Below are 144,179 nucleotides of genomic sequence, written 5' to 3'. Positions count from 1 at the left end.
CCGACATGACGACGCCGACAAAGGTGTGGTCTGATTATGTGCTCATCCGGATTATCGCGGCAACACCTCACCTCTGTGGCTCTGTGAGCGCACTCTCTAGTTTGCTTGCCTCGGCTCGGCCATCAGCAAAAAACTTTGGCCCTCGATGGATGTTTTCATTCCTGTGTTTTGTGGAGGAAACTGAAACTTTCCTCTGAAACTGGAAGCTTCATTCGTGGCGTCAACAGAAGCAATCCTTTCAAATTCCTTTGAAAAAACTCCATTCTAAACAGGTCCTAATTTTAATAATAACTGTCGGGACAGTCTAGCACGGATACCTGGCTACCTGCATCCCTCCTGTCGGCTAATTATATTACTTTCTAGTTATTGGGGCAAATATTGATATAATATAGTTCTACTCCAGTACAGTGCTTACTATTATATCGCTCAAGCATGCCATATTCATATCGCCTATTCGCCTGCTAGTTCCAATAAATATATAGCTCATTGACTTGTTAGTAACCCATCAGACTACATTGAATTCTCGATATGTCAATTCGTATATATATCAACAATTTCTTTAAATATAAAAATAGGATAATATTTAGTGGATCTATAAAACATTAAAGAAATTTACAAAACTATATGAATGAGTGGCACGGTCTAGTGGAGCTGATGTCCTTTGTTCACCGGTGCAAAAAAAAAAAAAAAAAAAAAAACTAAAGTGCTGACTGGGGACCATGCCTACACGGTGATTTATTTATTTTCTATTTCTAATCTTAAAATAATCCATGACCAGGCGGTAATGTAAACGTGACCGAATATGACTTCAGTAATACTAGCAAACATGTCCGTACATTGTAACGGGAGGAAATCAAAACTTGTATCTCTCTGTTTAGTTACTAATATGTGTATTTTGCATTTAATCCATCGATAATGAAGCAATAATTACATTAGAACATTAACCATTTATAAAAAGTGCAATTTAGAATAATGCTAGCCAAATTAGTAAATTTCTTATGTTGTGCAAAATCAGTAGAAATATATAAACATACTTAATTATCTATGAAAGAGCGGAAAAGTTCAGTGGAAAAGTAGAATCACTGCAGGAAGCCCGCCTCGCTCCCTACTGGTCGCGTCCGCTTCGCCGTCGCTGCCGTCGGCGGCAGCTACCTCACCGTCATCCGTCACCTCCTCCCCACCCCTGCACCTTCTCCGCTCACCTCCCCACCCCAACAGGTCGTCGCAGCCACCTCGTCGCCTGGCCGTCACAGCCTCCTGCGGTGCCACATCTGCCGGAGGCGCAACCCCCGCTGTCGCTTCTCGGTTAGATTGGACAATAAGTTGCCCAAGATTTATGTTCATGATTAAATTAATTAGACCATTATCTGATCTAGGTTATAATAAGAATAATTTTTATTCTTAATCAAATTATATCAATAATTTAGTAGTAGAAATATTTGATTATTAAGGATTAGGGAAGGACGAATGATCCAAAGACTCATAATATTGTGTTTATTATTTATTTTTATGTTTATAAGAAAATTCATGAGACAATTTGGAAAACAAAAATGACATGCAAAATAATAAGGGAAAGGGCACGAACGGACTTGATAGTCCAGAAAAGGAAAAAAAGGAAAAAGGAGAATAAAAAACAAAAAAGAGAAAATCAGGAAAACAAGTGGAACGGATACGAAAATGAAAGACGGATCGGTTACGGTAACTGATCGGAGATAGTTTAAAAAATGAAAAAAGGCCGAACAGATGACGAAATAGAAAAAGGAAAAAAACAAATTTACTATATATATAGTATTCGTATTAGGTATGGACTTTTTTTTTGCATAGGAGTATGGACTCTTTGGTTAAACATAGATCATACACAACCCAATATGTTTTGGAATTGGACTCCGTATCGCTGAAAGCTCTAGTTTGGTTTTGTTGAATTGATGGAACCCTAAGTGCTAACCTAGTTTATCAAGTGATCATGATATAGGTAGCACATTCCAAGTTGTGAAGCAAATGAAGATCATGACATGACGATGGTGATGCCATGGTGATGATCAAGTGCTTGGACTTGAAAAGAAGAAAGAGAAAAACAAAAGGCTCAAGGCAAAGGTATCAATAGTAGGAGCTATTTTGTTTTGGTGATCAAGACACTTAGAGAGTGTGATCACATTTAGGTTCGATAGCCGTACTATTAAGAGGGGTGAAACTTGTATCGGAATGCGGTTATCAAAGTGCCACTAGATGCTCTAACTCATTGCATATGCATTTAGGATCTAGTGGAGTGCTAACACCCTTGAAAATATTTATGAAAGTATGCTAACACATGTGCACAAGGTGATACACTTGGTGGTTGGCACATTTGAGTAAGGGTTAGAAACTTCACTGGCGGAGTGTCCGCCCGTAGAGTGCGGACAGTCCGATGGTGCCACCGGCACCCTAGACAGAAAAGACGAAGGTCACTGTAAGTGACCGGATGCTAGTCTCGGTTGAACCGGCGTGTCCGGTCAGTGGCAGCAGAGGGCGCGCAGCGTCGTTCTCTGACCGGACGCTGTGTCACAAACTGACCGGACGCTAGAAGGCTGCGTCCGGTCCTGCTGACATGGCAACACACAGTGTTGAGGGTGACTGACCGGACGCTGGTTGTGTCCGGTCAAGCATGACCGGACATGTCCAGTCGTGAGAAGTCGTCTCTGGATGCTTACTGAAAATGACCGAACGCTGGGGTTCAGCGTCTGGTCACTTTGAGTTGCTATGTCCGATTGTCTCTTGACCGTTAAGATCGGGCGATCAACATTTGAAGAGAGGGGACACGTGGCACGCATTGCGTGACCGGACGCTGTGGTCCAGCGTTCGGTTGATATGACCGGAGCGTCTGGTCACCCTGTGTTATACCCAGTGAAAGGGTACAACGACTCTATTTCGTGGGGGCTTCTATTTAAGCCCCATAGCCGGCTCAATCTCACCTACTTGGCCATTTGCATTGACATAGCTACCTTGTGAGCTTAGCCAAAGCCCTCCCACTCATCTCCATCATTAATTCATCATCTTTGTGAGATTGGAAGAGAATCCAAGTGCATTGCTTGAGCGATTGCATCTAGAGGCACTTGGTGTTTGTGTTTCGCTGCGGGATTCGCTTGTTAATCTTGGTGGTTGCTGCCACCTAGACGGCTTGGAGCAGCGAGGATCATCGAGCGAAGGTTGGTGATTGTCTCTGGCTCCGATCGTGTTGATTGTGAGGGGTTCTTGACCTTTCTCCGGTGGAGAGCCAAAAGGTACTCTAGTGGATTGCTCATGGTTTGTGTGATCCTCATCTTGTGTTGCTTGTGCGACACCCTATTGAGGGTTTGGCATGTGATGCCAATTAGCTCGTGAACCTCAAAGTGAGTGAATCGCCACAACGAGGACTAGCTTGCCGGCAAGCAAGTGAACCTCGGTAAAAAAACATTGTGTCATCATTTGATTTCAAGGTGATTGGTCTTCATTGGTATTCATTCTTGTGATTGATTGGCTCCTTCCTCGACACGGCGGTATAAAAAAATTGCTCACTCTCTTTACATTACTGCAAACTAGTTGTCAAGCGCTTTAGTGTAGCTAGTTGTGAGAGCTTGTTAGTTTGGTTAGTGTGGCTATTTAGTTAGCCTTTAAGAGCACACTAACTTAGTGTAGTGACATAGCTTTTGTGTGGATAGAAACTATACAAACTAGAATTGTGGTAGGTGGCTTGCTATTTTAGTAGGCTAGTGCAACACTTGCTTCACCTCATATTTGTCTAACCGGTTTGTTAAGTGTTGTTGTAGAATTTTTAATAGGTTATTCACCCCTCTCTAGCCATTAGGACCTTTCAAGTGGTATCGGAGCCGAGGTCACCGTGATTTGAGGCTTAACAACCTTCGGTGTAAAAATGGCTCAAATCAACAACACCAAGAAGCCACCCCAATTTGATGGCACAAATTATCCGTATTGGAAATAAAAAATGACCACACATATCAAGTCAATCAATAGAAAAGTGTGGAAGGTGGTAGAAACCAAAATTGAGATTGGTGATCCGGAGAATCCCACCGCGGGCGAAGAAGTGCTTCTCCAAAATAATGACATTACTCTAAGTGCCATTCATGATGCAATTGATGAGAGAACATTTGAGCAAATCAAGAATATTGAGATGGCTCATGAGGCTTGGAAGAAGTTGGAAGAATCATTTGAAGGCACTCAAGCCGTGAAGGGTGCAAAGGCATATATTCTCAAAGAGAAGTTTGCAAGCTTCATGATGAAGGAGGATGAGAGTGTGCTAGAGATGTTCCATAGGCTTCAAGTGCTTGTCAATGATCTCAAAGCACTTGGAGAAGAGGTGAAGGACAAGGACTTCTCCCACAAGTTCTTGAGATGTTTGTCTTCAAGATTTGGCACATTGGTCACCATTCTAGTGAGGAGTGGTTTGAACACCATGACACCAAACCAAGTGTTGGGAGATATAATGACCGATGATACATATAGAGATGATGATGAGAAGGAAGAAAAGAAGGAAAAGAAAGATGAGAAGAAGGATGAGAAAAAGAAGAGCGTGGCATTCAAGGCCACATCATCCAAGGGCAAGGCAAAGCAAGACACATCAAGTGAAGATGATGGCTCATCAAGAAATTTGGCAAGTTCATGATGAAGAAAGGGTACCGTGCTAGAAGAAAGAAATCTTCATCCAAGAACAAGGAAGAGTCAAGAAGGTGCTTCAAATGTGGAAGCAAAGATCATCTTGTTGCTCAATGTCCATACAATAGCGACAATGATGATGACAACAAGAAGAACAAGAAGAAGGACAAGAAGGAAAAGAAAGAGAAGAAGGACAAGATGACCTTCAAGAAGAAGAAGGGTGGTTCATATGTGGTCACTTGGGATAGTGATGCTTCCTCAAGTGATGATGATGATGATAGTGATGATGACAAGACCACCAAGAAGAAGGCACTTGCAAGCATTGCAATCAATGAGAAGCCTTCTCTCTTCGACACTCAATCATGCTTCATGGCTAAGGCCACTAAGGTATATAATTGTGATGATGGAAGTGATGAGGAACATGATAATGAAAATGAAAATGAAAGTGATAGTGATGATGATGAACCTACTAAGGATGAACTATTTGACATGCTAGAAGATGCTAAAGAACACTTTGACATTAAGAGAAGGGAATGCAAAAGCTTGCTTAAGGAACTAAAAGCCCTTAAGCAAGCCTTTGATGAGCTCAATGCATCTCATGACAGGCTAGAGGAAGCCCATAAGAAGCTTGGCAAAGCTCATAAGAAGCTTGAAAAGGCTCATTCCTCTTCGCTTGATGAGCAAAATAAAAAGAAGCATGTTGAAACTTGTAATATAGGCTTAAATTGTGATATAATTGATGAATCATTATCTATGCCTATCATTGTTGCTCCCACTAACTCTTCTTGTAGTACTTCTACTTCCACCTCATCTAGTAGTGATGGTTTCACTTGTGATGCCTCACTAATGGTTGAGAATAAGAACCTCAAGAAGGAGGTCAATAAGCTCACTCACACCTTAGCTAAGGCCTATGGTGGTGAGGACTGCTTGCTTATGTGTTTGGGTAGCCAAAGAGCTTCTCTCTACAAAGAGGGATTGGGCTATACCCCCAAGAAAGGCAAGGCGGCCTTTGCTCCTCACAAGACTAGCATTATGAAGAACAATGGTCGGTTTTGCACTAGTTGCAAGCAAGTTGGTCATGTAGAGCAAAAGTGCATGAACAAAAAGTCACAAGCTAATGTATCCTCCATTAAGCTTGATTCTTTCTATGTGCTTACCAAGAGTGCAAATGGTGTAAAGGCTAAGTTCATTGGTAAACCATGGATGGCTCAAAGAAGAAAGCCATTTGGGTGCCAAAGAGCTTGGTCACTAACCTTCAAGGACCCAAGCAAGTTTGGGTACCTAAAAAAAATTGATCTTCTTTTGTAGGTCAATTACAAAGCCGGAGGAAGGCATTGTGTTCTTGATAGTGGGTGCACTCAACACATGACCGGTGATGCAAGAATGTTCAACTCAATCAATACCAATGACAAAGATGGTTATGATAGTATCACATTTGGTGATAATGGCAAAGGCAAGGTCAAAGGGCTTGGTAAGATTGCAATATCCAATGACATGAGCATATTCAATGTGTTGCTAGTAGAGAGCTTGAACTTCAATTTGCTATATGTGGCTCAATTGTGTGATCTTGGATTCAAATGTATATTTGGGGTAGATGATGTAGAGATCATAAGTGTAGATGGATCTAACTTGATCTTCAAAGGCTTTAGATATGAGAATCTATACTTGGTTGATTTCAATGCTAGTGAAGCTAAATTATCTACATGCTTGTTCACTAAGTCTAGCATGGGTTGGTTATAGCATAGAAGGCTTGGTCATGTTGGAATGAAACAATTGAATAGATTGGTTAAGCATGACTTGGTTAGAGGCTTGAAATATGTTGTGTTTGAAAAGGATAAGCTTTGTAGCTCTTGTCAAGCCAGAAAACAAGTTGGAAACACCCATCCTAAGAAAAGCATGATGAGCACTAGTAAAGCATTTGAGTTATTGCACATAGACTTGTTTGGGCCAACTCAATACACTAGCATTGGTGGTAACAAATATGGCTTTGTGATAGTGGATGATTATACTAGATAGACTTGGGTATTCTTTCTAGTGGACAAAAGTGATGTGTTTGCAACATTTAAATCATTTGTCAAGGGCATTCACAATGAGTTTGAAACAACCATCAAGAGAGTTAGAAGTGACAATGGTAGTGAGTTTAAAAACACTAGAATTGATGAGTTGTGTGATGAATTTGGAATTAGACATCAATTCTCGGCCAAATACACTCCACAATCAAATGGCCTTGTTGAGAGAAAGAATAGAACACTCATTGATATGGCAAGATCTATGCTTAGTGAGTACAATATGAGTCAATCTTTTTGGGCCGAAGCTATTAGCACAGCTTGCTATTGTAGCAACCGACTCTATTGTCACCCATTGAAAGAGAAGACACTATATGAGCTCTTGAATGGTAGAAAACCCAACATTGCATATTTTCGGGTCTTTGGTTGCAAATATTATATCTTAAAGAAAGACACTAGATTGGGCAAGTTTGACAAGAAATGTGATGAAGGATTTCTACTTGGATACTCAACCACTAGCAAAGCATATAAAGTTTGGAATTTGGAAAGTGGTACTCTTGAGGAAGTTCATGATGTTGAATTTGATGAAACCAAGGGTTCACAAGTAGAGAATGAGAACTTGGAAGATGTTAGAGGCATTCAACTTTTAAATGTCATGAAGAACATGGATGCTGATGAATTGAGGCCTAGGCAAGTGAATGATGAAGAAGATGATCAAGTGCAAGTGCTCTCTAACTCAAATGTGCAAGATGATACAAATCAAGCTAGTACAAGTGGCTCCCATAATAATGAACAAGATCAAGTGGCTAGTACATCATCTCAACCCAATGATCAAGCAAGTGCAAGCAATCAAGTTCCAATCCTCCAACCAACCAATATTGCAAGGGATCATCCATTGGACACTATCATTGGTGATATTTCTAGAGGTGTACAAACAAGATCAAGATTGTCATCATTTTGTGAGCATTTCTCATTTGTGTCATCCATTGAACCAAAGAAGATAGATAAAGCATTGAAGGATGTTGATTGGGTGAATGCTATGCATGAAGAATTGAATAACTTCACAAGAAATCAAGTATGGGAATTAGTAGAGAGACCAAAGGGATACAATGTGATTGGAACCAAATTGGTCTTTAGAAACAAGCAAGATCAAGATGGGATAGTAGTAAGGAACAAAGCAAGATTAGTAGCACAAGGCTATACACAAGTTGAAGGTCTTGACTTTGGAGAAACATATGCCCCAGTTGCTAGATTGGAAGCGATTAGAATCTTGCTAGCCTATGCTTGTGCCCATAACATCAAGCTCTATCAAATGGATGTCAAGAGTGCATTTCTCAATGGTTACACAAATGAAGAAGTATATGTTGAGCAACCTCTCGGTTTTGAAGATGACAAGAAGCCCGACCATGTGTACAAGTTGAAGAAGGCATTGTATGGTTTGAAGCAAGCACCTAGAGCATGGTATGAGAGATTAAGGGACTTCCTACTCTCTAAAGGGTTCAGGATGGGCAAGGTTGACACCACTCTTTTCATCAAGAAGATTGAAAAAGATTTATTTGTGTTGCAAATCTATGTTGATGACATCATATTTGGATCAATAAATCAAGACTTGTGTGATAAGTTTGGAAAGATGATGGCTAATGAGTTTGAGATATCCATGATTGGAGAGTTAAGTTACTTCCTTGGTCTTCAAATCAAGCAATTGAAGAATGGTACATTTGTGAGTCAAGGCAAGTATATCAAGGACATGATCAAGAAGTTTGGCATGTGTGATAGCAAGGCCATTAGCACACCAATGGAAACCAATGGCAACTTGGATAGTGATGCAAGTGGAAATATGGTGGATCAAAAATTGTATCGGTCTATGATTGGAAGCCTACTCTATGTGACCGCATCAAGGCTGGGTATCATGTTTAGTGTATGCATGTGTGCAAGATTTCAAGCCTCACCAAGAGAGAGTCATTTGACGGCTACAAAGAGAATATTGAGGTACTTGAAGCATACACAAAATGTTGGTTTGTGGTATCCCAAAGAAGCAAAGTTTGAGCTAGTTGGTTACTCCAACTCGGATTATGCGGGATGCAAGGTTGAAAGGAAGAGCACCTCAGGCATATGTCAATTGTTGGGAAGATAACTTGTTTCATGGTCATCAAAGAAGCAAAATAGTGTTGCATTATCAACCGCCGAAGCCGAATACATATCCGCCGGTAGTTGTTGTGCATAAGTACTTTGGATGAAGGCCACTTTGAGTGACTTTGGAATCAAGTTCAAGAAAGTGTCATTGCTATGTGACAATGAGAGTGCAATAAAGTTAACCAACAACCCAGTTCAACATGCAAGAACAAAGCACATTGATGTCCACCATCATTTCATAAGACATCACCAACAAAAAGGGGACATTTGCATTTAGAGTGTGGGCACCGAAGATCAACTTGCCGATATATTCACCAAGCCATTGGATGAGAAATGGTTTTGCAAGCTAAGAAATGAGTTGAACATATTGGATTTCTCAAATATGTGTTGATGCACCCCCCACTTATATGACATGCCTCTCCTTCGAGCAATCTAAGGTAAAAGTTGATTGGCATGGCATACATCCTTGCTAAGGACATGTTTAGTGGATCTAGACATTTTCACATTTAATAGGCTCATTCATAAAAATCAAATGAATTTGATGATTATATGGTACCACTATTGCTTCTATGCTTATTTTGATCTAGTGGTAGTATATGACATATTTATGGGCTTCTAAACCTAGTGTTTAGTCTAGAAAATGAGCTATAAGTGTTTAACTCAATATGGTACAAGATAACTCTTATTTGGAGGTGTGAAGAAGCTTGTCCTTGGATCAAACCGAGTTAAATGTCTTTGGCAAGTATTCTAGATTGAACCAAATTTGGGAAAATGATCCTCACCCCATTGATTGACATTGATATCTACTTTTTGAACATTTGTGGTCATTGATGACAAAAGGGGAGAAAAACAAAGATATTAGTGATATTAGTACATGGGGAGAAAAACAAAGATATTAATGTACTAAGATGGTAAAAAGACAACAAAGGGGGAAAGAAATAAAGATATAAGTGATAGGGGGAGAACTTGACATAGGGGGAGAGATATGACAAGAGATATGACAAAGGAAAGGGATCAATTAATTTTTTTTGAGCACACAAGTAGGGGGAGCAAACTCATGAACTTGTATGGTGCATTTGAATGTGCATTTCATATGTTTACTTGCATGGCACAAGTTTTAAATTTCAATATTCATGCTTGTGTGGTGTATTCTAGTTATAGGTTTGAATGATGAAATGAAAATCTAGCATGCATAAGTTTATCTAGTGATTTCATTTTCAAGTGTTTCCAAGTGGTATCGAGCTAACCATGGTGCTAAGGATGGTATAATGGTGCACTTCGATTGGTATCACACTTCAAAGGTCCATCTTTTATACCTTAGCATCATTTGGTAGACATTGTCTCCTATATTTCCTATCTAAACATATGTGCAAGCTATAATCCAAACTCTTAGCACATATGTAGGGGGAGCAATCGCTACCATTTGGGGTTCATGAAACTTGTCCATATCCTTTTACACATGGTAAATATGCTTGGACAAGCAACATGGATTCAATTAAATTTAATTCATATCTTTGTGAAAGGGTTGTCATCAATTACCAAAAAGGGGGAGATTGAAAGCTCTAGTTTGGTTTTGGTGAATTGATGGAACCTTAAGTGCTAACCTAGTTTATCAAGTGATCATGACATAGGTAGCACATTCCAAGTTGTGAAGCAAATGAAGATCATGACATGACGATGGTGATGCCATGGTGATGATCAAGTGCTTGGACTTGAAAAGAAGAAAGAGAAAAACAAAAGGCTCAAGGCAAATGTATAAATAGTAGGAGTTGTTTTGTTTTGGTGATCAAGACACTTAGAGAGTATGATCACATTTAGGTTCGATAGCCGTACTATTAAGAGGGGTGAAACTCGTATCGGAATGCGGTTATCAAAGTGCCACTAGATGCTCTAACTCATTGCATATGCATTTAGGATCTAGTGGAGTGCTAACACCCTTGAAAATGTTTGTGAAAGTATGCTAACACATATGCACAAGGTGATACACTTGGTGGTTGGCACATTTGAGCAAGGGTTAGAAACTTCACCGGCGGAGTGTCCGCCCGTAGAGTGCGGACAGTCCGACGGTGCCACCGACACCCTAGACAGAAAAGACGGAGGTCACTGTAAGTGACCGGACGTTGGTCTCAGTTGGACCGGCGTGTTCGGTCAGTGGCAGCAGAGGGCGCGCAGCGTCGGTCTCTGACCGGACGCTGTGTCACAAACTGACCGGACGCTGGAAGGCTGCGTCCGGTCCTGCTGATGTGGCAACACACAGTGTTGAGGGTGACTGACCGAACGCTGGTCGTGTCTGGTCAACCATGACTGGACGAGTCCGGTCGTGAGAAGTCATCTCTGGATGCTTACTGGAAACGACCGGACGCTGGGGTTTAGCATCCGGTTACTTTGAGCTGCTGCGTCCAGTCGTCTCTTGACCGTTGAGATCGGGCGATCAACATTTGAAGAGAGGGGACACGTGGCACGTATCGTGTGACCGGACGCTGAGGTCCAGCGTCCGGTCGATATGACTGGAGCGTCCGATCACCCCGTGTTGTACCCAGTGAAGGGGTACAACGACTCTATTTCGTGGGGGCTTCTATTTTAGCCCCATAGCTGGCTCAAGCTCACCTACTTGGCCATTTGCATTGACATAGCTACCTTGTGAGCTTAGCCAAAGCCATCCCCACTCATCTCTATCATTAATTCATCATCTTTGTGAGATTGGGAGAGAATCCAAGTGCATTGCTTAAGTGATTGTATCTAGAGGCACTTGGTGTTCGTGTTTCGCTGCGGGATTCTCTTGTTACTCTTGGTGGTTGCCGCCACCTAGACGGCTTGGAGCAGCGAGGATCGTGGAGCAGAGGTTGGTGATTGTCTCCGGCTCCGATCGTGATGATTGTGAGGGGTTCTTGACCTTTCCCCGGCGGAGAGCCAAAAGGTACTCTAGTGGATTTCTCGTGGCTTGTGTGATCCTGATCTTGTGTTGCTTGTGCGGCACCCTATTGAGGGTTTGGCGTGTGATGCCAATTAGCTCGTGAACCTCCAAGTGAGTGAATCGCCACAACGAGGACTAGCTTACCGGCAAGCAAGTGAATCTCGGTAAAAAAATCATCGTGTCATCATTGGATTTCGAGGTGATTGGTCTTCATTGGTATTCATTCTTGTGATTGATTGGCTCCTTCTTTGACACGGCGGTATAAACAAATTGCTCGCTCTCTTTACATTACCGCAAACTAGTTGTCAAGCTCTTTAGTGTAGCTAGTTGTGAGAGCTTGTTAGTTTAGTTAGTGTGACTCTTTAGTTAGCCTTTGAGAGCACACTAACTTAGTGTAGTGACATAGCTATTGTGTGGATAAAAACTATACAAACTAGAATTATGGTAGGTGGCTTGCTATTTTAGTAGGCTAGTGCAACACTTGCTTCGCCTCATATTTGTCGAACCGGTTTGTTAAGTGTTGTTGTAGAATTTTTAATAGGCTATTCACTCCTCCTCTAGCCATTGGGACCTTTCAATCGCGCTAGGCAAGAGCTATTCTAACTCGTATGAGCACGGATTGTATATTTATAAATCTAGACGGAAGAAACTCTCCATTCTCCGGTAAGTTATAGGGAGATGGAAAAAATGGATGGACGAAAAAAATAGCCGGAAATTTTGCCTCTTTACATATAAGTCCAGACGGAAGAAACTCTCCATTGTCTGGTAAGTTATAGGGAGACGGACAAAAAAATGGATGGACAAAAAAAAATATCAAAAATTTTTGTCTCTTTATTATTAGATATAGATATATATATATATATATATATATATATATATATATATATAGATATAGATATAGATATAGATATAGTATGGATCCTTTCTTTTTTCTTGGAACTATATATATGGATCCTTTCAATAAGGCATGTATATAATTTATAGCCAACTGAACTGACCAAACCAACGCACAGATGCCCCATGCAATGCATCCTCGGCCACCGCTTGTGCATGCATGCTCTCGTAGCCGGCTGGCCAACACGTGTACTGCGCCTCCATCCTGCTTTCCCTCTCGATCGGTTAGTTTATAGTCAGGGGCGGATCCAGAACGGGGCTGCGCTCCGAGTTGAGCTGCTGATTCACGTTTAAAACAGTCTGATCTTGCTTCCTAGGCCTCCTTTTATCTAATTAAGATCATAATTTTTTAGGCTAAACACCACATATGTTAAAGGGGCTACATAGACTCGCCCCGGGCTGCAGCCCGGGCAGCCCGGGCCCTGAATCCGCCCCTGTTTATAGTACACCAGATGTTTGCTATGTTGGACTGTTGGTTAATATTTTGCTTAGACATGTAGGAGTGATATGCACGATGATGCTTACATACTCGAGAGTGATCCTCATGGGAACTATGCTGCGTGCAGGGAATCAGGAGACGGGTGTTTCAGTGTAGAATCCACATCCGGTCTATATAAATAATATTCTTTTCTCTTTATTAGATTTCTATTATTATATTTTTGTATTGGATTAAGATTTCTATTCCGGTTACTTGAAGTTGAAAAGATCTAATTGGATTAAGATTTCTAGTTGTTCATATTATTATATTTTCCCCATTTGAATTAATGATGCTTACATACTCGAGAGTGATCCTCATAGGAACTAACAAAGTGTTTGCTGCTGCCGCGTGCAGGGAGTCAGGAGACGGGTGTTTCAGTCTAGAATCCACGTCCGGTCTATATAAATAATATTTTTTTTCTCTTTATTAGATTTCTATTATTATATTTTTGTATTTGGATTAAGATTCCTATTCCTATTTCGATTAGTCGGAGTTGGAGAGATCTAATTGGATTAAGATTTCTAGTTGTCCATATTATTATATTTTCCCTATTTAAATTAAGATTTCTATTCACCCGAAATCGGAGAGATCTAATTGGATTAGAATTCCTAGTTATATAAAGAGAAGGGCTATATGCGGTTTTTCACATTCACAAAGTTAGTTAAGGAATGGCCGGACCAAAAAATAGGTGGAGAGAAATTTTGCCTCTTTATTATTAGGTATAGATAAGACTGTACACGTACAAACAAAATGAGAGATTAGGACTTTATTAATAATGTAAGACTATTGTACACGTACAAACAACACGAGATATTGTGATTTTGTTAATGATGTAAACACGTGGCTTTATAAGTGTGAATCTTGAGATTTTCATTCTCATTCTTTTAAATTTGGCCACCAAAGTCTCCTTTTTATATTTATTTTTTGACTTTGATTTTATAACACGAACAATCATTATATCCATTTTTACTTATGGTCCTCAGTCCTCACTATAGAAATTCTACACCTCCTTGCGGTTGTGACTTTAACAATGAAGAACAAGGTAAGTTAGACAAATATAAAAAAAACAGAGGGCCAGCTGGTCATAGATGCGCACCATTATGGCATTATATAAGCAAAACAAAATTATTTGGAAATTTTAACCATATTTACATAACGTGGATGAATTTTTAATGCTTAAATAATGCATACCAGCAAAATATAATTATTTGAACCACATTTATATAGTGTGGATGAATTTTAATATCCAAATAAAGCACAAAAATAGGGAAGTATCATATAGTAAACAAGTGTATTTTCCTACACCAGTAATATGCTCGTGCTAACGCTACGGTGATACTAAAAAAACATTATATTTATAGAAAATTATAATATGAACTAGTATAATTGATGACGATGGCAAAGAAGATGGATCTCGTTCATACATTGTTGGATACATAGCAAACAAATTTAAATATTACAAAATCACATAAATGTTGATGCGCTTCAGAACTTCTTGGATATCTTGAGGAATCTTCTCTTTAGATTCATCAGCGTTGTAATTCGACATGTCAACCAATAACTTGCTCGTAGAAATCATTGTCTTCAAACTAATGATTAATTATAGAATATGATTAAACAAGTATGGGAAATGAGGGTACTCACGGTGGAAATTAATGGTAACCTTGTACCATCCCATGAGTGCATAAAGTTGAGAAAGACAAAGCCTACCAAATTCCTAGAACAAAATGTCCTGTGATGGAAGTAAGACATTTCTGAACTGAACACGATGTAGGAAAAGTTTGGGTAAAGAAATTTACTTACCAAATTTTCACCAACTTAGGAGGTTTGGCCAGAATTCTTGTTGTTTGCCTTGACACACCCCTCGACAAAGCAACATAGAGCTGTCCATGGAAGAACATATAGGCTTTGGAAGGTAGATCCCAATATTTGAGATGGTTTGGCCCTGCGCTTTGTTTATGGTCATTGCAAAACTCGGACGAATGGGGAACTTTTTTTTAACTTAAAAGGAAGTGAAATATCATCCAACGGAGACATGTATCTAGCATCCCTGTATTGATGAATCTCATTGATTACTCTATCTTCCTTATGTGATGGGTTTTACTGAGAATGATGCACAATCATGAACTTTGTATATGTACTTAAACAAGTACTTAATAGCTTTGATGTTGGAGAAAGCTTCAACATTGATGTGACATTTATATCTCATAAGCAACCTAGGGTTGTATGGAACCACCCACCTACTGTCCAATTCCGCTCCTCATATCTTTACACGGCGGCCATCATCTCTCCTATACAAAGGGTAGGAACCTTAATCTGACTTAAACGTTGGTCAGAAAATGACAATACCATAATCTGACTTAAACAAAACGGACTACTCCTCTAATTTAAATTTTCCCATTGGTTCCAATTTAATTAGAGGATAAACATAATCATAATTTACTAAATATAACTGCTCTTCAAATAAAATTCTCCCTTTGGTTCGAATTTAATTAGAAGATAATCAACTTAAACTTTGCAGTAGAAACAAAAAAAATTGTTTATCTACTTTTCAGAAGCATCTCATTGTACTCATCTACTCTCTGAACAATTTATCCCGTTGGTTCAAAATTGAATAGAGATGAAAAACTAATCAAAATTCATCAAAATTTGCTTCTGAAAATAAATAAAACAAAAGTCTATGTAACTGTTCATTAGGCCCGCCCTGGGAAAAACTGGCCCGCGGCCCATCTCTCCAGCACGCGCGCGAGACATGGCCCGGCCCAGCGTGCCCGCGGCCCAGCAGCGCCTACGCATGCGCGCGTGGTGCCTCCCCTACGCCTAGGCCGCAACCTGGGCCTAGGGCGGGATTCTGCTTCCCCACCTGGGCCTAAGTAGCCCGTGCGATCTGAGCCATCCATCCCAATCCGACGGACGCCCGTCGTTCTCACGAGAAATAAAATAGGCAACTGGCGCACCTAACCCAACCCTAATCATTTCTTTCTTTTCCCTCTCTCTCTACGTCGAGACTCCAAGCGTGCGGCCCACGACGGTGGTGACCACCACGAGGCCTCTCGCCGGTGTGGCTCCCTTCCTTCTCCCTTTCTCCTATCTTTTCTCAGCGCCACGTAGAGCGGCCGACTCCAGAATGGTAGCGCCGCCATGCCATTCGCTAGCGAGCGCTCACCTGGTAGCCGAAGGAAGGCGACAACACCACCGCGAGTCCTCTCGCTGGCGCGTGCGCTCGCCCGAGGGTGAACGCGCCACTGTCGAGCGGCCGTGTGGCGGTGCCCTGAGCCCCGGCCCGTGCGCCGATGACCATAGCGCCGTGTGGTGGCCCAGCGTTTGCTTCCCATGTGGCACCATCCGGCGGCCGGCGGTGGCGGCCAGTAGGTGAGAAAGGTATATCCCGCCGACACTCTTTCTTAGCTCACTTTGGGTTAGGGTTAGGGTTAGGTGGATTCTGGGTGACTTCCCACGCGGCGTCGAGGCGACGACCGGTGGTGGTGATGGTGTGGGCAGTTCCCCTTCCTTCCTTTCTCATTTTCTTCCCATGCGCCGGCGAGGCGGCAGTAGTAGTGTGGCGGGTTCAAGGTGAGCCCGCCCATTTCTTTTCTTCTTTACTAGTGTTAATCCTCTCTTTATATTTGCTTCTCTCTTTTCTACCCCAAACTAGATCTACCCACTAGCAACCATGGCTCCGATACCATTGATAGGATATTAAAGTACTTCTAGGCATAGATTAGCGGGTAATACATAGCTTAGGTGAGGGTACTTGCTGATGTACATCACCATGTGCAGCCATGGCCACGGTGCCACCACGACATGGCCATTGGAGTCGTAGTAGTAAGGAAAGCAGAGACGCGCCCGCTAGGTCATCATAGGTAGCAGCAGGGTAGGCGCGGGGCTGGTGGCGGCGGCGATGGCGATGGCGCTTCCCGTCGCTTATAGCTCCTCCTTCTAGATTGGACTAGGGTTAGGACATCACGGTGGGGCTGGCGACTGTGATGAATCTCGTGTCATGTGCCCCAGCCCCCACCGTCCTTTTATTAGTGCTGTGCGACGGGGGCCCATCAGCTACTTAGAACTGGCTGAGCCCCCCGTTCAGGGCGCGGATCAAGGGCCCAATTGGCCGTTGGCCCAACTGGTGGAGATCATCCTAACAGGCTATTCTACCTCACCGGTGAGATCGTTCGCGTTAGCCGCACCCGGCGCAGAGCGCGTCCCACATGCCCGACGCCACCGCTTGCGCCTGTGCTCTCTTCCGCCACTAGTGGCCACCAGAGGCTGCATGGCCGGTGACTGCGTCACCTCCGTGACCTTTGGTCACCAAACCAGCTGCCTGCGGGCGGCGAGTGGACGGGGACGCCGGGATGGGCAGGCGCCAGACCCTGGCAAGCGAAGCACTGTGGACGGGAACAACAGATCGCTGGCTTGTGAGCTGTGGACAGACAGTTGAAGCAGCGGCCATGAAGATCATCCGAGACAGGCCGCCGAGGATAGAGCCCCTACCGACGGTGCTTGCAGCAGGCACGTCAACTCTCTGAGGTTACCCAACCATCACGGTCAGGGACAGTCACCCGGTAGGATGAACACACTGGTCACGCAGCCTGAGGACGATCTGAGTCGGCACACGAGGATGAGCCGGTGAGGCAGCAACCGCGGATGGGGCAGGTGCGAGAGGGAGAGCTGTCGAGGCAGTAGCCTCGGACAGGGTAGCATCAGCAGGCAAGACGACATCTCCCATGAGAACATCCTTGAAAGAAGGTGACCTATCGTCGAAGGAGCACCCGGAAGACAGGGAGACGTCCCTCCAACGCTGGACCTTAGAGCGCCCTGCCATGGCGTAGGTGGTTCCCTCAGGCGCCAGAGAGGGAGGAGATTGGGTGGTCAACACGGGCGGAGTAGGCAGCGGCGAGCAGCTAGTGGAGTAGAAGGACGGGAGGGGGTGGGCGCCGAAAGGTGGAGGGGGAGTGGGAGCAGGAGCGACGTGAGCCATCTCACTTCAGAAGGTCTTAGTGTTGGAACCGTAGGATCATAGATCTAGCCATTTAGTGATTCTATTCGGGATAAAAGGCGTAGTACTTCCTAATGCATGTAGAACTAGAGAGAAGGGAGAGGTAGGAGATGGTCATGTCAGACCTGAGACCACAGTGGAAGGAGATCCGCTTATGTCTGCCAAGGGGTCGACGTCTGCGCTAAGGCAGCGACGATCGGTGAAGCGGTGTTGGCGATGAAGATGATGACGACACAGTGCTGTGGCGGAGGAACTTCCCGTCACTAGCTGCGCCCCTCACTTAGATCGGGTTTAGGGTTTGTCGGTGGGGAGGTCAGCTCAGGTCAACCTCGTGATTAGAGCCGCCGGCCCCCACCTCTTTATATAGCGTAGGGTGACAGGGGCCCTCCAGCCATGGTGGGTTGGGCGCCCTCGATCAGGGCACAAATCAAAGGCCCAACTGGGCCGTTGGGTCCAGTTAGGTTACAGATCAATCTAACAATCTCCCCCTTGTTCTCTTTCCATCTTTCACTTTCATATTCTTTACTTTTGTTCATTCCATTACAGATTAGCGCATAGAGCATGTCTCATCATCACGGTCCATTGCCGATAGATTTAACAGCTACAACACACTACTCTGTTCTGAAATAGATACTTATCTTTGGGCCTTCTTTTGTCTAGGAATTATAGGCTTTCCCTTAAACCCATGCCAGCTACATGTTCTCTGAACACGTTGGGTGGTAAGCCTTTTGTAAGCGGATCCGCGAGCATCTTTACTGTACTTATATGCTCAAGACTTATGACTTGATCCCGGACTTTATCTTTCACAACATAATACTTTATGTCAATGTGTTTGGCAGCACCACTTAACTTATTGTTGTGAGCATACTGTACTGCTGGATTATTATCGCAGTATAACTTTAGTGGTCTATAGATGTCGTCAACCACCTTCAAACCGGGTATGAACTTCTTTAACCAGTTCACCTGCCCCCGTTGCCTCATAACACGCTACAAACTCGGCATACATTGTGGACGATGTAGTGACAGTTTGCTTTGAGCTTTTCCATGAAATAACTCCCCCTGCGAGAGTGAATACATATCAAGACGTGGATTTTCTATCATCTCCCGCATAATCAGAATCTGAATACCCCACTATATGGAGTGAATCAGATCTCCTATATGTCATCATGAGGCCTTTCGTTCCTTACAAATAGCGCAAGACTTTCTTTACCAATTTCCAGTGTTCTATTCCAGGATTGCTCTGGAATCTGCCAAGTAACCCGGTAACAAATGCCAAGTCAGGGCGTGTGCATACTTGAGCATATTGCAAGCTTCCGACAGCTGAAGCATATGGAACCATTTTCATTTGATCGATCTCATATTGGTTCTTGGGGCATTGAAAATCCCCATATCTGTCGCCCTTGACTATAGGAGCAGGTGAGGGACTACATTTGTGCATACTGAATTTCTTTAAGATTTTCTCTATGTATGCCTTTTGTGACAGTCCTAATACCCCTTTACTTCTATCTCGGTGAATCTCGATCCCTAGAACGAACGAAGCTTCACCAAGATCTTTCATATCAAACTTTGAGGACAAAAACTTCTTTGTCTCTAGTAGTAGACTGACATCACTACTAGCAAGTAAGATATCATCCACATACAGGACAAGGAAGATGAACTTCCTATTCTTAAACTTTGTATAGACACAATTGTCCTCAACATTCTCTTTAAACCCAAAATTCTTTATTGTCTGATCAAACTTCAAGTACCACTGTCTTGAAGCTTGTTTTAATCCATAAATGGATTTCTTTAGGCGACATCCCATTCGTTCTTTTACTTCCATGACAAAACCTTTCGGTTGTTCCATGTAAACATTTTCCTCCAAGCTCCATTGAGAAATGCCGTCTTTACATCCATTTGATGTAATTCTAGATCATAATGTGCCACTAATGCCATTATAATTCTAAAGGAATCCTTACATGAGACTAGAGAAAAGGTCTCATTGTAATCAATCTCTTCTCTTTGCGTAAAGCCTTTTGCCACAAGTCGGGCTTTATATCTCTCTATATTCCATTGAGAGTCAAGCTTTGTCTTGTAGACCTATTTACAGCCTACTATTTTGGCTCCTTTAGAAATTATCTCTAAATCCCAAACTTTATTGGCATTTATTGATTTCATTTCATCTTCCATGGCCTCAAGCCACTTTGATGAATGATCACTTCTCATGGCTTCTTCAAATGAGGTGGGATCATCCTCCATTTGAAATTCCTTAGTGTTGTACACTTCATAATCAGCAGGAATAGCTGATTTTCTAACTCTTTAAGACCTTCTAGGGGCCTCCACATTTGGCACATCTTCTGTTTGAGGCTGTTGTTGCTCCCCCTCATTTGTGACAATAGGTTCTATAGGGTCCTGAAGAATAGGTCCCTCATCATTATTCATTGTTGCCATAGGCGGGATAACAACAGGTGCTGGTACCACAGTGTCTTGCACTGTCGGTGCAGCGACAGCAGGTAGTGAGAAAAATGGCTCATGAATCATCGAAGTGGGCGCATACACCCGCTTCTCTTCAAGGTCAATTTCTTGAGCTACCATGCTCCCCCTCATCATTTCATCCTCTAGGAAGACAGCGTGTCTCGTTTCCACAAACTTTGTATGTCTATCTAGACAGTAGAAACGAAAACCTTTTGACTTTTCTGGGTAGCCAATAAAATGGCAACTCACTGTTTTGGGATCTAGCTTCCCAATGTTCGGGTTAAATACTTTAGCCTCAGCAGGGCTCCCCCACACACGCAAGTGGTTAAGTGAGGGTACTCTTCCTGTCCACAACGCATACGGTGTTTTGGGCACCGATTTACTTGGTACTCTATTGAGAATATGAATGGCGGGTTTTAACGCCTCCATCCATAGGCTCAATGGTAAGGTGGAGTAACTTATCATACTGCGCACCATATCCATCAGGGTACGATTGCGTCTTTCAGCTACTCCATTCTGTTGAGGTTCGCCCGGTGTTGAATACTGGGCAACTATGCCATTCTCCTGTAAAAACCTTGCAAAAGGTCCAGTAACTTGGCCATATGGGGTATGCCGACCGTAGTACTCCCCCCCACGGTCGGACCTGACTATCTTAATCTTTAAATTGTGTTGGTTTTCAACTTCTGCCTTAAATATCTTAAATTTATCCAATGCTTCTGTTCTTTCTTTGATTGGATAAATATAGCCATAACAGGAGTAATCATCTGTGAATGTTATGAATGAATCATAACCATCCACACTCTTTACGGGAAAAGGACCACATATGTCTGTGTGAATAATCTGTAGAATTCCTGTGCTTCGTTTGGAATCTTTCTTAATTTTCTTTATATACTTTCCTTTTATGCAATCTCTGCACTGTTCTAAATCTGAGAGCTCTAATGGAGGAAGAATATCATTCTTAACTAGTCTTTCTATTCTCCCCCTCGAAATATGGCCTAAACGACAGTGCCATAATTTCGACAACGCATCGTGAGCTCTCTTTCATTTTCTGTTTACATCCGCAGACGAGGATACATTCATATTGTCGCATGCAACGTTCCCATTATCGCATACAACATTCACATCATCACGTAGTGATAACAAATAAAGCTCGTTTTGTAAGATAGCATGACCAACACATGCATCATTATATGTTATCTTACATTTGCCATTTCCAAAATGGCAATCATAACCATCATTGTCCAAACATGAAACACTAATCAAATTCCTCTGTAGGGAGGGAACAAAAAGAACATCTCTAAGTATAAGTTTGAAACCATCAGCTAGCTCTAGAGAAAGATCGCCAACGGCTTCAACTTCTGCTTGGACTCCATTTGCGACTTTAACGTGTCTTTCGCTTCTTTGCGTAGTCCTCGTCGAACAGAATCCCTGTAAAGAATTAGCAACATGAACAGTTGCACCTGAGTCAATCCACCAAGTAGATTTCGAATACTGTATATACATGGATTCATTTATGAACGTAATAATGTTCTCACATTTCTTTGCCATAATCATCTTTAGGTAATCGGGACAATATTTCTTATAATGTCCCGTCTTCTTGCAGTGGAGACATTGATCTTTATCCACTGTGAACTTATTTTGCTAAGGCTGATGCAGCATGGGACCTTTTCCCTTTGACTTTGAAGAGGAGTAAGCATTATTATTCTTTTTCTTATTATCTTTCAGATAATTGATAGTGCCACCATTGGCAGCTTTCATTCTCTCCTCCTCTTGCACACACATAGCCATGAGCCTCTCCATGTCCCATTTCTCGGGCTGTATGTTATAGTTGACAACAAAAGTGTCAAACTCTTTTGGTAAGGAAGCAAAAACCAGATGGATAAGGAACTCATCCTTGAGAGCCAGATCTATTGGTTTTAGCTTGGATGCCAAATGGCTCATCCTTAGTATGTGCTCTCTAATGCCACCATTGCCTAAGTATCTCTCTGTTACCAGCTGCTTTATCAGCTGGGTAGCATATGTCTTTGAAGAGCCAGTGAATTGACTCTTTATTCTTTCTAGATACTCAGTGACGGTGTCACACTCTAGGATTGAGCCCACAATTGTAGGCTCAATCGTGTTCTTTATCACAGCCAAACACTTCTTGTTGGCAGTGACCCATTTCCTATGCTCAAGGTCATAGGACATTCTTTGGGATGCAAAATCCCTCCCTCTGGTTGCCCAGGCGGTATCAGCCTCGTTTGTCTCCCGCACCGGTGCCACAGGCTCTATGGGACACGGTGTGGTGACTACCCAGTCCACCTCAGCGAGGATGAAAGCCAGGCCGATCTTTTTCTTCCACTCAATATAGTTATCACCTTTTAGAGTGGAGATTTCTTTGATACAACTCATCAAGTTGTATCCGCCTGAAAACACAATTCAAATAATGTGAGAACATAAATGATAACAATAATAATTGTATGCCTTATTTCCAACGTTGGTTAAAATTAAAACATACAATTGTTCTCTACATTAATTCTATATCACCGTTGGGCAGAAAATAGAATTGATGCAAGACAAAACATCATAATATTGCCATTAATCAAAGCTGGTCAGAATAATAACAATATTATGATCAATTAAAACATATTTATTTTTCAAAATTAAGTTCTTCCATTGGTTCGAATTTAATAATGAAAATAACATCTTTACATACGCAGCGGAAAATAATTCAATTTGATGAATTTTACCCACAAGAAAATCCTCTTTTCTATTTTCTTTTGAGCCAATTTCTATTTTTCAATTTGCTGGAAAAAAGAAAAAACGAAATTTAGGCTCATTCTTTACTGTTTCGGCCCAAAACCGGCAAAAGCCGGCACGGCCCATCACTGCACGCGCGCGCAGGCCGCACCCAGGCCGCAACCTGGGCCTGGGCCGGCAAAGCTCCGCGTGCCCGTGCGCCCGCCTGGGCCGGGACGCTGGCCCATTCAATCTCGGCCGTCCGTCCAGATCCGACGGCGACCCGCGCGTTTCGCTTGGAATAAAACTCGACGCAGCGTGCCCCCGAGGAAAACCCTAGCTCATTCTTTTCGGCCCTTCCTCTCTCTTCGCCTCACTCTGCTCTCTCTTCTCTCTCGTCGCTCTCTCTCCTTTCCTCAGTACAGCAGCAGCAGTCACCGAGTGAGAGGCAGAGCGCAACGACGGTGGAGCGGGAGGCATGTCGCCGTCGCCGGCCCCCTCGCCGGCGTGCGCGCTCCCCAGCGGGTGAGCGCGCCGCCGTCGAGTGGCCTGGCCGCGGCGCCCCTGAGCCGGTCTTCTTTTCCCCGTGCGCCGGCGTGCGAGCAGCGCTGCGCAGCGGCGAGGTAGGCCACCCCCTCCCCCTTCTTCCCCTTTTGGTTTTTCTTCGTTTTTGTTCTCGGATTTCATCCGATTTGGGGATTAGGGTTAGGGTTAGCGTTACGGGATGGGCTGTTCTTCTTTTTCCCAAATTTATTTCGGGTTTTAGGGTTCAGTTTTGACATGAAACCGAGCCCTTCTTTCTTTGACCAAGTTAGGGTTAGGGTTCATCCGAACCCTCTTCTTTTCTCATTTGCTTAACCCGATTAGGGTTAGGGTTCATCCGAACCCTCTTCTTTTGTCATTTGCTTAACCCGATTAGGGTTAGGGTTCATCCGAACCCTCTTCTTTTCTCAGATCCGAAGGGATCGAAGTTAGGGTTCAACCGAACCCTTTGTCGGCCGAAACCCTCTTCATCTTTCTTAGACCCGCACTGGATCTCAACATCTTAAGCTAGACCTATACTTAAACGAGGCTCTGGTACCATTGTTGGAACCATAGGATCATAGATCTAGCCATTTAGTGATTCTATTCGGGATAAAAGGCGTAGTACTTCCTAATGTATGTAGAACTAGAGAGAAGGGAGAGGTAGGAGATGGTCGTGTCAGACCTGAGACCACAGTGGAAGGAGATCCGCTTGTGACTGCCATGGGGTCGACGTCTGCGCTAAGGCAGCGACGGTCGGTGAAGCGGTGTCGGCGATGAAGATGATGACGGCGCAGTGCTGTGGCGGAGGAACTTCCCGTCACTAGCTGCGCCCCTCACTTAGATCGGGTTTAGGGTTTGTCGGTGGGGAGGTCGGCTCAGGTCAACCTCGTGATTAGAGCCGCCGGCCCCCACCTCTTTATATAGCGCAGGTTGACAGGGGCCCTCCAGCCATGGTGGGCTAGGCGCCCCCGATCAGGGCCCAAATCAAAGGCCCAACTGGGCCGTTGGGTCCAGTTCGGTTAGAGATCAATCTAACACTTAGATGTTTTTTCACTTGACATATCACAAGGTATGGACGCTGACAAATCCTGTCTGCCATTTTGAAGCTTTCTTTCTTCCAGTATACCGTGTCTTATTTTATAATGTTGATACATATATATCAACTCTCAGTTATTTCAGCGGTACAATGCTGCATATTTTGTAAGTTAGTATTTTACTACCCAGGTCTGGTCATTAGTATGATGTAGTGTTATTTGTTAGTATTAGATGATGCAACAATCAAAATGGTCCAGATTGTGAACATCCAACTCGAACTCTTTGCTGGTATGAATGGTACACGGGCACTAATTACTATTGAGTCCCAACCTCAGAGCATAACATCATGAATAGATTTATATTTTTCCATTGTGTTTGCAAACCTAAAAGCATATTGCATCTATTATTCTCTATGTGACACATGTATTGTGAAGCAGTACATCCATCTTTCTTTCCTCTTTAATTATATCGAAGTTCCTGTTGCATGTAACACGTTTGGAGTTTTCTAATTACCATGGGAGTCTCTTGTCACTTCCCCCATATTTTCTTGCTTATTATCATCGATCATCGTGCAGTCACCAAACACATGGTGCAGTGAACTTCATATTACGTATTGTTACTGCTAAAAGCTCTAGGTTGTTTCAGTCCTTGTTTTGTGTGCTTTAAGTCCTCACATAGAGCTACTTTTATCATAGAATTATTTATAGTAAAATTGATATGAGGTATTGATTAAATAGAATAAGTAGCAATGTTTTGTTGCTAAATATATTCACACAATGGGGTACATTGAAATCAATAAAAACTTGGAAATTAATTTCAGGATCTTTTCCATAAGCTGTTCGAGAAAAAAAATATTTTCCATAAGCAAATTACACATTATAACAGAATATGTATGCTTTGTGATCTATTTTCTTTTACATTCATATTTGTTATCGACCATTATCCAAATCTAATGTTATTAAACTTCTATGCTGTCCAGTGCTCCAAAGGCCATAGCATGATGAGTTTACAAGCAAACATCCACTTTCTTCATTAGCATGTTCAATCAATTGTTCTCGCCAGGTGCTTCGAATAGATCTCAACTTTTCAGCCACCTCTGTCATGAATGACCTTTCTTCCCCTTCCATACTCAAGCAACGTTTTGCGAGTTGAGCAACTTCTTGTAGCAACTCCATTCCGGCACCCATTGTATTCCTGTCCAAGATGGATTGAAGCCTAGTGCCAGAAGGAAGGATGATGCAAGGCTTTTCTTTTCTTCAGTACTGTCAGAGTAAATTGCTGTGTTCCCCGTAATTAGCTCCAGAAGCACAACTCCAAAACTATAAACATCACTTTTCTCTGTTAGCCTACGCTCTTGTAAGTATTCAGGGTCTAGATAACCAAGAGTTCCCTGGACCATTGTCATAAATTGTATTTCATCCTTCGGAAGCATTCTTGATGCTCCAAAATCAGTAACTTTTGCTGTGTAGTTGTCACAAAGGAGAATGTTTGGTGATTTTTACATCTCCATGTACTATGGGAGGGTATGCTGATGAGTGTAGATATGCTAGTGCTTCTGCAGATTCCTGGCCAATCCTGAGATGAGTATCCAGTGAAATGGATGGCTTTTCATGTGTGCCATGTATTAGATCGAATAGAGTGCCATTTGGGATGAATTCATAGACCAGCATAGGAACTTCCACTTCTAAGCAGCAACCCAGAAGCCTTACTACATTCCTGTGGTTGATCTGTGAAAGTATAATCATCTCTTGCACAAATTCATCTTTTCGAACCATGTTCATGATCTTTGATCGCTTTATGGCTACTACTCTGTTGTCCTTCAGAATTCCCTTGTATACAGTGCCATAGCCGCCTCTCCCTATTTCTCTGCTTGAGTCAAAATTGTTTGTTGCCTGCTCTAGTTCTTCTGTTGTGAATATTCTCACTGTATCAATTTGCTTTGACCTGATTTTCTCATATAATAGCAGACCCCCATTTTGTTGGAAGAATCTCCTTTTCTCTTGTCAGTTTTCTCTTCTGATATTTAATTAGAAGGCCAAACATGCAGATAAGCAGAAGTATAGCACATGATGAAATACCTGTGAAGAAATAACATTATTTCAGCTATTTGAAATGTATAGGGTAACAGGTCCTTTGGTGTACCTAAACTCTTGATTATCTAAGAAGACTTTTCCTTCCTTTCAGTTTCAGTTATGAAAACAATACTTTTTGTGAGGAAAAATACCCATTCCTTAGGGGGATAAAAGATAGCTGATATTAGTGTCATTTCATTCCTTAGGGTATACATGCATAACCATCATTTCTTGGTGGGAGGAAACAGCGAGAGGATTCTCAAAAGCACAGCGGCACAAGTTCAATGGTATGGCCATTTATATCATGTGGAACCTATGAAAAGAGCGAAACCGACGTATATTCGAAAACAGCTTTCAAACGAACGAGCAAGTGGCCCGGAGGGTGAAGGATGACATTGACCAACACAAGAGGGCTTCTGGATTTGTATCCTAATTAATTTCTAGTTTTCATGTTTGTGTTTGGCCCATGGTGTTGTAGTGCCGATAGGTTGCTCCTAGAGTGCCTTGAGTATTGGGGCTGTTTTTTTAGGCCGCATCCTATAACGATATATTGTAGAAGTTCATCTTAATTGAAAGACAAAGCTCGTGCCACTTACATTCATTCCTTAGGGATTCTTTTTTTCAATAGGAACTGGAAAGTCTTCAAACATTTGTCCAAATATGAAATTCTTTTGAGTGAGCATAATCGATTTTGTTTGTTTATACGTGTCACATGGTACAAATTTATAAGTATGCATCTTCTCTGCTTTGTTCCCCAAGTTTTGGCTATTAAAACCCTCAGGATCACTCTATGATGTTCCCACAATTTAAAACCTATTCAAAATTTAAAATTAATAAGAATGAAACTTCAAGTTGTGGGGGAAAAACTAGAAAAACAATATAAATCATATGAAATAATCCATTGATTTCATTATTTGTTGACTAAGTTTTCTCAGGTGGATCTCACTTGTGCCATCTTTTGTACTCAATTTTATTACAGAGGTAAAGATTGCTAGATTTAGTTGTGTTGCTGTAAGGTTAAGATAGTAAGCTATGCCGTTCTAGGAATTTTCCAAAAACCATGCTATTTCAACCAATTTGTTGTTGGAATAGGTGGTGACCACCGAGTTCTCGATCTTGGAGCTGGCTTGCAGCCGGTCCGGCTCGCTACCACAAGCCTGCGCTCCCACAGGTTCCAGGTCCACCGGAGCTGACAACATATAAGGTCCATGGGCTTTACTCAACCCAAAAAAACTAGCCTGATAGGGGGGTTTCCCACCTTATATGTTGTGCTCCCCCACCATCGCTACACGATGTGGGACTAAACCCCAATAATCTCCTCCTTAGTCACACATCAAGATGCCCCCGCCATGATGTGACGCTCGAGATTTTTTATCGGGTTTAGCTTTTCTGACCATGGGCTCACGATACCAATTGTTGAAGCCGGTAGTGACCACCGAGTTCTCGATCTTAGAGCTGGCTTGTAGCCAGCCCAACTCGTTATGAGCCTGTGCTTCCACGGGTCCCAGGTCCACCAGAGCTGACAACCTATAAAGCCTATGGGCTTTACTCAACCCAAAAGACTATCGGGTTTAGCTTTTTTGAACATGGACTCATGATACCAATTGTTAGAACCGGTGGTGACCACCGAGTTCTCGATCTTAGAGCTGGCTTGTAGCCGGCCCGGCTCGTTACCACGAGCCTGCGTTCCCACAGGTTCCAGGTCCACCGAAGCTGACAACATATAAAGCCCATGGTCTTTACTCAACCCAAAAGACTAGCCTGATAGGTGGGAGTTCTCCCATCTTATATGTTGTGCTCCTAATCATCGCTACATGATGTGGGATTAAATCCCAACAATCTCCCCCTTAGTCACACATCGAGGTGCCTCCGCCATGATATGACACTCGAGATTTTTTATCGGGTTTAGCTTTTCTGACCATGGGCTCCGATACCAATTGTTGGAACCGGTGGTGACCACCGAGTTCTCGATCTTAGAGTTGACTTACAGCCGGTCTGGCTCGCTACCACGAGCCTGCGCTCCCACAGGTCCTAAGTCCACCGGAGCTGACAACATATAATCTATGCTGTGTGTGTGGGATACACAAGAACAACTGTAATCCCCCATCGTGTTGCTGCAGATTCCATGGCATGGATACTGATCTGGACTTTGGCACTCATTGATATCTACAAGCGTCATACAATACAAGAGTATAGGAAAACTAAATATCAATGAACAGGTAACTGGAGTTAAACTTGAAAGAAGAAAGTGAATTCCAGAGAGCTGCTGACCTTGGCACCCATCTGACAGGTACGGGTTGCCTGCAAATCCGTCGAGCTGCTGGGGTTAGAGTGCACTGTATACTTCACCGGATGACAGAAGCTCCGATCATCTAAAATATTCACTACTGGAATACTAGTAATGATGAACGTCGTACGGTCACATTAGAAAAATGTTCCAGCACTGGCGTCCCTGTATATACAAAATCTGGCCTCACTCCCATTGTATAGCCATCTCTAGCTAGCTGACTGGCTCTGCTCCTCTTACCAAGAGAAATTGCTTAATAGGGAAGCAACTCCTCTTCACTCTTCGGTCTGCCTGACTGCCCCTCGACTGCTGTGAGTCCTCTTCACAACCACACCAGACTTTTAAGTCTCAAGCATGTCATGGTGGTCAAAAGCTCTTCTTCTAACACTTCTTGTGTCCAACTTTCCTACGCATTCACTTCACTCTCGGCAACCGCGCAAGGTCTATATGGGAGGAGCGTCCCCCTTCCCTCAAAGATTCTAAATTTTGACTAAATATATATAGAGAAGTATTGATGGTTATGATGCGTAATAAGTATCATTACATTGATCTTAAATTATACTATTTTCACAATAAGCCTAATAGGAGATCTAAAGATTATGTGTCAAACTTTGTTCAACTTGCAAGAATCTTACGGCGAGGAGGCCTGATTGGTTGGCTTCAAAAATTTGCCAAACCGAAGAATTGGCATGCCATGATTTTGGTTATTGATTGGTTTGCTACCAAAACTTGCTAGCCTCTCACATTCGGCTTGCCAAATCCATGGAAATTTTTTTACCTAATTTTGGATTGCTAAATCCTTGTCATGGCAAATTTTGGCCACAAACCAATCAGGCCCGGAGAGAGACGTTGTCACATGTACGGTGTGCCTTCTTATGTTTGCATTTTACTTAAATTCCTCAAAAAAAGGTAAAGTTTTGTCTCCTATAACTTGGGTCCAGGATCTTGGCTCCCCCCTCTCTTTTATAAATTGGCAGGAGTAGCCGTTGTGTTTCAAACTAGTCGCCCCCTCTCTCTCTCTTGCTGGCCCCTTCCCTCGGTGCAGCTCTATCAGCGCCATGTCCCATTGGATCCAATCCTCTCGCGGTAGCACCGCGTTGAATAGGATGCATGGATAGAGCAGCTCCCAGACAACAGATCGCTTGTCAGATCTTGTTGGTGAAGAGACTGGCCTTCCATTGATGATTTGCCCCCGCTACAAGCTTGCTAGAGTGATTGAGCGATGGTATATGAAAGAAAACCTTAACCTTGGCCGTGTCTACTTCAAGTGCTAGAGGAATGGGGTGAGCTTCTTATTTGTCACTTCTTTGGCTATAACTATTGTAATTCTTGGTTTAATTTTTTTAAACAAATTTGTGCAGTATCTGAAACTCTGTGGTTACTATGTATGGAAGCGATAGTATCTTGAGGATTTGAAAAAGTCAGGCATGATCTAAGTCAGGCTAATGGACTTAGAGGACGAAGAGGAGGAAGGAAGCGAAGGCCACTCGAATGGCGGAGGTGACAGGAAAGCATTGGAACTCAGCATGTAGAACCTGCAGCGGAAGTTGAACATATTTTTTCTTTGTTATGTTCTGGTTGTTGGATTTAGAATCATGTATTATGTTGTATTGAAGTAGGTCATCAACATGTTAGATTTGGAATGCTCTGTTTCATACTAGCTAGGAGGATGTATGAAGAATAGGAACTAATGTGTAACACCTCTGGTGTTACGAGCTTGTTTAGCACCGAGATTTAGGCCTAAGAAATTTTTTTGAAACGAGTTTCTCGGATTTTTATTTAAAACGTACTTGATGTGATAAGTGAATCATGTGTGACTTAGTTTTCTGGACTCAAATAAATGCCCAAGTTACATTACTCAGTGCGTAAAGATATTTAGGAATGTCGAACAACAATTCTAGCCAATAGATAGCGAACGGTTTGTTCTATTAGATTAAGCATGAAAAGCAACTTTTATAAATAAAATAAAATCCATTAATAAATAGAACGACATATATATCGCTTTGGAATCTAATTTAAATTCGAGCTTTGTTGAAAATCTCCTTGTGCCTAGATATTGCTAATTGTCTAAATTAGTAAACCAGTAGAAATATCTATAGGTATATATATATATATATATATATATATATATATATATATATATACATATATATACTCACGTGTTTATTTTGAGAAGCACGCTCAGTTGAAAAACCTTGGTCTAGTGACATGTTTTTACGAATAGACTCGTTTTAGTCCCTATGATAAGTTGGTAACATAACCGCGACAGCTACCGTCTGGCCGCCTCATAAATTTAACATGATTGGTGTGAAAGCACGTAACAGACGAGAGATAGCGCAGCAGCTTCATTTACTTTTTCTGGCGCGGCGTACAACGTACTCGCCATGCTTTGCAATTATGCACCGACCCCTCTCCCGTCGTGGCACTACACCCCGGCATGTCTGTTTGCCTGCGCTATTATCTTTCTCTCCCTCTCTAGCGTCTTGTCTGAATTTCAATGGGAGCACATGGCTCTGTCGTGACCACACCCCGCTAAGCGCCACCGTCCAACTGACAACGTCATCGCATAACCTTGCAGCACCATCAATGCCTCGCCTCTATTGCCTGCCTTGCTTGTCTCTATTGCTTGTCTTGCCTGCCTCTTCTGTCTGCCCTTCGCTAGCCTTGCCTGCCTCGGCCGAGCTGAATACCCATCGTGGCAGTGCCCATTGTCGCCTGGCATTCGCGTGTGCGTGCACGCGTGAGCTCCACTGCGCTACTTTTCCTTGCCTCTGTCCGCTCCCCTCTCTCTGCCGAGCAAGCACCGGGGTCACGCGCTGCCACGCCGTGCCTCCCGCCTGCGTCCCCCGGGTTCCGTTCTGGAGGCGCCCCAGCTCCTATTCTTCCCCTGCTCACCAGCCGGTCTGTTCGCGCTGGGCCGCCCTGCTACTGATGTCACCACAGGGCTTCGTCTCCACAACCCACCGCGGCTGGAGGCCCGCCGGTGACGGCATTCCCCATCGCGCTCTGCCCATCCGCAGTCATCCACGCCAGTACGGCTTCGCCGCCGTAGCCGCTTGCCTCGAGACACGCGCAGCTCTGCCCGCCTCCTCTGCGTTCCCGCGGGCGCGCCGAACCGGTTGCTCCACAGTGATTCCCTCCAGCGCCTGCTCCTTCGTCGCTCCACCTCCGCCATCGCTGCGCCTCCCGCCGTTCGCCACCCGGCCCTCCCTCGCGAGCACGCGCGTGTCCCATGGTCTCACGACGGTCCATAGCTTCCCCACGCTACTTTCTCGCGCACGACACCATCGCTCCTCCACCGCTGCATAGCCGTTAGGATCCCGCGCCGCATCCCCATCGTGGCCGCGCCACCGCAACACCCCGCCGTCCTCCGCGCGTGGCCGCCGTGCCTGCTCGCCTCGATCCACGCCACGGCCAGGTCGGGTCCTTTCGTGGCCTGTGCGCCTCCCGGCCATCTAGTCACCGCCGGTGCACCCCCGTGTTGCGCCACTCTGCGTCCTGCCGCGCCCCACCGTCGCCCCTTGCCTGGCCGTGCGCGTGCGTGGCCAGGGTGCCATGGGCTGCCTTTGGCTGTATCGCCGCCGCCCGCGCGCATGGGCAGGTCTGACGCTGCTCCTGTGCCACCTGGTCGCTGTTCCACCGGTGGGAATCGGCCAGAGTCGATGCTCCTCTGTTCCTATATTTCGCCGTGGGAGGGAGAAGGGTAAGAATTGAGGTAGAAAAGTTCTACAGGGTTATTAGTGCAAAGTGCGTGACTCATATGAATAGTAGAATACTAAATAGATAGAAACGCATGGTCGGTTTTGCAAAACCGCCAGGCCGATTTGGGCAGGCCGCGCTTGGGCCGACTTGCCTGGGTCGCTCGCACTGTGCGTTGGGGCGGCCTGTGGCCGCCGCGCCTGGGCCGCTCACCCGCGCGCTGGGCCGGCCTTGTGCCGCCACGCCTGGGCCGGACTAGTGCCGCCTGCGCTAGGCCGCGTGTGCTCGCTGTGCTCTGGGCCGCCACACGCCCGTCCGTGCTGGGTTGCTGGGCCAGTTTAGTTGCCGCTGACCTTTTTTCATTTTTGAGGTATTTTCTAATTTAATCCTGAAGCAAACTTATAAAATCAATATAAATTTGTGTAGTTGTCCAAAAATTATGAAACTAGTTTTGTTGAGTTTCTAAAATTATGATCTACCTAATAGTTTATTTTGTTCGCATATGTTTGGTATGTTTTAAGGTTGCTCTAATTATTTTAACATACTTAATATTATAAAAATATAAAATTGTAGGAATTGTTGTGATAAATTGGTAATAGTGTTGCATCTAAAATTTTTACAGTAGGTTCCTAGTAATATTAACTGCTCACTATAATTTCTGTAGCTCCAGAACAATTAGTTTACTAGATAGATAATGATGCCCCATTTTGAATAAAGATTAAATCGATAGAATGAAATAAAGAAACAACTTGGGTTTATATAACAAAAATAATTATTGAGAAATAACGTCTTATTCGACAACATGGATATGTAGCCTAAGTACGGTGGTTTTTAGAACTAGCTCGTCCACTTGAGAGGCATAAATCGCATTTTTACGAGTCACGATTGCAGTCGAATAATTATGTCTTTGCATTGCATCGCATTGCATATCATATAGATACGATGATGGATCAACGGATCAATTGAAGGATGAATGGGAATCCAAAGATGGGGTAATGGTATTCTCTCTAGAAGATGATGCAATGGGTTTTCTATTTAGTTGATGGTGGATGATCTGAAAATGCAGATACTTACTTTTGGTTATATTTTACCCAGGCAAGCCCCGATGCATAACCCCTACTTTTCTGCACTCTAAATTATATTTGTGCATTAAGTTTTAAGGAGTTGAATGAAACCCACTTGCATATATATATATATATATATCTTTATCCTATGAGTCTTACTAGTATGATAGGATAATGTAGAATGCTATGCTACAGGACTTCGGTAGAAGTCGAGTGATTGCCTGTCATTCATGAGAGATAGGAAATATATTACTGTGTTATTATCACCTAGAAAATATAAAATGGTGGAAAGGAAAATGGTGACCGGGCAGGGATATGGTTTGGGTATTGGTGGGTGTAAGAGGTTGTGTCCTACGGCCAATGGGGCATAGCTTGGTTACACTATTTTCCTTATTTGTGTCGGTTAAGGACCGGCCGTTGCATTGGATGCTAAGTAAGTCACAGACTTATTATCCCGAGCACATACTTGGGTATGGGCGCTTGGAAGACTTGTTACTCTCTTGTCATGGGTTCCGGCTCTTTCCGGACCGACTGTCATGGTGGTTTTTGGGTTAGGAGGTCCTTGCACCGCACTAAGTCCGGGACTCAGGGACGGGGGCTTGGAGTCCCAGTTTGGACGGGGACCTGGACCCCATGATAGGAGGGTAGTGGGTTAGTCCTGCTTGTGCCCGGGGTACAAGCGGGGCATGTGTTTTCGAGGTACCAAGCTGGGGGCATTGATTCACGAATTGTCGGTGTTCCGGTATGACTTGTCTAAACTCCAGCATCGTAGTAAGAACTAGAAGATGAAAGATGGAAAAAGGAAATCTGATTGCTTACCACCTACTTGAAAGTAGCACAGGTGCTTACCTAGAATGGTTAGTTAATAAACTAATGCACTGCTAATAAAAATCGAATATAAGGATGCACTTTTAGTAATGCTCCAGTAGATGCAATAAACCCACAAGCTAGATAGCCTTACATATCCTTAGAGTCTTTTCTTTCCTCCTATCGAGTAAGTCTTGCTGAGTACAATTGAGTACTTAGGGTTTTATTTCCTCCTGTTGTAGGTGACAGATGGATGCTAAAGCTGACCCTTGTGTGCGGATTCCTCCTGGTGGGCTCAGAGAGGATTCCTTTACGCTGCAATCATAGTTATTATTTATAACTCTCACTAAATGTTTTTATAAATGGAAGTTTTATAATCTGATGTCATAGCTTATATATCAATGCTTCATTATGTCATGAATATATATTTATTTAGTTCCACTGTAATTCTGTTCACATGTTTATATTCCGCTGTTCACTTAAATTGTTCATAACTCTGATAATATGATTACATTCCGCTGTTATAACAATAAATATTATACTCTGATGTTGTATTAAAAGTGATGTAAGAAATGGTTAAGAAAGATGTAAGCTTTATTCTCTCATTTGTGATCCTGATAGAAAAATATGGATTTTTGGGTTCTCCCTTGGGGTGTGCCCGACGGAACTGTGTAATTTGGTGTTCTCCCTTGAGTGCTTAGTGTCTAATGGAAGACAAATACTCCTGGGATGCATTAGATTAGGTGATTCTACCATAGGTGGTATCAGAGGATAAATGAGGAAATAAAGCTTTGAAAACCTTTTCTAAAATAAAATTTGACAACAAATTCTTTTGAAAAGAATAGGATATTTGTATGCGAAGTTATATAAGTAGTCCTATTACTATGGTTATGTATCTAGGATAGTTGGCACTCTGCTGACTTAGTTAGACTTAATCAATTTTTCTGTAGGTACACTAACCCTAAGCATAGTCCGATAGTATCGACTAGCTACAGGGAGAGAACATTGTGCCAAAAATCTAAGAACGGTTGCCCTATATGTTGGCAACAGTGAAAGGACATATAGGACGTGAATTCATGTATATCCTGTTTGTGCATTGTAGTGTCGTATTACTTGTAGATACGCCATACATAGGTGTCATGTGTGTCGTATTTTGCATGACTGACTCGTTCCTGTTCTGGAGTTATTTCTACACTGTGGCTTTGTGCTCCGCGCTCGCCCGTGGTTCACGCCGGTCGTGATCCACGTCTCCCCGTACTCTTTTCTGTGCTCTTGTCGGACACCTACCCTGTAGTCTTACAAGTCAGTAATGGCCTCAGACATAGCTCGCCTCGAACGCGCGAAGGATTTGGTTGATTCATTCGTACTGATCCCACGCAGGAACCCTAGTGGACCGCGCTAGGACCACTAAACGCTCCGCCTTTATAAGCAGGGCCTGGCTTAGCCATTGGTACCACCACTCGACGCGCTTTAGCTAGTCTAGCCTTTCCTTTGAGCAAGCTTTTTGCTCAGCCTTCCTTGAAACCATCACCAAGAATGGCAGGAGCCTGGGTTAGTAGTTACTGTCTAAACGTTGAGGGTTTTCCCAGAATCCTCCATGCCACCCTGCAAAAGCTCAGAGTCAAAGATTGTCCTAAGTATGAGGGCCATAAGTATGAGAAGCATGGCACCGAGCGGTGTGAGGTTACTATCTACATTGAGAAGAGTGAAGAGTTCCCTGACCTCACTGAAGCCTAGAATGTGACCGCAACTGGGTTTTGCTTCATCGACACCTAGTAGGTTGTGGCCCGCAAAGCCTTGTGGTACCTCTGCCAGATCTATGAAGAGCCCATTGCTCGTACCCTCATGAGATTCTTTCCACCTTTGGACAAGAATCAAAGGGCATGGAGGGCTCGCATGGAGGCTTTATAAGGGCAGGATGCGTAAGAAGATAGTCCTACCATGGTGCACTTGACCACGTACCTACTTGCTCTGGATGAGCAGTATGACCAGCAAGCCTCTGAGCTAAGGACATGCCTCCAGCGTGCTGAGGAAGCCGAGATCTTCTCTAGGATTCTCTAGGTGCAGCTCGCTAAAGCGCATGCCAGTGTGGCAGCCGCTGAGAGTTGGGAGACTACCATGTCGGAAGCTCTAAAGGAGGCTGAATATTGGCATGTTCATCAGCTGGGTGAGGCCTATCTTGTCACTAGGGCCAAGCGGAGGATGCTGGTTGTGGAACAGTAGGACCCCTTGATCGTGGAGGGAATCCCTGTCCACCCGCCAGAAAGAAGGAGAACCGGTATTGCAGCGCCGCTAGCACCTCCACCCTCGGAAGTGTCAGAAGTGGAGCCCTTGATTCCTCTCACTCAGCCATTGCCAAGAGAAGAGACAGATCCATAGCTAGGGCGGTGGAAGGATCCGCCGAGCGGGGAATGAAGATGCATAGTCCAGAGTAGATGAGTTGCCTTGGGATCCTGTACCCATAGTATTAGTGTTTTTCGTCGCTGTCCTCCGGTATTGTACTCTTGCATTGTTGTCGTCCATAGTTGTTGAGAGCATCTGCCAGTAGGGAAGGTGAATGCTATGTTGAGAATGGGAGACTGGATGCATGTATGATGTACCCGTATAAGACCGTCGGAATATGAATTTTATTTATTTCGCTGTGTTATTGCCTCCATCTACCCTTAAGTTCATGAGACATGCTTAGAGTTTTCAAGGATGATGTTAAGAGGGTTACAAGAGGAGCTACCATCTAGATGCTAGCAGACCAGTCATGATTGGATGATATAGGACACTATATCGACTAATTGTGAATGTCCCAGCAGAACACTTGAATCTCTTCAAAATCAAATCTACCGTTGGATTTGAATTCCTTGTCCCTTGTTGTGAAGGGAACCCTTGTTGTTTGAATCTTCTCTTGTAATACCCCTCTTGTTCTGTGGTCTATGACCCCACCACCTTTATTGAGTGTAAGTTGGTAGTAGTTGCCTGGTTAATAGCTTATGGTGCCGCGATGAAACCGAGGGCTCTCTATGGAACAGCTACCACATGGTGACGCTGCTCGGTACGCACTGGTATCGAGGTTGTTGACCAAGTAACTTTACCAAGTTACACCGCCGTACCATTTTTGCTATAAAATATTCTCCTTGAAAATATTCAGGTGTTCAAACAGAAAATCCACAATGGGTTGATGAAATAGTGTTCCCTCAAAGTGAACAAGAGGAGGTGGTTTTGGAGGAAGAACGTATGATATGGTCTTAGTCTACATGAAAGATAGATGTGGTCAAGGAAGGGAAAGAAAAAGAAGAGTAGTAAGGAAAAAAATTTAGCCATGGGTAGTTGGGAGGATTGTAAAAGTCTGAATGGACGTCATGTCCCAAGTTCTATGTTTAGTTGACCGCGCTACGCATGCCGGGTTATTTCACTGTGTGCCCTGCGGACACCGTCTGTGTTGGGCCCTTTTTGCACCCCGTTCTCGCGTGACCGTGGCCTTGTGCTGCACTCACCATCCTTGTGCACTGTGCACTTTTCCTTTTCCTAGCATCCGGTCGGCTCTTGACTTCCATGCCTCGTCCCCCATATTGGACCCCTCCCCTTCCCTCTCTCCTTTTTCTTCTCTTGGGGACACGGCCACCTACACGCCTGCCTCGTGGAGCGGGCCCCCTCTCCTCTCCTTTGTTTCCCCTCCGCTCGCTTGCACAGGGAGCGCACCATGGCCGAGTTTATCCCCACGGCATGACTCGTCTATGTATCCCATCTATGCTGTCTCCACTTCCAGTGTGTTGCGCCCCACCTCCGTTTGCCACTATAAGATACCCTTGGTCCTTGCTCTTCTTCTACATCCCTATTCCCCTCGCATTCGGAGTAGAGCTATGAAATCCAGTCGCCATTGTGGAGCTAGGTCCGTCAGTCTGAGGTGATGGTGTAATCTGAGAAGAAGAAATGATCTGGTTCATCGAAGAAGTTCAAGTTCCCTTGGTTAGTTTGGTCTTAGGGTTCATGATGTTTGACTTCTCAGTCTCCTATTTCTGGATCTGTTGGACCTACGCCATAATTTGAATAATTATCTTCCTGCCGTTTCTCCATTGTTCTCATCTATCTCGACTTCTAGATTAAGTCTCGATTGTATCAGGTTGCTCTTAACCATGTATCTCTAAATCCCCGTGTGGTTTAGTATTCGAAGTCGTGTAATCTTTCATGTAATCCCTGATCTATGAAATGTAATCGTGTTCCCCTATTCTGGTTCTTGCTTCGAATCTCAGATGAGATTCTTTTTAAGGGGGGGTTGGTTGTAACACCTCTAGTGTTACGAGCTCATTTAGCACCAAGATTTAGGCTTAAGAAAAATTTTCAAAACGAGTTTCTTGGATTTTTTATTTAAAACGTACTTGATGTGATAAGTGAATCCTGTGTGACTTAGTTTTGTAGACTCAAATAAACGCCCAAGTTAAATTACTCAGTGCATAAAGATATTTAGGAATGTCGAACGACAATTCTAGCCAATAGATAGCAAACGGTTTGTTCTATTAGATTAAGCATGAAAAGCAACTTTTATAAATAAAATAAAATCCATTAATAAATAGAACGACATATATGTCGCTTTGGAATCTAATTTAAATTCGAGCTTTGTTGAAAATCTCTTTGTGCCTAGATGTTGCTAATTGTCTAAATTAGTAAACCGGTAGAAATATCTATAGGTACATACATACATACATACATATATATATACTCACGTGTTTATTTTGAGAAGCACGCTCAATTGAAAAGCCTTGGTCTAGTGATATGTTTTTACGTATAGACTCGTTTTAGTCCCTATGATAAGTTGGTAACATACCCGCGACAGCTGCCGTCTGGCCGCCTCATAAATTTAACATGATTGGTGTGAAAGCACGTAACAGACGAGAGATAGCGCAATAGCTTCATTTACTTTTCCTGGCGCGGCGTACGACGTACTCGCCTTGCTTTGCAATTATGCACCGCCCCCTCTCCCGTCGTGGCTCTGCACCCCGACATGTCTGTTTGCCTATGCCATTGTCTTTCCCTCCCTCGCTAGCGTCTTGTCTGAATTTCAATGGGAGCACATGGCTCTATTGTGACCACGCCCCGCTAAGCGCCACCGTCCAACTGACAGCATCGTTGCATCACCCTACATCACCATCAGTGCCTTGCCTCTATTGCTTTCCTTACTTGTCTCTGTTGCTTGTCTTGCCTGCCTATAACACCCTCGGTGTTACATTATACAGTTCTTGCTAAAACACTGCATGAGCATTATACTTGTTTGTACATGGGTGTAATATAGGGTATAAATCAACGTACGATACTTGAAATGTTCATCTGAAACAAGAAACAAATGTTACATTTCATGTCGCTTTATATCGTTTAGTATTCTAAGTGATTTTTTATTGAACAAAAATGCTATAGAACGCTTATGCGAAACTTTGATAAAGTTCATTGTATGAACTTCATAGGCGACGATGAAATACGTGCGGTCAAAGATGGGGTTCGCTAGCTAGTGTATCAAGTAGCTTGGAAAAAAATTCGACGCGAAACCGTTTGAAGCTTAGTCGTTTCGCATAAGTCTGAAAATGGGTCGACGAAGCCATGTTCCGCAATTTTTTTAGAACGATTGGGTTAAGAAATGGCGAGGTGTCTTGGCTTAGTTCGATAGCCCTATGTACCCGCCTAAGGATAGAACGACTAGTTTGGCTTTCGGATCATCGAATTGGTTGTTGTAGCAGCTTTAAAAAGCATGCAAGTCACGTGTTGAGCCATGCCAGCGCCTGGGCACGGTCACCGCCTAGCTCTCGACGTTGTCACGCTGGCCGCCTATCACGCTGGCCGCCTATCGCGCCTGCGCACACCCCGCGCGTTTGGCTCTACACGGCCGTCCACGGCACGTGCACGCGTTGGGCCCGGCAGGCCTACCTGCTCTGCCCTTTCCCATCATGTCCGCCTGAGGCTGCTGCTCACCGTCGCATCACGTCGCTCGCACTGCACACCGTCCGGCGCTGCCGCACAACTACTGCTCCCATTGATGTCGGCTGTGCATGCGCGTGGGCTTGCCCTGCTTGCCTCGTTCTCAAGCTTGCGCGCGAGGCCAAGCCATAAGTTCCCGTCACGTCGCCTAGAAGGTCGCCGGCTGGCTGAGCCGTGCCAAAGCCAACCAATGCGCTGACCCCATCCATGTTACCGAGCATGTTTGGTGGTCAAGGGGAAGGACAGCTTCGTGCCTAACCGGCCACTATTGCGGTGGTACAAGGGAGGGGTGTCAATTTGAATTTTTGCCGTCGCCGGCCGCCATAAGTCTATAGGCGTCGCCCCTACAATTGGCCTCGCATACTCCACAGCTTTCCAATTAACCGTACACACTACGAGCTCGGATAATTAGCTTTCGATTGGAGTCATCCCGACGTTCGTTTGGCCTATAGTGAGGTAAGGCGGGGCGTTCCCCTCCCGGCAGTCCGCCATGGCCGTCGGAGCAAGCGCACGGCCAGGGTGTCACGTGGTGCTTCGCTATTTCAATTAGGTTGTGCATTACACAGTGATTGACTTGATGACCTCGCTCATGTAGTGGTTTCACCGGTGGAGCCGCGAGTCGTCGGGAACGTCGTCGCCTCTCTCGCTGGGAACCAGAGCGACCCCGCGTACGTGGCCAGTCGCCTTGCTGTGCCCCGCGACCTCATCCAAGCTGTCCTACGCGTTGCTGGTAAGGCCCTCTTGCTCTTAGGATAGGCGGTTGAGCCAATTAGTGGCTAGGTAGCCCGGAGCGCGTTGGCGGCCGCCGGTGAGCTGGCTTAGATGTCGTTCCTGTGGCCAGCTCGGTTGGGCACAGTAGTGATTCAATTAGGGTTTCAAGGTGGTTACTCTTAGCCTATAGATGGTTATCGAGTAGCAGTAGAGGCATACGGTTTGGTGGTTTCGCCGGCGTCGGGCTACCATGGTCAGACCCCGCCGTGGCGCATGGCCACGCCTGCGTAATGCGCCATTCTTGGCGTTTGTTACCTCAATCTGTCGCACATGGCACATAGAGGCTCATAGGGGTGCTGGTGGGTGCTGAAGAGGTCTGTGCTCGCCGGCGCTTGGCCGGCAAGGCCACGGCCCCTGTTCGTCCGACCAGGGACTTTGTAAAGCGTGAATTCGAATAGAGGTAGGGTCTTAGATGCGAAGCTAGTGACTCATTCAAATAGTGCTCGGGTTAACTTCATGAATAGGAAAAAGAACGAGGACTCATTTGCAAAAACATAGGCACGCGCGTGGGTCTCCCGCGTTGGGCCGCTGTAGCGGGAACGGGCCATCGCGTGGGCCACACTGGCGTGCGTGCGCGGGTCGCTGTGGTGGGCCGAGCCACGTCGCGAGTTGGGCCGCGCGGTAGAATTCATTTTTCAATTATCCAATGAATTACAAACGTTTATTCAATAGAATATCTAGTTGAACTTTGATAAATTGTAGTAAATTGTGTAGTTGTCCAAAAATAGTGAAACCAATTTTGTTAGGTTCACAAAAATACCATCCACCTATTAGTGTATTTAGATTATAGTGAGCTATGACAATGGTAGGTTCATAAATTCCAATTAGAAAAGCTTAGTATTATGTAGATTAATAATTGTAGGAATTTTTATGGTAAATTGGTGATAGCTTTAGCTATGAAAATTTTACAGTAGGCTCACTAGATTATTATGTACTTGTTGTAAATTTTGTAGCTCTAGAATAGGTTAATAAATAGAGTAGCTATTATCCTTGCTTTATCATATATAGCGTAAATCAGCATTAGGAGTAAGAATACCTGTAGTTGCTATAATAACGTATGCCATACTTCATACTTGTTATTGGTAATAATAGATAACTTAGTACCTTGGTCGGTAGCACTAGCTTAGTAGTTAGATAGCTGTACTTTTATTTTAAGAGTTGATGTTGCTATATTACTAAGTATTGCATCATTATTTCATGTAGATCATGAGTTGGTAGAGTTCGTGCCCGTCGACGAATAGGAGTACGAGGAAGTGATTGAGGAGTACGAGGAGGAGATCCTCGTGAAGGAGGGAGCCCCGGAGCCTTTTGGTGCTGACCTTACTGACCCGTCGCCTGCCTAAGGCAAGCACCGGTGCATAACCCCTATTTTATGATCACTGAATATATATATATATATATATATATATATATATATATATATATATATATATATATATGATGTGCATTTAAGTTACAGGCATTTTGTGGAAACTACGTGCATAAATATATCCACCCATGAGTCCTACTAGTATAGGTCGAGTAGTTGCTATGCTCAGGATATCGGTAGTATGAGTAACCTGCTGTTACTCGCAAATAGGTGATAAATATGATCACTCATGATAAAATGGTGGAAAAGAAAATGGTGACCGGGCAGGGATATGGTTTGGGTACTAGTGAGTGTAAAGGGTTGTGTCCTATGGCCAACAGGGCATAGCTCGGCTACACTTTTTCCCTGTCTGTATCAATTAAGGACTGGTCTTTGCAACGGACGCTAGGCAAGTCATAGATCTATTGTTCCAAGCACATACTTAGGTATGGGCATAGGGAAGACTTGTTGCTCTCTTCTCGTGGATCCGGCTCTTTCTGGATCGACTGATTGGAGGCGGGGATGGTGGAGGTCTTTGCACCGCACTGAGTCTGAGACTCAGGAGTGGGGGCTTGGAGTCCAAGTTTGGACGAGGACCTGGACACCTAGGACAAGAGAGTGATGGGTTGGTCCTGCTTGTGCCTAGGGTACAAGTGGGGCGTGTGTTTTTGGGGCACCCAGCCAGGGACATTGATTCACGAATCGCCACCGAGTCAGTACGGCTTGTCTTAACTCTAGCATCGTAGTAAGAACTGAAAGATGGATGATGATGAAATGAAACTGATTGCTCAACTCTTGCTTGAAAGTAGAATAGGTGCTTATATAGACTGGATAGATAATAACTTAATACGGCTGATAATAATAACATAAATAAGGACTCACTATTAGTATTGCTTTCTGCTAAAAGAAACCAGCAAACCATAAAGCTTATCATATTCCTTAGAGTCGGGAAATTATTCCCACTAGTCGGATAAGTCTTGCGAGTACATTGTGTACTCAGGGTTTATTCACCCCTGTTGCAGGTAATGCATGAGAAGTACCCTTGTGTGGAGGATTTTTTTGGTGGGCTCAGACGGATCTTCGTTTCTTATCACTAGATGTTTATTTCTAAATTCTGCTGTTTATTATTCCGCACTTTGACATTTGATAATGTAATAATGTAATTTTTAAGAACTTCTGATGTATGAAATGGATGAGTATTGTAACTCATTCTCATTATTGGATCCTTGGAAAAAATGTGGATCTTTTGGGTTCTCCCTTGGGGTGTGCCCGACGGATACCGCCGCTGTAGCTTGCTTGTGGGGTGCTTAGTGTCTGGTGGAAGACGAGTGCCTCTGTAAGTGTGCTATGTCGGGTGGTTCTGCCACACTGCCTCTGCTGTCTGCCCTTTACTTGCCTTGCCTACCTCGGCCGAGCTGAATACCTGTCGTGGCAGTGTCCATCGTCGTCCGGCTTTCATGTGTGCGTGCGTGCCTCCTCTGCGTCCCCGTGGGCACGTCGAACCGGTTGCTCCACAGTGCTTCCCTCCAGTGCTTGCTCCTTCGTCGCTCCACCTCCGCCATCGGTGTGCCTCCCACCATTCACCACCTGGCCCTCCCTCGTAAGCACGCGCGTGTCCCGTGGTCTCACGACGGTCCATAGCTTCACCTCACTGCTTTCCCACGCGCGACACCATCGCTCCTCCACCGCTGTGTAGCCGTTCGGGTCCCGCGCCACATCTCCATCATGGCCGTGCCACCGTAGCACCCTACCATCCTCCGCGCGTGGCCACTGTGCCATGCTCGCCTCGGTCCACGCCATGGCCAGGCTAGGTCCTTTCGTGGCCCATGCGCCTCCCGGCCATCTAGTCGCCGTCGGCGCACCCCCATGTTGCGCCTCTCTGCCTCCTGCCATGCCCCACCGTTGCCCCTTGGCTGGCCGTGCGCGTGCGTGGCCAGGGTGCCATGGGCCGCCTATGGCCGTACCGCCGACGCCCGCATGCACGGGTGGGTCCGATGCTGCTCCTGTGTCGCCCGGTCGCCGTTCCACCGGAGGGAATCATCCAGAGTCGGTGCTCCTCTGTTCCTCTATTTCACCGTGGGAGGGAGAAGGGTAAGAATCGAGGTAGAAAAGTTCTACAGGGTTCTTAGTGCAAAGTACGTGACTCACATGAACAGTGGAATACTAAATAGATAGAAATGCAGGGTCATTTTTGCAAAACCGCCAGGCCGGTTTGGGCAGGCCGAGCGTGGGCCGGCTTGCCTGGGCCGCTCACGCCGCGTGCTGGGCCGGCCTATGGCCGCCGCGCCTGGACCGCTCGCCCGCGCGCTGGGCCAGCCTTGTGCCGCCCCGACTGGGCCGGACTGGTGCTGCCTGCGCTGGGCCGCGTGTGCGTGCTATGCTCTAGGCCGTCGCACGCCCGTCCATGCTGGGCTGCTAGGCCAGTTTAGTTGCCGCCGACCCTTTTTCATTTTTGAGGTATTTTCTAATTTAATGCTGAAGCAAACTTGTAAAATCAATATAAATTTTTGTAGTTGTCCAAAAATTATGAAACCAGTTTTGTTGAGTTTCTAAAATTATGATCTACCTAATAGTGTATTTTGCTCGCATAGGTTCGGTATGTTTTTAAGGTTGCTCTAATTATTTTAACATACTTAATTTTGTAAAAAATATAAACTTGTAGGAATTGTTGTGATAAATTGGTAATAGTGTTGGATCTGAAATTTTTACAGTAGGTTCCTAGCAATATTAGCTGCTCACTATAATTTTTATAGCTCTAGAATAATTAGTTTACTAGATAGATAATGATGCCCCATTTTGAATAAAGATTAAATCGATAGAATCAAATAAAGAAACAACTTGGGTTTATATAGCTAAAATAATTGTTGGGAAATAACGTCTTATTCGACAACATGGATATGTAGCCTAAGTACGGTCATCATTAGAACTAGCTCGTCCACTTGAGAGGCGTAAATCGCATTTTTACGAGTCACGATTGCAGTCGATTAATTACGCGTGTTTGCATTCATCGCATTCCATATCATATAGGTACGATGATGGATCAATGGATTAATTGAAGGATGAATGAGAATCCAAAGATGGTATAATGGTATTCTCTCTAAGAGATGATACAATGGGTTTTCTATTCAGTTGATGGTGGATGATCTGAAGATGCAGATACTGACTTTTGATTATATTTTACCCAGGCAAGCCCAGTGCATAACCTCAACTTTTCTGCACTCTAAATTATATTTGTGCATTAAGTTTTAAGGAGTTCAATGAAACCTACTTGCATATATATATATATATATATATATATATATATATATATATATATATATCCTATGAGTCTTACTAGTATGACATGATCTTGTAGAATGCTATGCTACAGGACTCCAGTAGAAGTCGAGTGATTGCCTGTCACTCGCGAGAGATAGGAAATATATTACTGTATTATTATCACTTGGAAAATATAAAATGGTGGAAAGGAAAATGGTGACCGGGCAGGGATATGGTTTGGGTATTGGTGGGTGTAAGAGGTTGTGTCCTGTGGCCAACGGGGCATAACTTGGTTACACTATTTTCCCTGTCTGTGTCGGTTAAGGATCGGCCGTTGTATTAGATGCTAGGTAAGTCACAGACTTATTATCCTAAGCACATACTTGGGTATAGGCACTTGGAAGACTTATTACTCTCTTGTCATAGGTCCCGGCTCTTTCCAGACTGACTGTCATGGTGGTTTTTGGGTTAGGAGGTCCTTGCACCGCACTGAGTCTGGGACTCAGGGGCGGGGGCTTAGAGTCCCAGTTTGGACGGGGACCTAGACCCCAAGATAGGAGGGCAGTGGGTTAGTCCTGCTTGTGCCCAAGGTACAAGCGGGGCATGTGTTTTTGGGGTACCCAGCTGGGGGCATTGATTCACGAATCGCCGACGTTCTGGTACGACTTGTCTAAACTCTAGCATCGTAGTAAGACCTAAAAGATGAAAGATGGAAAAAGAAAATCTGATTGCTTACCACCTGCTTGAAAGTAGCACAGGTGCTTACCTAGAATGGTTAGTTAATAAACTAATGCACTGCTAATAAAAATCGAATATAAGGATGCATTTTTAGTAATGCTCCTGTAGATGCAATAAACCCTCAAGCCAAATAGCCTTGTATATCCTTGGAATCTTTTCTTTCCTCCTATTGGGTAAGTCTTGCTGAGTACAATTGAGTACTCAGGATTTTATTTCCCCCTATTGCAGGTGACAGGTAGATGCTAAAGCTGACCCTTATGTGTGGATTCTTCCTAGTGGGCTCAGAGAGGATTCTTTTACGTTGCGATCATAGTTTTTATTTATAACTCTCACTAAATGTTTTTATAAACGAAAGTTTTATAATATGATGTCATAGCTTATATATCAATGCTTCATCATGTCATGAATAGATATGTATTTAGTTTCGCTGTAATTCTGTTCACATGTTTATATTCCGTTGTTCACTTAAATTGTTCATAACTCTGATAATATGATTACATTCCACTGTTATAACAATAAATATTATACTATGATGTTGTATTAAAAATGATGTAAGAAATGGTTAAGAAAGATGTAAGCTTTATTCTCTCATTTGCAGATGCAACTTGTTGAGAAGGTGGTTGGTTGTCTATGTTCTATGAGGAGAGTTACCTTGCATCTAAAGAAGGTGAGCTTACCCCCTCTATGCTGAGATTGGATGTGAGTAAATTTTATAAATCCACAACTCGTACCAAAACGCAACTTTAACAACCATTAGTAATATTCATGGTACACACTGCACAGACCTTAGCTTACATTACAAACAAGTTAAAGTTGCTGCAAAATAATGACAACATCCATCCAAGACAATCAAACAACATTGATCTATTTAAACATGTCATGACAGAGATATACATCATGTAACTTTATTTACTCCTCTGCTAATGACTCCAACTCCAAGAACAAGGGAACATAGAGAAGATAGTAAAGTCTGCCATTGATTTCTGGCAGGATGCCATGTTTCAAAAACTGATTGTAATATGTAGGGATGACATGAACTTTTTTGTTGTCCATGTTATATGCGACGATGTCATTTTCTCCCCCAACCCCAACAAAGAGAAGCAAATTCCATTCTGGGTTAACCGTTGAGTAGTACTCATTAACATCGTAGTACAAGTAATAACAAAATTCAATGTTAGTTTGTGCAAACCCTTCAGAATACTGACAATATGCTTCAATGTCCATTTATTAGTAGCATAGTCTTCAAGGATCTAGATTGAAAGTTTGAACATATTGTGATCATGAACAATACATACACACAATTGACCCTGAGCTTGATGGATGGAGGGTGAAGAACCATGCGGGCAAGGGATTTTCCTCCATGTCTCTCCCTCCATATCCACAACAAGTATCTGAGGGTAAAACCCTGAGTACCCCATAATATGCAGACAACCATTAAGATACACATTTTTTGATGATCTCATTTCTTCTGATCTCTCAATTGTCACACAAGTATTCGGTCCCCATTTAGATTCCTTACAGATCCATGCTACAGTTTTAGATGAGTAGATGTCCACACCCTTGCACTCATCATCTTGCTCCTCTTCTATATATTCAATCACATGGAAGTGCGAGGAGGCTGTCGGATCAAACCCCAATCGAGCCTCACCAACAGAATGGATGCTAGGCGGTAAGCAATAGCTCCTTGAACTTCTTGGTTGCTGGATTGTAGATGACATAGCGGTATAATCCATTAGTCCCTCGGTACCAGTATAGGATGAGGTCATTGAAGGTATCTGAGATAGCTACATTATCCAAGGTGAAGGGCAAGAAGGACAAGGATGGGTATTCATCAGTGACTCTGGTGTAGCATCGATGGCCTTGGTCGGTGTCATAGAAGAAGCTGGCCAGAGTCTGGGGCAGCACCTTATGGTTGTTGTAGTCCTTGATGAGGCGATGTTAGGAGCGACAGACACATTTATAGCAGAACAAGGAGCGAGCGGGGAGGCGGCGGAGGATCTCGACAACGGCAGCGTCTGTGAGGCTGGCCAGTGCGTTCCTCTTGTTGGGGGCCTCCTCCATTTTGTCTATGTGCAGTAGGATGAGAGCTTGGTCAGTAATGAGATCACCGAAGAGGAAAGTAATCCATCAAAGATCCATCAGTGAAGTCCACAACTCATACCAAAGTGCAACTTTAACAACCATTAATAATTTTCATGGTACGACCTCAAACAAATTTAGAGTAGCACCACATAGATATAACTTAAACTAGAGTAGCAGTTAATGGAGCTATAACCATTACAATTCCAGCTAAATCAAGTCTACTACTACACAGACCTTAGCTTACATTACAAACAAGATAAAGTTACTGCAAAATAATGACAACATCCATCCAAGAGGAAATTAACATGTCCATAGATAATCAAACAACATTGATCCATTTAAACATGTCATGATAGAGAGATACATCATGAAACTTTATTTACTCCTTTGCTAATGACTCCAACTCTAAGAACAAGAGAACATAGGGAAGATAGTAAGGTCTGCAGATGTTTTGTGGCAGGACATCCTGTCTAAAACGCACTATAACGTGTAGGGATGACATGAACTTTTTTGATGTCCATGTTATATGCGACGATGTCATTTTCGTCCCCAACCCCAACAAAGAGAAGCAAATTCCATTCTAGGTGAACCGTTGAGTAGTACTCATTAACATCCAAGTAACCAAATTCAATGTTAGTCTCCACAAACACATCGAGAGTGCTGACAGTATGCTTCAACGTCCATTTTTTAGTACCATAGTCTTCAAGGATCCAGATGTTAAGCTTGGGCATATCACGACCACGAACAATACATACACACAAGTGACCCTGAGCTTAATGGATGGAACCTATAGAACCATGCGGGTAAGGAATTTTCCTCCATGTCTCTCCCTTTATATCCACAGCAAGTATCTAACAGCCCCACGAGTACCCCATAATGTGCAGACAACCGTTAAGATACATAGTTTCTGAGGTGTACCTATCTGATTTCTCAATTGTCACAAATGTATTCCTCCTCCATTTCAATTACTTACAGATCCATGCTGCAGTTTTAGATGAGTAGATGTCCACACCCCTACACCGATCAAACGACGACTCCTGTATATATTCAATCACATGGAAGTGCGAGGAGGCTTTTGGATCGAACCCCAATCGAGCCTCACCAACAAAATGGATGCTAAGCGGCAGTTCCTTTAACTCCTTGGTTGTTGGACTCCAGAGGACATAGCAGTATGATCCATGGGCCCCTCGGCACTAGCATAGGATGAGGCCATTGCAGATATCTAAGACAGCTACAATATTGGCCAAGGTGAAGGGCAAGAAGGACAAAGAGGGTTGTTCACCGGTGACTCTGGTGTTGCATCTATAGCCTTGGTTTGTGTCATAGAAGAAGCCTGCCACATTCTAGGGTAGCACCTTATGGTTGTTGTTGTCCTTGATGAGGCAGTTCTAGAAGCGACAGACACATTTACAGTAGAACAAGGAGCGGGTGGGGAGGCGGTAGAGGATCTCGACAACGGCATCGTCCGTGAGGCTGGCCAGTGCATTCCTCTTGTTGGGGGCCTCCTCCATTTCATCTGTAATAAGATCACTAAAGAGGAAAATAATCCAACAAAGATACAATAGTGAAGTCCACAACTCATGCCAAAGTGTAACTTTAACAACCATTAACAATTTTCATGGTACGACCTCAAACAAATTTAGAATAGCACCACATAGATATATATAACCCAAACTAGAGACTCTAAAGACATGTCAATACAACCAACTATCTAGAACAATGGTAAAGACTGTGCATTCCTTCCTCTGGGTCCCGGGTTCGACTCCCAGGCATTGAGGTTTTTTTGAATTTATTAGACCCCGGTGGCACAAAAGGTACAAGTGACACGTAAGCCGTCGGGTCCCACAGGTCAGATGAAGATGGAGAAAGGTCCCACAGGTACACGTGACACATGAGTCGTTGGGTCCCACAGGTCAGATGGTCCCACAGGTACACGTGACACGCAAGTCGTCGGGTTCCACGGATCGGATGGAGATTGAGAACGGTCCCATAGGTAAACGTGACACGTAAGCCGTCAGGTCCCACAGGTCGAATGCTGGAGGGTCCCGCAAGTACACGTCGGACGAAGAAAGGACTGAGTGGAGACTTTTATGATGAATTGCAAGCGTCACGGATGAGTAACTGTAGGTCCTATAGGTACACGTCGGACAGAGAAGGGTCCCACAGGTACACGTCGCATGGAGATATGATCGAGCAGAGACTTTTATGATGAATTGCAAGCGTCACAGATGAGTAACTGCATCCCACAGGTACACGTCCGATAGAGAAAGTATTGTGTGGAGATCTATGACGAAGCTGTTCGTTACAGATTGAATATTGTTCGTCACATGTGTAATTAGTTCAATGACGAAGCCCTGTTCGTCATAGTTTCAAAGGAGATCGTCACAGATGAGATGCGCGAGTGGTCTATGACGAAACTCTGCGCTCTTCTATGACATTTTTTGTGACGATACCTGATTTTGTCATAGAAAGGGAGGGTTGCAGTATCGTCACCACTGATCTATGATGAAACAAAAATATTCATCATAAAAAGCGCTCTTCTATGACGGTTTCAGATTCGTCATTAAGATTTTAGTCATATAAGTGGATATTTCTAGTAGCGGGAACAGTCGCGCGAGTGATTTGTGATGAAACCCTGTGCTGTTCTATGACGTTTTTTGTGACGATATCCGATTTTGTCATAAAAAAGGGGGGTTCAAGGATCGTCACCGATGATCTATGACGAAACCAAAATATTCGTTATAAAAAGCGATTTTTTATAACGGTTTCGGATTCGTCATTAAGATTTTCGTCATAGAAGTGGATATTTCTAGTAGTGTACACTGTTGTCCAAGGCAGTGGAGTAAGTGGCTAGTAGTGGCAAAATTCTGGTATAATACAACCCAACATTCAGCTCTGGGCAAGTCTCCATTTGAAGTGCTTTATGGATATACACCAAGATATATGGGAATAAAAAACCTACAGGTCTGTTCTGTCCCAGATCTTGAACAGTGCTAAAGGAGAGGGAACTGCTTAACAGACTCATTCAGCAGCAACTCCTTCGAGCCTAGCAAAGGATGAAAGCGCAGGCAGATAAAAATAGAACTGAGAGAAGCTTTGAAGTGGGTGAGCTGGTATATCTGAAACTGCAACCTCATTTGCAGTCCTCGGTTGCTTCCAGAGGGAATCATAAGCTGTCCTTCAGGTTTTATGGTCCTTACCAGATAATGCAGAAAGTGAGAACTGTTGCTTATAAGCTTGCTTTGCCTGAGTCAAGCAGGATTCATCCGGTGGTACATGTATCTCAACTGAAGAAGCACATCCCTCCTGCGGTTCAAGCTTCTCAGGATTTGTTGACTGTCTACACCGATCCAATGTAGACACTTCAGCAGAAGCTTTTCTGGGCTTCGGATACAACTCGAAGGGATCATCGACTGTCAGACAGGTTTTGGTCCAGTGGATGTCATTACCTTATGAGATGGCTACATGGGAGGAGGTTTATGATCTTCGTCGTCATTTTCCGAAGGCACCAACTTGGGGATAAGCTGGTTATGAAAGAGAGGGTATTGTTAGGAAAGTATAGCTAAGGAGTAGTGGGCCGGGAGTATTTGCCTAACTAGCCTTGTGAGAGTGGGCTTGGGCCGTTGCGTGTGTCCCAGCTATATAGCTGGCGCCTCGGCGAAGGACTGAAGGAGAGAGGCATGTAACTGAATTTCAGAACCGTTCCCTATCTGAACTCACTCCTCCCCGCGGGCATCAGCCGCGTCCGTCCCAATCCTACCTCAAATTCTTGCTAACCTATCCCCCAAATCTCTTCTTCTAGTAGCCTAGATCGTTACAATCTGTGCCCTACACGCAGCCTAAGTATCCTCATGTCCTCATCACGTTTGAGAGTTCCGTCCCAGGTGCATCAAAGCGACGCCACATGATCGCAACAACACAATTACACAAAGCGTCGACTACCGGATGGGAATGAGTTGAGCATTCGCACGCGTCATAGCAATTTTGAAGAATGATTAACTACGAATTTTCTGTCTTCCATCAAAGTTATTATAGGCTAGGGTTTCCAATTTTGAAGAATGATTAACTACGAATTTTCTGTGCGTTGATTGGTATGATTGGAAGTGTAGATTATCATTATTGATGTTTCAGTATGCGGATTGGATGTAAAGTATGAGTTCCATGTAGGTAGTTATTTATTATTTTGTTGATTGTGATATGTTAGTGTGTTGGTTTTGTTTTCATTAGTGTTAAACGGACACGAACCATTTGGATATATTGGATGATTGTAATGTGGTTAGTTATCTCAGTATACTAGTAATTGCACATGTGTTATTTGGATATAAGTTTAGTTAATGTTGGTGGTAATGATTTTGGTTAAATTTTGTAGATGGATCGGTTAGTCCATTTTTTTCAAGGTGGCAAAGTGAAAGGAAATGGGGAGTTTGAAAGTATGACGGAGCAAATACAGTTCTTTAGTACACCTCCAAGTTTTTATGGGTGGGTTATTAGTCATTGCCGGGAGAGGTTTGGATGGCCATTAACATTGAACGGTCGTTTTGACTGTGGAAAGGAAAGACCACACTATGTTCTAATGGCTTTGTCATGTGTCGATGATTGGAGTAACTGCAAAGAGGTTGTCAACAGTAGTATTATCACTTGCTTGGAAGTTGTCGTGGGTACTGGGGTGTAGTCCAGCGGTTGTGCATATCGATGATACCGTGGATTTGGAGCTTGTAGAGAATCTTAGCCCGCTCGTAGTCGCGCGGTCACGCACGTAGCCCCGCACGGCCGCGCATGCATCTAATTTCGCCGGTTGTGCTCACGTCCTCTTCATGCGTCTGCAACCAATTCTTTTTTGTTTTTTATAAGAATTCTTTTATTGTTTGATCTTCCATTAGATGTTGCCTAGACTAAAATTTGGCCGTGCCACAGAACAAAAATTAGCTGCCAATGCATAAAAAATTCAGGCCTAATTGGTTTGCCATCGTCGCAAAAAAAAAAAATAACGATCAAAATTTGTCATGTCAAATATTTGGCAAGCCAAAGTTAAATAAAAAATTTGCCATATTTTTGACAAACCAAATATGAGAGATTGGCATGTTTTGGCAAAATTTTAGCTTACCAAATCTTTAATTTGGCATATTTTGAAAGCCAACCAATCAAACCCTTCGGTGCCCGCCACCCGTCAAGTTCGTTTTCAATTTGCCATGGCCTAAATAAATCACCATGCAGGATCATTATGCCCAGGCAATTTCAGCGAACTATCCCGCTCGCTACGGCGTGCTATGGCTTGGCTGTGTATCAGCGGCACGCTTCTACTGCTTGCGGACGTCGACGTTCGCGGGATGGAAAAAGGACCTGATGGGACGGAAGGAGTATATGAATGAAGACGGATTCAACTGGAGGATGCCCATGCATTCAAGTTCAATTTCAGGTCACTCACCACTAGCTCGGTCTCGTAGCTGTGTTGTGTAATTCTCTTTTTTTAATAAAAAAAGGACTATATTCCAACATCGCGAAAAAAAATGGCCATGCATTCAAATCGGCCTGGCATCCGAGGAGCCGCGAGCGCTGGAACGATTTGTGCGCTGCAAAGTATCCTAGGAGCGCTAGATCCTTGGTAAAGTTAACTTTGGAAAGACCATTATTTAGACTGTTGGACGGAGGAGTAAATAAGGTAAACAAATAAATAAAAATGGAATTAAATTGAATGGTCAATAAATCGATTTGTGCGCTGCAAAGTATCCTCCCTCGCTCCCTCTGCGGACGTATCCTCCTGACCTCCTCCCTCCCGCACTCGGCCACTCACAAGTCACAGAACCTCGTGCAGCACCGTCACTCCCCCAGCAAAGAAATTCCAAATCCCTTCCCTCCGACATGGACCGGGCGCCGGCCGGTCAAGATCCGACGATTCCAATAGTGCACCGAAGCTCAGCACTGGCGGTTCCGGAGCCATTTCTATTGACGTCTGAACCCACACCACCAGTGGCATAGGCCAGTAGAAATCAAAAATACTACAGACGGTTAGTCAACATGCACCAATGTTAATAAATTTGTATTGGCGGTTAAACAACCGCTGGTGATAATAGTATTTTCACAGGCGGCTATAGTAAGTAATCCGCCAGTATTAAAGCATTTTCACTAGCGGTTCGTTCAAGTCGGCCACTAGTGTAACGTTTTTAGCACAGGCGGTTGACCTAAATCTGTCGCCTCTGGAATAATTTTTCCACATGCGATTTATTAGCAAAACCGCCAGTGAATTGTTTTTAAAAATTCAAAATTTGGCGCCATATATTTCCCACCGGTGAATTGTTTTTATTTTTCACCATATATTTCCCGTCGGTGAATATTGTATACAAATTGAAACGAATCCAAATAGAAATCACAGGAAATTATATTTGCATGCAAAAAAGCAATATTTGTTGCAGTCTACCAAAGTCATCACACGCTAATAATGTATACATAAAACAAATGAAGTTTCTTCCACTCATAGCTAGCTTGGTCCCATGACGTGCTCCTCTAATAATCCTCGTGGTTTAGCTCTAGCTTGGTAATATCTACGAGATCTCGGTACTATGGTTGAGCAAATTCTGACTCCAGATCAAAATACTTCCCATCAAAGTGAATTATTTCTGTCATGATGTACCGGCTAAAGTCCTCGCAAATGTTCATGAGCTCTTGATTCTGGAGGCGCCTACTCGTGGGATCACACTTGTATACCTGCAAAATATAATATAAGTCATCATAATTTACAACTAACCAATACAGAGAAGGCATAAGTAGTGACAAAACTTAACATATGACTATTACTTACTTTGCTAGGGTTGTTGGTGTATCTCCCATTTTCTCTGAGAAACTTGCACACATAGTACCCACGGTGCACCGATCCTGGTGGTTGCTTGTGGCACTATATATATAAGAGTTGACAATTGGTTACTACATAGTTGCTACGTGTACAAACATAGAAGACAAATACATGCATGCTTATTTAAAATTTACCGGATAGTTACTCCGCACGTGTAGTGGTTTTTTGACTTTTTTTTAAATCGTACCATCCACCCTTGAACTTATAGAACTTGTATGCCCTACAGAGCTCGAATGAATTCAACAAGTCATATCCAAACCGTCGTAGATAATATAGAGATGTGAAAAAGTATGCAAGCAAATCTCGACTTACTGTTGTAAATTATCGATGAATTTTTCATAACTGCTCTATGGGAAATCTGCGGAGTCAAGGACCAAAATCCGTGCATCATAGAGCCAAATGTACATACAGACCCAATGGTCCCTGCATTGATTCAAGGAAGCCATGTGTTAAGACAATAAGAACTTTGTAAATAAAAATTATTAAGGGAGTTTACGAACAACACATACTTGAACATGTATGGTGCACATATAATTCTCCTGTCTTTGTATTGAAGAAACGTGTTTCCTATGTAGGTGGCCACTGCAGTTTCCTGCTACTGTTGCTCCTTCACTCTAATTTTTGCTATTTCAGCCTCGCTCTTGCCCACAAACTTCTTGTGATCAGGACCCATAACAATTGGGTGCTCGTTCTCGCTTATTCTTAACAGGTTGAGATACCCAACCTTTTTCCCCTCGTGAAGAAATGGATCCTCAGTGAACCGCATCTCCTGGTCGGCATGTTGCATTCTATAAAGCACACGACTTTGTCGGATACTTCATATGCCCTAACATTATATTAGTAATAAAACATAATTATGTACGAGCGACACTTACAGGCACCACACAGTCACGAGCTAGACGTCAAGTTTGCGAAGGCAAAACATCAACCAAATGTCCTCGAAGTCAACCATAACCTTGCTAGAGCCACGCATAAAAGTTAGTGGTGGTACAACCGCACCGAAGGCATTGATCCCAACTGAAGATGCTCACATATACCAATCACGCAACCTCTTCATCGCACGCGAAACACAATGGAGTTCGCACCACTAGAGTATAGTCCTGCATGGCACATATTCATCGGTGGGGATATTATCGTAATCCTCTTTCATTGGCTTCGTATGGTGATCTTGTCGGAGGCGGACTTGGTAGCCTTTCCACTACCACGTGTGACTGGTCTCCTTGTCAATCCGGCCATCCACTTCTTCATGACCGCCGGTGACGATGTCTCATCGATGGATGTAACCATTTTTGGTAGATGGCCTTTAGGTTCTGACGAAACATCCTTCTTACTCGGGGATGATGGTGGATTCAAGGTTGTCGATGGTGGTGGGTTAGGTAGAGGCTTTGAGATGGTGTGGAGGCCAAACGCTGGTGGTGGGTTAGGTTCTGGTGATGGTGGTGCGTTACGAGATGGTGGGTTTAGAGACGTTGGGTTAGGTTCAGGCTCTAAAGGGGTATGAGATGGCGGTGAGGCTGCATGTGGGAACCCTCCTTCATCGTCCACTCCAAAAATGGCATCGATGGAATTGGATCGTTCAACCTAATGTCCCGTCAAGGCCATAAGATGAACTCATTGATCGCATGACTGAGTTTCTCGACACCATCAGGAGTGGGGATGTCTAGGAAGTCATCCCTATGTCCTTCGATGATTGTCAACACTTCTACCCTGTAGTACTCCTCTTGTATTTTCTTGTTGTGATAGTCATGGCCTGGGATCACCATACCGGTGGCAACTTCTATTGTACGGACATGGGTGATACCATATGATATAACTAGGGAGCAACCTATCGGTGCAATGATGTCATGAACTGCATAGTGCTCCCTATTTGCCGTAGATCTGATACTGCTTAGAACTATTGGAGAATCCGTGGGTGGCATGATGACCATCTGCATCTATGGCGTCTGTGTGATCATCTATGGCAGCTATATTGTGGGCACTTGTTGACTTGAGAAAACACTAGCCAATGGTTGCCTTATCTCAGAATCAGGATTGGCCATGATTTCAACCAACATCTGTTTCATTTCTTGCTTAGCTTCCTCCTTAAAAATACTCTCATAGCTTTCTTGTAGCGGTCACATTTTCTGTACATATCGACATGCTCAGGAAATCCTTCCTTCTAGCCCAACCGGGATGAGACGCCTCACACACGACCAGAGTGCTCTGGGTTACCCAGACTAACACTAAGGGTGTCCCTCTCTCTTGATGGCTTAAATGATCCTTCCTTCTGCTTAGTTGCCATGGCCAAAATATTCTTGGCTGCTTCATCAGTCATTGGATCTAGCCATGATAAACCAGCCTCACTTTCTTGTGGTTTCCGCGCACGAAGCCAATCTCTTGCCCTTTCGGGTACATCCTCCAACATCACCAGTAACCCTACCGCCATCCTTGTAGCTTCTTCTGCCCTCCATTTAGGAATCGCACGCTGGTAACCACTAGTTCCAAGGCGGTGTTGGTATATGTTCTTCTTTGCAAGTTCACTATTGGCTTGACTCTTAGATAAGAACTCTTTTGATGTCTCCTGCGCAACAAAGGTCTTCCACTTAGCTGCTGTAATTTTTGGGTACTTCTTCGTTGCGTCTAACCCTTTCTTCACGAACTTGGTATTCAATTCCGACCTCCAGTTATGAAAGCTGATTGCACACTGCCTCATTGTGTACTCCTTCACGACAGCTCATGACTCGGTTGCGAAAATAAACCTTGCTCTCAACTCTTTCCACAAGTCCTTTTTGGTTTTCTTTGGCACTAGTTTCCAATTAGAGATTGTGATGTCAAGATTGTCCCTAACAAGGAAACTGATGGCTTTTCGATACTTAGCTGCCACCGAGATAGGTTGTGCGGGCTCTCCTTTCAGGCTTACTTCTATAACAGAATATGTATGATCCGGCCACTTGTTTACGCCCCGTTCCCCACGCTTCCACTTCCTATCTTCGGCGGTGGTCTCAGCCGCCTCTAGTACGGAATCCGATGCATCTCCTCCGTTTGGTTCCACAATTGAGAAGTTATCTACCAAGAACAACCAATCATATATATATATATATATATATATATATATATATATATATATATATATATATATATATATATATATATATATATATATATATATATATATATATATATATTCGGTACATTGGTATGGATATGAATAACAACCCCTCGTAGCCCTTGATTGGAATTATTAAATTGAACATCCTCATCTTTTGGATTGTAAGTAGGGTCTCAGGTTTCGGCACGACGAGCCGCCCTATCTATGCTAGGGCACGGATCGTAGATCCACTGGTGGTATTGTGCTACGAGTATGATCTTTGGGCACCTGCCTCATCACCAATGTTTGGTTGGGCACCCACCTCGTCACCATTATTTGGAGAACTCATCTAGCTAATTTTGATTTAGTGAATATTTATTTTTATGTAAGCATCATTTAACAGCACGTACAATAAATACATAGCATGAAAATATATGTGCATCAAGCATCGAATGGACATGAAATTTTCACACATAGCATGAATTGAATAAGCTACCATAAATATTCCAAAATATATGCTACCTAGAACAATATACATATATATATATTCGACCCTAGAATTAATTTATTTTTTTAGCAAAAAAAGCAACCCTAGAATTAATTTTATGATTACAACACATAATACACAAGTAAAGATGTTGAAACAAGCCCTTAATGGGCCAGTTAGGGTTTTGGCCCAGGGAAATGTGCCAGGTGGACTGGCCCAAGTAGGCGAGCGGCATGCCCATCGGCGCTCCGGGGCAGGCAGCGCGCGGTGGTGCGGGGTCTGGCGGCAGAGGCAGAGCACGGTAGGAGCACAGAGGTGAGTTGGAGACCTCAGTGGCGCGCGCGGTAAAGGCAGGCGAGGCTCCAGCGTGGGTGGGGCTCCGAGGCGGGAGGCACTCCGAGATGGTAGGGCTCCGAGACGGTGGGGCTCCGAGATGGCGGGTGTCCAAGCACGCCACAGGCGCGGGCGGGGCTCCGGCGCAGGCGGAGACGGCACGAGGCTCCAGTGCGGCTTCGAGGCAGGGCTCCGAGATGGGGGTACGGCGTGGCACTGAGGCGGGCAGGGCTCTGGCACGGCGAGATGGCAGAGCTCCGAGGCAGGGGTGCGGCACGACCGAGACAGCGTGGCTCCAAGACAGACGAGGCTACGGCCGAGATGGTGCGGTTCCGAGGTGGGCTCCGGCGGCGGCGGGGACGGCGAGGTGTGGGGCGGTATGGCGCGTGGCGCAGGCGGGAATGGCGCGGCGACGATGGAAAATTTGGGCAACCTAACGGCGTCTCGGGGAAGAAGAATGTGCCACCAGACTTCAAATTTTCAGAGGCTCTCGGCGCGTGCATATATATAGCAGGCATTTGTACAGGCGGTTCGGCTTAGACACCGCCTGCAAAAATGATTTTCACATGCGGTTTTTGAATTCAATTGCTAGTGGAGAAATATTTCCAATGGCGATTTGTTTAAGCCGCCGCCTATATAAATATTTTCCATTTTAATTTTTGTTTCTTTTTATCTATTCCATTCAAATTCAAAAATGTATAGAATATTTTTATATATTCCATATTATGTATAAATATGTATATAAATACAATTTGATGATATATGTATATAATTCTATATTTTCTACTTAACAAAAAATAAAAAAAATATTTGAAAAATTGAAACTTTGAATTTCAAAACTTTGAATTGAATTTTATCATGGTAGATGATCTAAAATAAAAATGTTGTAAACATCAAAGTAGTAGAACTCATCAAGCTCTACAACTTTTATTTTGGTTATCTTTTCATGTGACTAAATTTGAACAATTCAAATTTTGAATTTCAATAAATGACAAATTCAAACAAAATTTTGAGTCACCAAATGATTTGAACTCAAAAAGTGATGAATATAAAAGTTGTGGAACTCATCAAGCTCTACAACTTTTATTTTGGTCATCTTTTCATGTGACTATATTTGAACAATTGAGATTTTGAATTTCAATAAATGACAACTTCAAACAAACTTTTGAGTGACCTAATGATTTGAACTTAAAAAGTGAAGATCATAAAAGTTGTAGTACTCATCAAGATCTACAACTTTTATTTTGATCATTTCTTCATCCGACAAAGTTTTAGTAAACATTGTTCACAAATTCTTGTTTGTGAACAATGGTTTCATAAACTATGTGAGTGATCTATGGATTTGTGAACAATATTTACTAAAACTTTATCGGATGAATAAATGACCAAAATAAAAGTTGTAGATATTGATGAGTACTACAACTTTTATGTTCATTACTCTTTCATCTGAAATCATTTGGCATGTCAAATTATTGTGTGAAGCTGTCATTTCTTGAAATTCAAAATTTGAATTATTCAAATTTGGTGACATGAAAAGATGGCCAAAACAAAAGTTATAGATCTTGATGAGTTCTACAACTTTCATTTTCATGACTTTTCGTCTGAAATCATTTGGTGCCTCAAAATCAAGCTTAAAGCTGTCATTTCTTGAAATAAATTTATGGTTAAAACAATTCCAAAACCTAGAATATCAAACTCAGAAGCATAGTGTAGTGGTCACACCCGAGACTTGTAAACCTCAGGTCGTGGGTTACCCTTTTTTATTTTTTTTTATTTCCACTATGGCTTATTAAGAAAATCGCCATGTGTTAATGATTACCACTGGCAGTTATTTGAAAAAACCGCCTGTGTAAATTACCCCCCATATATAACACACTCAGCAGTCGATTCTTTCTACGGCTGCCTCTGCCTCACTCCTCCGTAGCCGTGTCCATCCTCATCGTTGCTGGCTCCTTCCTCTACAGCGTGCTTTTCCATTGACTAGCCTGGACGGCCCGTGCACCTCGTGCGCGCCCACGGTGAGTCCTCTCTGCAATCCCATTCCCCCTCCTCCCCCAACCCCCACAATCACCCACGGCGACATCCGTCGGTGGTCTCTCGGCTAGATTCGGTGCCCCGCGTGCGCGCCGCCGCGTCCCCTGCCCACCCACGTGTAGCCCGACGACATGTGCCCCACGGGTGCGCCCACACGGCAGCCTCCTGGCTAGATCTGATGCCCCATGTGCGCACCACCTCACCCCATGCCGTGCCCACCGCTCTCGCGCCCATGTGCGTCGCCTCGCCCCATGCTGTGCCCACCGCGTGTGCGCCTGCCTCGCCCCGTGCCGTGCCCACCGCGCATGCTGCCTCGCCCATGCCGTGCCCACCGCACCTGCGCCCGCGCGTGCCGCCACGTCCTATGCCCCCCCCCCCCCCGCACGTGCGCCACCTCGCCCCGTGCCATGCCCACCGTGCATGCGCCTGCAAGTGTCGTCGCGTCCCGTTCCCACCGCACGCGCCGCCATGCCCCATGCCCTCCATCCTCACCGCCGATGGCCGGTGCCCCTCATTTAGCTTGGCCGTGGCTAATTTTTCATAATGATTTTGTTAACTAATTGATGTTTTGGAAGGACCATGCCTTGGTATGTTGTTTTTCATGGCAAAGAGCCCGGTGTTTACCATCAGTGGGCTGACTACCAGACACAAATCTTAGGATTTCGTGACAATTGCTATAAGAGATATGAGACCAAAGATGAAGCCATCATGGCATTTGGTGCATACATGAAAGATGGCACATGTGAGAAAAGGTTGAGCATGGGGTTTGCAAGCAGGAGACCGAGGTTTTGAAGCGGGACAAGGGTGGAAATCCAATAACACCTAGCATGATTGTCATCGCTATTCAGTTTGTTATCATTATGGTTCTCTGCTATGTGGTACTGCGGTTGATAGATTAGTGCTGGTTTATTTTTCAAGATTATGCTTGTAATTGTATGTTCCAAACAATTGTTGGAATATTTGTTAACTCTTCAATGCATGTGAGGAATATTTGTCTACACTTTGACTTTGAATTTAGTAGTTGTATGGCTCGTAGCAAAGCACAGATCAACACATCTTGTTCGTGCATAAGTTATAAAGTTATTAATAACTTTTTTTCCTTTGACATAAATTTAGGAAAAGATATGGACAACCTCCCTTCACCAGATCTTCCAAGTTATGGCAATTATGCATATGATCTAGGCTTCCGACCAACATTGGGGAGGGCACAACACCCATATCCAAGCATAGTAAGTACCATGTTTTAAATACACCTCTATAGATATTTTGTTCTGATATATATAATTCTTAAATGTAGACTATTGATCCTATACCATGGTTCAGAGAGACAATCTCAAATTTTGAGGTTGATTACATCAATGTGGGTACATTCCCTATAGATGGTGGACTCAAGCAATGTTGACTTGGCTTTTCTATTCTTGCTAGGGCGGGCCGCGCAGATTATCACGAGATTAGTGCACAAAAATATGATGTGCAAGAATGTTTAAGGGCTCTCCAAAATATTGGGTAAAATATTCCTACATACTCCTTCATGAGGATTGGAGCTTTGAATGTGGGCCTCCACCATGATATTGGACTATTTTGTGCACAGCTTGCTGACGACAACATAGATGATGTGGTCAGTCTCATAACTTATATCCAAATTAATTGTATGTCTATATATATGTATGGTTCTGATAACCACATTTTTTCCAACACTTGCAGATTCAGGAGATTGACGTTACATACGCAAGTTGTAGCTTCGAAGCCATTATAAACCAGGCCTTGCATCAATTGGGTCGTTATAATTGGGAATATGGTGGCCCTATGCACACTTCAGAGGGAATCCAGGAAAAAGTTTTTGTGACTAGGAGGGAAGGTTCTCGACCAATGCTGATCGTCATCAGTAGACATTGTGAACGATCTTGCGCAGCAAGGGAGAGTGCACTAGTGAATACATTGCGCTACATCAGTGACATTTTGGCATATGAAATTAACGGTCTGCACTTCTCCGTGTATGTGGTACGACGTTGAGAAGTTCTTAGAATTTAAATTACTATTGGTTGTAATAAATTATTATAGTTTGTAATGAACAAATTTAAATTATTATGTGTTTGTAATGAACTAATCTAAATTATTATGGTTTGTACCGAATAATTCATATGTTTGGACTGTGGAAACTTGAGAAACTATGGAAGCGTGAGCACAATCACCGTACATTGTTAGATACATGATACATCATAAATGACAACAAGCACAAAGTTTACATGATAAACCATTCATACAAGCTGATACATGAATTACATGATAAATGACATCAAGCATAGAGTTTAGCCAGCTACTGTTCTTGCATGTCCATTGGGACGCAAATAGGGCAATGAATTTGCTTGGATACTTTGATCTACATTAATTATCTTCTCTAGTAGGTCTGTAAAGAGGGGCATTTCACTGAACTAGTTAAAATCCTCAGGATCAAGCGCACCATCAACTCCTATAATTTGTTGTTTTCTAGAGACAACTACATGCTTTTGCTTTCCTGCCTTTTTGTTCTCAATGCTTAGGTCCTGTGCATAGAAGACCTAAGCAACATGGTTACCAAGGACCCACGGGTCATCCTTGTAACCTACTTTACTAAGGTCAACAATTCTTAGCCCATAGTTGTCCACACTGGCACCTTGTTGGCCTTCAACCCATTGGCATCGAAAGACGGGAATTTGAAAATTGACACCGTACTCTAGTTCCCATATTTCATGAACGAAGCCATAATATGTAGTATATTCACCATTTTCATCTAAAGCATCACCGTGAATCCCACTATTTTGTGCCACACTTTTTTTGTCCTTCGAATTGACACAAAACGTGAAGCCATTAATGTCAAACGTCTACCATGTAGTGATCTGGCGTGATGGTCATGCCAGCTTCTTGATGGTTTGTTCCTCCATTGTTTCCCCATTTGGAATGTTCTGATCCTACAGCCATGTGGTGAACGTATGCTTGTGCTCCTTCATGACCCAATCTTGTATGTGCCCATTGTTTTGTTCGTGAAGCTCATTCATGTGTTGCTCGATCAATGGCTCCATTATAGAGAGTTGATGTAGGATGCTGTGGTGTGCCTCTAGGACTATGTTGTAATTCGACAGGATGAATGACTTCCATCCATTCACCCTTTTCCATACAACCTACCCTCGTGCTTGGACGGAAGCAAACCAATTGCAATCTGGTCTTTTAGGCATTTATTGTAGAATGGACCTTCGGACTCAATGGCCTCTTTGATAGTGTAGGCCTCTATCATGGACCCCTTTGGGTGAGCATGATTTGATACATACCCATTTAGAATTGACATGAAACGCTCATACATCCACATTTCATGCAAATACATGGGACCCAATGCCTCTATTTGAGCCACCAAGTGAACAACCAGGTGTACCATGATGTCGAAGAACGATGGAGGGAAGCACATCTCCAACTTTGATAATGTCTCCGTGGTGAATTCCTGCAGCGACTCCAATTCACCATGCTCAATTACCTTCTATGAGACCTTGTTGAAGAAGTAGCACAATCTTGTGATTGCCATCTTTACAAACACTAGCTTTATAGCCCTGATGGCAATAGGGAGGAAAGTGGTCAGCATGACATGACAATCATGGGAGTTGTAGTTGGTGCGTATAAGGTCTTTCATTGACACAAGACTCCTGATGTTGGAGCAGAATCTAGATAGAACTTTCAAAGTCTTTAGCCACACACAAATCTCATGTTTCTCTTCTAGGTTGAGGTTGTAGCTTGCTGCCGGGAGCAGGTACTTCCCATTTGGTTGAGGTATAGGGTGAAGTTCTTTTCTGATGCCTAAATTGACAAGGTCCAAACTCGAACTGAGTCCTTCTTTGTCTTGCCCTTTATGTGGAGCAAGATCCCAATTATGCTATCGAAAACATTCTTCTAGACGTGCATAGCATTGATCACGTGTCGTATGTCTAAGTCTTTCCAGTATGGCAAATACTTGAAAAATATTGATATCTTCTTGAATGTGTCCCTTTCCAATGCCTTGACATCCTTTCTTTTCTTTCCATCTTTGGTCTTCTTCCCGAAAACAAATGTGACATTGCTAACTATTAGGAACACTCTTTTACCTGCACTTGTACCTGATGGAGCAGTAGATTTTGATTCATCCCTATTGTTAAAGTACTTTTCCATCCTTTTTAGTCGGTACTTATGTCCTCTCAATAAGAAGCGTCTGTGCCTCATGTACACTAGCTTGTTAGATGCAGTAAGGTACACGTGTGAGGTTTCATCAAGGCATACTACACAACCAACCTTTCCTTTGAACTACCCCGATAATGAAAATAGAGCTGGGTAATCATTTATGGTAACAAAAATCATTGCTTTTAGTGTAAATGGCTCCTTGCAAAACTCATCCCACATGGCCATGCCCTCTTCCCATAGTTTTTTTCATTTCCTTCATTAAGGGCTCTAGGAACACATCCATATCGACACCAGGTTGTGTAGGTCCAGAAATAAGAATGGTTCGCAAAAGGTATTTTCGCTTCTGGCACAGCCATGGTGGGAGGCTGTAGATGGTTAGGATCACCGGCCATGTGCTGTGTTTGCTGCTCCTCTTAGCAAATAGATTCATTCCATCAGTACTCAACGTGAACCTTACGTTCCTTGGTTTGTCAGCAAAATCCTTGTATGTGGAATTGAAAATTTGCCATTGCTTGGCATCGGATGGATGTTGAAGTTTTCTATCGTGTTTGTGCTCATCAGAAGCATGCCGGCACATAAGTTTTGCATCCTTAGGGTTTGCGAACAAATACCTCAACCAATCAACCACAGGGAGGTACCACATCACCAAAGCAGGAATCCTTCTCTGCGCATAATAGTCTACTTCTTCATTGCTATGGGTTTTTGAACTCTCTTTGGTCTTCTTTTGCTTCTTCCCTGTCTTTACGCAAGCTCCATTCTCTTCATCCCGATAGTCTTTATTGGTCTTGTACCTACTCGCACCACAATTTAGACAACTCTCTAAGTCTTTGTAATTGTCACCTCGATATAGGATACAATGAATCCTACACGCGTCGATCTTTTCGACACCCATAGTCAGTGGACTGATTAGCTTCTTTGCATAGTATGTGTTAGCAGGCACTTTGTTCCCCTTTGGAAGGAGTTTTGCAAGAACACGCAAAAACTTATTGAAGCTAGGATCAAACCAACCATACCGAGATTTTAGCATCAAAAACTGAAGGACAGCTCTCAGTGTAGTGAATTCATTGGTACAACTCTTAGTCTCTTCCTACAAATGCCTTGTTGATACCTTTTCAAGGCCTCCATTCCTTTGATAAGGAACATAGAAGTATCAGAATAATGGTGCAACAATGCCTCGAAAAACTCAACTTGTTCACTTTCATCGATGACTTGAACATCGTCGATGTCTTCACACGCATTTTGGATGCTGACATCATCATCATCACTAAGATCCACCATAACATGCTCAGTCTAGGGTCTATGGTGTCATGTCCCATCATCCATATTTAGTCCATCTGCATGAACTGGGTTGGATTCTATAGAAGGCGCAGAACTACCCTCTCCATGTTTCACCCAAATGAAGTAATCCTTCATAAAACCTCAACGAACCAAATGAGAATAGATTTCTTCTGCATCCTCAAATACAACAATATTTTTGCATTCGATGCACAGACAACATATGTACTTCATCTTTTGTCTGCATGCATGCCTACTAGCGACATCAATAAACTTACAAACCACCAAATGGTATGACGGGTCTAATCTTGATAAGCTGTACATCCATAACAATGTTTCCATCTTCAGCTGTATAGAAATTATAATAGTAATGTGTAATTAAACGGGTACATTTAAAAGTATTTGATTAAAATTAAAATCATTATAGTTATTTGAATAATCTAAAAGTTATTGTAATTTCAAAACATCTAGTTTGGTGAATAAACTAGATTGTTTAAAATCTTTTTAAACAATATTTCTCTGAAAACACTAGTTCAAAAACTCTAGCTAGATGTAGTTTTAACAATATTTAATATTTTTATAATAACATATTTTAACTCCCACATTATTTATAACAACCATTAAAGCAAGTGATAATACCAATTCTCTCTCTATAATACTACCATTTTTCTCTCTCCCCATGAAACCCTAGGTCAAATTTTGAATCAAGTTTATAACGGAGAATCAATTATGAGAGGTGCACCACTATAATCCAAACCTTCTAAGATACCATGTATAGAAATCATAAACAAAAATCTACTACCACTCTCTCTATCTCTCTCTCAAAACACAAGCATGAAACCCTCTCTCTCTCTAGCTAGATCTAGTTTTAGCTCAAAGTGAGAAGCACTAATGCAAAAATAGCTATGAGAGGCATTAATTAACCTTCTTAAGCCACCTCCTACAAAGAAATGAAGAGCAAAACCTCTCTCTCTCTCTCTCTCAAAACACAAGCATGAAACTCTTGCTCTCTAGCTAGATCTAGTTTTAGCTCAAAGTGACAAGTACTAATGCAAAAAGAACTATGCAAAGCATTAACTAACCTTCTTAAGACACCTCCTCTGAAGAAATGAAGAGCAAAACCTCCCCCTTGTATTTTGTGATTTTTGGACCTCCAAGTTCGCTACCAATGGAAGGTGGCTCAGCTGAACAGTGCTGGTTGGGGGAGGAAGAAGCGGCATTAATAGCAGATCTCTTATAGGCGGTTGACATAAAAACCGCCACTGCAAATGATAATCATAGGCGGTTCACTTAAGACAACCGTTAGTGTAAATGTTCATTTACACCAGCTGTTTATGTAAGCAAGCCGCCAGTGTAAATGGCCTTTACACTGGCAGTTGGATAATGCAAACCGTCAGTGTAAATAATCCATTAACAATGGCGGTTTTCTTACACGAACGACCGATGTAAAGGCTTTTACATAGGCGGTCCTTTGCGTTGACCCACACATTTCTCTCTACTAGCGCCACCTCTTTCCCAACCGCCAGTGAAAAAAATCATGGCGCCAAGAGAAATCTCCAGTGTACTAGTGTTCCAAGGAGTTAGGCCACAACGGTGGTAATGAGGGTTCCGACAATGACAACGATGAGGAGAGGGGCAAGTCCAACGAGGACGTCGTAACTGCTGAGCCCAAGGAGATGTTGCTGAAGTGAGCCGAGCAATCCTCGCCGCTGTCGCTACTGGAGGATGCTGGGTCTAGGGCCCTGGCAAGGCCTCTCCAACTAGGGTGTGCCACGTAGTGGGGCTGCATTGAAGACCAAGATGATGACCTCCAACTCCAAGCAGGCTAAGAAACCCCCTCTGGCATCATAGGAGGATGATGAGGCGGGGGATGCGTCATTGCCCGATGACACCACCGATGCCTGCCACAACAAGAGAGCCACAACTCCAAAGTGGGGTGAGAAGCGCTCCTCGTTGCCACCGCAGCAGATGGAAGAGCATCTAGAGAAGAGTGCTGCGGGACCTATTGGCAAGACTATCACCGTGTTGGCCCCACAGTGTAAGAAGCAGAGCAAGAGGTCCGCCGATGAGGACAAGCTCAAAAAGAAGCAGCAGGAGAATTAGATGATAGAGCAAGAGCATGCCAGTGACACTTCACCCCCACATGACAAGGACGTGCACACTACCCATGGAGAGGAGCCACAAGGGAAGGAGGTTACAAATCAAGAGCATGAGGATGACACCTAACCCTTAGACAGGGGTGGGCCCAGTCCTAAGCCCACTAGGGCCATCGTGACCTAATTTAATAATACATATGTAATTTTTTAGTCCAATAAAAACAGTCCAACAAACATTTTATTGTAGTCCCCTACCGGTCATGTGTAGGAGTCCCTCCTCCTGTCTTATTGCTCACATAGTCATAGGGCCACGTTGCGCCGTCGCTACACATAGTGGCCACACAGGCGTGCCAGGCTACCACGTGCAAATGACCCTAACTAACTTCTACTTTGCACTAGCTCTATCTCACTCAAGGAAGCCTCCTACTCAATTCTAGTTGCTAGGTCTTGAGGTTGAATCACACAAACACACAAGCTAGCAACTACACAACTATACAAGTAAGCTAACTAGAGAGCTAATTACAACTAGTTACAACTACAAGCTACTCGAGTGCTACACTAAACAAGAGAGTTACAACTACTCAAACTACACAAGCAAGCAAACACTACACAAGTAAACTAATGAATGAATAGCAAGTGTAGTGCTCTATACCGAATAGGGAAAGACAGATGACACAAGGTATATACCCAAGGTTCGATTGCTTGCCGGTAACCTACGTCCTCGTTGTGGTGAGTCCCAACTTCATGATTCACGTGCTTATTAGCTTCACACGCCAATCCCACCACACGGGCACCTGTTGGCAGTCACTAACGACCAAATCTGATCGTCAATTATAGTCCAAAATAGGAGAAATAAACATACTTTTGACACATATGCATGTACTATTGACCTAGTTCCACTTGTATTGGAGACAACATGTTTTGCAGGACACACATTCGAATACAAGTGGAAAATAAACAAAACCAAGCAAAAGGCGTAAAGCAGAAAGCGTAATGCAGAAACGCACAAAGAAAATACATGGGAAAGCCTACCTACACATCAAATCTAGGCCGACCACTGATGTCGGAGGGGCTAGGCCCACCCAAGAACCGACCACGCGAAGGCGGTCGTGAGCCGGCCCCACCTAGGTGCGGGCGCACCAGGGGTGTGGTCGTACCCCTGCTGCTGCCACCTAGGTCTGGCTTCCACCGACTGATGCATGGCAGCATGCTATGGTGGTTCAGCATTGTTTCCTAATTTTTATGCCAAACTGACCATGCTTCACTATATAAGAAGAGGAGCTCACCTTCAACACACACAATCATTTGGAGCTACACACCTCACCTCTCTCTACTTGTGCTCTCTTAGCTTTAGTAATAGTATTTGGAGCTAGCAAAGCTATCAATGAGGGCTTGGCTCCTTGGAAGAAGAGTGACATCTTGGTATGAATAATACTATGAAGAGTTCTTCCAAAGTCTCGCTCTCATATCATTTATATAGTTGTGCTATAGAACCAGAGTATAGTTGTGTTGTTATAATCATGATATATGAACTAGCATATAGTTTTTTTGTCATGATCTTAACATGTTCAACTTCATGCTTAATCATTCATATGATTTGTATGAGTAGAAGTAGAGCTAGAGTTGGGGTGACGGTTCATCGTTACTTCGGGTCTGCCCCTATTCTTCCTTGTCGATCCATAGGGTCAGAGTCCCAGGGGGATGGGTAGTTTCCTTGTACACGGGTGTGGAGCTCGGGTACACAGGAACTTTTGGATATGACGGTTGAAAGGTCCTAATGGCTAGGGGGTGAATAGCCAATTAAAATTACTACAACAACACTTAGCAAACTGGTTAGACAAATATGAGGCGAAGCGAGTGTTGCGCTAGCCTACTAAAAATGAAAGCCACCTACCACAATTCTAGTTTCTATAGTCTCTATCCACACAATGGCTATGTCACTACACTAAGTTAGTGTGCTCTCAAAGGCTAACTAAAGAGCCACACTAACCAAACTAACAAGCTCTCACGACTAGCTACACTAAAGAGCATGACAACTAGTTTACGGTAATGTAAAGAGAGAGAGAGCAAGATGGTTATACCGCCGAGTCGAGGAATGAACCAATCAATCACAAGAATGAATACCAATGAAGACTAATCACCTCAAAATCAAATGATGACACAATGATTTTTTACCGAGGTTCACTTGCTTGCCGGCAAGCTAGTCCTTGTTGTGGCGATTCACTCACTTGGAGGTTCACGCGCTAATTGGCATCACACGCCAAACCCTCAATAGGGTGCCACACAACTAACACAAGATGAGGATCACACAAGCCACAAGCAATTTACTAGAGTACCTTTTGGCTCTCCACCAGGGAAAAGGTCAAGAACCCCTCACAATCACCATGATCGGAGCCGGAGACAATCACCAACGTCCGCTCGACGATCCTTGCTGCTCCAAGTCATCTAGGTGGCAGCAACCACCAAGAGTAACAGGTGAATCCCACAGCGAAACACGAACACCAAGTGCCTCTAGATGCAAACACTCAAGCAATGCACTTGGATTCTCTCCCAATCTCATAAAGATGATGAATAAATGATGGAGATGAGTGGGAGGGCTTTGGCTAAGCTCACAAGGTTGCTATGTCAATGCAACTGACCAAGAGAGTGACCTAGAGCCAGCCACACGCCTTTAAATAGAGCCTCCAATGAAATAGAGCCATTGGGCTCACAGGGTACCCTATTGCGCACTGACCGGACGTGTAGGTTAGGCCGATCGAACACACGCCACCTAGCGTCTGGTCACACGATGCGCACCACGTGGCCCCTCAGTTTAACCTCATCCACGTGATCTCAATAGCTGGTCTACTTCACACCACATGTTAAGTTGTGACCGAACGCGCTGCTCAAAGTGACCAGACACTCTATCACCAGAGTCCGGTCGTTTTCAGTAAGGTTCCAGAGACGGTTTTTCATGACCGGACGTGTCCAGTCACTCACCCTTTTCTTTATGCGCTGCCACATCAGCAGGACCAAATGATGAACAGTGTTTAGCCAGAGTCCGGTCACCTATGTCTGGTCTTAGGCCGAGAGTAGCCCGAGCACTCCACTGATTTTTATAAATAAATGACCGGACACTGCTCCCCCGAGTCCGGTGACCACGTGACCAGCGTCCAGTCACTATTTTTCAGTGACCATCACCTCCTTCATTTCACCAACTTCTCCACCCTTGCTCAAATGTGCCAACCACCTAGTGTATCACCTTGTGCACATGTGTTAGCATATTTTTACAAATGTTTTCAAGGGTGTTAGCACTCCACTAGATCCTAAATGCATATGCAATGAGTTAGAGCATCTAGTGGCATTTTGATAACCGCATTTCGATACGAGTTTCACCCCTCTTAATAGTATGGCTATCGATCCTAAATGTGATCACACTCTCTAAGTGTCTCGATCACTAAACCGAAAAGCTCCTATCAATTCCACCTTTGCCTTGAACTTTTTGTTTTTCTTTCTTCATTTCCAAGTCCAAGCATTTGATCATCACCATGCCATCACCATCATCATGTCGTGATATTCATTTGCTTCATCACTTGGAGTAGTGCTACCTATCTCATAATCACTTTGACAAACTAGGTTAGCACTTAGGGATTCATCAATTCACCAAAACCAAACTAGAGCTTTCAATCTCCCCCTTTTTGGTAATTGATGACAACCCTTACACAAAGATATGAATTGAAATTTAATTGAATCCATGTTGCTTGCCCAAGCATATTTACCATGTGTAAAAGGATATGGACAAGTTTCATGAACCCTAAATGGTAGCAATTGCTCCCCCTACATATGTGCTAAGAGTTTAGATTGTAGCTTGCATATATGCTTATATAGGAAATATAGGAGCCAATGTCTACCAAATGATGCTATGGTATAAAAGATGGACCTTTGAAGCGTGATACCAATCGTAGTGCGCCAATATACCATCCTTAGCACCATTAGTAACTAGACATACACAAAAACTAGAATACCCCGTGAGATCAACATTAGAAGTAAGGGTCTAGTTTTCATAATGTGAGCATGAGTCTAGTTACTTAACCTATGCATGCTAGTTTTTCATTTCATCATTCAAACCTACAACTAGCATACACCACACAATGGATATTGAAATTTAAAACTTGTGCCATGCAAGCAAACATATGAAATACACATTCAAATGCATCCACCAAGTTTATGAGCTTGTTCCCCCTACTTGTGTGCTTAAAATTTTAATTGATCCCCTTCCTTTGTCATATCTCTCCCCCTATGTTAATTTCTCAATTTCTCCCCCTTTGTTATCTTTTCACTATCTTTGTACACTATTTCTCCTCCTTTGTCATCAATGACCACAAAGGTTTAAAATGTAGATAGGTTGAGATTATTAATGTCAATCAATGGGGTGAGGATCTGATGAGGACATCACTCCTTCAGATGTACCCGCTGGTCCTCCAACCGTTATGCAAGGTCCAATGACCCGAGCTCGAATGTGTCAACTCAATTTAGAGGTGAGCTCATTCTTAAGCGATCCTTTTCATACTTTTGAGAATATACTACCTAATGATGTTATCTTGCTTAGGAACATAGAAGAGGGTCATGAGGAACTTGGAGAATGGTATAGAGGTGGAGAAGACCAGCAAGGACGACCAACACAAGCTGTAGGCCTAGTCCAACTGAAGTTGGAGCCCATCTCGGGTTCTAGGACCAGTCTGTCATAAAACTGGTCACACAGGAGCGTCTAGGCTCCATTTTTTATGATCCACCTATAGATGGAAAGCTAATTAGATAAGGAAGCCAATGTAAGTGGTCTCACATCAAAAGCCCTTCAGAATCAATGGAAATCGTCGAAACAAGTCAGCATCCAGAATCTATCAGGGAGCTACGACACCGTTTTTAGTCCGTTGGACCGTGTATCATGTTTGGGCCCATTAGGGGGCATGTCCTGGGGTCTTTGCATGACCCTAGAGTCTTTATAAACAGCCACCACCCCTCCATTAGGGTTTATGTTTTGCTTAGATTAATCTGTCAAGAACAGTTTCGCCGTTCATCGGTTTGTGAGACCCCAACATTGTGAGATTAATCATTCATCTGGAATTTGGTTGTTTTCTTTCTTGCTCTTGCTTGTGTTCTTTGTTGTACAGGTAGGGGTTAGCCTTCTTAGCAAGGTCAACTAGATCTATATCTCGGTTGATAACCAGAGGAGTTGTGGTGTTAAGATTGTAGGGTTCGATCTTTCGATCTGAAGCCGGATCGATGTGTGATTCTCTACCACAACGATAGTTACCTCTACCTGACAGAAGATCAGGATCCCCATCCCCTTTAAGTGGTATCAGAGCTAAGGTATATCATCAGGTTCACATTTATCACCTAGTTTTGAGTGTTTCGCATTCGTCCCATAGTCCAGTGCCATACTCGTTTTATTCCTATCCTAGAACCTTCCGCGCCATAGCCTTTGCATATTTTAGTTTCAGAGTACGTCGTGTTGAGTTTATGTCCTAGTTGAGGTCTTGTTACTAGTTAGGTCATGTTAGAGTCTAGTTCGTGTGTTTTTCCCCATCATTTCCATCGAATCCTTGCTGCCGTGACCAATTTTGCGCGCATTGTTCCCGTTTTGTCCTCTCATTCGGAGTTAGTTCTCAAAACTGATCTAGTTTTTGCATATGAACTCAGATTTCGACATTCCATATATCAAAATTGATCAGAAAATTTTTTTGGATCCGCTTGTCCCAAATATTGTTGGGTTCAAAAAATTTTATTTTGGCCAAAAACTGGTCACAAGATCCTCTTTTCGTGGTCACAAGCTTTTTGTCAATTTTGAGCACGTCTTCTGAATTTTCCACAGGCCACGCCTTTCACTTGTTTAAGCTCATATTTTCTGTGATTACTTATTTTTTGCTCCTAAGTGAAGAAAAAAAATAAAAAAATAAAAATAAAAAGTCAAAGAATCCCAAAAAAACAACGACAGCCCAAAAATAGAGAAAAAAGAGAGGAACAAAAGTGAAACAATATCTAGAGGAGCACATAGAGAAGGCCAAAGTGAGTTGTGTTAGCATGTGCTATCTGGTTCCTTGGTCGTGTTGCTCTTGCTATCCACCACACTTGTTTGTCACACACCTGGCACCTTGCTATCCACCATACTTGTTTGTCACACACCTGGCACTTGGAACATTTTAGACCAGCAATGAGAACAGGTACTTTGGACTACAATTCAGCATTACTTTTTGTTACTGACTTGTGTGCCAAATATACATATTATTCTTTGTGTGCCTTCCAAGCTCCACAAACTCTTTAGATCAGTACTAAAACAGGCACTTGTAATCTCAGTACCACTACCTCACAGGTATCACGAACCAGCCGCCGGTTGTACCGCCCACTGCTTGTGTTGGTAAGAACTTTGTAAGAGCTTGGTAAGACGCTTCCACTTGCTGTGAAAAGTGACACCACTGCAACCACGTAGTCATTTGGTAGGGATAACTTTCACCGTTTGTTCCTGTTTTTGTGTTTACAATGGCAGGAGGTGAACAGACTGGAGATAACAGTCCCAAGGATTTCAACGAGTGTGTCAGCCAAGAGCAACTAGAAGCTGCTGTAGAGAATGCCCAAAAAAGGATGAATGAGGCCATCAGAAATGCCGTCACTGATGCACTCATTGAACTCAACATTGGCAACATCATGGAGAGACTGGACAAACGAATTTCCACGCTAATCGATAAGGTTACTGAGTTGGAAACCTTTGTCGCGGTCAACAACGATGTCTCCGGCAGTAACACTGATGGTCTCTTTCTAGAAGACATGGTGTATGGTGCCAATGGGAACATAGATCGAGCAGCCTTCCAACAAGCAAGATTATAATGACGTCTTCGCCGCAACATGACAGGTATGGGTGGTGTCCACCACCATCAAGTAATAATCATCGTGTGCCCAATAATCCTTACGCTAGGATTAAGTTCACAATACCATCTTTTTCGGGTCATTATGATGCTGAGGGATATCTTGATTGGGAGATGATGGTAGAACAAAAGTTTAGTGCCCACCTTGTGCCTGAGCAACATAGAGTTTGACAAGCTACTAGTGAGTTTAAGGACTTTGCCATTATTTGGTGGAATGGGCTAGCTGCACAGGATGCTTTACCTGGTACGTGGGAAGAACTTAAGATAGCTATGCGTGATCGTTTTGTTCCTCCTTATCATAGAGGCTTGCATAAGAAATTGATGTGTTTAGAACAAGGAGAGAAATCTATATAGGATTACTATGGTGAGCTCCAAAAGGGATTGATGCATTGTAGTGTTATGGAGGGGAACGAATATTCCATTTGTCATTTTTATTCGGGTTTGAGGCGCGAGATTTAGGACATTGTTGATTATAAAGAATTTCACACTGTCAACCAGTTGTTTCAGTTCGTTATGCTTGCAGAAAAGGAATTACAGGGGCATGAACAGCAGAGCAAGAGCAAGGTCAGCACCACATACATGCCACACTCGGCACCATCTTCGGGGCTGACCAAGCCAACCACTTTTTGGGCACCTCCACTAGCAAGCAAGCGACTAGCAGCCTCTGGAGTTACCGCTACACCTAAGGCACCTCCCACACGACCTTCAGATTCTGGTAAAAATTCTTTATAGGTGCCTACCAAGAGTGCCTCATCTGTTGCATCGACGGGATGCAGTTTGGGCATTCAGTGCCACCGCTGCCATGGAATTAGCCATGTGCAGAAGGACTACCCAAGTTAGCGGGCAAACATTGCTACAAAAGATGGTTACATCAGTACCTCTGACATTGAAGATGAAGAAGACGAAGATATAGATGAGGAGGGCAGTGAAGTCCTTGGTGACGAGGCCACGGCGGCCTATAGGAGCATCATTGTATAGTGGGTGCTCAACTCACAAGTACAACAACCTAAGAAGCTACAACGCCATAACTTGTTCTAGATTTTCTTCGTCATCAGCAACCGTCGAGCACGTGTCATTATTGATGGAGGTAGCTGCAATAATTTGGTGAGTTCTGATTTGGTCAAGAAGCTTGGCTTGACCACACACCCACACTCACGTCCATACCATATTTAGTGGCTAAATGATTCTAGAAAAGCAAAGGTAACACAAACTTACATAGTTTCATTTTCCATTGGTTCTTATGTTGATTCTGTTGATTGTGATGTGGTACCTATGCAAGCTTGTTCACTCTTATTGGGTCACCCTTGGGAACATGACAATGATGCTACACACCATGGTAGAAGTAATAAATACACTTTTGTGCATAAAGGAAAGAAAATTATTTTGGTACCATTGACCCTTGCTCAAATTGTACAAGCTGATAGAGAAACATGCTGCTAGTTTGAATGATGTTCAATCTGAAAATCAGCAAGTTGCTAATTCTATTCTACCACCTAAAAAGGATAAGTCTACATCTATTTCTAAGGTCGAGGGGATTAAATTGAAGGGTGGTGTTATGCTTGCAACAAAATGTGACTGCTAAAAATTTTGACGATGATATTTGCTATGCTTTAGTATGCAAACAAGCTATGTTTTCGCTTGATGATATTGTTAGCTCGGTGCCTCCTGCTGTCACTAACCTTTTGCGGGAATATGAGGAAAATTTTCTAGCTGAGATACCCCGGGGGCTGCCACCTATGAGAGGGATAGAGCATCAAATTGATTTGATTCCGGGAGCAACCTTGCCCAACCGTGCTGCCTATCGAACCAATCCTGAGGAGACTAAGAAAATTCAGTGGCAAATCCAAGACCTTTTGGACCACGGGTATATATGTGGAAGCCTTAGTTCTTGTGCCATTCCTATACTTTTGGTTCCTAAGAAAGATGGAACTTGGCGTATGTGTGTTGATTGTAGAGCCATCAATAATATTACTATTCGGTATCATCATTCTATTCCTAGGCAAGACGACATGCTTGATGAGTTGTGTGGCTCTATATTTTTCACCAAGATTGATTTGCGAAGTGGCTACCACCAAATTAGAATGAAACTTGGAGATAAATAGAAAACCGCGTTTAAAACCAAATTCGGATTGTATGAGTGGTTAGTAATGCCTTTTGGTTTGACAAATGCACCTAGCACTTTCATGCGCTTAATGAATGAGGTTTTAAGAACTTTTATTGGTCATTTTGTGGTAGTTTACTTTGATGATATATTGATTTACAACAAGTCTTTTGTTGAACATATGGATCACTTACATGCTGTTTTTAATGTTTTACGTGATGCACGATTACTTGGTAACCTTGAGAAGTGCATCTTTTGCACGGATCGAGTTTCTTTTCTTGGCTATGTTGTAACTCCATAGGGAATTGAGGTGGATGAGATAAAAATTGAAGCCATAAAGAGCTGGCTAGTTCCCCCAAACCGTCACACAAGTGAGGAGTTTTCTTGGTCTTGCAGGATTCTATCGCTGCTTCATCAAAGATTTTAGCACCATTGCTGCCCCATTGCATGAGTTGACGAAGAAAGGGGTGGTGTTTCATTGGGGAAAGGCACATGAGGAGTCCTTTGATACTTTGAAGGACAAGCTCACACACGCACCATTGTTGCAACTTCCAAACTTTGGTAAGACTTTTGAGCTAGAATGTGACGCTAGTGGAGTTCGCATTAGGGGTGTTTTGATGCAAGATGGTAAACCCATTGCTTACTTTAGTGAAAAATTGTATGGCCTTGTTCTGAATTATTCCATGTATGATAAGGAATTGTATGCACTTGTCTGTTCTTTAGAGACGTGGCATCATTATTTGTGGCCTAAAGAATTTGTTATTCATTCTGATCATGAATCGCTTAAGTATCTTCGCTCTCAACATAATCTGAATCGTAGGCATGCTAAATGGGTTGAATTTATTGAATCTTTTCCTTATATTATCAAACACAAGAAAGGGAAGGATAATGTGATTGCTGATGCTTTGTCTAGACGATATACCTTCCTGTCCCAACTTGATTATTAGATTTTTGGGCCTGAATTAATAAAAGAATAATATGCGCTTGATCATGATTTTAAGGACGTGTTGCTGAATTGTAGAGAGGGGCGTACATGGAATAAGTTTATGATCAATGATGGGTTTTTGTTTAGAGCTAACCGCCTATGCATTCCAGTTGGCTCCGTTCGTCTTTTGTTGTTGCAGGAGGCACATGGAGGCGGATTGATGGGACATTTTGGTGCTAAGAAGACGAAGGAGGTGTTGTCCACACATTTCTTTTGGCCAAGGATGAGGCGAGATGTAGAATGGTACATGGCTCGGTGCGCTACATGTCAAAAAGCTAAGTCACGGTTGAACCCACATGGTTTGTATATGCCTCTTCCTATTCCTTCTACTCCTTGGGCTGATATTTCTATGGATTTTGTGTTGGGTTTGCCAAGGACTAAGAGGGGGAGGGATAGTATTTTTGTGGTGGTTGATCGTTTTTCTAAGATGGCACATTTTATTCCTTGTCATAAGAGCGACGATGTTGTTCATATTGCTGACCTTTTCTTTCAAGAAATCGTTCGCTTGCATGGTATGCCTTCTACTATTGTTTCAGATCGCGATGCAAAATTCTTGAGCCATTTTTGGCACACTTTGTGGATTAAATTGGGGACCAAGCTGCTGTTTTCTACAACATGTCATCCCAAACTGATGGACTAATTGAGGTAGTGAATCGAACATTGTCCACCATGTTGAGGGCAATTTTGAAGCGCAATTTGAAGATGTGGGAAGAGTGTTTGCCGCATGTGAAGTTTGCATATAATAGGGCGGAACATTCCACCACCAAGGTAAGTCCCTTTCAGGTAGTGTATGGTTTTAACCCCCGGGCTCCTATTGATCTTTTGCCTTTACCTACCACTGTGAGAACACATAGTGATGCTAGAGAGCGTGCTGATTTCATTCGTAAGTTGCACGAAACAACTAAAGCAAATATTGAAAGAATGAATGAAAAGTATAGAATTGCTAGTAGTAAAGGCAGAAAAGAAATTAAACTTGAACCGGTGATTTGGTTTGGTTACATTTGAGAAATGATAAATTTCCTGAGCTGCGTAAGTCTAAATTAATGCTAAGAGCAGCTGGTCCTTATAAAATAATTGATAAAATAAATGATAATGCCTACAAACTTGAGTTACCACCGGAGTTCGGGTTAGTCCCACCTTTAACATTGCAGATTTGAAACCTTATTTGGTAGAAGATGAGCTTGAGTCGAGGACGACTCGGTTTCAAGAGGGGGAGGATGATGAGGACATCACTCCTTTCGATGTACCCGCTGGTCCTCCAATCATTATGCAAGGTCCAATGACCCGAGCTCAAATGCGTCAACTCAATTTAGAGGTGAGCTCGTTCTTAAGCGATCCTTTTCATACTTTTGAGAATAGACTACTACCTAATGATGTTATCTTGCTTAGGAACATAGAATAGGGTCATGAGGAACTTAGAAAAAGCTATAGAACAAGTGTTCTTACCAAAGCAATAGGCGGTGCAATCGGTCGGTGACTATGATACCGTCGTAGCTTGAGTGTAATAGTTGAAAGGCGAACCTGTACATGGTTAGAAGAAAGTAGAGCTTGGACAGACACAATATAGTAGCAAGGAATAGCAAAATTCACAACTGAATAGCAAAACTGAATAAGGATCCCAAGTACTTGTCTTAGTTGCTAGCCTACTCACATTCTAAGTACCAGATATATCAAGTGATGTGAACAGCAGGAATATGATTAGAAATAAGGTAGAAATCAGCACACGCAAACACAGCTCAAATGACACTCTCTATGTGCTCCTCTAGATATTGTTCCACTTTTGTCCCTCTCTTTTTTCTCTATTTTTGGGCTGTCGTTGTTTTTTTGCGATTCTTTGACTTTTTCTTTTTTTGATATTTTTTCTTCACTTAGGAGCACAAAAGAAGTAACCACAGAAAATATGAGCTTAAACAAGTGAAAGGCGTGGCCTGTGGAAATTTCAGAAGATGTGCTCAAAATCGACAAAAAGCTTGTGACCACGAAAAGATGATCTTGTGACTAGTTTTTGGCCAAAATAAAAATTTCCAAACCCAGCAACGTTGGGGGCGGACGGATCCAAAAAAATTTTCTGATTGATTTTGATATATGGAACGTCAAAATCCGAGTTCGTATGCGAAAACTAGACCAGTTTTACGAACTGACTCCGAATTAGAGGACAAAACAGGAACAATGCGCGCAAAAGTTGTTGCGGCGGCTATGGATAGATGCAAATAGTAAAGATAAGTGTAACAAATTAGATGCCGTGGATTAGAGTTTGATGGATACAAAGGAAACACAGCAAGACTTGAAGTTGTTCACGGATTATGATGAAAAACAAAGGGAAAGACACAAACTGGACTAAAAAACGATCTAAAACCAACAACCAGAACTTATCCTAGGACACAAACTCAACAACGCAAAACAGAGATGAAATTGCACGGCACAACAAGACTATAGGACAGGAAATAGGTGGCGGTGTATAATTTTTTTGGCTTTTTATGGACTATAGGTAATGCAAAAACAGTAACAATCTAAAGGGGAAAACAAAGTTATACTTAATGGGCAACAAGGTCTCTAAAACCACTTGATGTAGACTAGGCCTGATCTTTCAAAAGGTATGATAGCATCGATTGGTGGAAACTCAACGTTCACGATCTAGGCTTCGAACCAAGGCTGATTTAGATCCCCGCAACCGTTACACCACTGCTCCGTTGGTTATCAACCACACGAACGCGATTGACCTTGCCTAAAAGGCTTTCCTGCAAGTGAATCGAGAACACAAGCAAGAACGGGATGAACGCAATCTGAAATTGCAAATAAATATTAGGCTTATGATAACAAGAAGGAGTTCAAGTCTTTATTCGAAAGGACTAATCGCCACAGGTGAACAAGATCAACAACTGGGGCCCTAGTTCACAGCAAGCAGCCTTGGCGGCACAGTTGCAGCAAAACAATGTCTGTTTCACGAGAAAATCAAGAACTAAACAAAACTCAAACCCTAAGGAGAGTGATGACTGCTATTTATAGAGTCTTGGGCGTCACCCCCTAGACGCGCCTCTTAATGGGCCCAAACACAATACACGTTCCAACAGACCAAAAGACGGTGTCGCAGCACCCTGACAGATTCTAGACACTGACTTGTTTTGACAATTCCCATTGATTCCCAAGGTCTTTTGACCTAAGACTACTTGGATTGGCTTACTTATCAAATTAGCTTTCCAACCATATGTGGATTGTCGAAAACAGAGTCCGGATGCGTCCTGGGTGACCAGTTTAAGGCAGACTGATCCTGGAGGCCGAGGCAGACTCAAACTTGAGTTGCTTTGGGCCTCCACCTCGGGGATTCGAACCGAATTAGCCCCAGACCTCCTTCTTGACTTGGACACCCTTGCTGGCCTCCTACCGCTCCATACCATGCACCAAACATGGTCATATGCAAGGGTGTCATGTCCTCATCAATCATTGTCACTATTGTATGGGCATTGAACAACAAGATGATCTTTACTTCCGCAATTGAAACACCTTCTTGACTCTTTCTTGTTCTTGGATGAAGACTTCTTTCTTATAGCATGGTAGCCCTTCTTCATCATGAACTTGCCAAATCTCTTGACAAAGAGAGCCATCTTCTCATCATCCGTCTCATCAAAGCTCAAGTCTTCATCTTCACTTGATTATTCTTGCTTTGCCTTGCCCTTGGATGATATGGCCTTGATGCCACACTCTTCTTCTTCTCATCTTTCTTCTCCTTTTCTTCCTTCTCATCATCATCTCTATATGTATCATCAGTCATTATATCTCCCAACACTTGGTTTGGTGTCATGGTGTCCAAACCACTCCTCACTAGAATAGTGACCAATGTGCCAAATCTTGAGGGTAAGCATCTCAAGAACTTATGGGAGAAGTCCTTGTCCTTCACCTCTTCTCCAAATGCTTTGAGATCATTGACAAGCACTTGAAGCCTATGGAACATCTCAGGCACACTCTCATCCTCCTTCATCTTGAAGCTTGCAAACTTCTCCTTGAGAATGTATGACTTTGCACCCTTCACGGCTTGAGTGCCCTCAAATGATTCCTCCAACTTCTTCCATGCCTCATGAGCTCTCTCAATGTTCTTGATTTGCTCAAATGTTCTCTCATCCAAAGCATCATGGATGGCACTAAGAGCAATGTCATTATTTTGGAGTAGCATCTCTTCGGCAGTAGTGGGAGCCTCTTCATCATCAATCTCAATCTTGGTCTCCACCACCTTCCAAACCTTTCTATTAATTGACTTGATATATATTGTCATCTTAGCCTTCCAATAGGGATAGTTGGAGCCATCAAATTGGGGGGGGGGGTGGCTTCTTGGTTTTGTTGATTTGAGCCATTCTGACACCAAAGGTTGTTAAGCCTCAAATCATGGTGACCACTGCCCTAATACCACTTGAAAGGTCCTAATGGCTAGAGGGGGGTGAATAGCCTATTAAAGATGATAAATCAATGATGGAGATGAGTGGGAGGGCTTTCGCTAAGCTCACAAGGTTGCTATGTCAATGCAAATGGAGAAGAGAGTGAGCTAGAGCCGGCCACATGCCTTTAAATAGAGCCCCCAATGAAATAGAGCCATTGGGCTCACAAAGCATCCTACTACGCACCGATCGGACATGCAGGCCGGGGTGATTGGATGTAGGCCACCCAGCGTCCGGTCGTGCGATGCATGCTATGTGGCCCCTTAGTTTAACCTCGTCCACATGATCTCAATGGCTAGTCTGCTTTGCGCCACATGTTAAGTTGCGACCAAACGCGCTGCTCAAAGTGACCGAATGCTCCATCACCGGAGTCCGGTCATTTCTAGTAAGGTTCTAGAGACGGTTTTTCGTGACCAGACACGTCCGGTCATGCCTGACTGGACTTGCCCAGTGTTTGGTCACTCACCCTTTTCTCTGTGCATCGCCATGTCAGCAAGACCGAATGTTGAATAGTGTTCAACCAGAGTCCAATCACCTACGTCCGGTCTTAGGCCGAGAGTAGCCCAAGCACTCCACTACTTTTTATAAATGATCGGACGCTGCTCCCCCGAGTCCGGTCACCACGTGACCAACGTCTGGTCACTGTTTTTTAGTGACTATCACCTCCTTCATTTCACCAACTTCACCACCCTTGCTCAAATGTGCCAACCACCAAGTGTATCACCATGTGCACATGTGTTAGCATATTTTCACAAATGTTTTCATGGGTGTTAGCAGTCCACTAGATCCTAAATGCATATGCAATGAGTTAGAGCATCTAGTGGCACTTTGATAACCACATTTTGATACAAGTTTCACCCCTCTTAATAGTACGGCTATCGATCCTAAATGTGATCACACTCTTTAAGTGTCTCGATCACTAAACCGAAAAGCTCCTATCAATTTCACCTTTGCCTTGAGCTTTTTGTTTTTCTTTCTTCTTTTCCAAGTCCAAGCATTTGATCATCACCATGCCATCACCATCATCATGTCATGATCTTCATTTGCTTCATCACTTGGAGTAGTGCTACCTATCTCATAATCACTTTGATAAACTAGGTTAGCACTTAGGGTTTCATCAATTCACCAAAATCAAACAAGAGCTTTCAATGGTATCCCACGGTTGAGGGATAGGCAGCAGGTGGTGATAGCCCTGTCTATCCCTTGTAATCCCCCACTTCTGGGTATTGTGTAGGAGTCTTAAAGTCTCTCTGGCTTGCTGGCAGACCAGTGCCTAGAGATCTCCTCGTCCATCTCACACTTAGTTCTAACTCTAGTCATGTAACTTGTATGTTCATTAACTGTTCTTTGCACAGCTATATTAGAACACGCTGGCTCCATGTAGAAACATTCTTTTATTTTTTGTCTTCCATTTATCCTTGAGGTTGGCCCAGATATGTGTCCACTATCCATGAAATACCGTCTTTACCCCTGTCATGTACTATGGTCCACTATGCAAGTATGTAATCATGTTTATATCTATGCTAGACTCTTATACCTTGCCCTCCTTTGGGAAAATATAAATAACGATACCCTGAATACTTTTGGGTGAAATGCTATAATGATAGATTCGTGCGCTTGCGGATATTCTCTGTAATCGTTAAGAACTATCATAGTTGGTGTTTCTTGGCGGCGTTGCTAAGATTAACTCAATCTTAGTAATGGTATTAAGAAATACCAACAGACATTTCTGGCGTCGTTGCCGGTGATGGACTTAAAACCTCCTCACTTGGTGATTGCGCTAAGAAATGCCAACAGCGCCATAATAGAATCACCTAAGAAGTGCACTCCAACTAGCCATAACTTCACTAAAGTTGCTCTTTGCAAATCTTCTATGGGGACAACAATCACCAATGAGGCTTAACGATCCTCCACTGCGTCTAAGCCGTATAGGTGGTGGCAACAACCAAGAGTAACAAGAATCCCATGGCCAAAATGATCACTAGTGCCACTAGATGCCTCAACTTAATGCAAATTCAATAGGGTCACTCCCAATCTCACTTAGGATGAAGCAATGACCAAGGAGATAAGAGGGAGATGTGAGCTTAGGCTCACAAGGGTGTATAATTCATAAAAGTGCCAAGAGAGACCAGCCAAGGCCAGCCATCCACTATTTATCACCCCCCTTGGAGCCAAGTGGCCGTTGGCCATTTTCTTCAGCCGTAGACCGACCGTAGAGGTTGTCGGATCAAAGACTACACGCCCTCTCCTAGTGCCACGTGGAGTCAAACTTTGAAAGTAGTCATTATTGCCCAATGGCTCTCTATGCTAGCATTAGCGCAAGGGCTGACGCCCTAGGTCCGATGCCCTCGGACCATCAGCGCCTCAACGTCTGACACAGAACAGAAAGGTTCTAGAATAAAAAATCACAAGCCAGACTAGGCAGACGCCCTTTGTCGGACCAAGCGTCGGGTCCGACGACCATAGTCAAATGAGTCTGCACTCTCTCTTGTGCAAACCCGCATGTGAACCGTGTTAGCATCCTATTTGAGGACCGTCAAACCATAGGCTAGAGTCCGATGAGACTCAGGCCCTCTGCTGCGTGCGCCATGCTAGGTAAGCCATTGGACCTGGGCAGGTGCTGGTCTAACACTCTTAGTAGGGTCCGATGACCCTAAGACAACACCTCATGGTCTTTTCTTCAACCCCTTTTGTCATGTACTAACTCCAAAGTGTCCCAAACACTTTGCACGTGAGTTAGCATTTTTGAAAGGCTTTTTAGCGTACTCACTAGGACTAATGCATATGCATTGAATCAATTCACCTTGTGGCACTTAGATAACCATTTTGAACTTCAAGTTTCCCTCTTAATAGTATGGCTATCTATCCTAAACCCGATCACACACTCTATTATGTCTTGACCGGCAAACCAAAATGCTCTAGCTTATACCTTTGCCTTGAGCCCTTGCATTTTGTTTTTTTCTCTTTCTTCTTTTCCAAGAATTGAACACTTGATCATCACTTGTGGCCATCAACATAACCATGTGTGACATCCTTGCTCAATCTTGGATGTGGACCTAACCTATCTCATTCACAACCCTAGAGTGAAGATTAGTCTACTCAGTTGTCTCAATTATCCAAAACCAGACACATGGCTTTCAATGCTCCGCCACTAGTTGTTGCAGGCGCACATATGACATTTGGGCCAATCCTGCCCCTAGAAGAGGCCTAATAGGGGTTAATGTAGTAGCTTGTGACATCATCCTCCATTGAGGGGCTGCTTGTAAGTTGTTATTGCCTATATATAGTGTCCAAGAGCATGAGATAAGGGTTCTCTCTCCCTTCACCTCATTTGCAAATCCTAGCCGCCACCTCTCTCCTCTCTACTCGCCCCTAACTTGTTCACAACCTAAGTGCCAACAATTGTTACTATAATTCTCTACTAATTTTGTTCTGAGTTTCTAGTTTCAACCCTTTGTAGAGCTTTGATTCCAATTACAAATCTAAAATTAGGACCCAAATTGTCACTAAGGTTATTTGCTTAGCTACTGTATAGTATTAATAATGTATAGTTGAAAAACTTCGTAATTTGTAATTTGTAATCTTTTTAGTACTAATAATGTAGTTGAAGAACCTCATTATTTATAAACTTTTTATAAGAATAGTTTTTTCTATGTGACGCACACATATAGACCATGGTGTATCTTTAGTCTTCTGCTACTAAAAGTTGGCCCTACTCTTGACCAAATCCTGGGTCCCCCACTACCCTTAGATCGAGACCAGAGGACGAGGAGATAGGGGCTCAAATGAATGCCGAAGCCTTGCTAGGGAGGAATGCTCCATCAACCAAGCCGCACAGTTCTAAGCTATCATGGTCCTATGATGACAAGCTCAAGATTCTTAATGCTTTGGTTATGCACGCCTAGTCCCATAACGCGCTTTGGCAAACTCGTCACACCTTTTGGCAAATCTCACCTTTGACAAAACCGATGCCAACGATGACAAGCAAACTGACAACATCCGCAAGCTTAGGACACGGTACTATAGGGTCCTTTTACAAGACTGCCCATCTGATGACCAATTGTTTAAGCTATCTAAAATCCTCTGGGGCCAAGCTGATGAAGATGAGCGGGTTGAGCCAACATCTAGGGACTTCAGTGTACTATCAAAATTGTATCCTCACCTAGCCAAAGAAGTCAAAGCGTACATCGAAACGCATAGCTCGGGGGACTTAATCATGGCAACGTTCATGACCATAGGTGATGAGAAGGCTTGTCATCTGGATGCTAAGTGCAAGAAGCAACAGATTGAAGCATTCAAGTTGGAGTTGGGCCAGGCAACCCTAACCAACAAACTACTATCTGCACTTTCAAGTCAGACCCGTGTGAAATTTTAGTAAAGATCTTTGCTATCTTTTGTTTAGTATAACGAGTAGACATGCTATCATTAGGTTAATGTAGGACCAAGAGCCTTCTTTTGGGGTACCGAAGAGCTCTTATCTGTTAACTAGTTGGTTGCTTAGATTGGATGTCTATTTCTGCACATGGAACTAGCTTTAACAGCTCGATGGTGCAAAATAGCACTTCAACATTTAAGTATCATGACCTTAGTGATCCAATCAGACTGCCTATGTGATTTGTTGGTTTGATGATCTATTATTATGTTAGCTTGTGTTTGAGATGAGAATTTGTTGGGACACAGACATCTTGGCCGCGAAGACAAAAGCTCCCCTTCTTATAATTCTGTTGAAGTGTATGTGAATGAAACTACAAACTATTACCATAGTTTTCATTTTTTGGACAGGGGTTCTGTAGAAGCCTTTGGCCACAAAGACATGGCGGAGCGAAGGTTCAGGGCTGACGAAGACTCGCTGGCGAAGGCCCGGGGCTAATCTCAGGACCGGGTAGGGGAAAGCGGAGTGAAGGCCATCGGAGAGAAGACAGTCGATCAGCTTGGAAGACAAAAGGGATCGGCGAAGGCTGGACCTCCGCCCGTCACATGAGAAGGTCTGAAGGAGAGCACGTGATGAGGGACAGATGGGCCTCCATCAGGCTCAGCGCTAAGGCCCATGAGTGAAGGTGGTGCCGTTAGAGAGAAGACCCAAGATGCCTCCAGAGACTAGGCCTAGTATGGGCATATCCACAAAATATGCCCTGGTAGATTGTTGGGTAAAAATGTAAAATAACTCCCCTATGTACAGTGACCAATAAAAGGGGGAGCAAACCCCATATAGAAAGAGAGACCTATGAGTAAATGAAACCCTGATGGAGCCTTGACCCCATTTCTGTGTTCATCTTTGAACTCCACCTTCGCCTGAGCAAAGACCTCTCTCGTCTTACCCCGCTGGGAACCATTTTCCCAACAGAATTTATACTCCATTGGAGGAAGCAGAATTACTTGTTATTTACTCCTACTTGTTTGGGACTTGGCTTGGGATGGATAACATGATCTGCAGATATTAGTTTAAGCACTGAAAAAAATTCTAAAAGGTCTAATGGTCCTGAGCATTTAAGAATTTATAGCTGCATATTTCTATTCGTATGGCATTCACTAGCAGGTGGTGCGGCGGCACGGGCCCCACGGTGGTGTGAACGGGCCCCTCCGGTGGCCACCGGCGTAGGTGCCCCCCGACGCGGCTTCCTCCTACCAGTGTGTGTGTGGTCCTTTGCTCGATGAAACCCTACCTACCTGTGCTCACCGACCCCGGCTGTGCGTAGAGCCTGTTCCTCACTGGAGGTGGCGGCGGTAGCTCAGCTTGGCGGCGCGGTGAGGTGGTACCTCACCCTCTTCTCCTCCTCCTCTGTCTCATGGCTCCTCCCTAGATCCTCTCTCCCTCCCATCTTCCCCTTTGTGCAAGCGATTGAGCGAGAGATGGTGGAGGCCCGCTGAGCACGCACGGCGCTGGGGCGGGGATTCTAGCCTCCGTCCCAGTGTCCGAGCGCTTCCCTTCGCCGCGTCGTGCCCTCCCTCCTATCTGCTTCTTCATCCCTGCTGCGGTGGTGCCTTTCTCTCCTCTCTGGTTCTCCCTCTCTTGTTGCTGTAGGTCGAGTTTTAGTTTACATTTGTTGCAATTCGTTATTTGCTTCTGTACTCAAAAGATTGCACATGAACTGGTCTTCACTCTTCAGTCTTCACTATCCATAGCGTTGATTTCCATAGCCCTGAACTTAGTACTTAGTTATCCTTATATGAGCTATATTTTTTTAATTTACTTGCCCAACTGTCTAAAGGTCTGATGTTCTACACAGGTATTCGATTTCTGGTGGGAATCAGCAACCAGTTGGACCAGGGGAATGTGCACGGATGCGGTTTGCATCTATTTTGATTGGTGGTTCAATTGTAAGAGCAACTCCAACAGAACAGTTATCCATGTTGTGTAATCAATATTTGACTATTTTGGGAAAAAAAGAGAGAGTCCAATAGCTATTGTATCTAACTTTCTAAAATAGTAAGTCATGTAACCCGGAATTCTCGCATGCTAGGTATAGCTTGCATGTGCCGCTAGCCATTCGTCTCACCCTATTGGAAAGGCTATTGGAGTTTTCTGTTTTTTGGCTCGGGTTTCTATTTTAGAGGTTGGCTAAATCATGAGTTTAGCCAACTATTTTTATCAACTCTGTTGGAGTTGCTCTAAGGTATGGTTGAATTACAGTGATTTTCTATAGCTTCCAGTTTGATCCAACGAAATTGGCCCAATCTACTGTCATGGTGGTGTGCGAAGAACGGTTCTATTGTCGTGTTGGTGTGTGGAACCTAATATTTTTGGGTTACCCAAAAGTTCTTTGCAAGATGTGTAAATTACTACTGCATATGTACGAATTCCAATGTTTTCAAGTCGTCCGATTAATCGCGATTACTCATCCTAATCGGTCTCTGGTGTTCGATTAGGAGGTCCTACTCGATTAGCTCGACCAGAAAGCTGGTCGTCCGATTAGTCGACAACTAATCATGATTAGTCGTCCGACTAGGCCATGGTCGACCAGTGTGGTTGCTCTATTTTTTTTTGGGCCTGTTCAACTGGGCCTATACGTGTCCTATTGGGCTTTCAATTTGGCCTATTAGGGTTAGAATAGGCACCCCAAAACACCAGAGGCACGGTGGCAAACGCAGGGCGGCCGCAATTTTTTCCCGTGCGCCTCCACTCTCCCACGTGCACATTTCCTGCCTCCGGCGCGCGATTCCGCCCCTTCCCGCGCGCGATTCCCTCTCTCTCGTGAGCTATTCCCCTCCCTCGTGTGCTATTCCTCTCCCTCGCACGCTATTCTCCTCTCTGGTGAGCTGTGAAGCCAACGGCGCCCTCTGCCAGGTCAAGTGGCCGCGGTCTTCGTGATGAGCTGCTCCGAAACGGTATGTGCCTTTCCCCTCTCCATCTTCTTCCCTCCTCCCCCATCCCTGACTCTGCAGCCTCTCTGGCTCTCTGCTAGATTGCTAGGTTGCTTGTTGTGCTGTACTGTTGTCCCTCCGCTATTCTCTTGTTCCAAAGGAAAGAGAAGCAATCCACTCTGCTAGACTAATCGGTCTGGTCGACAAGTAATCGAGATTAGTCGCCTAGTTGGTCCTATGGCGACTAGATTCGACTAGACGACTTGAAAACATTGACAAATTCTTGAGAATGTATTGTCGTATTTTGACAGCTTTATATTCTACCATGGGCTATAAGAAATTTATCCATGCTTAGATTCTTCTGGAGAGTAATCTGATCTAAGCTTTAGTTTTTCAGTTTTTTTCTAGCAGCAGTCAACAACAATGCACCTACACATTGTGTGATGCTGTTATATGAATACTTTGTCAAAAAAATGCAACTGTGCATCCTCCTATTTAGTTCATTATTTCTTTGTCTTACGGATACATTGTGCATGCTCCAATTCACAAAGATTTAATTTACAGCTATAATTTGGGAGTACATATTTTAACTTTTACATAGTGCTTGATGTATTAGGTTTCTTGCTTGGTCCTTCCAAGATTTACAGAACCATTGAAAGTTCCTTTCCCCTGGTAATCACCGGCCTCGGCACCGTCCTCAGGTACTCCGTTTCCATGTTTGGTCCTATATAAGTTATTGTTTCCCGTCCTTAGTTACCAAGGAGTTGCTGCAGCAATCTGAATCAATATGGTGAAGGGACACAACAGACCTCAGCACAAATGCGCGGCCACGCGATCACTCGGACCAGGTGCGTGCCAAGTGTGTTCTTTGATTCAATGCATATGAAGATCAATTTGGTTGATTTATGGCTTGGAGCAGGTGCCAATGTGGTTAATTTATGGCTTGGAACAGGTGCCTGCTAGGTGTGTTATTCGATTTTATCTACTGTATGTACAGCATGCAAACTGTAGAGGAGTAGTAAATTTCAAAACGTTCTCTTTCCAGGTTCCTATATTCATGCTCAGGTCTGGATCACGGTGTTGGGCTAGCTTAGCTTACCTTGGTTTGGTCAGTCGGAGGTTTGTGGTCAGGTCTCACCCCTATCTTAGTTGTCTAGAGTTTTAATTCCTCGGATGTAATGAAAACAACCCCTCTCGGCCTGGAGTGAGGTGATGGTGTTTGTAAGGGGCCGATTTTTTTTTCTATCTTTAATACAATGATACGTAGCTCTCCTACGTATTCGAGAATAAAATGTTCATACTGAGGTAACTGAATGATTTTGGCTTTTGGAATTAATGATCTGGTCCCTTGTTCATGTCCTTCACTTCTAACAAAAAAAAAACCCTCCATGATTTCTAACTGTCACGAAACTATTGACCGGTCAATGGTATTTTATTTAATTCTATATAGCACCCACGCCTACTGTCAGGGGCGGATCCAAAGGGGGACTGCTGGGGCTACAACCCCTTAGTGAGCCTGATTTCTTCATTAGAGCACGGTTACTTAGCCTTAAATCACTATTAATCTCTAGCACTAGCCCTAAATCTTTATTATTTAGTCCCCCTTTGTTTCCATTCTGCATCCGCCACTGCCTACTATGATATTGAGAGGACAAATTTTCAAGCTATATTGCAATATTTTCTTCGTGTTGGTTTCCCTTCTTGGTAAAGAAGTTGGTACTAGATGGTTTACAGTATGTGCTTCACTAAAACTATTACAGAAATATTTTGGCTCTGCTTCTACTTAAATTTCTCACACATGTTTATTTTAAGCTTTATAGTGTGGAGGTATTGTAATTTCTGATGGCTATGCAACACAAAAGAGTTCATTGTCCTGTTCGCTTGGCTTATAAACTGTACTTTTTTAGCAAATGAATAATATTTTTTTCTCACAACAAATTAGCGAACAGTACTTTCAGTCATGTCTTATCAGCCCAGCGAACAAGACGGCCTGTTTATAGAAGACTATTTTGTAAAAAAACGTGCAGAATGACCACTTTTTACCTACATGTTCAAAGAGTATATTTTAGGATACGACAAAATAGCCTTGTACAGTATCTCTCAATATGCTTCTGTTTTCGAGGCTGGGTCCCTCATGGACTCATCTGGAAGTATGGGCTTACGTGCTGCAGGCAGTGCTTCCACACCAGCGCCAAGGACATTGGCTCCATCAAGGTATCCATGTTTGTGCAGTTGACTCAATAATGAGGTTGCATCAGTTCAGGTTTTATAGTACCTGACTGAGGCAAGGTTTAGGCTTGGTTCACTTTGCAAATTTTTTTGAACCTGATAAATAGTACCATTTTTGTCTTATTTGGTAAATATTGTCCAATCGTGGACCAACTAGGCTCAAAAGATTCATCTCGTGATTTCCAACTAAACTGTGTAATTAGTTATTTTTTTACCTACATTTAATACTCCACGCAAGCGGCTAAAAATTGATGTGATGGAGAGAGTGAAAAAACTTGGAATTTGGATGACATCTAAATAAGGCCTTAGTCCCAAAAATTTTCACCCTAAACTATCATATCGAATCTTGCCGGCACATGTATGGAGTATTAAATATAGACGAAAAAAAACTAATTGCACAGTTTGGTTGAAAATCGCGAGACGAATGTTTTAAAACTAATTAGTTCATGATTAGCCATAAGTGCTACAGTAACTAACATGCGCTAATGATGGATTAATTAGGCTTAATAAATTCGTCTCGCAGTTTTCAGGCGAGCTATGTAATTAGTTTTTTTTTATTAGTATCCGAAAACCCCTTCCGACATCCCCGAAACATCCGATGTGGCATCCAAAAATTTTCATTTCACGAACTAAACACAGCCTGAGGTCGCATCATGTTTCTGCACTTACTGTATCACTGTATGGCTACTTTTTTCAAAACAAAACAGGGGATTCTATTTTTCAGTCTCATGAGAAAAAAGAAACTCTCAGATTTTGTTGTAACCGTACCACTTTATCCCCCTGCGGTGTACCAACTTCAATGAATCTCCAAGATACTTGACCCTTGTGCATTATGGTCTACATAGACAGAGAGTAGAAGTTCTCGAATACCCACTTGCTGTTTCTTTTTCGAATACGCACGATGCGTATCATTGTATTTAAGGAGGAAGCAGAGTTTAGGGCCTGTTTGGAACAGAGGAATGTAAAACATAGGAATTGGAGAAAACACAGGAATAGGAAAGGAATAGAGGTGTAAAACAGAGGATTCAAAAATACAGGATTTTTATAGGAATTGGTGTTTGGAACACAGGAATGCTAATAACGTAGGAATTTATTGGTTTACAGTAAGTATAGTTGTGATAAGCATTGATCTCTCTTAAATATACTATAGTTTAGACATCCACCATGACACAAACGTGATAAGCTTTCGGCCAGCCTTAGATTCATCTCGTACTTCGTGAAGGAAACACAAACAAGAGATTGCGGTGGATTTTTGTTTTCCTCCAAAACGTGCGGGTGCAGAAAACTTTCCTATGGAAAGGAATGAAGCAATCCTGTGTTCCAAACGCTGTTACAGGACGCAGAAGTATAGGAAAGCTGATTCCTTTGATATTCTTTTGAAAATCCTATGATCCAAACACAGCCTTAACAAACAAGGATGCCGGTCTCTGGCCGTGTTAGTAGCAGATCTGTAATAATTTAGAAAGGTTACAAAACAGTAAAGGCTATTACAATTTTCAGTTTTGCAGCTTTCTCCCGTAATACAAATATGCTAGTGCTAGTACCCTTCTTCATCTACATTACAATTTACAAAGAACAAAATGTAAAAAAAAAAACTAAACAAAGTAGCAAGCAGCCAGTGGACAGCAGCAGCAAGAACAAATGAATTAGAGGAGAAAATGGAATCTTTACTGGGTGCTGTGGTGCCAACTGCCTATGGATATCGATGGCTCTAGTGCTTGACTGCAGTCCCCTACTTGATTGCCTTCAATGCCAGCTGCCACCTCCGAACGGCCGAAGCCATCGAGCTAGAACCGACCGCTGGGGCAGGGGGCGAGTCGTGTCGAGTCGAGTGAGCCCGGGGGCCGAAGGCCAGAGCCAGCTGCTGCACTCCGCGACCGCGATACGCTGCTGGCCACCGGCCGCTGCCGCAGCCAACAAATGGAGACGCGCCACCGCCGCTGCCCGCTGGATTGGGACAGGAGTCGCCACTCGGGAGGTGCAGTCGCTTGTGGTCTGTACGCACGTAGCTGGCCGCTTGAACCTTGACCACGTTGGCTTGCTCCGCTGCTACCAGTTGGTTTGTTGGCTTTTGGGCCAATTAGAAAATAGGCTATACATGTATACTATGTATATTTATTTTTTGCACCTAAATCTTGGGTATTCCAATGAATACCCATGCATACCCTTGCCGCCGCCCATAAGTTCCTAAGGTAGTGTTTGATTGGTGGCATGGGGGTGGGATGGGAGTGGATGATCCTACTTTGGAGCTGTTTGGTTGAAAGGTGAGGCCGTCCTATCTTCGTCCTATCTGGGAATATTCTCAGTTGATGTCGTGACTCCCGTTCCTGTTTTTTGGACGGATAGAGTCGTCCTCCCTAGGATAAGCCACTACGGGGAAGACGAGCGCGGGTAGCGAGAGGTGGTGCATGTGGGTGAGCTCCGGCGCCGGCCATGCCACGCGGTTCATCTCTGCCGCCAGCCATGCCACGCGGGCGAGGAAGAGGTGGCGGCGAGCGTTGGCCCGGTGGAGCAGGGGGAGGAAGAGGAAGAGTGAGCGAGGTTCGGCGCCACAGCGTGGGCCAAACCCTGCGAGCGCACGGACGGGATCCGGCCTTGTGCCGTGTGGCTGAGCTCGCCAGCGGAGGAAGCACTCAGTGGCTCGCTGCCGAGATCGGGGCAAAGAAGGCCCATGGCAGTGGGCGGCCGAGCTCGGGGCGGAGGACGGAAGAGGCACGGGGCGGGCGCCCAACTAGCCTCGCCGGCAGAGGAGTCCCCAGGCGGGCCACGACCGTGCTTGTTGGGGAAGAAACGAGGGGCGACGCGCGACCAAGGTATGGAGCAGGCATCGGGAGGAAGAGATAAGGAGAGAGAGAGGAAGAGATAAGGACAAGAGAAGGAAAAAGATTAAAAAAAAACTTACAAATGGGTCCCACTTGTCGGTAGTTCATCCCACTTTTTTATGTCTCTGAACCAAACACAAAATAGGTCGATCTCGTCCCTCATCAACCAAGCAGCAAATGGAGCCATCTCGTCCCCATCCCGTCCCATAAACCAGAGACAGGACCGTCCCACTCTACCTTGACTCCCAACCAAACGCTACCTAAATAGACAGCTCAACCTTACCACAAGTTAAAAATATATAATTGACAAGTTTCTGACCAATTAGTTTACAGAAAGTATAACCATAGCCCGCCTAAATTTTGCAGATGGTAGACCATCTAATTTCCAGTTATCTTCTGTGTGGGGAAACCGTCACCACCGTTGATAGCTACCAGCTCTAAATGGGCTGCAGATTGGTTGGTAAACCTGTCCATAATTATGTTGCCTGTATTGCTAATGTTTCCTATGTATTGCAGTGACTGTTTGTTAGCTTGTTGGCTCCACGATCGAAATTACATGTCCTTATACAATGCTAGCCCAGTTTTATTTGCAGCGTTCCTGTCCAATCAATTTTGCCACTAATTTCTTTAAGTATTGTTTTAGATAACTTTTTAAATAAAAGTTTTAGATTTCACTGAGAGCTATAACTTTGATATAAAATGTATCTTCATTTGACACTATACAGAAACCATAATGTTTTTCTAATGTGATAAGCACTATTACGCGATTATTATGCTGCTAAAATTTTATATTATTTTTTCGAGCACCTTAACGACCTCAAATGTAAAAAAAACTTAAAACTATAAAGTTGTAACTCATTGAGTACTAACTTTGATGAAAATAGTATCTTCATTTGACATCATACAGAAAACATATTGGCCCCGTTCGTTGGTCTGAATCTGGCTGAAAAACACTGTTCTGGCTAAATTGTTGTGAGAGAAAAATAATGTTCCGGCTGGAAAAACAAGCCGAACAAGCTGAATATGGGGTAAGCCGAACGGGGCCATTACTCTCTCCGTTTCAAAAGAATGTAATTCTGAAACATTGTCATGTTTTAGTATATTAAGTTTGACTAATTCTGCATAAAAAATATAAATATTTATAATACCTAATAAGTACCATTAGATTAATTATGAACTGTATTTTTATAATAAATTAATTTAGAGCCATAAATGTAAATATTATTTACTAGAAATTTGGTCAAACGTAAATCACTTTAATTGCCACGCCACCTATAGTTGCATTCTTTTGGACAGATATAGTATTTTGCTAATGCAAAATAACTACCGACCGAAGCCTGCAGGGTCGTCGTCGTCTTGCATGTCTAATTAACAGTGGCGACGATTCATTTGTCTGCAGGCTGGTCCATCATCTTGAGCTCTTGACATCCCAATCAGCATTATGGTTTTCAGAGTTCCTGATCTAGCTAGCTACAGGTTGGTGTTTATGTGCTGTGTTCATTCTGATCGAGGCCCAATTACGATTTGACTAATTGTTAAGTACTAATAGCCGTAACTGTACTTACTCATCGTTACAGTAATCAAGGAGGCAAATTATCTATGTAACTCAAAGTTTCATGGTAGTATAAGACAAGTCATACGATGCCGTCTAGCTCTAGCAGTGGGTCATCAACAGTGTTGGTTGATGATTCGCAGAAATTGTCCCCTGAACACCGGATGCTCATGCCACTGTCGCCAGGGCCATTCATTCAGATTCAGGCAAGGCCAAGGCCAAGGCCATGGCATTAAACATTTGAGAATGCAGAACGTATTTGCAGAGGTGTCTTGCGGCCCTCGTGGGTTTTGCAGCCCCTGTTCGCTTGAACTTATCATCTATGGTATAGTATTTTTCCCTCACAACAAATAAGCGAACAGTACTTTTTAGCTTGACAGCTTGTTGTGTCTGCGGAACGCTTGTCCACAAGGTCTATAGCTTAGAGGCTGGCCGCAAACCCGCTAATAAACTTTGCGAGAGGTGGTCTAAAAACTACATGAATAACTCGCCAAACAGCCTGCAATTAGAAAATACGGGGGTGGAGGACTATCGTTCAGTTTTACGAACTGCATGCAATGAACGTATCTCGAGCTTATACAACGTTAAATTTCACCTTGCAATACCGACTATACACAAAGGCCAACAAACTCATGTACCACATGCATGATATGGACGTTACTGTGATGTGGTAGTTTCAAGAAGTGGCAAAAAAAAAAAAAAATCATGTGGCCATGCCCAAGGAACTCCGGTACTGCACACATGAATGGTTGGCAGCATCATGCACGGCCACCGGTGGCCGGTCAGTCGGTCACTGCAGAGTTATTGTTGATCAGACATGGAGTACCTAGCAAAACATCATCTCTGTGGTAAGCTCGAATGTTCCACTTGTGATATGCATCTCAGAATATGTAGTGTGATTAGTGACCGTGAATGAAGGTCGCAGAGATAGACATGACATGGGTGCTACTGCATCTTGATTTCCTAAAAAAAAAGAGGGAGCACATAGTAGACATAACATAAAAGGAACATCAGGCAAAGAACAGATGGTGAAAGGCATCAATGCATTGTGATACTTTTGTAGTTGCGTATGTCGTGAATTTATTTAATGTCATATGATAAGACGAAGAAGTAGATGTGAAAGTGGAGCCAGGTTCATCTGCATTAGTGCCAGATCCAGTGAATGTTTTTGGATGCTGCAGACGTGCAGTTACAGACGTGTTTGGTGGTTATGCCAAAGGTGTATAGCTCACAATTACCAAATACAATCAAGATTCTTGGTTCCAACACTAACGTTTTGCCGATCAGCTCTTTTTGGTTGCAGACCTCCTTTTGATTAGGTCGAAAGTAACAAGCTGCATCGCTTACTTTTTGGTCAGCCATGTGCTGCCAGGCTCTCATTTGGGTCTCTTCTTACTGCCTTTCTACTTCTGGCCTCTTGGGTTCTCTTTGCTTACTTTTGTCTCAGTTTCTGACTCAGTACTGCTTCAATGTAACAGGGCAACTCTTTCCATCTACGTGTTGTACTGCTCTCTGCCACATTCTGTTGATTTTAGCATCTGATGGAGATATTACTAGCATTGGATTGTGTGCGCCTATCAGCATTTGCTGTTTTGCTGCTTTGGGTCATTGGAGAGCTTCTCTAACTGAAGAAGGGACAACATGAGGCAGGAAGTGGTGTCGTGATTTCAGCAGAAAGGAAGGGGGTGACCCTACTCCCATCACACATAATTTCAGTCTGCAATGCCTCAATAACGTCAATACATGTTGGATTTGCTGTTCTTGGAGTTTGGAAGCACCAAACCATCTCCATGGGCTTCATCTTCGCCTCACTGTCATGGATTTTGGTGACTCTCTTCTCAGTCTACTGCAAACACAAAGGAGAAGGACTTGGATCAAACTGGCCTGCAGTTCTTGTTTATTGGTGGGTCTTCAGCTCCCTGTTAGAATCACTACTCACTTCATTGCATTTGCTCCACCTAATCAGCTCTGCAACTGTAGTCAATTTTACTTCACTGCCCTTCGGCGCCATCATATGTCTGTGTCTAGTTGCAATAGCCATGAGAACCTCTGAAGCAAACCAAGATGAACTGAACCAACCATTGCTCACGAGGGAAGACAGTGGCGATAGCAGCGGGGATAGGTTTTCCAGTTCCAGGTGGTGTAGTCAGCTTACATTCCAGTGGTTGAACCCGGTCTTTGAGAAGGGACACCAGGTACGGCTCGAGATTGAACACATCCCAGCTGTTCCTCAGTCAGAGACGGCAGACCAGTCGTATGCATTGCTTCAAGAAACAATGCATAAGCAAAAACCGGAGCCGATGTCAGTACAAAAAGGCATCATTTGTGCTGTTTGGACACCTTTGGTCATCAATGCAGTCTTTGCAGGCAACCGTTACCATGAAATTTATCAGAAATAGAGCTGTTCTTTTCTCCCCACAGTATACTAATACTAATACTAATACTAATACAATACATGGTTTTAATTACCAGGGCTTAACACTTTAGCTTCTTATATGGGACCATTCTTGATCACTTACTTAGTGAAGCTGCTCTCCGACAAGAACCCTGACAGAGGCCATGGACATGGATACATGTTTGCACGCCTCTTCTTTGTATCAAAGACAGTAGAGTCACTGTCACAGCGGCAGTGGTACTTTGGCGCTCGTAGAATTGGATTTCGGGTACGTGCAGCACTGATGGTGTCCATCTACAAGAAATCCCTGTTGATAAAGGACTCAACTGCAGGGACAGGAAGAATTGTGAACTTCCTTGATGTCGATGTAGAGAAGATTGGTGAGTTTTTCTGGTACATCCATGGAATTTGGTTACTGCCCTTGCAAGTCTCACTGGTACTTGTCATCCTGTACCATAGTCTTGGGATGGCGGCATCGCTATCTGCTGTTTTTGCAACAGTGTTGATCATGGTGAGCAACACACCCCTGGCAATGTCACAGAAAAATCTCAACATGAAGATCATGGAGGCGAAGGACTCACGCATCAAGGCCACAGAAGAGGCTCTTAAAAGCATGAGGATTTTGAAACTGCATGCATGGGAGACAGCCTACTTGGACAAGTTTTTGAAGCTCAGGGATGTGGAGAGAGGGTTGCTCAGAAGGTATCTGTACACATGATCGGCAATAGCCTTCCTCTTCTGGGCATCACCAACGTTGGTCTCAGTTGTCACCTTTGGAATTTGCATTCTTGTAGACGTTCCATTGTCGGCAGGAACTGTACTATCAGCCCTTGCTACTTTCAGAATCCTCCAAGATCCAATCTACAACCTCCCAGAGTTAGTGTCCATGGTCACACAAACCAAGGCGTCCCTAGATAGAATCGAAGAGTTCATCAAAGAAGACCACCACACAAAGCCAAGTAGCAATGGCAGTAGAAGTGGCACAGCGAAGCAGTCTGTGGCTGGCATTGTGGAGATTGGAGCAGGAGAATACAGTTGGGAAGCCACTGACAACAACTTGAAGAATACAAAGTTCACATTGAAGATTGATAGAAAGGTGGACATCATGAAGGGTCATAACGTTGCAGTGTGTGGGCCAGTTGGCTCAGGAAAATCAAGTCTCCTTTGTGCCATCATGGGTGAGATTCCAAGGGTCAGCGGTGCAAAAACAATGGTTGTTGGGTCAAGGGCATATGTGCCACAGAGTGCATGGATTCAAACTGGGACAATTCAGGACAATGTGCTTTTTGGGAAGGCCATGGACAAGGCCCGATATGATGAGGTGCTACAAGGGTGTGCTTTGAATAAAGATGTGGAACTATGGGCTAATGGAGATATGACTGTGGTAGGGGAAAGAGGCATGAACCTAAGTGGTGGCCAGAAGCAGAGGATTCAGCTTTCCAGAGCATTGTACAGTGATGCTGATGTTTACCTCTTGGATGATCCCTTCAGTGCGGTTGACGCACACACTGGAGCACACCTCTTCAAGGTACAAATGAGTAATCTGCAACAATGTATCTTTTTTCATGAGATTCACATGTACTTTATGGAAAAATTGCATGCCCCAAGGGCCAAGGCAGGAAATTTTGTAGCACTAACATGCAAAGCAAGAATCATAACCAAACATAAATTATGCTTACAGACATTCTTTCTGTCAGGGACTCCCTAACTTATATATAATATAAATCAGGTATTTGGATCAATAAGCAATTAAGAACTTGCATCAATTATGGGAATCTCATCATTAACTGCAATTCAGATTCTTTAGATGATTAGAATCAAATATATCTGGTTTGAAGAACGAAAAATAACCTTCCAAATATATTTTATTTGCCAATAAACTTGAACAATAATATCAGTTCTATATATATGCAGGAATGTTTAATGAGTCAAATGTCCTCAAAGACAGTCATCTATGTAACTCACCAGCTAGAGTTTCTGTGAAATGCGGATCTTGTTTTGGTAAGACAGCTGTCTTAGTCCTGAGAAAATTTATAGCAAACTATATTTCATAGGAACTCCTAGTTATGAAAAGTATGTTGCAAGTCTTTTTAGGTCCTAAAAAGAAAAAAAGGAATTGTCACTGTAGAATCAATAGAATCGGGTGGAATTGTTGGTTGTATTGCACAGCCTCATGGGTGGATTATATAGCAGTATATTGCTTAGGGGGCAAGAAGCCTCCCTTAGAGATACTGGAGTCCCAATACACTTTATTTCTTAATTAAAAAATCTTCTAGTCATGTTCGTGTGTCTACAATTAGTAAGAACATGTATTTACAGAAAAGGGCAATTCTAATTTATGCTAATGACTCGTTACTTATAGTTCATGAAAGATGGAAGAATTGTTCAATCCGGAAAGTATGATAATTTAATAGCAGACAAAGATGGTGAGTTCTCAAAGCAAATGGATGCGCATAATAAGTCCCTTAGTCAGGTCAACCCTGCAAAAGTTCAGGGCTTGGGCACCAACAAAAAAATACAAGAAGCAAATGGAGCACACAGAGATAGAGCCAGATCACACTGTGCTAGGAAGGGAAAGTGAGGAAGAGCGTGAATCTGGAAGGGTCAAATGGGGTATCTACCGAAAGTTTGTTACCTCAGCCTACAGGGGAGCCCTCATTCCCGTAATTCTTGTATGCCAAGTCCTTTTCCAGGCATTGCAGATATGTAGCAACTATTGGATTGCATGGGCATCAGATAGGAAAGAACTAGTAAGCAGAGAGAAGATGATTGGTATTTTTGTGCTGTTGTCATCAGGAAGCTCAGTATTTATATTGGGGAGAGCTTTCGTCCTATCAGCAATTGCAATCGAAACTGCACAGCAACTCTTCTTAGGCATGATAAAAATTATATTCCGAGCACCAATTAATTTCTTTGATTCCACTCCATCAAGTCGAATCCTAAATAGGGTGAGCACCAGCATACTACCACCTGGATGTAACATCATAACAAATACTCTCCTTCCAGTTAGTCCTTACAGTTCAGCTTTTCTGTTTTTCAGGCATCAACAGATCAAAGCACAGTTGACATAGACATTCCTTAGAGGCTAGCAGGGCTGATATTTGCACTAATTCAGCTCCTCAGTATCGTTTTCATTATGTCCCAAATTGCTTGGCCCATACTATTTTTATTCATAGTAATAATTTCCATATCCACTTGTTATCAGGTAAATCTTCATGCATTATTGATGACATTTGCGGATTTGAGGCATATAAAATGAGTAATACACTAATCTGTAAATTTATGTAGAGCTATTACATCAGTTCAGCGAGAGAGTTAGCGAGGTTGGTTGGCATTAAAAAGGCTCCAATTCTCCACCATTTTTCTGAGACCATATCAGGGGCTGCAACAATTAGATGCTTTAATCAGGGAGTACATTTTTTAAGAAAGAGCCTTACACTAATAGACGACTACTCCCGCATCACTTTCCACAATGCAGCAACGATTGAATGGTTGTGTGTGCAAGGAAAATGGACCCTAGACCCATTTATTTTGGATGTTGGTGTTTGATGACTAACACAATCAAATTGGACTAATGAATTTACAAGTGATTGTTTTGTAGTCCAACAGGGTGCAAGACGTGACTTGGATGAAGGCGACGTGATGATCCGATGATAAACACCTTAAGCAAGACCCTAGAAGCACAAGAGAAGACCCAAGATATCAAGCAAAGTCCAAGCACGAAGATAGGAACTAAGCCGGACGCAAGATCGCGAAGAAACGAGCTCACAGAGGTGACCGGACGCTGGAAGGTGATCGACTGGACGCTTCGATCAGTGACTCGGCTACAGCAGGCATCAGCAGCAGCGACCGGGCGCTGTTCATCATCTCGGCAACACGTTCAGTATTGACCGGACGCTAGCGGCAAATCGACCGGACGTAGGACTACAGCGTCCGATCGAGTATAGAAAGGTTCCAGAGCAGCGAAATTACGACCGAACGTATCCGATGGCATGTGACCGGACGCCAGCAGCATCCGATCAGTTGATCGTAGCTCTAACGGTCGGGACGACCGGACGCGTCCAATCAGGACGACCTGAGTGTCCGGTCAGTAGTAGAAAAGCGAGATTTTATCCCCAATGGCTACTTTCTCAGTGGGGCTTATAAATAGACCCCCAACCGGCCATTTGAAGGGTGTGAAGCTGAGAAAACATACCAAGGGTGTTGATACACCATTTTAGTGATCTCCACTTGCATAGTGCTTAGTGATTCATTAGGTGATTAGCGTAGGTGCTTTGCGAAGTGCTTAGCTTGATTAAACTACCGCTTATGCGCTTGCTCTAGGTTTAGGCCTAGTGTTTAGTGAGGTTTGTATATCTCTTACCACTCGGTGCTTGCGTGCACCATTGTTGTACATCGGAGGGGCTTGTAGTCTTGCGAGATCACACCAACTGCGTTTGTGGTGTGGCCGCCACCATGTAACTGTCGATGTTTGACCACCGATAGCCTGCCACGGGGGTACCCGGGGTAGTATGTTCGGACTTCGGCGTATGCAGAACTCGACGGTTAACGCAAGAGACAGTCGATTTATCTTGGTTCGGACCCTCGATCTTTGATCGAGTAATAGCCCTATGTCCAGTCGGCGTTAGCCTTTACGTTGGATTGATTGTAAAGTGTTGTGTTGTACAATTGTTCTCTCCTTCCCGTCTCTAGGAACCCTGCCCTCCTTTATATAGTCAGGAGGTCAGAATCCTAGTCAGTTTACAATGAGTGTTCCTAGTAGGATTACAGAATACTACTACTACTAAGATTACATGGGAAGAATCCTGATTAGACTAGATCTTCTTCTTTCCTTACGGGGTATCCCATGGGTCCCGCACCGACAAGCCCCCGAGCACTTCATGGTTGAGCCCTGGAAACCTCGTCTTGTTCCTTCAGGTCTTGTCGAGCAGGAACAAGCGTCGTCCAAGTGCTTTCTTGAGCCAAACCATGTAGCGCTTTGTGAGATCTTCGCGTGGTCTGTACCTTTTTTGAAGAAAAAAGTACTCCCATTTGGGTGTAGCCCCCGAGCCTCTTGCTGTTTGGCACAAGAAGCTGGAGGGTCTTCTCTTGAAATCGCTCTGATTCTTCATCCAAGGGCTCCTAAGCATATACCCGGGTTCTTTGTAAAAAGAGCTCGGATATAGCTATGTCCGGGGTCTTTTTGTTGTGTGGCCTTGAAGTGGTCTGTCTTGAAGAAGTCTTCTGAGTGATGTGCACTTTTTTGAAGGAAAAAGTGCACTCACTGAGTGTAGCCCCCGAGCCTCTTGCTATTTGGAACAAAAAGTTGGAGGGTCTTGAATCTTATGTTGTTCAAAAGAGCTGAAAAACCTCTCCTGGTGCAGCCCCTGAGCGTATATCCGGGTTCTTTTATTCAAAAAGAACTCGGATGTAGGGTCTTGGCATATTTTCTGGTAGTCTGCTGTTGTCAGATGTGGTTGTATGGTAGTGGTTGAGTGTAAATGCTGTTTGCTCATGAGTTGTACAGTGTTGGTATATCCTTTCGAATATGCTCGTCCTTGAGTACTATTCCTTCATGCATGAGTCCTCTTTCATTGAATTCTGTCTTTTCACTGTGTCCTTTGTTAGGTTTGTTCCGTTGGTGCTCCCGGTCTATGTGCACCGCTTCTTTGGTCTATAAATACTTTTCTGGTGTGCTGTTTTGATTCATCGAGCACTTTGTTGCGTGGTCTGAAATCTCCATAGTCATGAATATGATAGTTACTGAAGTAGAGCAGCCCCCGAGCGTATTTTGTAGTTCTTGTGTATCTTGCCGTAGCTGGAGGGAGTCTTGTGATAGGGATTAGAGGTAGTCTAATCCCGCAGCAGCATTGTACTTGGAAGTACGTGGCGGTAATTGGAGGGAGTCTTGTGATGTGGGATGCGATCCTTCATCTGACAGTTCTGGGTTGATCGTCGTCGCCTGCCCTGAGACTGTCCGATGCAGATCAACACCATATCCAGCATCACATCGGACTTGGGTAGACAGATGCCTACCGGCCTTCTCTGCTCCATGTTGTCCCGCCGTGCTGCTGATTTCTGCCTTGGATGCACTGCGTCTGTCCTTTGAAGAAAGCAGTGTAGCCGAGGGCGGTTTGTCCTACCGAGTAACAATTTGGAACACATAGTCGTTCCAGAGCCTAGCCGTGTCTGGGTTCCTCTTTGCTACTTTGCTTGTCGTAGTATCGAGTTCGTTGGGTCTTGTAAGATGTGTAATCTTCTATTTTTTTTGAAACCATTTATAATGGAAAGAATCTTATCTTCTGAGCTGTCATTCTTTATTCTGCTGATGTCCCGGTTGTTTATGAGATTCCTGAGTTCTTTCTATAAGGACCGGGTTGTTGCGTCCCTTGTGAGGTAACCCTTCGTTGCTTCATGGCTGATGAGTTATTTTTGTAGTAATGTGATAACTCCGCCGTGGTGCTGGATGGATAAGTCTGAAATCTGCCTGTTGAACTGTACCGTTGTGTGGATTTGTGACGTACGTCATTTTAGCTGTGTCAGTAAATGGACCGTTGCGTCTCCATGCCGTGTTAAAAGTAGGCCTGGTGGGCCGTGTTTTTACTGGTGTAAAATCTATTTAAGGGCCTTTCCTCTTCTTCTTCCTTACTGCCCTAATTTTCCTTTGAAACCCTAGTCTTCAAACTTCCGCCGCTGCCATCGTCGTCGTCATCTGAGCGCTGCCGTCTGAGCCTTCTTGACTCTTAGTGCCCCATTGCTTTTGCTAGTATATGGGTAGGAAGAAGTCGGCGAGTAAGTCCCAGGCAACCTTTGTCGATGAGAAAGCATCGCTCTCCGTCATTGAAAATCAAGAATTTATGGCCATGAGGGATGCTCAGAAGGTCTAGCCGGCTCTGACTACGACTGAGGACCAGTTGCGTGAGCTCGTGAGTGATGGTCTGCTCCAGAGCAACGAATTTGCTGATTGGAGAGCTCTAGGCGAGCATCGGGTCCCTGCTCCAAGTCCTGGTGAGATTATTCTTTTCGTCTCCTTTATCCGTGCCGGTCTCTGTCTTCCTGCTTCTGCCTTTCTTCATAGATTTCTCAACTATTTTGGGATTAGCCTGAACCATCTTGCTCCCAATGCTGTCCTTCATCTTTCCGTTTTCGTTCATCTTTGTGAAACTTTCCTTGGAATTCCTCCTTCTCTTTCTCTCTTTCGTTACTTCTTTTGCCTGAAGCCCCAACCCCACTGCGATGACACCAATGTTCTTGGTGGCTGCGGGATTTAGTTTCGCCAGGGTCTTAAGAGCAAATTCTTTGACTATGACCTGGTTGATTCTGTGAGGGATTGGCGTGCTGACTGGTTTTATGCCACCAACTTGATTCCTCCTCTTTCCGTTCATTCTAGATCTAGTCCCTTGGTTAATGACCATTGGGAAAAGAATCCTGTGATGGCAGCTGAGCTCCAAACGATCAAGCCATTTCTTGAGAGGATTTGCACTCTGAAACAGCAAGGCTTGACTGGCTTCGGGATTATTTCTAGTTTTCTTTGCCGCCGAGTTCAACCTTTGAAGGAGCGAGAACATTATGGTTTCGAGTACTCTGGGGCGGAGGACCCTTCTCGTATGGTCCCTGCCCTTGAGTTGACTGATGAGGAGGTGCTCGAACGTCTTCAGAAGATGCTAAAAGGAGTAAGCATTGTCCCGCTTGCTGTCCTTGAGTACAGTGCTAACAACCCGCCCCCTACTGTGAGTTGTTCTTTTCTTATGTGGGTACTTTTGAATGTCTTTTGTCGTATCCACTTTTTGCTTAATCTTCCTTGTCTTGTTGTTTTACTCTTTTGTAGGAATTGGGGCGTAATTTCGCTGATCCAATTCCCCTTGATGATTTCCCTACAAATGTGGAGGCTGGGGGTAGTCTAGCTGGGGCATCCTTGACCAGTAAGTTTCAGACCACCACAATATTTCTTGGTGTTTCTTCCGCAAACCTTGATGTATATGTAGAGTATGTTCCTCATCTAGTTCCTCGAGCTCCTCGTACTTTCAGAAAGAGGGGGCGAGCAGATAGTTCTTCTTCTGCTCCATCTGCTGCCAAGAAGTCTCACCAGTCGAGTACTCGTCCAGGTACTCCAGTTGTAGCTAGCATGCTCTTAGGTGAGCATATTAATATGCCCTGTCCTTTTGTTGTTTGTTTTTATCTTTGACCGAGTACTTTTGTTCTTTTTCAGCTGGTGCTATGGTGGCCTTGGTCGAGAGTGAGGAAGAAGAGGATGATGATGCTGCCCTCGTTACCCGTCAATGAATTCTTTTCTTGTTTCCCTATTGTTGAACCCCTCTTTTTGTTTTGACTTTGATCTTGTTCTCTTGTAGTAAGCGGTCATCGGGTTCGAGTTCTTCTGGGGCTCTAGTACCGGCCGCGTCACTCTCGTGCAGGGTGGCAGTGATGTTTTTGCCACTGTGGTTCCCCCTGCGAGGTCTTCTTTTGGTTTTATGAGGAAGAAGATATCTGAATGAGTGAATTCTGGTTTTATTTCTTTGCTTCTATTCTCCTTTTTTCTTATTCTTAACGGTGAGTTTCCTTATCAACTTTTAGGCCTTTGTCTTCCCTAAACCCTCAGTTGACTTCTTGTCAGCCCTCTGGTGCGCCCTTGTGTACTGAGTCTCAGGACTCGAAACGCATGGTCATCGAGGTGGCTTTGAGGGGGACAGAGTACGCAGCCGCTGATTTGGTGACTCCTGAGGTGACCGTGGCCATGGCCGTGGATTCAACTGAGGGGTTGGCCATGGCTTCCCAAGAGATTGCCCTGGTTGTGCCTTCTTTGCATCGGCCGGCTTCTCCCTCTCCCCTTCTTGCTTCTGGTGGTCCGCTTTTGGCTGATGACGTGGTGCAGCAATTTGATGCCACTCATCGATTGTTAGAGCTAACCGCCGCCTGGGGAAGCTTGTCGACCCTTACGACTTCTTTTAGGGAAAAGCTTCAAGTAAGTTTTTCTGAAGTTCTTTCTTTAGATGTTCGTTTTCCTTTTGTCCTTATGTCTTGTTTTTCTCTCTCTTTTTGCTCAGTCTTTTTCTCATGATCATACTGGCTTCTTTTTCTCGTCTGAAACCAAGAAAAAGTTGTCTTCTAAGGTGAGTACCCTAAAGGCAGAGCTTGACCTCTATCGGGCCAAGTTGGAGACCGAGCGTCAGATGCATCAGAAGGAGGAGAAGGCTCTCCATGCCCGGGTAGTTGAGGTAGAAAAGCAGAGGGATGCAGCTGCCCAGGAGGCCTTGAAAAATGTGGAGGCCATGAAGAAAGAGTGCCATGGTATTATGAGTTCTTTTTCGTTTCCTTTTGTATTCAAATTTGTCTTTCTGCTGACTTGTCTTTTGTTGCTTGATCTAGCTCTCCGAGTTAAAAAGCAGAAGCTCTCGGAGGGTATCGAGGAGATGAAGACACTTGTTTGTACTAACCATAATAAGGCCGAAGAGGTAATTACTCGAGCTGAAGAAGAACTCACGCTTGCTAAGTTGATTAGACGTGGAGCTGATAGGGATCTTGTGCAGGCCCAAAAGACCATTGAAGACTTGACTGGCAAGTTGGCAATGGCTATTGAGAACTGGAATGCTTTGTGGAAGTCTTTTTGGTCAGTAGCTGACCTTCTCCGGACTCCAGCAGATGATGGTCATTCTTGGGCTCAGTTTATTCCCCAAGTGCCGACCCGCTTCTAGGAGTTCGTGAAGAGGTGTGCCCATCTGTGTACCAGGAATGTTCTTGCCCAGGTCTGAGTTCTTTCTCCAGAGTTTCCTTTGTCCAAGGTTGCTGATGAAGCTGAGAGTCAAGAGTATCTGGATGCTATTGAGAAGTTGGAGCCTAAGGTCGAAGATTTAGCCAGGAAGATTATAGATAATCTTAACATTGATATTTCTTCTCCTGATGACAACGCTTGATGTAATCGACCTTTGTATTCCAGCTTCTGTAATAGAACACTATACTTGAAGATTGAATGGAGATTCTTTATTTTTTGTTGATGTCTTCTTTGTCTGTATTTCTTTGTCTTGTAAACAACCCGGGTTAGGTAAATCATTGTCTTGACAAACTTTCTTGATCTGCCGAGTGCTTTTCTGGCTTTCGTTTGTGCCTTGTAAACAACTCGGTATAGATCGTTGTGCTTTTCTGGCTTTGTCTTGACAAACTTTCTTGATCTGCCGAGTGCTTTTCTGGCTTTCATTTGTGCCTTGTAAACAACTCGGTATAGATCGTTGTGCTTTTCAATCTTTGTGTTCTTGTTAGTACTAAAAAGATTTAGGACACCTTCATCTTCTTCTTTTTAGCTTAACTCGGAATGTGGTCAGCATCTGGTCCTTTCCTTGGTTGCAAAAACATCCTAGGATTGACAAGCCCCCGAGTACTTCATGGTTGAGTTCTGGAAGTCTCGTCTTGTTCCTTCATGTCCTGCCGAGTAGGTACAAGCGTTGTCTGAGCGCTTTCCTAAGTGAGTGTAGCCCCCGAGCCTCTTGCTATTTGGAACAAGGAGCTGGAGGGTCTTGTCTTGAAATTGATCTGATTTATGCTTAGGCTTAGTTTTAGTTGTTTTGCTTTTTGGTTCGGGTGTTAGCTTATTAGCTACCCTCATCGGCGGGCTCAAGCATTTTTTCGGCTCTTTTGCTCTCGGCCGGTATGCTCAGGCGTATTTTCAGCTATTTTTCTTTTTGGTTTGGGTGTTCGCTTATTAGCTACCCTCATCGGTGGGCTCAAGCATCTTTTCAGCTCTTTTGCTCTCGGCCAGTATGCTCAGGCGTCTTTTCAGCCATTTTGCTTTTTGGTTTGTGTTTTCGCTTATTAGCTACCCTCATCGGCGGGCTCAAGCATCTTTTTAGCTCTTTTGCTCTTGGCCGGTATGCTCAGGTGTCTTTTCAGCCATTTTGCTTTTTGGTTCGGGTGTTCGCTTATTAGCTACCCTCATCGGCGGGCTCAAGCATCTTTTTAGCTCTTTTGCTCTCGGCTGGTATGCTCAGGCGTCTTTTTAGCCATTTTGCTTTTTGGTTCGGGTGTTAGCTTATTAGCTACCCTCATCGGCGGGCTCAAGCATCTTTTCAGCTTTTTTTTTGCTCTTGGCCGGTATGCTCATTGTAAACAACTCGGGGAAAGCCATAATAAGACATATGTTTGTCGAGAGAGAACCATCTTTATTGATCATGAATATTGATAGGTCATAATAGTACATATATTGTTGATGAGCGCTATCTTTATTGATCATGAACATTGATCTCTTGTGGCTTGTATATATATTTTCCCTTGAGTTGTTTTCATGCGTAGAATCTTCTTAGCTGGCTGATGTGCCATGTATTGTTGACTTCCTTTCCGTCTTCAGTTACCAACCTATATGTGCCTGGTCTGGTGACTTTTTTTACGATAAAAGGACCTTCCCATGGACTGAGTAGTTTATGGCGTCCATCAGTTTTTTGTATTCTTCTTAGTACTAGGTCTCCGACTTGTAGTGATCGAGGCTGGGTATTCTTGTTGTAGTGGCGTCTTAGTCCTTGGAGGTATCTTGCTGATTGAAGGGTAGCGTTTACTCTGACTTCTTCTGTACTGTTGAGTTCTAATCTTTGGGTGTGTTCTGCTTCTCCTTTGTCATATTGTTCTATCCTTAGTGATGTCCAGATCAAGTCGGTAGGTAGTACGACTTCTGATCCGTAAACTAGGAAGAAAGATGAGTATCCGGTGGCTCTGCTTATTTGAGTTCGTAGCCCCCATATGACCTTGGGTAATTCTTCAATCCATTTTGATCCATAGTCCACTAGTTCTTCATACAATCTTGGTTTTAATCTGGCTAGTATGAGTCCATTAGCCCTTTCTGCCTGTTCGTTGGCCTCTGGATGTGCGACTGATGCATAATCTATGCTGAAGCCACAGTCCTATGACCAACTTTGGAATTCAATGGCTGTGAAGGGAGAACCCAAATCTGTGATGATTCGATTGGGCATGCCGAAGCGGTGCATATTGTCTTCGATGAACTCTACTGCTTTGGCTGCGCTGTATTTTGCGAGTGGTTTGTATTCAATCCACTTGGTGAACTTGTCAATTGCTACGAAGATGTACTCAAAACCGCCTTTCGCTTTCTTGAGAGGTCCTACTTGATCCAACCCCTAACAGGAGAAAGGCCAAGCGGGTGGGATGCAGATGAGATTGTGAGCTAGCACATGAGCTTGTCTTGCAAATATTTGACAACCTTTGCATCTTCTGACAAGTTCTTTTGCGTCTTTCAAAGCGGTTGGCCAGTAGAATCCGGTGCGGAATGCTTTGCCGACTAGTGTTCTTGAAGCGGCGTGATTTCCACAGCAACATGAGTGTATTTCGTCTAGGATCTCTTTGCCCTCTTCAAATGAGACACATTTTAGGAGTACTCCTGATGATGCGGCTCTTCTATAGAGCTTGTCTCCCACTAGGACGTAGTTCTTGTTTCTGCGAACAACTCGGGTAGCTTCCTCTTTTTCCGCTAGCAACTTATTCTCTTTGATGTAATCAATAAAAATCTGGGTCCATGAAGTGGTGATTACCAAAATCTGGGTGCCTTTAGCTAGGATTTCAGGGGTTATCTCATCGGGTTATTTGATAGAGGGAGCTGATAACTCCTCTATGAATACACCGGGTGGGACCTTTACCCTGTCCGATCCAAGCTTGGCGAGAACGTCTGCCGCAATATTAGAATCGCGTAGGACATGTAGAATTTCTAATCCTTGAAAATGTTTTTCGAGCTTTCGTATTTCAGCACAGTAAGCGCCCATGTTTTCTTTGGTATAGTCCCAATCTTTGTTGACTTAATTGATGACTACTGCTGAATCGCCGTATATGAGTAAATGCTTGATTCCAAGGGTAATTGCCACTCGTAGCCCGTGGATGAGGGCTTCGTATTCTGCTTCATTGTTTGTAGCTTGCCATAATATCTGAAGGACGTACTTGAGTTGTTTTCCGTCTGGAGAAATTAGGAGAATGCCTGTACTGGCTCCGCCTAGCTTGAGTGATCCATCAAAGTACATCTTCCAATGATCAAGGATGGTATTTGACATAGGTTGTTGAATTTCTGTCCACTCGGCAACAAAATCGGCCAGGGCTTGAGATTTAATTGCCTTCCGTGGGGTGAAATCAATATTGAGAGCACCGAGTTCAACTGCCCACTTAGATATGCGCCTTGTTGCGTCTCTGTTGTGCAGGATGTCTCTGAGTGGGAAATCTATCACCACGGTGATCTTGTGGCTTTCAAAATAGTGGCAAAGCTTGCGTGAAGTGATCAGGAGGGCGTAGAGTAATTTTTGCACATGTGGGTACTGGATTTTTGATCCTGACAGTACTTCGCTGATGTAGTATATGGGGCATTGTACTTTATATACATGCCCTTCTTCTTCTCTTTCTACGACAATCGCTGTGCTGATCACAGTAGAAGTTGCCGCAATGTACAACATCATGTCTTCGTATTTCTTTGGAGGTGTGAGAACGGGTGAGGAGGTGAGGTATGCCTTGAGCTTCTTGAAGGCTTCGTTGGCTTCTTCTGTCCACTCGAACTTGTCTGTCTTCTTTAGCAATTTAAAGAAAGGTAACCCTTTTTCGCCCATTCTTGATATGAAACGATTCAGGGCCGTCATGCAGCCTGTTAGTTTCTTCACATCTTTGACACTTCGAGGAGGGCCCATCTCTATTATGGCTCGAATTTGCTTGGTGCTTGCTTCGATTCCGCGATGACTGACTAAGAATCCGAGTAGTTGTCCTGAAGGAACTTCAAATACACACTTGTTTGGGTTCAATTTCCACCTCCATCTTTTCAGATTTTTGAAGGTTTGCTTTAAGTCTTCAATTAGTGTATCCGGGTTCTTCGTCTTTACTACTACGTCATCCACGTATGCCTCTACGTTTTCCTCGATTTGATCACCAAGGCACGTTTGGATAGCTCTTTGGTAAGTGGCACCAGCATTCTTGAGTCCAAATGACATTATTTTGTAGCAGTAGGCGCCGAACGGAGTGATGAAAGATGTCTTGCTCTGGTCTTATTCCTTTAACGCGATCTGGTGATATCCTGAATAGCAATCAAGGAAGGATAATAGGGCAGATCCTGCTGTTGAATCAACTACCTGGTCAATGCGTGGTAGCCCAAACGAATCTTTCGGGCAGTGTTTGTTGAGATCTGTGTAGTCGACACACATGCGCCACTCGTCCGTATTCTTTTTCTGTACTAGAACTGGGTTTGCTAGCCAATCTGGATGGAGGATTTCTCTGATGAATCCGACTGCCATTAGTTTTGTGATTTCTTTTTTAATTGCTGTCTTCTTGTCGGGTGAGAATCGTCGTAGTCGTTGCTTTATAGGCTTGGAGCCTTCATTGATATCAATTCTGTGCTCAGCCAACTATCTTGGAACCCCTGGCATGTCAGCTGGCTTCCAAGCGAAGATATCTTTGTTGTCTCGAAGAAAGTTGGTGAGCGTGAGTTCCTATTTTGCCGAGAGGTGGGCGCTGATGGTTGCCATTTTGGAGGGATCACCGGTGCCTAGGTCGATTTGCTTGACGTCGGCTTCTTTTGGTGGTGCTAGGATGCTGGGTTTTTTGGCCAGTATTACTAGCTCTTCTGGGCTCATTTCTGCTGCAACAGTGGCTATTTCTTTTCTTCCATCGGCGGCATGTGCTTTTGCTGCAATTTGGATTGCCTGAACATCACAATCAAAAGCGTGCTTCAAATCACTCCGAAGAGAAAGGACACCGTTAGGCCCTGGCTTCTTAAGCAACAGGTATGGATAATGCGGTATCGCCATGAATTTTGCTAGTGCTGGGCGCCCAAGGATTGCGTGATATGATGAATCGAAGTCCGCAACTTCAAACTTAATGAACTCTGTACGGTAGTTCGAGGGAGTCCCAAAAGTAACCGGTAGAGTGATTTGTCCAAGTGGCATTGCTGCCTTACCGAGTACTATGCCATAAAAAGGCGTGCTTGTTGGTGTAATCATCCCGACGAGTTGTAGTCCCATCTTCCTTAGAGTTTCTAAAAAATGATGTTGAGTCCGGCTCCCCTGTCAATTAGTACTTTCGTGACAGTCATACCGGCAATAGTTGGATCTAGAACCAGTGGGTAATGGCTTGCGTTTCCCACGCTAGTTCATTGGTCTTCTCTTGAAAATTGGATTGGATACTGTGACCAATTGAGATATCTTGGTGTAGCCGGTTCTGCTGCCATGATGGTTCGTAACGCTAGCTTTTCTTGATGTTTTCTTCTAGAATCTGGAACCCCGACAAAGATTACTACTACTGTCCCCCTGGATTTTTGGAATCCCTTGTCTTCGTGGTTGTCTTCTTCTTTTTTCTGATTGCCTTCTTTGGTATTCTCCTTACTATCTTTTCTTGTGTATCGATCTTTGAAGGTGTAGCAATCTCCGATGGTGTGATTTCTTTTGGGGTGCAAGATGCAATGCATATTTTCAATGTCGTCATACCTTTTGGGCTTGGAAATTTTCCTTGATTTGTTAGTCACTGCTATAGTGTTGTCTGGTCCACATTTTCTTTTTTGATGTCTGTTGTTTCGATGATTTTGCTTGTCCAGGATGTCTTAGTTGTTTCTATCCGGGAATCTTTCTCGTGTCTTTTCCTCTACGGTAATCATCTTTTCCACTGTTCGTCTGAATTCTTCATTGTTTCTTGGGTTTTCTTTGCAGAAGTCTTGAAATTGCCACCTAGCCATGATTACGTGAGAGAAAGCTTCGATTACTTCTCATTGGGTGATGTCGTGTACTTGAGCTCGTAGTTCGCCAAATCGTCGATAGTAATTTCTGAGACTTTCACCTCCTTTCTGCTTGAGTCCTTTTAACTCTGCGTGGGTGATTGGGTGTGTAATGATACCCGTGAAATTTTCACAGAAAGCTCTTTGCAAGTCCTCCCAATTTCTGATTGATCCTGGATTCAATTTATCAAACCATTGAAGGGGCATGGTTTCCAGGGCCATGGGAAAGAACAAGGTCTTGATGTCATCGTCTCCTCTGGCCAATTCAATTGATTGCGAGTAAATCCTAAGCCACTGCCTTGGTTCGGTCTTGCCATCATACTTGGAGTGGTTGGACGGCTTGAACTTGTGAGGTAGTCGTATTGAAGCAAGTCTATTTGCAAAACAGGGGAATCTATTGTGCGTTCTGGCTTCTGTGTATTCTGATTCAGCGCCCCCTTCTTGCCAACTGTTGTCTTGGTGAGAGTAGTTTTGTGTGGCTGTCCGAGTAGGTGCTTTGCTTCTGGCCTTTCTTGGTTGTTCGACTCGGTCGTTTTGACTATGATTTCTTCTACTTTCTCTATTGTGACTTCCACTTGGTCTAAGTCTCTCGAAAGTGGACTTCCTTTGATTTTGATCTTCCTGCTCATGAGATGTTGACCTGTCAGGTAGTCTTGAGCGGGCCCTTCTGTCGTGTGTCCTTAGGACTATTGATCGGAGGAAGTCCCAAAGCTATTCTTGTTTTTCATTGGGATGTGAAGTCGCCTTGAGTTCTTCTAGTGCTTCTCAGATCTTATTGTAGGGTGTATTCGCCGCTCGTCCTTCTTCGACCTCTTGCTCTGATTTTCTTCTATTGTACTCGGCTAGGTCTGACTCATATTTGATCCAAGCTTCCTTGCGCTGCTTAGCACGGCGTTGACGTCCTTGTTTCAATTTGTTCTTTCTCTCTCTGGCTTGCCTCTGACTTTCGGTCTCACCATCGTGCCCCTGGGTAAATGGTGATATGTTGGATTCGGATTCATCTGAAGACTTGACGTCGGGCACTTCTGGGGGGACCAATGGTGATCGAGGATGGCGAATCATGAATACTTCTCGAGCGTGAGTTGTTCTGTCATCAGCGTTGGTTTCCGTAATGTCAGAGTTGTTGATAACTTCAGTAGAGGCTTTAGGGTCGCAGATCGAGTCTCCTTCTTGGTAGGGTAGAGCTATTGTCGTTGTTGTGTCAACTAGCCGGGTACTGCTATCCTCAGGAATAGAACCTGGCCAGTGGATGATGTAGTCTTGAGATGTTACGGTTAGTACGAGACCTTTCTGAGCTCCTGTTAGTGGTATTCTAAGCACTGGATTAAGAGATCTTTCAAGCTATGCCCGATAAGGCGTTGCCATGTTGCCGAGACCGAACGGAAAAAGACCCGTCTTCTTTAGAGTACTCTGAGCGTACTCTGAGTTCTATTCTCGATAGGTTGATGTCGTGTCCCGAAGCCTTATTGGAATAGAACTCAGTTTCCCGAAAGAACTTGGATAAGACTCCGTCTCGGATGCGGAGCCTGAGTTTGAATCGGTTGCGTGAAGTCATGAAATCTGAGTTGGATCGGACATCGTGAGCTGCACGAATCTTCCAGCAAGTTGATCTATCGTTGTCGCCGAAATGGAAAAGTCCTGATGATGATCTGAATCTTTGAGGAGACGGCCTTGGAGCTTGCCATCGTCACCTACCTTGTAGATCCACGAACCAAAGATGAAGGTTGATCCCTTCAAGAAGATCATGTTGTCGAGGTCCATCGAGCTCTTGGATGCAAAGTCGCCGAAGGCCCCTACCTGGCGCGCCAGCTGTCGATGTTTGACCACCGATAGCCTGCCACGGGGGTACCCGGGGCAGTATGTTCGGACTTCGGCGTATGCAGAACTCGACGGTTAACGCAAGAGATAGTCGATTTATCCTGGTTCGGACCCTCGATCTTTGATCGAGTAATAGCCCTACGTCCAGTCGGCGTTAGCCTTTGCGTTGGATTGATTGTAAAGTGTTGTGTTGTACAATTGTTCTCTCCTTCCCGTCTCTAGGAACCCTGCCCTCCTTTATATAGTCAGGAGGTCAGAATCCTAGTCGGTTTACAATGAGTGTTCCTAGTAGGATTATAGAATAATACTACTACTAAGATTACATGGGAAGAATCCTGGTTAGACTAGATCTTCTTCTTTCCTTGCGGGGTATCGCGTGGGTCCCGCACCAATAGTACCGAAGGGAAAAAGGCCCACGGCGGTTCGACCGGAAGCTTGATAGTGAAGATGGCGGGGAGCGGTCCGGGAGAGGCTTGTCGGAAAGCACACTAGAGACTCACTTGTGCGTGGGGAAGGTCCGGGGCTATCCACAGAGTTACTAGACCGGGAGCTTGGCCCTTGCGAGGGATTCCTTGTGAGGGGCTCCAACGAGGGCTAGGGGGAAGCTTGCGCGCTTCTTGATACCTCGGTAAAAATACCAGAGTCATCGATGTGAGTTTGTATATCTCTACCTTACTCTTTAGCTTTCGTATTTACATTGTTAGCATAACTCCTTTTATGGTAGAGATAACAACACACTAGCAAAACCGTAGTTGCACATTTAGATAGTTTATCTTTTGCATAGGTTTTGCTAAGGTTAGAAAAAGGTGCCATAGCTTAGAAGTAGAATTTTAAGTTACCTAATTCACCCCCCTCTTAGGTGTCATGGTCCCTTTCAATTGGTATTGGAGCCGGTTGGCTCAATTTAGACCTTTGGCTTTGTCGCCGTTGAGCCAACGCTATTTAGAGTGGTTGGGATGGATACCTCTAGGCCTCCACACTTTGACGGCACTAACTTTTACTATAAAGCTAGAATGGCTTGTTACCTTGAGGCGGTAGATTTGGGTGTTTGGAGAGTCACTCATGACCGGATGAAACCCATTAAGAATCCCGATAAACCCACAAAGAGTGAAGAAAAGGAAATTCATTTTAATGCAAGAGCTAAAAATTGCTTGTTTGAATCTTTTAGCATGGATATTTTTAACCAAGTGTTCACTTTAAATATGGCACATGAAATTTGGTTAAAACTTCAAGAGCTCCATGACGGCACAACTCATGTCCGTGAGCAAAAATATTATCTAACTAAACAAAATTATGATTCCTTTAAAATGAATGATGATGAGCTTGTTCGTGATATGTATTCTTGTTTGAATCTAATTATCAATGAGCTCCATTTAATAGGATTAACAAAGCTAGATGATGCGGGCATCGTGAGGAAGATCATCTCCGTGCTACCATAAAAGAAATATGCAAGCATCATCACCATCCTTCATAACATGGAGGATTTGAGCACCATGACCCTGGCCATAGTCATTGGCAAGATAATGGCATTTGAAACATCACGCAAGATGGGTCAAGAAGAAGCTTCTTCATCAAGCAAAGGCAAAGCTCTCGCATGTAGTGAGAAAAAGAAGATGAAGGGCAAGCAAGTTGAGATAAGTTCAAGCTCAAGCTCCTCAAGTGAAGATGAAGAAGAAGAAGAAGAAGAAGAAGAAGAAGAAGAAGAAGAAGATGATGATTCAAGTGATGATGATCAGTCTTCCTTCTCCACCTCCGACCTTGATGAAGAATCAATCAAACTTATCAACAAGGTGGAGAAGATGATCCAAAGGCTCAATGTCAAGGGTGTGCCTATCCAAATTCAAGATTTCATCTTCACAAATCAAAGAAATGAGCAAAGAAAAAATGATGCTATGGATGTGGCAAGTTGAGGCACTTTGTGGAAGTTTGTCCAAACAAGTCCACACCCAAGACAAAGAAGAAGACATGCAAGGACAAAGCCCTCACATCAATAAGGTCATGGAATGATTCTTTAAGTGAAGAAGAAGACCATCACAAGAGGCGAGGGCACAAGCACTCATCATCAAGCACCTCACGTGTGTGCCTTATGGCACGAGGTAACAAAAAGTCAATCCCTAGTGATAGTGACAATAATAGTGATAGTGATGATAAGCTACCTTCTTATGATGAAATTGTGCAAGAAAATCTTAACTTTGCTAAAGTTTGCACTAGTCAACAAAAGAAGCTTGAAAAATTAAAAGAAAAACTAGATAGCTCACAACAAGCTTATGCTACTTTGCTTGAACAATATGAAACTTTTACCAATCTTAATATAGAGCTATCTACTAAAATTAAGCAACTTGAGACTAGTGCAAATACAAATAAATGCACCATCAATGATGAGCAACTTGCAAAGAAAAATAAAAAATTAAAGAAAAAGTTAGCTAGCTCACAAGATGCTTATAAAAGTTTGCTTGCTAAAATGGAAACTATGTGCAAACATTGTGATGAGATAACTAATAAAGTTGCTAATCTTGAAGCCGTCGGTACTACCCCCACTGAGGCACCTAAAAAGAAAAGTTCTATCTTTAACATACCTAAAAAGGATGCCTCTACTTCTTGTAATGATTTATATTTAGACTCACCCTTGTGCAACAAAGTTTGTATTGAGAAAGTTGTTGTAGATACATGCACACAAGAGGTTGCAATAGAGAATGAGCAACTCAAGCAAGAAGTGGCTCGCCTCACCAAGGACTTGACTCAAGTGAAAGATAAGACAAAGCAAGCCCAACTTAATCAAGATAACACCATCAAGGGAGTGAAGAAGCTTGATAAAGGACAAACCGTGGTTTGCTACGTATGCCACAAGAAAGACCACAAGTCCTATGAGTGCAAGGTGAAGAATGGGGGAGGAGCAAAGAAGAAAGAGAAAAAGCAAACAAGCAAGCTCTCCAACACCTACACCAACAAGATAGACAAAAAGGCCTCCACACCTTATCTCTTGAAGAAGAAAAAAAATGATAAGGTGGTGGTCATCAAGCTGAACAAGCAAGCCAACATTGGAGCCAAACATATTTGGGTGCCAAAAGAAATCATTTCAAACATAAAGAGCACCAAGAAGGTTCGGATCCCGAAAGGGAAGTGAGAAGTCCAATGGATTTCGGGGAATTTGAAGACTTGGCAAAGTATGAGTGCATTTTATGGGGTGCATCACATTGGATCAAGTTAATTGCCAAGTGGGTTAGTGAATACTATGGACCCAAATTCCCCTTCCCATGTTAGGTAACTAGATTTAAGTTCCTACAAGTAGTATCTTTTAGCATCTAGTTTATTTTCATGCCTAGGTTTGCATTTGCATGTTTAATGTTTTGTCTTGCATACGCTAGGTATATCTTATGGTAGGCTTGCTCGGTTTTATTCTTAACCCTTGGAGCAAACCTACATGGTTTAAATTGTTTAGGAACATGGCACATAGTTTGTTTTACAATTGTTCATCTAATATGTGCCAAAGTCCAAATTGTAGATAATTTCTCCCGAATGTCACCTCAAAAATGATTCTCACATTCATGTGATGTCATCTTTCAAGTAGTATTTTTGATTCTAAAATCAATGTGCATGTCTCCTACAAGTATTTCATGCTTGTGTGTACAAATTTAGGGGGAGGTTACTCTACAAGTTGGATGCTTTGAGACTAACACATTTTCAAGCTTATCATGTGTGTAGTAGTCTCATTGCAAGGAAAATGGAGTCCCCGGAGTTAAGCATCATACTTCAAATATCCACCACCTATTGTAAGTGGTAGAAATCAAATTGGTTTCCACATGTGGTATTTCTAAACCAATATCATCATGTTGATTTCATTTTGATATTTATATGCTTTCTCCATGCATTATATAGATTAAATTCCCTTGAGCAATAATTTGCCAATCATGCATGTGCTATGCCTTCCACCATATGTATGCATATATTTAGGGGGAGCTTAGTCCATGTAATGTGAGAGTCAAATTTTATGACCTATTCCACTCCACATACAAAAGATCACAAAGTTTGACCCTCCCTTGTGCTACTAATGTCTTCCTTTTCGGTGTTTGATTCCAAAGGGGGAGAATCTAGAGGACCAAAAGCCCGATCATAATAATTTACAAGTGGTAATGGTCTACAAGTGGTAATGGTCCGAGAAAGGGAGGATAGTTGATTATGGATTAGCCTATGTAATGAGGGAGAATTTGTAGGACCTAAAAGCAAGGCTTAAATCCATAATGCCACGTGGGGATATTTGCAAAGACAAGATAAGTTTTCAAAGATATTTACATGTAGTACCTTTTAGCCTTACAATTGGTATCTCCATTTGGTATCTTTTAGTCTTACAAGTGGTACCTTTTAGTATCATATAACCTTGCCCTTTGCATTGCATCCTAGCAAGTAGATAGTTTTTTTTAAATTCCAAATTATTATGATTTGCTTGCTTTGGTCGTGTTGTCATCAATCAGCAAAAAGGGGGAGATTGTAAGGAAAATGGACCCTAGGTCCATTTACTTTGGATTTTGGTGTTTGATGACTAACACAACCAAATTGGACTAATGAATTTGCAAGTGATTGTTTTGTAGTCCAATAGGGTGCAAGACGTGACTTGGACGAATGTGATGTGATGATCCGATGATAAACACCTTAAGTAAGACCCTTGAAGCATAGGAGAAAACCCAAGATATCAAACAAAGTCCAAGCACAAAGATAGGAACCAAGCCGGATGCAAGATCGCGAAGAAACGAGCTCACAAAGGTGACCGGACGCTCGAAGGTGATCGACCGGACGCTCGAAGGTGATCGACTGAACGCTCTGATCAGTGACTCGGCTACAGTAGGTGTCAACAGCAGCGACCGAACACTAACCAGTAAAGTGACCAGACGCATCGATGGCACTATTCATCATCTCGGCAACACGTTCAGTATTGACCAGACGCTGGCGTCAAATCGACCAGATACATGACTGTAGCGTCCGATCGAGTACAGAAAGGTTCTAGAACGACGAAATTGCGATCGGATGCGTCCGGTGGCATATGACCGGACGCCAGCAGCGTCCGATCAGTTGATCGTGGCTCTAACGGTCAGGATAATCGGACGCGTCCGATCACGACGACCTGAGCGTCCGGTCAGTAGTAGAAAAGCGGGATTTCATCCCTAACGGCTACTTTCTCAATGGGGCTTATAAATAGACCCCCCAACCGGCCATTTGAAGGGTGTGGAGCTGAGGAAACATACCAAGGGTGTTGATACACCATTTTAGTGATCTCCACTTGTATAGTGCTTAGTGATTCATTAGGTGATTAGCGTAGGTGCTTTGCGAAGTGCTTAGGTTGATTAGACCACTGCTTATGCGCTTGCTCTAGGTTTAGGCCTAGTGTTTAGTGAGATTTACATACCTCTTATCACTCGGTGCTTGCGCACACTATTGTTGTACATCGAAGGGGCTTGTAGTCTTGCGAGATCACACCAACCACGTTTGTGGTGTGGCTGCCACCATGTACCGAAGGGAACAAGGCCCACGGCGGTTCGGCCAGAAGCTTGATAGTGAAGATGGGGGGAGCGGTCCAGGAGAGGCTTGCCGGAAGACACACCGGAGACCCACTTGCGCGTGGAGAAGGCCCAGGGCTATCCATGGAGTTACCCGACCGGGAGCTTGGCCCTTGCGAGGGATTCCTTACGAGGGGCTCCAATGAGGACTAGGGGGAAGCTTACGCACTTCTCGATACATTGGTAAAAATACCGGAGTAGTCGACGGGAGTTTGCATATCTCTACCTTACTCTTTAGCTTCCGCATTTACATTGTTAGCATAACTCCTTTTGCGGTAGAGATAGCAACATACTAGCAAAACCCTTGCACATTTAGATAGTTTATCTTTTGCATAGATTTTGCTAAGGTTAGAAAAAGAGGCCATAGCTTAGAAGTAGAATTTTAAGTTGCCTAATTCAACCCCCCCTCTTAGGCATCACGGTCCCTTTCATTGTGTCCGTATCAACTTCCTCTTCAACCTGGTATTCTTTGTGATGCTGGTCATCCTTGTCTCCTTGCCTCATGATACTATTGACCGAAGTAAGTTCTCCCATAACAAAACTACTAGTACCATTCAATGCTTCAACCTAGTTCTGTAGTTCTAATAGAAATGACAATGTTTTGGTTTTCTCCTTCTTTAGGCCTTGCAGGGCTTGCAGCAACATATGGTCTCAACCTTAATGTGTTACAAGCATGGGTAATATGGAACTTATGCGATGTTGAGAACAAGATGATCTCAGTAGAGAGAATTATGCAATTCTCAAACATGCCAAGTGAGTCTCCTTTAGTGGTTTGAAGACAACAGACCAATGGAAAGATGGCCATGGTATGGAACCATTCAAATTGATGGTCTCCAAATCAAGTACAATCTCGACATGCCTATGGTGCTCAAAGGTATAAGCTGCACATTTCCTGGAGAAAGAAAAATTGGGGTGGTAGGGCGAACGGGGAGTGGGAAGTCTACTCTCATCCAGGCTTTGTTTTGGATTGTCGAACCATCTGCAGGACGGATACTCATAGACGGAGTCAATATATCACTTTTGGGATTACATGATTTGTGATCTAGACTAAGCATTATACCTCAAGAACCAACTCTATTCCAAGGCACTGTCAGATCAAACCTAGACCCTCTACAACAACATACAGATGCTGAAATATGGGAGGTACGCCAATATGCCTTTAGCATCCTTATGATGTTTTATGCTATTTGGCACTTTATCAACGCTTTAACTGTGGTTGAAAATGCTGGTTTAGTTTAATTTTCGTTTATCAGTTCTAATTTTTTAGTATTTACAGGTTGCTAGTAAATGTCGCCTTGAGGAGATTATTAGAGAAGACAATAGACTGTTAGATGCACCAGGTATCAAGGTCTTCCTTGACATTTATGTGTCCCCTTCATCCCAGTTTTATAACTACAATTCATTTTTGTAGTTGTTGAAGATGGAGGAAATTGGAGTGGGGGGCAAAGGCAGTCTGCTTGGCCAGAGTGCTACTAATGAAAAGAAAAATGCCTGTTTTAGATGAAGCTACAGCGTCAGTTGATACTGCAACTGATAATATTATCCAAAGTACTATAAGGCAAGAAACAAAAACTTGCACGGTCATAACAATTGCACATAGAATTCCCACTGTGATTGACAGTGACCTAGTTCTTGTACTTGGTGAAGGTAAAATGCTCCGAAAGAACACATAAAATTCTTTTTCTAGTTTTATTCTAGGTTCTGAGATGGTATTTTTAACAAACCTAAGTCATCTAATAAATACTTTGTTTTCATTTTGTACAACGGGGATACTTGAGTACGATTCTCCAAACAATCTCCTGAGAGATGAATCATCAGCGTTTTCAAAGTTGGTGATGGAATTTGTGGGAAGGACAGATAACGTTAGCTAGAGATGACATGGAGCAATAAACCAATCATTAACCATTTGACCTTGCTTAGTCCTGTGTATAGTAGCGCTGTAGCAGTATGGAAGTCAGACCAGGTAACCAGGAAAATTTGATTCGTGTGTGATGATGGGACCAATCGTGCGGTTCCAAGATCCTCCTAACTCGAAGTAGTGATTGTGTCACCGGGAAACACAAAACCACTCGTTCCCGTTCAATCCTAAGTCCAACTTCTTTGACTTTTAGAAAATTATAATATATATATATATATATATATATATTTACCACATCAAATTTATTTAATTAAAATTCATATTTTGAAAGTGCATTAACGTTGCTGTGCCAACGAGAGGGCCCATCTCTCATTTTAAATTATAAGCAAATCTTCAGGTTTAGGTTTAGGTTTGGATTGATTAGATTGAACCCAAATAACTCTACCAGCGAAATCATTATTAATGTTCGGCCGGCCTACAATAACTTCGACGATATAGGCGAGAGGTCAGTTTGTGATTACTATCTATTATAAGGGTAAAGATGTTCATGGACATTTTTCATAGGGATATTAACTCAGGGTCATCAACTTTATTATCAATAGATTGAGAAATTAGGCATCCAACTTGATGGATCAATGTTAGGTGTCCAACTTGATCGTTAGCGTTATCATCCTCCCTAGCTTGGCCTTACCGCTTGCGTCTTGCTAGCGGATCGGGCCTCACCAGCTTGCGTCTTGCTAGTGGAACCAAATTATTTGAACACAATTTAACCATGTTATGCTCATTCCCTTCTAGGGGCGACACTTTGGTGACGGTTTTGACTATGTAAAACCATAACGAAATTATCGTCAACAAGCGTCCGACCCTATTGACGGAGCATCCGTCAATGCTAGTCGATAGAACATTAACCCTATGTTACACATGCATGTTATATATGCTTAAACCCTAATCAAACAACATCAATACATATCATATCATGTCATTTACTCTTATGCATTGTACTCATCAAGCATCATGCATTCATTAGGTGACGAGGGCTGCGAGGAGTTTGTTTTGGAGGAGGCCCAGGAGGTAGAGATCGTCGACGAGCCGCCACCCAAACCCATTCAAGGCAGGCCCCTTACTATGTATCCCTAACTCTTTGCGAATGCATTAATGAACTATACTTATCTATTACATTGATATGTTACTATATGATTAGGCTACCTATGATATCCTTTGAGCTTTCCATACCTTGAATAATACGATGGTCAGATTTGGCATTTAGTTACCATCAACAGTAATTAAGCTAGGCCCTTGTAGCATCGTGCATGTTAGCTGGGAGGCGTGCTTGTCTTCATCGTGCTATGGGTGTTATCCATATATTCCTTTCTACCTAATGCAACCTTAACTTGTTTAAGCTGTTCTATAAGGGTTCGTTTGGATTCTTTTATTTTGGTAGAATTAGAATGTAGTTAACAGACTAGACTATTTGGTTTAGAATTTGATATTCTATAACTTTCCAAAGTTCATATATGAGCCTATCTTAAATTTATAAGGTGGAAGATGTAAATTAATTTTATAGATCACCATGCTATGTTTCTACACTGCAACTTATAGCACGCTTTTCGGCTCGCTCTCCTACAGCAGAAATGCAACACATATGTGTCTTACGGCTAATAGTAGTACAAAAATATATTCCGCGTACAACCATATTAGCTTTAATTGATCTATGCTTAAATTATGATTATTAGAATTGATTTCAATTCCAAAAGGTTCCAAACAGGCCTTAGTTTTTTCCTAAGGGTTTTTCGAGTATAGTAGATTATATTGGTGCATTTGTCTTCTAACATGCGCGATTCGTTAGAGCAGCTACAAACATATATAGTTGGTTAAAGGCCATAAGGCCATATACTTTTGTTAAAATTTAACTAATTGTTATTTGTTGTTGTTTTTTCTTGGATAGGTAGAGCCAAAGAATGTGAACTATACAAGTTCTTAATACCTATTGAATAAATCAAAGAACGGCCTCCGGTGTATAGATAGGGCCTTGCCGTTTAAAAGGGAACAATAAAAACAATGGAACCCACTATTTTTTAGTATCCTTAGAATTTGTTATTTCAATGCAAAATTACTGAATAGAGTAAAAAATTATGGTTGGGAAGGTTATAGTAGCAAAAGTCATTGGAATTAATATTTTATATATCAGAATAATCCATTTTGTTATTTATGGGAAAAAAGAGGGTTAAAAGAAGAGAAATAAAAAAAGAAATCATTGTCTTCTTTCCTATATCTTGTATTTATCATACTTTTGTCCTTGGGAGTCTCTTTCTCTTTTAACAAACGTCTAGAACTTTGTATTAAGAATTGGTGGAATACCACGCAATCTGATTCAAGAGAAAAGCATTCTAGAAGGATTCATAGAATTACCAGAACTTTTTCTCTTGGACAAAATGATAAAAGAGAAACCGAAGACACATGTACAAGAACTTCCTACAGGAATACACAAGGAAATAATACAATTGGCCAAATTTTCCTAAAAAAATTGGCCAATTAACCAATTAAGAAGTTAAGTTGTTGCTTATTATTTTACCAAAATTAGAGTCAGTCTCTATTTATTCATTAGACCTAGAAAATCAGAATTTTTTATTCAAAAAAACAAATTGATTTGATTACGACATGATATTTTTACATTGATTACATTTAAGGATCAGTCATTGTCTTTTAGACTCCACCAAGAGTTCGGACCAATTTGTTGCTTCATCCAAATGTGTAAAAATTATAGCTGCACTTAAAAGTACTCTACCATTGAGTTAGCTACCCGGATAAAATATGATGTCTTAGATATGATCAAAATCTAATAATTGGTGAAATTACACTGGACGCTCCTGATAAAACATTAAATTAGCAAGACATCAAAAGAAGATTTCCTCATCCATTGAAAACAGTCAAATACCACCATGAACAGATGTGGTTAAATTTCACTAATGGTAAAAAGAGCATGCCTAATCACACAATGGCGATTTTTTTGGTAATTTGAACAAAGTATAGACAAAGTTGCCTAATATGGAGTGACAGTTGGCCTTTTACAAAAAGGTTGGCTTTAACAGAGGGATGAATCTAGTGGTGGGACGCGGCGGTGGTGGTGGTTTGGGGGGGGGGGGGGGGGGGGGGGGGGGCTCAAGCCCCCCTACCGCCACCGATCCCATGTAGCCCCCTCGAGCCCATCTAAGATTTTTTTTGCTATGGCGCTGCTTGCAATATCTGGGTCGGGACTAAAGCTGGCTTGCAATATTTGAGGTGCTGCTTTAAATTCTGGTATGCAATGATACAAACGGGCACGCTAGTGTGGGAACACATGGCCTGGACTCTTGGTTACTCTTCTCCTAGAACTGAAAACTGCAGCAATTGGAATACACTGGGTCATGGCTAGCCTCTAGCATGCACCATGTTCCTTCCCGCATGGCCACATAGACCATGTATGGTGTGCTAATTGTATACATTTCTATCTACATGAGTTGTTCAATTAATTATATAAGAACAAATTATTATGTTGACCATCAATTGAAGATGTTTGTGTTCATTCTCCTACGTTTTGCAAGAAACTCCATTCTTCATGTAATGTTGATGTCAGCGCAGATGTTGACAGATTTTTGAGTCTGAACTCTGAAGCGATTTGTAGATAGATTTTTGGGGCTTCCTGTAATGTTGATGTCAGCGCACATGTAGAGAGAGGTCTGAATGAGGGCTAAGGGAAGACATTTTCAAGCTACGTACGTGGTGTAGCAACACGTCCAGGCATAAAGTTTCAGACTAAAAACAAATGCACTATCGAAAACACCATAATTACATAAATATCTTATGATGTCAAATTGTCTATACTGACATTATAAAACTAATTGTATGAGAAAATGCAGGACTACATGGACTCATGCAATAATTTATTGCATGAACTATCAATTCACTGTGCTTATATAGGAAGAAACAGATGTACGAAAGAGCGGTGGACTATTTTTACTCTGGCCCATTTTTTTATAGCTCATCAAAATCTGCATTGCTAATTAGACGTCAGGGTGATGTGATTTTAGTATAGGATGAATGTGGAATGGTGAAACGACACATCCAATCCATCAATGTCCCAACTTCTGACCCAACCATATCCCGACGATTGCAATTCTCTTCATTTGCCAATAGTCCACGACTTTGTTGTGGAATGTGGATCCTCCCTGTCGTGATCTCTGTGATATTTTGTTCCTTGCATGTACGTACTACCGTTGTTCCTCTAGTTTTCTTAACGTGGAGTATATATAGTCTCTTTTTTAATTGTGGCCCTTTTCATTCACTTATTGTTTTTTATAGCAATTCATGAAGTTATATTTTGTTCGTCAGTTCTGAGTATGGTGCACTGTGCACGTGTGGATGAAGGTATGGAAGCTGTTGTGATCAAGTTGACCATGGTGATGCTGGTGGCTGCACTAGTGCCACCCGCAGCATTCAAAGGCTGAAGTAGTTGGAGCACCAGTTCTCGAACTTGAGAACAATTTGCACCAGAAGGGGGTAGACTTGGAGATCCTCATACAATTGGACGTTGCATGGAATGTTAACGGTGGTCTGTTGGATGTAGGCATCGGGTTCGTGCAATTCCCTAGATCCATCGATCCCTACACTGGTTGGTAAGTCTACTATGTGTACTAGGTTATGTTAGGAAAGTTATTTATGTCCTTAAGGGCATGTGCCCTTGAAAGGTTCTAATGGCTAGAGGAAGGGTGAATAGCCTATAAAAAATTTCTACAACAGCACTTAGCAAATCGGTTAGACAAATATAAGGCGAAGCGAGTATTACACTAGCCTACTAAAAATGCAAGCCACCTACCACAATTTTAGTTTCTATAGTATCTATCCATACAATGGCTATGTCACTACACTAAGTTAGTGTGCTCTCAAAGGCTAACTAAAGAGCCACACTAACTTTCGGGTTCATAAACCCGGGGTCCCTAATGGATCTGCTTCCCAGCAAAAGCTGGACCCAGCAGACGACGTTGCGAACGACATGTAACTCCTGGGCCGGCCTAAAAACCTAACGATAGGCCAGAAGGGCGATCCAGTCTCCGACCGGAAGGCCTGGCTAAGGAGGAACGGCGCTCGCTTCCGACTCTGGCCCGCCTCTCCGACCGGAAGGCCTGGCTAAGGAAAGGACAACACTCGCTTCCAACTCCAGCCCGCCTCTCCGACTGGAAGGCCTGGCCAAGGAGGAACGATACTCGCTTCCGACTCCGACCCGCCTCTCCGACCGGAAGGCCGGGCCAAGGAGGAACAGCGCTCGCTTCCGACTCCGGCCCGCCTCTCCGACCGGAAGGCCTGGCCAAGGAAAGGACAACACTCGCTTCCAACTCCGGCCTGCCTCTCCGACTGGAAAGCCTGGCCAAGGAGAAACGACGCTCGCTTCCGACTCCGACCTGCCTCTCCGACTGGAAGGCCGGGCCAAGGAGGAACGACACTCATTTCTGACTCTGGCCCGCCTCTCTAACCAGAAGGCCTGGCCAAGAAGAGGACAACGCTCGCTTTTGACTCCTGTAACACCCTAGGTGTTTGGCTTCCAAATTTGCACTTGCATTTCATGAACATGAGCATCATTCATCCATTCATGAGTTTATATTGCATGAAACATGTTTTCGAAACATTGCAACATATCGTTATATTTCATGTGTGTGATTTTATGAAATGGATAGAGTGCAACACTCAAATGCAACATGTGCAACTCACTTTAGTGAAATATAGTTAGTAAGTACTATGCAACAGAATCATGAAACATGTGAAACATGACTATGAAACAAAGGTAACATTTCATTGGTTTTTCCTTGTTTCAGTACATGTAATGCTTGATTTTGGTGTGACCTATGTGTGGTGTGGCTAATAATTCTCTTAAGAAACTTAGTTATACTTAGAATGTCATTTGGAACATTGTTCATATTGATCATGTTACCTAATTATGATTTCAAGTAGTGGTTTGACTTGTTTTGACCCTGAACTCTTTTGTTTGACTGTTTAAAAAGTACAACTTAGAATGTTTGCATGTCTGAGCAATCTAAAGCAAAGTTGTAGCAAATTTTATAAGGAACAAACTTTGTTTAGAAGCCAAGTCATGAAAATGTGCACAACATGCTCAAAAAGGGCCCACAAGTCAGTGTTGAGGGCTGATTCAACACTTAGAAAATTTTTAGAGTATGAAATACGATTTCAGTTTTGTGTACTCAACTTTGGCATGATTTTTTTCATGATCCGTTGAGAATTATGCCTTGGTCCTTTAATATGAATTGTAGCTGGTACTTAGGGCTACAACTTGTATCTTGACTGTTTTCGCTGATGACCAACAGATTAGGAGAGGAAGGGCCATCAAGTAACGCTGTCAGGCATCAATGTTGGGACTAAATCGGAGCTACAGTGTCCTGACCGGCAACAGAGTTTCACCACCGCATGGCACCGCGCGTCGCCGGCCGCCTACCTACTCAGGCCACGTCGGGCCAGAGCACGACAATTGAAGCCCCTGCGCGCGATCGTGGTTCCCAGCGCTCGCATTCACTCTCTTTCGCCTTCCCCACTCACAGCAGCAGCAGCGCAGCACCGCTCCGCCATTGCCGAGCAAGCTCTGCCGTCGCCTAGCTCACTCGCCGCCACAAAAATACAACCTCCAGCTAGCCCACAGCTCTGCCGTGTCCTCCTCTACCTTGTCGACCTTCTAGCTGAGCCAGCCGAACCGTAGGTGAGGGCCATTGGCCGTTTTTCCGACGCCGTCGCCATGGCCGTACCTCGTCGGAGCGGAGCTCACCGTGGCCAACCACCACCGGAGCCCTCTCGTCCTCCTTTTTCTTCTTGGTTAGATCCGTGGTGACCTCATGAAGCTCGTATCGAGCTCGGAAGAGGCATTGGGGGCTCACCGTCATCAGTACCCCGCACCGGAGCTCCACCGTGCCGCCTTAGCCGGCGACGAGCTATCTCTGGCTAGCTCTAGGTCTTGCCAGTAGCATCATTCAACGCGGCTCGTCACGTAGATCATGTAGGTGCCGACCATCTCACCGGAATCCTCGCCGTCGGCGAGCTATGCCGCTGCCGCGCCGTCCCCTGTTTCCTTTCGCTGACCGATGGGGTCGGCTGACACGCGGGTCCCACGCGTCAGTGACCGTTTAGCTGTAGGATAGTTCAAATTTGCAGATTTGAATGTTGTTTTGTGAATTTTGTATCTCCAAATTGGTAGATGCAAATGGTGTGATTCCAATTTTGTTAGGATAATAGGGCAGTCTAGTATTTAGGAAAAATATGAAATAAACTCTTGAAGTGAAAATTTTGGATGAATTAAATAGGAACTTGAAATGTGTTTTTAAATGCATGCAAACTTGTTTAAATTATATCTTGAATTTCTGTGCTCCAAAAATTATAAACTTTTGTGGGTAAGCTATTCTTGCTTAGTAGAAGCTCTGGTAAAAATTTGAGAGTCATTGCATGTATGGTTTTTCAGTTATAGATTTTCCTTTTATCATTAATTGATACTTGTGTGAATTTTTGTAAATTATCTAGGAATCCTATGACCATGAAATTTTGTGGGGAGTATACTAGTACCTAAAGAATGCTAGGAAAAATATAAAATCTGTTGCTTGACACTTTTCACTAAGGTTTCCTAATTATGTCATTTTAAGCCATTATGCCTTATCATTTTTATGTAGGCTGTTATACTTGCTCAAATGGTGTGAAATTTTTATAGTAGCCTAATTAGAGTATGTAGTACCTACTGTAATTTTTGTAGATTTAATGGTGTAGTTTTAATATATGTTTACCATTTCCTCTGATTAATTAAATAAATTAAGAAAGGTATTAAAAGAAATGATTTGGTGATGAAAACCTTACTTTCTGGTGTTCTTGTGATATGTGTAATGAGTGAGTAAAGTTAGTTTTATCCAATTATGTGTTTGCAACATAAGTTAATAATTATTTTGCTTGCATTATGTCCTTCTGGACAGTTCTGGGGACTTTACAAAGTTCCCCATGATAAGTTGGTTTGCTGTGCATGTCGTGAATACAAAAGTTGTAGATAACTGGTGTATCTAGCTCGTATCAAAATTTGGTGGTATTTGGCCTAGTAGTTTAGGAGTTACAGTCGTTTAAAGTTGGATCACAGTTTTGCCTGCTCTCTGTCTTGTGAAGACAGATTTCTGTTGATTAAAGAATTCGACCTAGTAAAGGTTAGAATCATGCTTTGGGTTCTGAAAATGAATTATAGACAATTTCATAAGCTTTCCAAATTGTCTTGTTGCATGTCATTTGGATTTCTAAATCTCCAGTTATGACCAGTTACTGTACCGCTATATAGTCCTATTTTGCTGAAATACAGATGCTTGGGTGTATGCTTTGTTGCAATGATCTTGTTGATTGTTTAGGGGCTAGCCTAACTTGAAAACATGCTTAGGTGCAGGTGCTAGGCCTTAACTAAAGATGAGCAATTATACATTAGGTTGTATAAACTTGGTAAGTTAAAGTGATTTGAATAGAGCTTAAGTTGGAATATGCGGACTGCAGTGAGCATGTGCATTCCCCGAGCATCCCTAACTTCGTTCATGTGCATCCATGATATTTATCTTGCGCATTCATGCAATAGGTGTGCCGGAGGGAGTGACACTGCTGGAGTTTGAGGGAGCCAACCAGGAGGAGGAGCCCGAGGTGCAGGAAATCGATGAAGCAGCCGCCGCGGAGGAGTTGCCCGAGTGCCCTGACCACCAGCCTTCCTCTGTCCTGAAAGGCAAGCCCCAGAGCATATTAAGCCTTCCATGTTTTTACAAATACCTTGAGTACCTTTTATTCATTGATGATGCATTAAGTATAGGAATTGGTTGGAATCAATTGTTGCATGATATATCCATCCTTGTCTAGATATCGCACTGGAATCCTATTTAAGTTCAGGAACGAGTTAAATGCTTAGCCATGCTTAGTGCGGTAGAAGTCAGGTGATTTCCTGTCACCTGCGAGCTTAGGGATGAGGTGGATCACGGTTGGCTATATTTGTTATCGTGGAAAAGAACCATGTTAATAATGAATTAAGATCGGGCGGGGTCTTGTGTAGGTCTGAACATAGTGACTCCGTCTATGTCGTTTAAGGACTGATATGCTGTACGTCCTCATGTCATGTTGAACACAGCCTAACACTTAGCTAGCCGGATGAGTCGTTCCGACCGCGAAGCCGAGTAGCTCAACTCAGGCCAGGATCCGTGGGGGTTGGATGCATTTTGGAGGTAGTAAGGATGTGTAGAGAGCCATTGGCATAAGTCCAAGGGGAGTCAGGTGCTTAAAATCCTGCACTTCCTGGCAGAGTGGTTTTCTGAGAATGCAGGGCGGCTCGGACCCACGTCTTTTCTTTTATTTTTCTCCTAAGTTGTACCAAAGGTGACTCGTTGCGACCCTAACGGGGGAAGCAGGGTTTGTGTTAGGAATACCCCTCCAGCTAGATAGGAATCAATTCGAATCGCCGTCTCTCCCGGATAGTGAGAACTTGACTGAGCAGCGGCAACGTAGATTCACTTAATTTAACGATATGGTTAAATGGATGATGATGATAATGTTGCCACGAATTATACCTGCTATGGTTATTATTGTTTGCATCTTAATCAAATGATTACTTAGTACAGGTGCTAATATAGACGACAGGTTAATGGCTAAAAGTCACTGCTAGTTCAGGTTAAGAGTTGATCTTATTACTTATGCTTTTCCGCAAAAAGGAAGTGTCAGCCAGATCCACTAAATTAAGCTATGCATGATCCTTGGTGTCATTTGTTTTGGTTTCCGACGGGTAAGTCTCGCTGAGTACATTCTCGTACTCAGGGTTTATTCCCTCTTGTTGCAGATGACCTTCTATATCAGGGATTCTCTAAGTATTGTCTCCACCCAGCGGGTGACGAAGACTAGATCATGGGTATGATCTCTGTTTCTCTCATCTGAATGCTTTTGCGGGTTGTGATCAACAAACCAGTATTTGTATTTGAACTCAGGTGTGTAAGTCAAACTATTTGCTTCCACGTACTTTACAACACTTGTTTTGTAATAACGATGGCTCTGAGGTGATGTAATCTATTTGCAAACCGTCTGCGAAATGTTGTAACGTATGATATATTATGTTGAATTACTATGATCTTGGTTGTATGCAAGTTGGTTTGAAATCCTTCGAGATTTTAGTTGACGACCGGGTTTATATGGGCTCAAGTGCGAGAATTTGATCGTTTCGGTGATTGTTTTTGTACTTGTGCTCTTATAAATTGGTCGGTTCTACGACAGCTGGCATCAGAGCTAGATTCAACACTAAACATGTCATACGAGTATTTAAAACAAAAGCTTTTGTTGTGAAAATGGTTTTCCAACTTATAGTTATATATAAGTGTTCAAAAATCAAAAATTTTATGGTGTACTGGTGATCACATCCCTTGTAGCCCACTTAAGGACTTCTAGGTGGCTTATATATAAGTACTAACTTGGGGGAAATTGATTGTTTCTATTTCGTCGTCCATGCGGCGTGATATTGCATGGGTGCCATTCGCTTGAATGGTAATGTATGGATCAATTGCCTCTACGATAAGGTAAGTGTGAGTTGTGAGAGCATGACCGTCCAACCATCGGTCTAGGGGAGAGATAGTTGTGGTTACTGGAGTATCTACATGTTGCATACATGTAAATATGAAGGTACTTAATTGTGGGTACATCTGTCGGGTAGTTTGGATACCAAAGTATATATATCTGGGGATATATATATGGAGAGTATCTTAGTTACTACTTTTGTTATTTGCATTCTATCTTGTTGGGTTGGGCTGCAATGAAGTTTTCTACAGGTATGCTAACAACGCACCGTGTAGATCGACTAGTTACCGCTAATTGAGAGAACGTATGTATGCCACCGTATAATCCGCTAAAACTTAAATTTTCTTAGGTTTGTGAGGACGTACGGAACGAGCATGCATCATATTCACTCATGTCATTCATATTGCATCACTCCCTCCCTTATAATTGCTTATCCCATGTATTAAGTTCTAACTCTCAGCAAAATAATCCTCTCACGTGTGTTGCATCCCTTTTTGATACAGATGGCCGCGCCCATGTTTCCTACTGGTAGCAGCACCTTTTTGGACCAATTCGGTACTCCCACCTTGCTCTGGAGGGTGCTCAGTTCAGTTGGGTACCCGAAGGCACCCCGCTACACGTGGAGGCAGGCGGTACCATTGGGAGACATACCTTGGTACGTGGTGACCTTTATAGTGCCGTAGAACCCCACGAGGCCGTTGTGGCATGGGTGGAGCATTGAGACTGATGGGCAAAGCCCATGGGAAGCCGCTCAAGTTGCTGCCCTTGATGTGCTGATGGATATAGCACAGAGCTTTGGGGATGAGCTAGTGGGTGGACCAGCTTCATCCATTCCCCGAGTGGCTCCTACTGAGGCTGAGTGGACCCAAGAAGTTGGCCAGGCCTTGGTTTGAGGCCGTGGCGAACGTGTGCAGAGCGACAATGCTGGAATGAGTGCTATGATGGCAGTCTTGAAGCTTTGCCAAGTCAGGCAAAACACCCTTTCTAGTGTGCTAGAAGAAGCTGGCAAGGCAATGGCAGCCCAGCATAAGTTCTGGTTGCGTGCCCGTAAGTATCGCCGTAGGGCGGATGCATGTGGATGAGCTCAGCAAGAAGTAGATGAGATTCGAGGTATTGCAAATTATTGCCTGCAACAGTGGGGTCAAACAGCACGCGAGAGAGACGAGCTTCATAACCAGCTGATGAACCTCACTATAGAGAGAGATGAGGCAGCACAAGAGTTGGATCGTGTGACCCGTCACAGAGATGCAGCTTTAGAGTTAGTAGAAGAAAGACGTTAGGGTTGGATTATGGCTAACCAAAATGCTTTCCACATGGAGCAAGAACTCCAAGAACGGCTTGAAAAGCTTCAGGTTGAACACCATCAACTGAACAACCGTCTGTTTCCTATTCCTCACCCCATACCAAGGTATCCTAATGTGGGTGGACCTCAAGTGATTGAGGCTGATGACGAAGAAGAGGACGTGCAGATGGATGACAATGCAGCTGAGCCTATAGATGAAGAAGAAGAGGAAGACCCAGAAGAAGTCCAAGGTGTCTCCGATGTGGACAGCGATCACTTTGATGAGTAGTTCGTTAGCAAGTCTCACTAGTTTAAGCTTTTGCAGTCATTGATGTAATGAACTTAAGTACGATGACTGATGTTGGATGTACCTTTTGAATTCGAACTTAGCATGTAATGTACTTTAATTCGCTCCCTTCGGGATGCGTACCTTGATGGTTAAGTTTAAAACTTGTCATGTTAGAATGCACTACGTATGGCGCTAGTAAGCTGATTGATGATGTGGCGATTGGAGAATGAATTATTGCCTCTATTTATTGTATGAAGTTTTCATTCTCTCCAGTAAATTTAGTTTGGCGTAATTACATTGTTCCTCTCCAATGTGCTAACATCACCAATAATTACTGGTTGCGCATGGTTGCAGATGCCTCGCACTCGTTCCACTGGTGCGGCTGGTGATGATGATAACCTTCCACAACCACCACCACCCACACCAACAGAATTGATGGCAATTCTTGTGGAAGGACAGCACACTATGGCTGAGGCTCTCCGCACGATTGCAAATCGTGATGGTCGTGGTGCATGCCAAGGACCAGAACCAAATCAATACAGTGACTTCAAAGATTTCCTTGACACAAAACCCCCGATCTTCAAGGAGGCTGAGGAGCCCCTACAAGCTAATGAGTGGTTGAACACTCTCGAGCAGAAGTTCCGTCTGCTTTGCTTGACTGAGGTGCTGAAGACTCAGTATGCATCTCACCAACTGCATGGGCCAGCTGGTATTTGGTGGAGTCATCATCGGTCCACTATGCCCGCTAATGCCTAAATCACTTGGGATCAGTTCAAGTCTGCTTTCAGGGGAAATTATATTCCTCCTGGTCTCATGGCAATCAAGCATACAGAGTTCATGAAGCTGACCCAGGGGAACAAGAGCTTGAATGAATACCTGCAGGCTTTCAATAACCTTGCAAGGTATGCTACCGAGTTTGTTGACACTGATGCCAAAAAGATCGCTAGTTTCAAGCGGGGACTTAGCCCCAAATTGATGAAGACCATGGGAAATTGCAAGTGTACTCATTTTAATGAGTTTGTAAGTGATGCTTTATCGCAAGAGAACAACAATGTTGTATATGCTGCTTCGAAGAATCGTAAGAGGGCCTATGAGGTGGGTGCCTCACAATCCAAGGCTCCAGTCACACAGAGGGCTCCGTTCCATCCCCTAGCATCAGCCGCTAAGTTCCGCCCACCGCTGAAGAAAAATCCAGGCAAGACTGGGTTTTGCAAGGCGTTTACAGTTGCTCTTCCCAAGTAATGGAGACGGATGAGGACATGGCACCTTCGGATACGAACAATGATTATAAGGTGTGTTTGTTCCTACATTTGCATAGTGGCTTTGGTTATAATTCACTTGGTTCCACATGTACATGTCACTATTTGATTGTAGGTTAAAATGTGTTTCATAATGGAAGTTCATCAAAGTTGAACTTTCGGTTCGTCGGCAGCCCGATAGCGCCTCATTGGGAAGGCCATAACTCATCCATCCGGAGTGCGATCGAGGTCAATGAGCACTTGATGGAAAGCTTGTTTGATAAGATTTCAAATAGATCTGGTCCCATCTCAATATCTCATCGGCAAGGCCTCCAAATCACCAATATATTCTGTCACTATTTCTGGCGGGAGCTACACTGTTGTCATGGGCTTGTTAGACATCCTTGGGACCCAGGCCCAAGTTGGAGCACGCCCCAAGAAGATGGAGAATACCTAGGAGATGGCCTTGGACGTCCTCATCCTTGGCCACCACCTTAGGAGGCCAGCAAGGATGTCCAAGCCAAGCCAGAGGCCCAGTCCAATCCGAGTTCGAGTCTGCCTCGGCCGTCAGGACCAGTTTGCAATAAAACGGACGCCCAGGACGCATCCGAACTCCGTTTTTGGTGATCCACATATGGATGGAAAGATAATTTCATAAGGAAACCAATGGAAGTTGTCCCACATAAAAATTCCATCAGAATAAATGGGAATCCTCGAAACAAGTTGATGTCCAGAATCTGTCACGGCGCTGCGTCGTCGTCTTTTGGGCCGTTGGGCCTTGTAACGTGTTGGGACACCTTTAGGACGTGAAGAGGGATCCTTGGACGTCCCTTAGGCAATATAATCAGTAGCCACCACCTACATTAGGTTTTGGGTTTTTGCTTAGATTATTCTGTCAAGAAACAGTTTCGCCGTTCTTCGGTTTGTGAGACCCCAACTCATGAGATAAATCTTTCATCTGCAATGAACTTCCATTATGAAACACATTTGAACCTACAATCAAATAGTGACATGTACATGTGGAACCAAGTGAATTATAACCAAAGCCACTATGCAAATGTAGGAACGAACGCACCTTATAATCATTGTTCGTATCCGAAGGTGCCATGTCCTCATCACCAAGGGCACTACCAGTCAAGGCAGTTCCAATGTGCCGCCAAGTAACATGCCGTGCTGGAACTGCAACAAGATCGGTCACTGGGCAAGGACATGTCCTTACCCTAAGAAGAATAACTACCAAGGTGGCCATCAGGGGCAGGTGAACCACACTAATATTACTGATATTCCTTCAGGAGAGGTAGTAACTGCTGGTAAGTTTCTGGTTGATCAACACCCCGCAGTTGTACTATTTGATTATTCTTTTATTAGTCCCGCATTTGCATCCAAGTTCATGCAGAAAACATACACTATTAAGGGTGAGGGTTACTGTATTAGGGCTGCCAGTGGTACTATCCCAACCAAGCTTGTAGTTGGGGACATACAATTGGAGATAGAGGGGCGAAGTTATCAGGTTGCTCTAGTAGTTTTACCGGGGATGGGTATCGATGTGATATTGGGAATGAACTGGATGAGCAGTCATGGAGTGCTTATTGATACATCGATTAGAGTAGTCATGCTCAGAGATCCTAGTAATCAGGAGGGTTTTCTAGTGCAGCTACCCAGGGATATCAATCTTTCTTGTGCAGCTAATGCGGTGCAAGTAAAGGCTATGGCAGATATCCCTGTCATGTGTGAGTTTCCGGATGTTTTTCCCGATGATTTGCCTGGATTGCCCCTGGATCGAGACGTGGAGTTCAAGATAGAGTTGCTACCTGGTACAACGTCCATCTCTAGAAGGCCTTATAGGATGCCTCCCAATGAACTAGCTGAACTTAAGACCCAGTTGAATGAACTTCTAAAGAAAGGCCTTATCCATCCTAGTTCATCTCTGTGGGGGTGCCCAGCTATCTTTGTAAAGAAGAAGGATCAATCACTATGCATGTGTGTAGATTATAGACCCTTGAATGCAGTTACAATCAAGAATAAGTACCCTCTGCCATGCATAGATATCTTATTTGATCAGTTGTCTAAAGCAAAAGTCTTTTCCAAGATTGATTTGAGATCTGGTTATCATCAAATCAAAATTCGGCCTGAGGATGTTCCAAAAACTGCATTCTCTACAAGATATGGCCTGTATGAGTATCTTGTTATGTCTTTTGGATTGACCAATGCCCCCGCACATTTTATGTATCTGATGAATTCGGTGTTTATGCCCGAGTTGGACAAATTTGTGGTGGTATTTATAGATGATATCCTGGTTTATTCGGAGAACGAAGAAGACCATGTTGAACATTTGCGAGTGGTTCTCACTAGATTGTGAGAACACCACCTTTATGCAAAGTTCAACAAATGTGAATTCTGGCTTCGTGAGGTACCTTTTCTTGGACACGTGTTGTCCGATGGTGGAATTATGGTTGATCCCACCAAGGTGCAAGAAGTGTTGAACTAGAAGGCTCCAATCTCGGTGCATGAGGTTCGGAGTTTTCTGGGGTTGGATGGCTATTATCGTCGCTTCATTCTGGATTTCTCTAAAATAGCCAAGCCTATGACTCAGTTGCTGCAAAAAGATATGAAGTTTGTCTGGACTTCCGAGTGTGATGCAGCTTTCCACACCTTGTGAACTCTTCTAACTTCGGCTCCAGTTTTGGCGCAACAGGATATCGAGAAACCTTTTGATGTGTTCTGCGATGCATCAGGTATAGGTTTAGGAGGTGTTCTTATGCAAGAGGGTAGAGTCATTGCTTATACCTCTCGCCAACTTCGGAAGCATGAGGTGAACTATCTGACGCATGACTTGGAACTCACTGTAGTTGTTCATGCTTTGAAGGCATGGAGACATTATTTGCTCGGCAATGTGTGCAATATCTACACTGATCATAAAAGCCTCAAGTACATCTTCACTTAACCAGAGTTGAATATGCATCAGAGAAGATGGCTCGAGTTGATCAAGGATTATAACCTTTTAGTGCACTATCACCCTGGCAAGGCAAACGTCGTCGTGGATGCTTTAAGCAGGAAATCTCATTGCCACTCTTTGATTGAAAGTGACTTCCATTTATCAAAACTCCTTCATCCTGCTGTCCTTTACAACATCACTATCAGTTGTACTCTACAGAGTCGAATTATTGAGCTGCAGAAGATAGATTCAGGTGTGTTCCACATCAAGCGCAAGATGAAAGAGCAAGAAACCAAGCATTTTCGAGTAGATGAGGATGGCGTGTTATGGTTCAAGGATAGGTTGGTGGTTTCGAAGGATAGAGAGCTTAGAAATCAAATCATATCTAAAGCCCATTCCTCTAAATTATCTATTCATCCTGGTAGTAGTAAAATGTATCATGATTTGAAACCTCGCTTTGGTGGACCAAAATGAAGAAAGCGATAGCCGCTTATGTGGCTAGGTGCGACACTTGTTGTCGAGTCAAAGCTGTGCACATGAAAGCTGGATTACTTCAGCCACTCTCTATTCCAGGTTAGAAATGGGAGGAGATAAGTATGGATTTTATTGTTGGACTCCCTACTACCCAGAGGAATTTTAACTCCATTTGGGTGATTGTAGACCGTCTGACCAAGTCTGCACACTTCATTCCTGTCCGCATAGATTTCCGTCCAACTGACTATGTGGAGTTGTATTTTAATCAGATAGTCCAACTTCATGGGTTACCTCGTACTATTGTTTTTGATAGAGGACCATAGTTCACTGCTCGCTTTTGGGAGCACTTACATGGATTATTAGGGACTAAGTTAGTAAGAAGCTCTGCCTATCATCCGCAAACCAATGGGCAAACTGAACGAGTGAATCAAATCTTAGAAGATATGTTGAGAGCATGTGTCATCTCGGCTAAGGGTTCACAGGAAAAGTGGTTGCCCCTAGCTGAATTCTCGTACAATAATGGTTATCAAGAGAGTATCAAGATGGCACCGTTTGAAGCTTTGTATGGCCGAAAGTGTAGAACCCTGTTAAATTGGGTAGAAGCCGATGAAAGGAGATATTATGGAATTGATTTTGTTCGAGAAGCCGAAGAACAAGTCCGTACTATCCAAACCCATTTGGCCGCAGCTCAAGCTGGGTAGAAAAGTTATGCTGATCGTCATAGAAAACCTATTGAGTTCGAAGTTGGAGAAGAGTGTCCAACGCTTTGGTGTGAAGCGAAAGCTTGCGCCAAGATATGTTGGTCTGTTTGAAATCATTGGACAAAGTGGGAACATAGCATACAAGATCCAATTACCTCCTGAGATGAGTGCTATCTTCAATGTCTTTCATGTATCCCAACTGAAGAAATGTCTTCGTGTCCCTAAAGAGAGAGTTCCACTGGGGGATATCGAGTTAAAATTTGATTTGACCTTTCAAGAAAAGCCGGTCCGAGTGATTGACACTCATGAGCGAGTGACTCGGAGTCGGGTGGTCAAGTTTTACAAAGTCATGTGGAGTAATCAGGGTAGTGAACGCGATGCAACGTGGGGAAGAGAAGATTATTTGAGGGACGGTTATAAGGAATTCTACCAACAATGGTACGCTTGTCAAATCTCAGGATGAGATTTTTATAAGGGGGGAAGGTTGTAACACCCTAGGTGTTTGGCTTCCACATTTGCACTTGCATTTCATGAACATGAGCATCATTCATCCATTCATGAGTTTATATTGCATGAAACATGTTTTCGAAACATTGCAACATATCATTATATTTCATGTGTGTGATTTTATGAAATGGATAGTGTGCAACACTCAAGTGCAACATGTGCAACTCACTTTAGTGAAACATAGTTAGTAAGTACTATGCAACAGAATCATGAAACATGTGAAACATGACTATGAAACAAAGGTAACATTTCATTGGTTTTTCCTTGTTTCAGTACATGTAATGCTTGATTTTGGTGTGACCTATGTGTGGTGTGGCTAATAATTCTCTTAAGCAACTTAGTTATACTTAGAATGTCATTTGGAACATTGTTCATATTGATCATGTTGCCTAATTATGATTTCAAGTAGTGGTTTGACTTGTTTTGACCCTGAACTCTTTTGTTTGATTGTTTAAAAAGTATAACTTAGATTGTTTGCATGTCTGAGCAATCTAAAGCAAAGTTGTAGAAAATTTTATAAGGAACAAACTTTGTTTAGAAGCCAAGTCATGAAAATGTGCACAACATGCTCAAAAAGGGCCCACAAGTCAGTGTTGAGGGCTGATTCAACACTTAGAAAATTTTCAGAGTATGAAATACGATTTCAGTTTTGTGTACTCAACTTTGGCATGATTTTTCTCATGATCCGTTGAGAATTAGGCCTTGGTCCTTTAATATGAATTATAGCTGGTACTTAGGGTTACAACTTGTATCTTGACTGTTTTCGCTGATGACCAACGGATTAGGAGAGGAAGGGCCATCAAGTAACGCTGTCAGGCATCAATGTCGAGACTGAATCAGAGCTACAGTGTCCCGACCGGCAACAGAGTTTCACCACCATGTGGCACCGCGTGTCGCCGGCCGCCTGCCTACTCAGGCCATGTTGGGCCAGAGCACGACAATTGAAGCCCCTGTGTGCGACCGTGGTTCCCAGCGCTCGCATTCACTCTCTTTAGCCTTCCCCGCTCACAGCAGCAGCAGCGCAGCACCGCTCCGCCATTGCCGAGTGAGCTCCGCCATCGCCTAGCTCACTCGCCGCCGCAAAAATGCGACCTCCAGCTAGCCCACAGCTCCGCCGTGTCCTCCTCTACCTCGTTGACCTTCTAGCCGAGCCAGCCGAACTGTAGGTGAGGGCCATTGGCCATTTTTCCGACGCCGTCGCCTTGGCCGTACCTTGTCGGAGAGGAGCTCACCGCGGCCAACCACCACCGGAGCCCTCTCGTCCTCCTTTTTCTTCTTGGTTAGCTTCATGGTGACCTCGTGAAGCTTGTACCAAGCTCAGAAGAGGCATTGGGGGCTCGCCGTC

General features: G+C 43.5%; 4 pseudogenes; 1 reads left to right on the top strand and 3 right to left on the bottom strand.

Moving 5' to 3' along the window:
* Nucleotides 1-25,708: 25,708 nt before the first annotated feature.
* Nucleotides 25,709-32,138, bottom strand: LOC136454700 (wall-associated receptor kinase 3-like; annotated as a pseudogene).
* An 18,110-nt stretch (nucleotides 32,139-50,248) lies between these two features.
* On the bottom strand, nucleotides 50,249-57,662 carry LOC136454699 (uncharacterized; annotated as a pseudogene).
* Nucleotides 57,663-57,671: 9 nt separating this feature from the next.
* LOC136454698 (uncharacterized) lies at nucleotides 57,672-61,949 on the bottom strand (annotated as a pseudogene).
* Nucleotides 61,950-99,036: 37,087 nt separating this feature from the next.
* LOC136452244 (putative ABC transporter C family member 15) lies at nucleotides 99,037-124,831 on the top strand (annotated as a pseudogene).
* The last annotated feature ends 19,348 nt before the right edge of the window (nucleotides 124,832-144,179 follow it).

This window comes from Miscanthus floridulus, chromosome 5, assembly GCF_019320115.1.
Source record: "Miscanthus floridulus cultivar M001 chromosome 5, ASM1932011v1, whole genome shotgun sequence".
Classification (NCBI taxonomy): Eukaryota; Viridiplantae; Streptophyta; class Magnoliopsida; order Poales; family Poaceae; genus Miscanthus; species Miscanthus floridulus.
This window is presented reverse-complemented; position numbering and strand designations above follow the sequence as displayed.